The 127,187-nt window shown below is 31.4% G+C and overlaps 10 protein-coding genes across 19 annotated transcripts; 3 read left to right on the top strand and 7 right to left on the bottom strand.

Annotated features, from left to right (window-relative positions):
- The first annotated feature begins 2,948 nt into the window (after positions 1 to 2,948).
- Positions 2,949 to 6,177, top strand: LOC106760767 (putative pentatricopeptide repeat-containing protein At1g19290). Its single transcript, XM_014644193.2, is given in 2 exon segments — positions 2,949 to 4,053; positions 4,056 to 6,177. Coding segments are annotated over 2 exon segments (2,562 nt in total). The 5' UTR covers positions 2,949 to 3,207; the 3' UTR covers positions 5,772 to 6,177.
- Positions 6,178 to 11,029: 4,852 nt separating this feature from the next.
- Positions 11,030 to 15,006, top strand: LOC106762603. Of its 4 annotated transcripts, none has more exons than XM_014646602.2 (7): positions 11,030 to 11,194; positions 11,733 to 12,255; positions 12,556 to 13,085; positions 13,187 to 13,245; positions 13,717 to 13,812; positions 13,939 to 14,115; positions 14,227 to 15,006. In XM_014646602.2, the coding sequence occupies exons 1-7, from the start codon at positions 11,146 to 11,148 to the stop codon at positions 14,266 to 14,268; spliced, it is 1,476 nt and encodes a 491-aa protein (XP_014502088.1). In that variant the 5' UTR covers positions 11,030 to 11,145; the 3' UTR covers positions 14,269 to 15,006. The 4 variants fall into 4 exon arrangements, with proteins under 4 accessions (XP_014502088.1, XP_022636222.1, XP_022636224.1 ...); XM_022780501.1 differs by lacking the exon at positions 11,030 to 11,194 and having other exon boundaries at positions 11,664 to 12,255; positions 14,227 to 14,275; positions 14,373 to 15,006; XM_022780503.1 differs by lacking the exon at positions 11,030 to 11,194 and having other exon boundaries at positions 11,664 to 12,255; positions 13,723 to 13,812.
- A 784-nt stretch (positions 15,007 to 15,790) lies between these two features.
- On the bottom strand, positions 15,791 to 17,012 carry LOC106761116 (transcription termination factor MTEF1, chloroplastic). The gene has a single exon (XM_014644626.2). It carries the CDS (start codon positions 16,979 to 16,981, stop codon positions 15,956 to 15,958), a length of 1,026 nt encoding a protein of 341 aa, XP_014500112.2. The 5' UTR covers positions 16,982 to 17,012; the 3' UTR covers positions 15,791 to 15,955.
- A 3,711-nt stretch (positions 17,013 to 20,723) lies between these two features.
- LOC106762112 (CBL-interacting serine/threonine-protein kinase 23) lies at positions 20,724 to 29,148 on the bottom strand. Of its 2 annotated transcripts, none has more exons than XM_022780500.1 (15): positions 28,334 to 29,148; positions 24,529 to 24,591; positions 24,333 to 24,404; positions 24,110 to 24,217; positions 23,787 to 23,867; positions 23,653 to 23,706; positions 23,447 to 23,572; positions 22,943 to 23,032; positions 22,684 to 22,803; positions 22,462 to 22,590; positions 22,149 to 22,265; positions 21,959 to 22,015; positions 21,778 to 21,852; positions 21,474 to 21,582; positions 20,724 to 21,005 (listed from the first exon to the last, which is right to left on the bottom strand). In XM_022780500.1, the coding sequence occupies exons 1-15, from the start codon at positions 28,523 to 28,525 to the stop codon at positions 20,986 to 20,988; spliced, it is 1,413 nt and encodes a 470-aa protein (XP_022636221.1). In that variant the 5' UTR covers positions 28,526 to 29,148; the 3' UTR covers positions 20,724 to 20,985. The 2 variants fall into 2 exon arrangements, with proteins under 2 accessions (XP_022636221.1, XP_014501312.1); XM_014645826.2 differs by having other exon boundaries at positions 21,450 to 21,582; positions 28,334 to 29,147.
- A 25,446-nt stretch (positions 29,149 to 54,594) lies between these two features.
- Positions 54,595 to 62,640, bottom strand: LOC106762662 (putative ALA-interacting subunit 2). 4 transcript variants are annotated; one of them, XM_014646683.2, is made up of 9 exons: positions 62,396 to 62,640; positions 61,006 to 61,305; positions 59,571 to 59,632; positions 59,411 to 59,485; positions 59,188 to 59,304; positions 58,510 to 58,580; positions 56,600 to 56,897; positions 55,623 to 55,912; positions 54,595 to 55,048 (listed from the first exon to the last, which is right to left on the bottom strand). In XM_014646683.2, the coding sequence occupies exons 2-9, from the start codon at positions 61,082 to 61,084 to the stop codon at positions 54,949 to 54,951; spliced, it is 1,092 nt and encodes a 363-aa protein (XP_014502169.1). In that variant the 5' UTR covers positions 61,085 to 61,305; positions 62,396 to 62,640; the 3' UTR covers positions 54,595 to 54,948. The 4 variants fall into 4 exon arrangements, with proteins under 4 accessions (XP_014502169.1, XP_014502170.1, XP_014502168.1 ...); XM_014646684.2 differs by having other exon boundaries at positions 61,006 to 61,301; XM_014646682.2 differs by having other exon boundaries at positions 61,006 to 61,170.
- A 1,219-nt stretch (positions 62,641 to 63,859) lies between these two features.
- Positions 63,860 to 68,022, bottom strand: LOC106759630 (heparanase-like protein 3). The gene is made up of 9 exons (XM_014642905.2): positions 67,472 to 68,022; positions 66,887 to 66,923; positions 66,580 to 66,763; positions 66,326 to 66,471; positions 65,816 to 66,046; positions 65,527 to 65,716; positions 65,228 to 65,353; positions 64,817 to 64,916; positions 63,860 to 64,466 (listed from the first exon to the last, which is right to left on the bottom strand). The coding sequence occupies exons 1-9, from the start codon at positions 67,715 to 67,717 to the stop codon at positions 64,110 to 64,112; spliced, it is 1,617 nt and encodes a 538-aa protein (XP_014498391.1). The 5' UTR covers positions 67,718 to 68,022; the 3' UTR covers positions 63,860 to 64,109.
- Positions 68,023 to 76,931: 8,909 nt separating this feature from the next.
- Positions 76,932 to 85,022, bottom strand: LOC106759695. Of its 2 annotated transcripts, none has more exons than XM_014643001.2 (10): positions 84,658 to 85,022; positions 84,433 to 84,569; positions 84,226 to 84,318; positions 83,999 to 84,083; positions 83,516 to 83,606; positions 80,738 to 80,809; positions 78,435 to 80,484; positions 78,052 to 78,360; positions 77,876 to 77,960; positions 76,932 to 77,799 (listed from the first exon to the last, which is right to left on the bottom strand). In XM_014643001.2, the coding sequence occupies exons 7-10, from the start codon at positions 80,393 to 80,395 to the stop codon at positions 77,065 to 77,067; spliced, it is 3,090 nt and encodes a 1,029-aa protein (XP_014498487.1). In that variant the 5' UTR covers positions 80,396 to 80,484; positions 80,738 to 80,809; positions 83,516 to 83,606; positions 83,999 to 84,083; positions 84,226 to 84,318; positions 84,433 to 84,569; positions 84,658 to 85,022; the 3' UTR covers positions 76,932 to 77,064. The 2 variants fall into 2 exon arrangements, with proteins under 2 accessions (XP_014498487.1, XP_022636220.1); XM_022780499.1 differs by having other exon boundaries at positions 84,491 to 84,569.
- Positions 85,023 to 85,900: 878 nt separating this feature from the next.
- On the bottom strand, positions 85,901 to 94,041 carry LOC106762561 (protein PHOX1). Of its 2 annotated transcripts, XM_022780498.1 has the most exons (4): positions 93,509 to 94,041; positions 91,129 to 93,379; positions 90,813 to 91,051; positions 85,901 to 86,295 (listed from the first exon to the last, which is right to left on the bottom strand). In XM_022780498.1, the coding sequence occupies exons 2-3, from the start codon at positions 93,155 to 93,157 to the stop codon at positions 90,903 to 90,905; spliced, it is 2,178 nt and encodes a 725-aa protein (XP_022636219.1). In that variant the 5' UTR covers positions 93,158 to 93,379; positions 93,509 to 94,041; the 3' UTR covers positions 85,901 to 86,295; positions 90,813 to 90,902. The 2 variants fall into 2 exon arrangements, with proteins under 2 accessions (XP_022636219.1, XP_014502025.1); XM_014646539.2 differs by having other exon boundaries at positions 91,129 to 94,041.
- A 17,424-nt stretch (positions 94,042 to 111,465) lies between these two features.
- On the top strand, positions 111,466 to 115,392 carry LOC106759949 (protein OS-9 homolog). The gene is made up of 8 exons (XM_014643352.2): positions 111,466 to 111,666; positions 111,803 to 111,900; positions 112,853 to 113,056; positions 113,202 to 113,273; positions 114,478 to 114,593; positions 114,719 to 114,785; positions 114,855 to 114,961; positions 115,043 to 115,392. Exons 1-8 carry the CDS (start codon positions 111,591 to 111,593, stop codon positions 115,194 to 115,196), a joined length of 894 nt encoding a protein of 297 aa, XP_014498838.1. The 5' UTR covers positions 111,466 to 111,590; the 3' UTR covers positions 115,197 to 115,392.
- A 2,315-nt stretch (positions 115,393 to 117,707) lies between these two features.
- LOC106759652 (NEDD8 ultimate buster 1) lies at positions 117,708 to 122,356 on the bottom strand. The gene is made up of 11 exons (XM_014642936.2): positions 122,058 to 122,356; positions 121,853 to 121,975; positions 121,678 to 121,774; positions 121,069 to 121,104; positions 120,443 to 120,630; positions 120,228 to 120,330; positions 119,290 to 119,471; positions 119,147 to 119,224; positions 118,540 to 118,642; positions 118,377 to 118,470; positions 117,708 to 118,287 (listed from the first exon to the last, which is right to left on the bottom strand). Exons 1-11 carry the CDS (start codon positions 122,354 to 122,356, stop codon positions 117,914 to 117,916), a joined length of 1,677 nt encoding a protein of 558 aa, XP_014498422.1. The 3' UTR covers positions 117,708 to 117,913.
- Positions 122,357 to 127,187: the final 4,831 nt, after the last annotated feature.

The raw sequence follows: 127,187 nt of genomic DNA, 5'->3' as shown, positions 1-127,187 counted from the left end.
TGAGATGATTATTTTAGTGATAATTATGTATGATGAGTATATTTGATAAATTGATTGCATATTGTTATGAATTGTAATGAACTGAACTCTGAATGATCTTGTGTATGTTGTTGTTTTGAAGTATGTTGATGTGAAGTTGGTGTAATATTAAGAAGGATTTTGTTTGAGTTAGAAGTTAGTTTTTAGTCTAATTTAATAGGTAAAAAGTTAAGATAATGATCAAATGGGAAAATTTATGTTTTTGGGTCTAGGTTATAGTCATTTGGAACTTGTTTAGACTTGGAGTTAAGAGAAATCTAATCTAGGATGAGTTAGTAGTACTTTAATGGTGTTTTGGTTGGTTATAAGGGCATTTTTGGGTTTGGAGTGGTGAGATTTTGAATTATAGATTCTTTGTCAAACTAGTTAGTTTAAAGGGTGTTGTTAAGTCATTTCTGACTTGTTAGAGTTCCTAATCTACCTAAAAATGAGTTAGAACATGTGGAATGCAATTTTGGTCTCAAATGGAAGAGTTTAGTTATTTTTAAATTAAAACCTTGTTGTAGCACAATTAATAACTAGTTTAAGTTGGGTTATAAACATTGGTTTCAATCTATAATAGTTTAGAATCCAATCTAGGAGTGTTAGAAGTTCATAAAACTGGTTAGAAGAGGCCATGAGTTGTTTAAGAGTGCTAATTTTACCATTTTGGTTATATAGAATTTCAAAATCAGGCTGAGCGAGCAAAATGGGCTCGCTGAGAGAGTTTAGGAGAGTTCTGACAGTGAGTTCCAAGGCTGAGCGAGCTAGCTCGCTTAGCTTGGAATGATTGTTGTTTTACCTCTCGTTAGGTGAATAGAGGTTGTTCACTGGGCGAGCGAGTCTGTGTTCTTGGGTGTTTTTGAATTCTTTGCAATTATTTGTATGGTTTTAAAAGTTATAATGGCTTGTTGTATTATCTATGGTAAGGTTTGGAACATACATGCAAATGGAATGAGGTGTGTAAGAGTTATAGGGAGGATTCTTGATGGTTGTATCAAAATGTTGTTAGTATGAATGCAAGGAGCCCTGTCTTCGAGGTTATCCTAATACTTTAATGATCATTCATTTTCAAATATAAAGGATTGATACATGTGGTGAGAGTAGTAAGAAGTCTTAGTCTAGGTGCTTTCAGTATGGCCTAAGATGTACAAACTAACCTTGTGAGTGTGATAGGTTGAAACCTATTAATAATGACTTTGCAAAGCAGTAGAGGCCACCACAAGTGTACAACCTGCCATAGTTTGACATTCATACTAAATTCGAATAATCCAATCTAGGTCTTGGCATGTTTAAGATGTTTGGATAACTTTATATAAATTGTGACTCATGTATGAAATGTTATTGTATGTTATGATTTATTTTGTATCACTAACTTACCCTTTTGTTTGTGTCCTATTGGTATGCTCCTATGCATTGTTGTCTTGGTTATGATCATTTGGGTAGTGTGAGCAAAGGATGATGAGGTGATTGTAGAATAAACGTTAAGTGGAGATAGCCCAGATACATAATAACTTGAATAGTTATATCTTTAGTAGTTATGTTTTTCTTTCGCTATTTATATGACCATTCTTGTTCATAGTGTTGTGCATAAAATTATTTTTATAGTTATGTTAGATAAGTTAAATGAAACTTCTTTTTGTTAAACTATTCTATTTTATTAATAATGTGATTATTCTTTTATATAGTATTAATATTGTGTAATTGAGATATAATTGAGATGTTACACTAATCTAGAAAAAACATTATAGTTCCTTAACTTTGTTGAGATTTATGAATATGCTACTCATTCTCACTATGTTAACTTTTGTTAACACTTCATATGAGAGTCAAAATATTGATATTTGGCATACTAGGTCACTTGCCCACTGAAAGATTTAATATTATAAAGAAACAATTTCCTTAGCACAGAATCCGTCTGTAATATTTGTCCTACTATTAAACAAAATAAACTTTCTTTTCCTATCAGTGATTCTTATGTTGAACTACCTTTTTTTTATCTCATTCATGCTCATATTTGGAGTCTTTGTTCTAATCCTTCTTTGAATGGATTTATATATATTTTTTAATGATAATTGATGACCATACTTGTTTCACTCTGATGAGACTTAAATACAAGACTAGAGTCATATAAAAATGAATTTCAGAAAAATATTAAATGCATCATATCAAATAATGAAATAAAGTTTCTAAAAATGTGTTTTCTTTTAATTCAAACAATTATTCATCTATAGAACAAAATAACATTATTAAAAGGTAACAACATTAAGACATAGGCTGTGTTATTTTGGTAAGATTTGTGAAAGATGATTTGAGAGAGATGATTTGAATCGATTTGAGAGTAATATTTTTGTTATTTTTTTTAGTGGATTTATGGGTAATTGAGAGTGAATTTGAGGGTAAAGTTGTGAGAATTAGTGTAGGATTTGATTGATGTGATAGATTAAAAAAATTAATTTAATTGGTAGAAATGAAAGATTACCAAAATGTCCCTAACTATATATTAATAGGTTTAAACCCTTTAATTGTTCTTATTTTTGTTGGGTTTTTCTAATTTGATCCGCTTACCCAATTAGATTCTTATAACTGCTAATTTAAAGCAATTGAACTCTTCTTGTTAAATTTCATTAACAGAGTTAAAATTCTGCACACTTAAGGTGAGATGACGTGTTAAATGATTTTAAGGTGAAACGTGGCATTCCCTGCAATTTTCTCCTCTGATTCTACCAACAATGCTTGTTACCACGGTAATCTATTTACTATTAGAGGCTTATAATTTAAAAAATATTTAGCAATAAAACTACATATTTAATAAAATAATAAATTTAATATTTATAAAAATTTCAAAATGTCTTGGAAAAATATCACAAATATTTTTTTCTCAAATATGTATTATAAATTTTTGTTGGTTTAAATTTGAAAATCTTTCGCCTACCCTCTCGCCCCACTCTGCAACAAACAAGTCTATGCTATATTTTCCTGTTCAGTGGTGGTGGTCGTCGTGGCGGCGGCGGCGCTTCTTCTTCCCTCCAACCAATCATCACCGTTCACCTCTTTACTGAACCTTCACATCTAGCCTCTCTTCCTTCACCCTTCTCCCTCAACTACCAAACACCCAACAAGAACAGATCACCAATTTAACGTCCGACATTAGCAACTCATGCCTTCGTGGAAGTCGCCGCCACTCAAATGTTCCCTCTCCGCCGCAAACCCTTTTTCCTTTCCTTCCCCTCACATAGAACATTCCATATCTCTTCATTCCTTCTCCAGAACTTTCCTCAACATTCCAATTCCAATTCCAAACCTCCCTCCCCCGACCTCCTCGACCGAATTTCCCGCCTCCTCCTCCTCCGCCGCCCTGCCTCCCTCAACGGCCTCCGCTTCCCCTTCTCAGACCCCCTCACCGATGCCCTCCTACGCCGCCTCCGCCTTCACCCCGCCGCCGCCCTCGCATTCTTCCAACTCGCCTCCCAACAGTCCCACTACCGTCCCCACGCCACCTCCTTCTGCCTCCTCCTCCACATTCTCGCCCGCGCCAAACTTTTCTCCGAAGCCCGCTCCCTCCTCCACCAACTCCTCTCCCTTCACTGCACCAACAACTTCCGTGCCTTCGCCGTCTGTCGCGAGGTCGTTTCCGTTTACAAGGAATTTGGCTTTTCCCCCACCGTTTTTGACATGCTTCTCAAGGCGTTCGCTGAACGTGGCATGACGCGCCACGCACTCAACGTGTTCGACGAAATGAACAGGCTCGGCAGGATCCCCTGCCTCAGGTCCTGCAATTGCCTGCTCGCTAGGCTGGTACGTGCCGGTGAAGTAGGCCAGGCGCTGACTGTTTTTGAGCAGGTTTTGAAAATGGGGATTGTGCCTGACGTTTTCANGATTAGTATTGTTGTGAACGCGCATTGTCGGGAAGGGAATGTGGATTGCGCTGAGAGGTTTGTGGAGAAGATGGTGGGGATGGGGTTAATGTTATTGTGTACAATGCTTTGGTTGGAGGGTATGCTTGTAAGGGTGATGTGGGAGAAGCTGAGAGGGTGCTGGATTTAATGTCTAGGAAAGGGGTGGAGAGAAATGTGGTCACTTGGACTTTGTTGATGAAAGGTTACTGCAGGCAGGGAAGGGTGGATGAGGCCGAGAGGTTGCTTCGGAGAATGGAGGAGGATGAGGTGATTTTTTTGGATGATCGCGTGTATGGTGTGCTGGTGAATGGGTATTGTCAGGTGGGGAAGATGGATGATGCGGTTAGGATTCGAGATGAGATGGCAAGGGTGGGGTTGAAGGTGAATGTGTTTGTTTGTAATGCGTTGGTTAATGGCTACTGTAAGCAGGGTCGGATAAGAAAGGCCGAAGAGGTGTTTAGGGGAATGTTGGATTGGAATGTGAAACCGGATTGTTATAGTTATAATACTCTGTTGGATGGGTACTGCAGGGAAGGGAGAATGAGTGAGGCTTTGATGCTTTGTGAGGAGATGTTAAGGGAGGGAATTGATCCTTCGGTTGTGACCTATAATACGGTTCTCAAAGGGTTGGTTGATGTGGGGTCTTACGACGATGCTTTGAGCCTTTGGCGCTCGATGGTGGAACGAGATGTGGTGCCGAATGAAGTCAGCTGCTGTACTCTGCTCGATTGTTTTTTCAAAATGGGAGATTCTGATGGGGCTATGAAGCTTTGGAAAGAGATTTTGGGTCGGGGTTTTACTAATAGCACTGTTGCATTCAATACAATGATCGGTGGGCTTTGTAAGATGGGGAAAGTGGCGGATGCAAAGGTTGTTTTTGATAGGATGAAGGAACTTGGATGCTCGCCTGATGAAATAACATATAGGACATTGAGTGATGGATATTGTAAAACTGGTAGTGTTATCGAAGCTTTTAGAATCAAAGATATGATGGAAAGACAAACAATTTCTCCATCCATTGAAATGTACAATTCCCTTATTTATGGACTATTCAAGTCTAGGAAGTCAAGTGATGTTGCTGATCTTCTAGTTGAGTTACGGACGAGAGGACTATCACCAGATACTGTTACCTATGGTACCCTTATTTACGGTTGGTGCAATGAAGGGAAGCTGGATAAAGCTTTTAATTTATATTTTGAGATGATCGAAAGAGGGTTCTCTCCTAATTTTGTGATATGTAGCAAAATAGTCAGCAGTCTTTATAAGAATGACAGAATCAATGAAGCAACTGTGATCCTAAGCAAGATGGTGGATTTTGATCTTCTTACGGTTCATAAATGTTCTGATAAGTCTGTTAAGAATGATTCCACAGGTCTAGAAGCTCAAAGAATTGCTGATTCTCTTGATAAAATTGCTATATGTAATTCTCTTCGTAGCAATATTGTGTACAACATAGCTATCTATGGTCTTGGCAAATCTGGGAAGATTGATGAAGCAAGAAGTGTTCTGTCAATTTTGTTATCTAGAGGTTTTCTTCCAGATAATTTCACATATGGTGCCTTAATTCATGCCTGTTCAGCTGCTGGTGATGTAGATGGTGCTTTCAACTTAAGGAATGAGATGCTGGAGAGAGGTCTTATTCCAAATATCACTACATATAATGCTTTAATAAATGGGTTATGCAAATTGGGAAATATGGAACGAGCACAGAGACTTTTCCGTAAACTTCCTCAAAAGGGCTTAGTTCCAAATGTCGTTACCTATAATATACTAATCAGTGGTTACCTTAGGATTGGGGACCTTAATGAAGCCTCTAACTTGAGAGAGAAGATGATTGAAGAAGGGATTTCTTGAACCCATCTCTGCCATGATCACTGGTCTTTTTGGAACACTCTTTAAAGTGCTCTAATCAAATTATCAAGCCATATTTTGCTTGATACTTGCTCATACATTTTGCTAAATGCAAAGTTGAGCTGCTAGCTCAAGACTCAATTACTGGTCACCTGCAGCCTTGTCCCTTATGCATCAATTTCCAACCAAAATTTCAATACACAAAAGTATATCGTACAAGTTGGCAATGGTCATTTTCCCAACCTATTCATCCACCAGCATCATATTTCAAATTCTGGAGTTTCATCTCTTTGTTGTGGAGGCAAGATGTGCTTTGTGATTAAGTTTTTATTCCAGTGATCGAGGAATGTGAAGTGTTTTTCTTCATACAATAATAAAATCCAACGGCGTATCTAGAGGATTTGGAAGATTTGATTGACTTGGATGCTTGTATGGATTGGTTCTCGAAGTCTACATTGTTTGATGTTACTTAAAACCAAGGTGCTAGTTGCCTTTTATTAGGGTGATTTTATCAATACGCTGAGTTACACAATACACAGTTGTGTAACTCAGGTCAGATATTGAAGAACCTAGATGGCGTATGTCAAGCTGTGGCTGGAAGCCTAGATCTCATGACCTCTGCATCAGCTTCTCATCCAGTTGAAAGGGAAAACACCTCATTTATCGGAGTCTTTAGGTTGGGAGATTAAATGGCTCGGTCAATGACCGGAGCAAAGCGTGGTGTAAAATATCCAGGTTAGTTCAAGCACCCTCCAAGACTTCACAATATCTGGATGACACAGCTTTCTGCATTTAAGGTTCTAACAACATAAATTAGTTCAAAGAGTAATGCTACATATTCCAAAAGCTAGAAGCTAGATAATAGGTGGTCGTTGGATTAGATAAAATGATAGGGACAAATCATTCATTCATCAGATACCATAATCATCTAAAAATCTTAAAACAATAAATTTATACGTCGTCATATTTATAATATATTCAATTTTCTCATTTTTATTCAATATTTAGATTTTTAATCTTATATAATATTAGAATCACACAAATGGAAAGAAGATTAGTTGAAGTCGATAATTATTGAATGAAAACATATTTAGAATGATGAGAAATATATTTTGATGTAATACGTACGTTGATTCGTTGATTTGTTTTTCCTTTAGTGGATGTTTCTGAATCATGGAATGAGTATGTAATAATATTGTCTTCTTTTCCACCTTACGTTGGTGCTATGAAGGTAGACATCATCGTAATATTCTGCAGCACTCCATATCAAATAAAATACGGCTAGGATAGGGGATTGCAATATAATATATATTTACATTCGAGGTTATTTATAATTTGAAATCATAATGCTTATATTTTGGTTTTACGTCTTAAAGGTCTTATTTACAAGTTTTAATAACTTTTAATATATTATCATATTTTAAAACTATTTATTATAAACACGTGTTTTAAATTATTCCTTTATTGTTAAACCAGATATATATATTTTATAATTATTACTTTTATTTAGTTTTGTATATTGATGATTATCTACCAATAATATTCAGATTTTACGTGAAAAGTTAATACTCGTTCAAATTATTCAGAGAGCCATAGAATCACCTAACCTCGTTTCATTGTCACTCAGTCACACATTTTACAAATGATTTTCACATTTGTCGTCATCATTCTTAGACTATTTTTACTGAGAAATATAACAAACAAAGAAAACCATAATCTTCCAGAAAATCGTGTCATACACGACTGCTTCATTTTCACCTCTTTTCTTCCTACATCCCATAATAATAAAAAAAACAAACTTCTATTATTTTTTTTCTTGGGGTTATTGAAGAAAATAAAAATGATGTCACAGAATCATTATCTTATTTGATATGCCATTGATTGTTCCGTGCTTTTAAAATGCTATCAATTTAAATTAGATGATTAAAGGTACAATTATTTAAATTTTGACTATTAGTAGTGTTAAAAATCTAAACGAGTCTTCATATTATGAAATATTTGGAGATAAAAAAAAAACATGTTAATAGATTTTTAGTTGATAATTAATTCTATGATATTTAGACACTAGACGGAAAATTTGTTAGATTGTTTTGATTTATAAATAAAAATATAAGAGTAAAAATAAATGAGAAAAAAGAGTTGTTAAACGAATGAAGACATATAAATAAAAGAAACAATGATTTTACTCTCATTATTTAAACAAGGAAAAAATATAAAAGAAAATAAATAAATTTATAAAAACATTTTATAATACTTGAAAATTACATATAACCAAAAAAGCCAAACCATGCTGTACTATTGTTTTTAATATATTTTATTTATTTTAAAAATATATTTAATCCTAAAAAACAAAAGAAAGACGTTGACCCAACGAGGTCAAACATATTAATTAGTAAATTGTTTGTGTGAATTGGTAGTATCCATATATACTATTTCTCCTCCTTTAACAAACCCTAATCACATTATTTTTACTTCTTTCTAATGTCACAAATCATCTTAAAGATTCGTAGCACATCAAATACCTAATTATTTTAGATATAAACAAGAATGAATAATTTTATATTGATTAAGAAAATAAGGTTACATAATTTAATTTAACTAATTAATGCTAAATAAAGGTATTTCACATCATGAAAAAAAAATTCATTAAAATAAATAATTAGCTAAAGGATGTTTTAGAAATAATATTACTAACAATATATAAAATTAGTTAAATTTATTTATATTTAAGCTCTTCTGTAAGTGCCAAAGTTTTTGTTTGTATATATTTAAGTAGGAGGACTTGCATATTTTAAAATTTAACACACGTGTAATATAAATTTAATAAACCTTAAAAAATATTACACACGAATATTTGTACATAAAATCTTCTCATAAAAGAAAAAAAAAAGTATACACACAACTATTATATACTATAATTTTTCAATAATAATTTTATACAATTATTTTTATTACATATCTATTTCCATTTTTGTTTTCTTTCTAGTTCTCTCTTCCATTAATCATATATTTTTAAATAAAAAAAGTTATATCACATCTCTCTCACCGTCTTACTCTCTCCTTCTTATCCTCTCATCAAAATAAACACACGAACCTCTTAAGAGCAAACTACAGCATTATTTTTCTCATGATTTCGTATTAAAACTTACAAATAATTTTTTATTTTATAGTTTTCCTCTCTTATGTTTTCCTTGTATCAGTAACTTAGTTTCTCATACATGAAATTAAAGATATAGTCTTGAAATTGTTGGTGAAGTGGACCTAGTAAATGTAACCTTGCATCTTAGTACTTTTAATTTCTAATTAATTTATACACCCAAAACTATTTTACAATTATAATTTTGTAATTGGAGAAAGGTATTGTGATATTTTCTCTCTATCGTCATAATCTATTGCTATGCCCTTATATTAAAAACATGATATTTTACTTGTTATCAACACGTGTCCACTTTTGAAGATATAATTTTTCAAAGATATATGCACATTCATAACATCAGTTGGGCATAGAGCAATAGGTGGAGATCAAAGGCGTGTTTTGTGAAAAGACTATTTATACAAAACATGGATGTCTTTGTTTTTATTCCTTCTGCCAATTTCTCCTTGTCTTCATAGAATACAGACATTGGTGTTCTATCGCTATATTTCCATGCTCTTTTACAGTGTTTAGACTAAGCTAGGGATATTCTATGAGTAACATAGCTAGTACCACACAAACACAAGAAACAAATACAACATACAATAAATCTAATTATAATACTAAAACCCTTTTAAACTCTTTTGCTAGTCTTTTTCAAATTCCAAAGATAAAACATATATACATCATAAATTCTGTTGAACTATAATGGTCTTTTTGGTATAGACTCAATATTTCAATATGTTTTAAACTGTAATAAAAATTTAAAATTCCAAAAGGGATAAACAACAAAATCTTTCTACAGAATTATTCAATGCATTTGTATATTTAAGACTCAGAACTCAATGATTAGGTTGAAATAATTTAACATCAATTAACTCACATGTTCAGGTGATGACAGATGTTTTGCCTTTCTGAGGAATATTTAGAGAAGAGTTTAGTGCCCTGAGATTGGAATTGAGCATGCTGAATTTCCTGGAGAAAAGTGAAACAGATAGTGAATATAGAACAAGTGGGATGATTATAAAATGAAGAGAAACAACTTCTTCCAAATCTGAATACAATGAGGAAGGGAACAAACACGGTTTGCGGAAGAATTAGTGTTGCTCGAATTGACAGGTGCATCACATTGCTTACTTTGTGTTATATCACCTTTAACATTATTATACTTGCACGGGGTCACCTTAATTTGTAATGAATCTAATTGTAAGTATTGAAAAAGTGGTGTAATAAAGTGATCTAAAAAATTGACGTGCAAAATACCCATATATTATTATTATTATTATTATTGTTAACTTGTGAATGTGTTGCTGAATAGGCTGGAAAAACAGCACCTGATAGCTTCTTATGAATGGAATGCACTTCAGGACGATTGACAAAAGCAGTGAACAGCAATATCTGATGGACCCAAGACTAATTGTATTGATCCATGATTATCAAAAATCATGAGTTTTTAATTAGACTTGTTCCCCTTCACCTACCACACTAAACAGTAGACTTAACTCACTTCACCTCTGAATTATGCTTTTGGACCACCACATAATATGGGAGGCAAACCATGTTTTGTGGTCCAATGAATTGGCTAACTCTTTTCATAATAAAACAATTAACAAATTGGTCTTCTTCCTAAGTACAGCTTTATCAACACTTAACCTTGTTGTTTGTTCTTAGCACCACAATTCTTTGGGACTATATATGTTCCCCTGTGGTTATTTCAGCCAAATAAATTAAAATACAAAGACAAATTGCATATTATATAGAAATAAAAGACCTGAGAATGATTAGGCTCACCTGAAATGCATTGATTATGATCTCTAAATGGAAGTTTAAAGTAAAAGTGAGGCAGAAAAGGGTGTGATCAGAAATGAATTTAAGGCATGCAGTGTCCCCTTGTGAGGTACCAATCATCCTTTCCCTCACCTGCCCCGTTGGCAACTTTATCATGAGCCATACACGTAATTCCATGGTTCTGACACTTTGATCTAATTCCCTCATATGAAAGCAAAGTATTAGAGAGTGACAATATCCCCAGATACATACATACACACAGTACATTCCATAAATGAATTTTATCTTCTTATTCTTTTCCTGAATCTTGAAATATGGCTCTACAAACCCACATTGCATGAGGACAAGAAAAAGGGTGGACACTGGCATAGAACAAAACCACTTGCCCCCACCCAAAAAGAAAATTAAAAGCATAATGAAAAGGAGAAGGGGAAATCAAACATAGCCAGCAGCAGCATGATGATGTCTGTGGGGACTTCCAATTCCAGCCTATGCATCTTTCCAGGTAATCAAAGCAACTCTAGCTCTATTGCACATTATTCCACTATGCATTTCCCATCACTTATCACTAATCATTCACACAAACCAAAAATTGATCATTCAACAAACATCTCAATAATGGCAAGGCCAAAATATTAAGCAACCATCCTTTCTTAACCATCACTTAACCCACTATGGACAAATCTTTTTATCTTCATTAATCCCAACCCACTTAATTACTCCACAAATTATTTAACTATTCACTCTATCAAAGATCTAGGTTAAGGGTGAATGCTTTTGTCCCAACCACATCTTTAACAATGGAAGTTGAAACAATGTTGTAAGATTAAACTGTGTTTATAGCAACGCAATCAATGGCAGTAACTGTAGATGATGAGCTTCTTGATTACTAGAAAATAACTAAAGCTCAAAGAAAAAGGGTAAAAGTCAATCAATGGCTTTTTTCACAAAAAAACTGTTTTTCTTTTTATTTTTTTCATTACCTTTTGTTTTATGTTCCTCAACTCTATATATAAGCGCAACCCACACTTTGTTTCTTCTAGTCAATATTCCGGTCAAACAACCTCGCCGGAAAATGGACGAGTCGTGGAGAATGCGAATGGGTCTCACGCCGGGGCTCCCTCGCCGCCGATCCATGGAGGACCGCTCCGCCTCCCGCACGCGCCGCTCCATCTTCTTCGCCGCCACCGCCGAGGCGGAAACCCTCGACCCCGACGACTTTGCCGATGTCTTCGGAGGCCCGCCGAGGAGCCTCCTCGCGCACAAGTTCTCCAGGTCCAATTCCTTCTATGAGGAGATATTCCGACCGCCGGAGTTCGCGTCTCCGGCAAAGTCGAAGGGTGGCCGGAGCTTGCCGGTGTTCCGGATTCCAGCCAAGAACGAGGCGTTTTACAGCGACATATTCGGGTCGGACGATGACCGGCGGTCGCGGGAGCGGTCGGGGCCGCAGTCGAAGGCTAAATCGAAGTCGAATTCTTCGTCGGCGCTGAGTTCCGAGGAGCTGAGCCCTCTCCGGCCGGCTGTCGGTGATGACGTGGCATTATCTGCCTTTGCTTCTAAACTCAGGTACTGAAATGAAATCCCAACCAACTAACTGTTTCGAGAGTCCTTCTGTTACGTTCTGAATTGACCATTTTGCCCTCTGTGATTAGCTCTATTTGCGGTTCTGAATTGAAAGAGTAAGAAGGAGTGTAATATAGAAAATATATTGCTAGGATTTTTCTTTCAGTAAATTTAGTAGACGAAATATCTTTTCTGGAAAATAAACATCACTGTCTGTGGCATTCCTTAATATTGTGAAAAATTATGATTGACAGAGTTATGATTATGGGAAGTCTGAGGTTTCTTTGTGGGTGATTGTTTCAGGCCAATAAATGTCCCATGCAGATGGAACTCAACCACTATGATGCCTGAGGAACACCCAATTAAACAAGGGGGATCACTTTTTCCATTCAATAATCACTCATTTGAAGTTCATTGTCAGGATAATGAGTACAAGGAGACCTTCAAGAGTCCTCATTTCGGATTCTCACGAAGAGTCTCCTCCCCAGAGACAATTAGTCTCGAATCCAATTCATACCAAAGCATGAAGGTATCCGCTGATGACTGGGAACTCAGTTCCCCGTTTTCTGCTGTCTCTGGCCTTTGTCAAGAACCTGAGGCAAAATCCTCCGTTCATGATTATATTCTTCCAGAACTCCTCATAGAACAGGACGATGATGAAGTTATGAGCTCCTATGTTATAGAGGTCAACTCCAATCTCAGAGAGGAAAGTTGTGGAACAGCAGACATTGATGAAGCAATAGCATGGGCCAAGGAGAAGTTTCAATCACGAAATTCTGATGAAGAATCAAGCTTCAGAAATGAAACCAGTGAACAAACTACAGCCGTGGAAGGTGATTGTCTTAACCTGAAATAAAATTTTGTTCTTGCTTTTTTCAGCTTATCTTTAAAAGAATAATTTCAAACTAATTCAAATCTGCTTGATATAATGCAGGAAGGTCTGATGCAGGTGAATGTCACAGTGATGAATCGGGAAACATTAAATCTTCCAAGGTAGTATGATATATTGGAAAAAACATTGCTTATGAGTAACTAAATAAACGTATGCGTTATATTCCTGATACAAAGCTTGTAAAACACTGCCTCATTTTTAAATTAGAAAAACATAAAATACTGCGTGAAATATTGATGAAATCAATTCCATTCAGACAATATCGTTTCAGAAATTGATAAAAATACATGGTCATAGAAAGAAATGATAAATATTACAGGCTGTGATCAAAACAGTCCATAATAAAAGAAATGTAAGGAAAGGAATTTAACATTTGTGATTAGAAATGAGTAAGAGTTTAATCAGGCTGCAATTCCTCTCAAAATTAACTTGTCTTTTTATATTTTAAAGCAGCTGAAACTTCCTATTTTGTGAAATTCGTGACTATGACTATTACTAGGATTTTCCTTTACTTCCATTTCTTTTATCTTGGAACACAGATTTATATGGATTGTTCTGTTGTTTCTATGAAGGGACAGACAGAAACAGAGAAGCTGGACAGAGATATAAGATTGTGGTCATCTGGCAAGGAAACCGACATTCGGCTACTCCTTTCAACACTACATCATGTAACGTTTTCTTTGTTACTGATATTTTAGTATTGAGGAAATTATTGAATCTTCTCTAGTTTTATACCCCTTTCTAAGCATGAAGACAACTGGAGAATTGACATTATTTTATGTTTTCAATAAAAGATTTTATGGCCTGAGAGTGGCTGGTATGCTGTTCCTCTTCCGAACCTAATAGAAAGTCAACAAGTGAAGAAGGCCTACCAGAAAGCAAGATTGTGCCTCCACCCTGACAAACTGCAGCAAAGAGGAGCAACACTCCTACAAAAGTATATAGCAGAGAAGGCATTCTCCATTCTTCAGGTATGTGAAATATGTGCTATATATGCATAAAACCTACTATTTGTTTCAGAGACAATAAAATATCGGCTAAGGATCAACATAGAAATTAAGTTCATATCTACTTTGGAACAGGATGCATGGACTGCATTCATTTCTGAAGACGTTTCCTTCTAAACAGCAGGTGACTCCAACTCCTGATAACTCAGTTTTGGTTTAAAGCTCGTGGGAAAACATCGAGATAAACATTTTGAATGACTAAAGTGATCATATCCATGCAGCAAATACACAAGATGTACATGAAATTTGAAAGCAGCATGTCCATTTGTACAAACTGTTGACTGATGGATCATGGATCTACTGTTTTGTGTTTGTATCATAAGTTGTTTGACGCTTTTGGAATTAGTTAACAGGAAGTTATTTGGTTGGTTTCAGTACTTGATTTGTATATGATGACATGAAACCAAGAAATTAGCTTTTTATTATTCTTTTGGAACCTTATTCCATTCAGATCTCATCAACAGCAGCCTATCAACCTTTTCAACTCTTTCTGCTGGATAAGCTTATCAGTTATCATCACATGCTCTTAGATTCCTTTAGCCCCTTTTCCTACGGCAGAGATTTCTTGGTGTGTCTACACATGGTCAAATTGTAAAATTGAAATATTTCCGGCATCATGTATCAGGCTACTGCTGTGAAGAAGGCCTGGGTCCAACTGCTACCTATGTCTAAATTTCCATATTGACAGATATTGGATATTCAGGAAAATATGTAACCTTTTACACCTACGTCATGTACATGTAATTTCTCTGTCGTTGGTCTCTTGATTACATTTCATTCTTGCAGAGGTTTTTTTTTTTTTCTTTTGACTTTTGGCCTATATGATAAAATTTCCACCATATGTGGTTTTTGGTTTGGAGTGTTCCAATTCAAATTCAGTTTAAATAAAAAAATTTAGTTTCATAGCATGTTTGATCATCTTTAAAATTTATATAAACATCAATATTTGCCTGAACATAATTTTGTACAAATAAAAGTTCGAATTACTTTTGGATACTTACAAATTTAACTCCAATTTGCAAATTAATCCAAACTTGTCCTTTCAAGTTCCATTGATAAATATGAAATTACTTAACATTTTCACCTTCTGTTCCCAGTACCATTAAATCAAGAAAGAAGATTTTTTTTTTTTATTATTTTTGAATCTATTCCAGTAACATCTTATCAACTGCAACCCATTTTCAATTGAACTCTTTGGGCTTGGTAATTTTATCCTTAGTGCACAGATTTCCTTAGCCTTTTTCCCTACTTCATAGATTTCTAGCTTTGCCTAGGTACTGTCAAATTATAAAATTGCATATTTCAAGCATCTCTTATAGTTACTGCTTAGAACAGGGCCTCGTATTGCAAACCTGCATTTAAATTTCCACTCTTACACTTATTGGCTACTGGTAGGAAAATATGAAACCTACAACACCTACATCATGTCATATTTTCATTGTTGATGATCTTAAATCTTTTGACAGTTTATTTAAATTCTATTCTTGCATAAACCGCTTTTCTAACTGCTAACCTAGATGATATAGTTTCCAAGTTCCATTGATAAAATATGAAATTACTATACTTAGAACTTAATTCAGATTTTCTTCTCAGTATCATAAATATACTCAATACTATAAAAACGCAACCAGAGATTTGAGACGGCAACTTAACTAGTATATATATCAGTAACTTCACATGAGAAGTCTGTACTAAGAAAGTAAACAATACAAGACATATAAACAATTTATCAAACAGTTCAACTTCATTGGAAAACTTTGCATTCACAGAAGTAAATACACATAATGGAATGCATCCACTATAGTCATCCACCTCCCTGCTTTAACAACTCCCTAAATTCTTCATCAGTGCTTTTAAGCATCACTGACAAAGGTAAAGTGATCCCACTCTGCACAACCTCGGTGTGTCTAGGTTTTATCCTGTTTTCCAAACTAAAAGCAAAGTACTGAGGAAACTCTTTCAGCTCCACCACTTTTCTTCCCATTTCCCCAGAAAAATAGTCATACTTTGGCTGAAAATTATTCTCTATACTGAAAGTGAGCAGTGCTGGGCATCTCAACACCATACTCCTAATCTCATCCTTGGAAAGTCCCAAAGTCTCCAAAAATCTAAGTTTAGGGATGAGGGTGTGTTCTACATTAGACACCAAGAGAACAGAATCTTGATAAGCCAAGGCCCCGGAATCCTTGAATCCAAGTCTCCTTAGGTAAAGCAAAGCTGGCCTGAGCTGGTCTTTCACACTGGATGTAAGCAATCTTGGGCACTTATTGATCACCCTCCTGAAGCTATTTTCGGGGACTTTGAGTTCATTCAAGATGAAATCAAAAACTGGGGTGAGATCAGTTTTGATGTCAGCAGTGAGAATCTTGGGGCACATGCCAAAGATTCTGGGCAGGTCCTTCTCAAGGATGCCATTGGAGAAAAGGAAGGTGATGATGGACTGTATGGATTCCATGGTGGCTGTGCGAAGATCAGGGTTTTGGGAGAGTGCTTTGCCTGCATCAATACCCATCACCTCAAGGCAGAGAATTTTCTCTTTGAATTCAAGGGAGAGTTTGGCATGCGTTGGAGGGTAAAGTGGGTGGTTTTGGAGGAGGCTTTTGGGTTTGGGTGCCACATGCAGAAGGGTTGATCTTAGAGGAGAATACGGTTTCTCAGAAGCGGTGGAGCAAAGGGAAGAGTGCAACGCGACGGCTCCGGCGGCTGGGGCCATGGCGGAGAGTGAAGAGAGAGAAAGAGAGAGTGAGAAATATGGAGAGAGAAGAACGGATAGGGTAAAGGGTGTGGTATTATGGAGATGCCATACCATTGAGGCATGACACGTATGCATATGTTGGAAATTTGATTGGCTGAAAAGGGATATCACTGCAACATAGATTGCATCTTTCTTCTTATTTATTTATTTATTTCTGTATCTCAAAATTATTTTTCTATTGTTTCTTCCTTAATAACTAAATTACAATAGTTATTAATGAGCCTATTGTTCCACTGTGGATGCATTTGTTTTCAGCTATTTCTTTCTGCACCCCATTATTTTTTTTTGCATCCCTCCAAATTTTAAACTTTCCTCATTACCCTTATCAAATTATATTAAAAATAAAAAGCTTTTTTCTTCTTCTTTCTTCACCCTTGCTTCTTTTTTCTTCCAAAAGCTCTAACCCTTTTGGCAACTCCAAAAAACTAATAGCAGACAAACATATTCACTTACTTCCACCATTTGAAACATACTAATACTAATAATGATATTTAAGAAACCACAACTAATGAAATATTGTCAAACAAAAATGGAATAAAGATAAAAAAGTTCAAAACTAATGGAATAATACTTAGTAAAATTGTTAAAATCAAATATCAATGTTTCCTCTGTGTTTAGGCTCAGTTTTCGAAGTAACAATTTTTTTAGAACTATAAAGAAAGGCAAGTTAGTCCAAACAAAACTAATGGAAATGAAAATTTGTTTTACAATGCCGAGAATCTGAATAACGATAAATTTCTGAAAGAGGAAAATTTCGTCCTTTTGATAAAAGATTTTCTCATGGCTCTCTATGACTATGATTTTATGAACGATTATCTTGGTGCTCATGAGACTATATTTAAATATGATTGTTTTCCATAAAACAAAATGAGTTGAGCTTTGTAGGAAGGGAAATCCTCCATTATTTCTCTTTTATAACATCTTTGAATATTATATGTCATTATTATATTATTATGAGTAACTTTAGATTTGATTGAAAAAATATTTATTATTGAAAGACATGTCAATAATAAATATGATTAAATATTTAAAAAAATTAAGTTAAACCATGGCTTAATTGATCATGACTAATAATATCAAAAATATATTTTTTAATTTACTTTTATAATTTAGTGAAACTGAATATGTATTAAAATTTATAATATTTTTTTTTTACTTTGTTAACAATTACTTGACGTGTTTATTGTTAGATAAGTTTTTATTTCAGTCAGATTTTTTTACATCAGTGTTTTGTACTTTTATTTATATTAGTTTTTGTAGGTTTATTTAAAGTATTTATTGTTTAATCATTAATATTGTAATAGAATTTCTTCTAATTATTTGCTGCTTTTAAAAACGTTTATTATTGTGCTATATTTTATTAAAAATTATTGAAGTTGGTCTTTTTGATTTAGACATTAAAAACATAATGGTGCAATGATGTGATAACTATGACCTGTCCAATTTTTTATGACGTGGCAACTATGACCTATTGATGTGGCAATGGTAATGTAAAAAGATAGGAGTACACCATAAAACCCTAGCCGTCGTTGCTCCCACAGAACGAAAAGCGCCACCACCAACCCTCAAGCCACCATGTTGTCGTCACCACTATCAACACAAACCAACCATTCGAAGCAGAGAAAAGCAACAAAAAACCCAGAAATCAAACCCTAGCCACCATGAAACCCTAATCCGCGTCGCCAGTAATCAGGGCAAAATCTCCACCATGTTTTGTGCCTCACCACCATTAAGTAAGAACTGAATTGAAATCCCTAACCTGCAACCAGAAATTCCAACCCAAAATATGAATAAGAAAATCGCAATCGCAACACCTAGAAACTCAATTCACACTTGCAGCAAACCATAAACACACATAATCGCTACCCAAATCGCAGAAACCCTAGTTCACAAGCAACATCCATGGGCACCAACTTGCCAATTGCACAACCTAGAAACGCAGAAACAATGTGAAGGTGAAGCTCAATGTTTACATTCAGGTGTAGGTGTTCACGTAATGCGAAAGTGAAGCTCAATGTTTATGTTCAAGTGTTTATATGTAATGTTAAATTTAGTTTTCCCTTTGATAAAAAAAATGTGCAAATGTGGTCCCCTTTTCAATATAAAACTCTATACTTTGGTCCCAAATGGATATTAACGAAAAACACATGAAAAATATTTGGTTTAGTTTTCACCATTAGTTTTCACCTCCAGTCCATCATCTTTGTCCACTTCCACTCCATCATCCACCTCCTCTCCACCATTAGTTTCCACCTCCAGTCCACCATCTTTGTCCACCTCTATTCCACCATCCACTTTCTCTCCACCATTACTTTCCACCTCCACTCCACCCTCTATTTCCACATCAAACCCTAACCCCCAAATCCAACAACAAAAACATCAAGTAGGTTAGGGTTAGCAACACTTACCTCACATACGTATGCTCTTCAAATTTGACCTTCAAGAAATTACCACAATACATTGATTACAAGACCAGTTTCACCAGATTGTTAAACCCAAAAACCGTGATAGGATTCTTAGTAAAAGATAATTTGATTTAACCTATTTTGTTAAACCTAGCTGACATCATTATATTTTTTTTAATATACACATTCAAATATATCATATGTGTATTGTATTACAAAAACTTTACACGTCATTCAGTTTTGACTTGAGAGACAACTATACCGTTATGTTTTAAGGACCATTTTGAATATTTTTTAATAAAATATAGAGTCTAACTAAACTTTTTTAAAATGTAGGATGACTTTGAATAAAAACCCCAACAACTACAGACCTATATTAAACCTTTTTATTACTTTTACCGTCATCCTCATGTTAATTTATCTTGTTATCGACTTGGAATCACTTATTATCGAAATGTCACCCTAACACAATGGTATATGCAATTAACAGAATAATGCATTATGAAGAAAATGACAGTGAAGTTCATGATGAAGAAGACATCATTTGAGTCTTGTTATCACAACCACTATATTTTCATACATGTTTCTTTCTGCACTAAATCAAATTTCTTTCTGCATCTATTCACAGACTTCATAAGTTTTGATGTGGAATACAGGTAGGATGGGGTCCAATTTTCAGAAATGGTTAATGTATTCCAGTTGACGTGGTCTAGGAAAAAATTCTTTTATATTTAATGTATTTTATTAGATTTTAATTGTAATTTTTTGTTCAGGCTTTAGTTATATTTTTTGTAGTGGTCCTATTGTTCCACTGCCAGTGCATATATTTTTGGGCCATTTCCAATCTTTTTTTCTTCTTTTTTAAAGTGGTTTTTCAAACAAGCGATTCTTAATTATTGAAAAGATGTGAAGTTGTTTGAAGAGTTAAATTCACTGCCTCTCTTATATTATCCATTCATTTTTACCACTGGACCACCTTATAATTTCAAGTAAACTAGATAAAAAGAAGAGTGATCTTTTTCCTTATTTTTTACCATTCCTTTTAATCTCTAAATGATTTTTATCATAATCGTACTTTAAAGTGTTTTTTTACTTCTTTCAAATTAGTAATTAATCGAAAAGAAAAGGGTTTCATTAACCTTTTAAAAATCACAAGATATTGGGGGCGTAAAGTTTGGGAAATTTGAGTTACCACCAATTTAATCCTAATATATTCTTCCAATTCTAGAAAACTAATTCAATAATTAATTACTGAAATAATTTAATTGAAGCAATGCTTATATATCGATCATTTGGCTTAAAAATGATAATATAAGAAACTTCTCTCTTAAGCCCTGAAAAACAAATGCCAGAAATGTTTAGTTGGCCTAGATTTCGCTTTTGCATTTGTGAAGTTTGTGACAGCACAAAAATGAAAAAAATCATCAATATACAGTTTAAATAAAAGCTAATTTCCATAAGCAAACAGCCATATAAACAAACATTAGTTTTCCCTTTTGCCTTTGTAAAGTTTGTGACAGCACAAAAATTAAAGTTACTCCTATATACCATTCATGTAAAGGGAATTTTTACTGATGAGGAAAAGAGTCCATGACAGAATCCTCAATGAGCACACTTAGCTAATAACATAACCAGTGATTGCACTTCGTACGGAGATCAAATTTTTGATGACAGTTATTTTGATGTTTTGGCACCTGCTCATAGAAATTGAAAATCATATTACTTTACAAGTTCAAATTAATGAGGGAATAACCATGGCTGAAAACAAGTACTATAAAACATATTTGTATAACTCCAAATCAGGAATCGACTTCACCATAAAGCCGAATCTACAAGTCAATTATTCAACCATCGGTTATTTTGAAACTCTTTCATCTATGTCACCATATTTATAGTAGTTTCCAAATGCTCCAATCCTTTTGGCAACTCTAACAAACTAATAGCAGACAAACATATTCACCATTGACCTCCTCCCGAAACATACCAATAATAATATTTACGAAACCATAAATAATGAAATATTGCCAAAAAATTCGAACAAAGATAAAAAAGGTCGACATTTCACCCCATTAATAATAGTAAAATTGCTAAAATCATTGTTTCTTCAAATCAAATATCAAGATTGATAGAATACGAACCATCCTTTCCTCCATCTTTTCCTCCATCCTTTCCTCCATCCTTTCCTTCATCTTTTCCTCCATCCTTTCCTCCATCGATAGGCTCAGCTTTCCAAACAATGTCTTTCAGCCCAGTAGCAAGATTTTTGTAGAACTACAAAGAAAGACAAGTTAGTCCAAGCAAAGCTAATCAAAATGAAAATTTGTTTTACAAAAGAGTCGCTTTACTCGGTGATCTGTACCACAATAATAATGTAGAGATGGAGAAAAGTACTGCTTTTTTCATATATAGAGATCTTAATTGCACTTCTATAAACAAATACATACATATTTTTTGCATCAAACTTACCTTGTGAAATTCCAGAGTATCTCCTTGAGACTTACGCAGCTCAACCATGTATAGCGAAGGGGCTACCTCTAAGATCTGAAAAGCGGCTCTTAAAGCATTAGAAACAGTCACGATTCCTGAATACAAATAAACTAATATGAACGCCACCCATATCATGAAAGAATATTTTGAAAACATATACCTCAGTGGCTACAGATAGATGACCTTTCCGTCCAGTCTTTTCCCCTTGAATCTTTAACTGAGGTGCAGAATAAGATAAACAATCAGATATGTATATCAAGTTATTAGTGCTAAAATGTAAAAATTAGCTTCTATATGTATATCAAGTTATTAACTAAATATATAAGTTATACAGTATGCATTTTTTTTACCTTACAGTTGTTCTTCTTAACATCAAAACCCAGGGGTCCTGCAGCTTTCTCAATTTTTGAAATTATTTCATCTGCTGAACATTTGGATGTGAATCGTGTTTCCCTTTTAACAAGTCCCTGGTTATCAAAAAAATACAGCTAGCCTTAACCATTATAATAAACACATAGGATAAAATGATGGTGTGTGAAACGGAAAGTAAAAATAAAAGAAAATAGTCTTTTTATTTATTTTCTTCTTTTTACATGTTTCTGTGATGCATAGTTGTAATAAGAGAAAAGTATACAAGTCATTTAGTTATGAAGATACACATACCATTTGCTTCTCAAACAGACTACTGAGGTTGAGACCTTGAGATTTAGATATAAGTTCAAAGGCATTCATTGTCACTGGTGCCACATGCCCCTCCTCTTCACGCCTCTCAACTACAAGATCTTTCGAATCCTGTGTACCGCAGTCAATATTGAGATTGAGGTAAGAATCCAAGCTTTGGTGAAAAAAAATTAATCAGGCTAAACAGCAAAACCAAAGACTTACCAAAGATTCGCTGAAAATAGAATTTACATCATCAAGACTAACAGTAGGCTGTTCAAATACGGGAGGCTTATATCCCTTCTTGAACCAATCATTCTCAACGACCTCAGCAAATGTAATCCTCTGTTGTATCATTAAAATAAAAACAGATAAAGGTTTTTTCACATATTTGGTAAGATGGCGGAAAAAATAAGAATATTTGTCAAACACCAGCTCAGTAACAGATCATAAGTAAAAAAGAAAAGAAAACAAAAGGGCATACAGTGGCAGGATTTGGATCAAGTATTCTGTTGATTAGTTTCTTTGCACTTGAAGAGAACCATGGAGGACATGTGAACTCAGCCTTGTAAATCTGTCGCGGGAAATAGGAAAAACAAAATAAACGAAAAAGAAGCACATAAGGACTGTTATGAAACAGAAAATATGTAAGGTCTTTTTGATTCACCAAAGTCAATATGATGAGTTTTCTAGACAGCTTCACGACATTAAATATATCACACTAATTATCTAATTCATAAAAGGTACCTCATTTAACGAAGAAAACAAAATACAGTAATCAGCATACATGCATTCGTAAGAATTCCTCCAGTAATTAGTTCGTAAACTGCTTCAACTCTTACAGATTCTAATCACAAAGATTTTAAAGATAATAAATGTTTGAAAAAAATTAGGTTGTACTGTTATGCCCTCGAGAAAGATCAGAATAATGTGAATTGAGTTCAGTCAGGTGAACAGAAGGAAATGGACATGGAGTCATCAAAATCACCTTTTTATATAAGGCCGTTAGGTTGGTTTCTTCAAAGGGCAAATAGCCTGCCATTAAAACAAAGAGAATAACACCACATGACCACAGATCTGCCTTTGCACCATCATAACCTTTGTTGTGAATCACCTAGACGATAAGGAAGTAGTGATAAAAGAAGAAAAAAATAAAAGTTCATGAGATTAAATGTAATGGTAAAGCCAATCTACCTCTGGGGCAACATAATTTGGCGTACCGCATGTTGTGTGAAGTAGCCCATCTTCCTATTATCAATAAGATAATCAGTTTCCAATTACACGTAATTATATTATCACTTTTTTCAAAAATTACTCAATGTACTCACCCGAACTTGTTGAGGCAATGCACTCAATCCAAAATCTGATACTTTAAGCACTCCATTAGCATCCAGCAACAAATTCTCAGGCTTTAGCAGATAAAACAAAGGAACGCGTTAATTTTATATTCTTTTTCTCTCCTTCCCTCTCCCCCTCTCTTCACGCACACTCACACTCCCGTGGTTGGGTAAATACATCCTTCTTGTAAATATAAATTCTTTCACTTAATGTTCTCTGAATTCAGAAATCCATATTTTTGAGCCATGCACCGGCACTCCCTCTTCAAAAAGGGGATCAAAAGGAAAATGTGAAGGGTGCAAGAGTTACACACCTTTAAGTCTCTATGGAAAACACCTCTACTATGGCAGTAATCCACAGCACATATAAGCTGTTGAAAATATTTTCTTGCTTCATCTTCTTTCAACCTCCCGCTGCGTGCCTGACTCAAGTTAATAGCAACAAAAACACAATAGAAGAGTTATATAAAGACCGACGAGATAATACGTAGGATTCAGGCCTTCAGAAGCTCACGGTAAAGATAGAAACTGCCTTACAATTTTATCAAACAGCTCTCCACCAGTGACAAATTCCAATACAATGTATATCTTTGTTTTGCTAGCCATTACCTACGCAAGGATTAGTCTTTTATAATGAAGTTTGGAAAGACTGAAAGACAGGGAAAAAATGAAAACAAAAACAAATGATACAAAATGTAAAGTAACCGGAAGGAATCATTTACTGTATTCTAACCTCATACATACGTATGACATTTGGATGTCTAATAAGTTTCATTGTTGATATTTCCCGTTTTATCTGCATATCAGTGAACAGTCAGGAAAGGCTAGAGTAACTATACTAAAAGAAAGCACTAAAAACTTGAGGAGAAATAAGTTCTTCTTATAAGGAATTTAAGTATGAGTTAAAAGTTTCACATGAAAAACGTTAAGTAACATAAGAAAAAAAAATCCATCAACATTGAGCCCCCCACAAACGTTATGCATTAACATTTTATGATGAAGGTGGTGTCAGATCTCTAAAACAACAGCTCATATATTAGAAGTGGTAAATCTCCGGAAAAGTTCCAACAGTTCACACCAGGACTTATTATGGTCAAGCTACCTATTTTGGCTTAAGGATACCTCTACAAAGCCGTCTTTTGGATTGAGGTTAGGACTCTGTAATGTCGGAGTTTGCTAGGCTACTGACCAAACTATCTACGTCAGAAACTGAACTCTAAGAGTGTAAGCTAAACTCGAAAGATATTCTTTGTCCACTGAAGAACTAGTTCAAGAGAATTAAAGCAAAACTGTTAATTTTGCTGACGAATTTGTGGTCTAACAAGAACAGACCTAAAATAATTAAAATTCAAGTGTTATGGTAACAATTATACAGGTCATGATTTAACCCTGTTTTCTGTAATATTATACAAGTTTTTGAGTAAAATTTCAACTCTTGACATTACTAGTGAGAGTTTCTAATTTATAAGCTTTACTAATTCAACTAGGTTGTAAGTTATTTAATCTTTTTACATTATTATCTTCTATATTTTATTATTTTTTTATTGTTCATGATTTTTTTATCTCTTTTTATCTATTTTCCAAAAGTAATCAATATTTTGTTACATAATATTATACAAATATTACACAATAAAAGTAAAAAAAAAATAGTAGTTTAAATTAAGAAATAAAAATATAAATTTATGAAATTAAATAAAAATTAAATTTGATTACTACTTATTGGAAGAACTAATTTAAATAAGATCTCTGGTCTAAATAAGAAACAAATATAACTTCAAAAAGAGAAGCATTACAAAGGTTAATACAAATTTAATTATTTTAAAATAAATCTAAAATTATAATTATATCATATTTTTTTTCTAAAAAAATGTAAATTTTATTTATAAAATAAAATTTAAATAGTAATGTCATTTTTATATTTATCAATTAAATTATGAATTAATTCTACAAAAAAAAATTTAATCTAATAAATTAGCTTATCATTACAAAATCTATACATTAGTAATTTATTAACTAGCAATTAACTAATAAGTTAGAAACTAAGCTATTTTTACCAGCTACATTATAAAGTCAAACACATGCAAAATCGCTAATTTATGTATATCTTCTCTCATTGTATTTCTCTAGGTATCTGTCCCCTTTGTCTCCAAAGATTTTTCTTTAGGTTAAGTTTGAAAATAAAAGATAGAAAGAAATAAAGATAAGATTAACTGTACCAAAATGAAAATATAAAAAAAAAATATTTTAAAAAACTATAAGACCCACACACAAAAAATAAAATCCAGCACACAGATCTACAATAAATAGGACTATGCCTTATAGTCCACTAAGTTCTTTTCAAAGTCAATTTCCTTATTCACTTCCTTCTAGTTAATACAGGATAGTTTTTCCCCTTTAAAATTTCCATGGTTTAGACAAAAGTAAACAAATTCGATCAAATATACTATCCTGTTTAGCTTATTTTTTCAATAAAACCATTTCAAAGTAAATAATACGTGTCTAATTAATTTTAAATAATGCTAATTTTATTTAATTATTCAAATTAATTGTACAGAAATCAATTCTACTTTTTTTAAAATAAATAAATAGGTTTCATGTTCATCTGTTTTATTGCATGTTTTGTTCTGCTTTTTCCATACACCTCAACATACTCAATCCAAAACGTAAAAACTCTAACCATCTTCGAAGACGACAAAAATCACTTTAATAAATGCTCTTTTGACTTCCAACTTGTAAACCAAATTCTTACAGTGTGACAAACCAACGTCGGAGAACAAGCCACGCGCCACTCCTATCGCAATTTTTAAGAGACTGACAATCACCAATACTCCAAATAAAAACAAATAACCTAACTGAAACCCATAAGCGACCTCATTATCCATAACAATATAATTATAAGGATTAAGAAAATGTTTAATGCTGTTGAAAACTTTGATATATGAATATTACAAAATTTTCTTATTAGAGTAGTTTAATAGAACATAAAATTTAAAATTCCATTTTAAATAAGAATTTGTACTATAAGAACTTCAAAATCAGATATTATAATTAAATAAAATATGAATGTTATAAAAGTTTGTATTAAAAAATTAAATCATTATAAAATAATGTAAAAAGAATGATATAAATATGGGTTATATCAAAATCAAATCTAATATGACTAATTTAATATAACTCAAATTTAGTATTTTAAAATTTTTATTTGATTATTTAATTTATTGAATTTCGAAAATACAAATTCTAAGTAGTTTAGGTTATGAGTTAATTTGAATAGATTATTCGATGAATTCATATTAAACTAATGTTTTTTAAGAAAAAATAATTTTTAATTTAAATAAATATAATGAATATTTAATAAAAAAAATAATATGAGTAATAATAATTATTATAATAAACTATAATTTTATATAATTTACTATTAAATTTTATTTGGTCTCTTTGATGGTTTAGATTTTTAGTTATTTTTTTCCTATATTTTGTTCACTTAAATCTCTGGATTGTTTTTATTGACTGATGATTAATTCTAGAAAATATAATAGGAAGGGCAATAAATTTTAAAAAATCAAAATTCAAGAGTATTCACCAGTGCTAGGAAACATCTCGGCTGGGGTTGGTAAGGATGTCAATGTCATAACTGGGTTATTGACATTCAAAAATGATATTCAAAAACTAAATAAAAAATAATAGTCAAGTATAATTTTAAATAAATTATATAATAAGATAAATAAAATATTACTACAAATAAAAGTAATTTTTCTAAAAAAAATAAATTACTGGTATATAAAATGTAAGTTTAAATAAAATTAATTTCTTTAAAAATACTTTTTGTTTTATACATCCAAATAACAAAAAATCTATAGAGTTAAATTTAAAAAAAAAAATTATTTATTCTTTTAACACTTTATGTAAATAACTTTAAGTCAGTGAGTAGATAATTAAAATATTCATTTTTGTGAGAATGCATTAAAAATAGTCATGGTCCATTTTATAAATATTTTTTTTGTGAGTCCTTCCCATGGACAACCATGTGGAATCCATCAGCGTACTACACAAGTTAGATAAGTCCAATAAATTAATATTTTTTTCTGCCTTCCCAAAGTTGGTGGATTGCAGGGTTTATCTGAGTCCCTGAGGTCTTATCTGACTTGCATAACTCAGCAGAAAAAAACAGCAGGTTTTTAAAATAAATTTATTTATTTCCTTTCATTTCTTAAAACAAATCTATCACATTAAGCTGTAGCTACACAGAAAATTAAACAATCAAATCCATCTTCATTCATTTCTTAAACTCTCATCATATTTTTTTTCATACAATTTTAAAACATTCTATATTGTTTCTTATTATTTTTTATCTTCTGTGTCAAATATTTAATTTATGTTTTTTGTTCAATTTGTTTGGTATTTATTTCACATAATGAAATGCAGCATCACAATTCAGTATAAATAGAGGGATCACAAACCAAAAATAAATCCTATTAACAGTAATAATGATATATCAGAAGGCGTAATTAAGAAAATAAAATGTAAATTAGTGGTACCTGATCAATCATTTTGTGCTTGAGAACTTTCTCCTTGTCGAGAATCTTGATGGCGACGTTCTCTCTGCTTTCCACGTGCCTGGCGAACTTTACCTTGGCGAAATTGCCCTCACCCAGGGTCCGACCCAACTCGTACTTTCCCACACGGGTCCTGCTGCTTCCGCTGCTGCCCTGACCCGAACGTGACGTCATTTCTCTCTTCCTCCTCCTCTCGCTTTCCCTCTCTCTCTGTCTCGGCAACAATCCTTCTTCTCTTTCCTCTCCTTCGCTCTCTCTATAATATCAACTTCTCTTCTTCTTCAGTGGCTGCCACACGCGAGACTTCGCCACCTTCATCTTCCTTCTCTCTTTTTTCTTCTCAATCGACCGGCGGAACCGTTGACCGTTGGATCTAAGCAATTCAATTGCGACGGTTAGAGAGGAAAAAGATCGGTGAGTCGTTGACCGTTGGATCGAAGGAGGACTCCATCATTTACGGAGAATCTGAGGAGCTGAAAATTTCTGAAAGAGGAAAATCAAATGAAGCTTCGTGGGAAGCCCGAAGCCTTTTGATAAAAGATTTTCCCCTCTTGCTGATAATGAAACGAATCGAAAACGTGGATTTCGATTTTTCGTCGTTGGTGTTTCCTTGGGCGGGTTTGAATCTGAAGAAGAAAGGAATGAATGTTAGCGGTGAATGAGAATGCGCGAACGAGGAATGGTTTTCTCTCTGACTATGATTTTATGAACGATTACGTTGGTGCTCATGTGAGTCTGCTTAAATATAATTGTTTTCTATAAAACAAAATGACGAAAACTTGAGCGTTGTACAAAGAAAAATCCTCCATTATTTGTCTTTTATAACATATGAACTCGTGAATCGGCATTAGATTCAATATTATATGTCATTATTATATTATTATAAGTAACCTTAGATTTGATTGAAAAAATATTTATTATTGATAGACATTCAATAATAACGATGATTAAATATTTCAAAAAATAGCACTTACATAGTGGCTTGATTGATAAGGATCGATAATGTTTTGTAAATTTTAGGGATTAACAGACTGACCTGGCGGGCACAACTTCATGAGTGGATTTCGATCTTGATCGGAGGAGGAAGGTACCTGTTATGACACTCTGATACTTAAGTTAGGCGTGATCGTGAATTGGAAGTGTGATTAGAACGTAACTGATTTGTGGTCCAGATTCTCTATTTATAAATTATAAGTCCAATATAAACAGAATTAGTATAAAAACAACCAAATGAATAAAACCGACCTTACCTGCCTATCTTTACCTGTATATCCGGTCTTATATGATATTCCCTAATCATTTTATCGTTACTTGGGCTTTTGGCCTTTTTTAGACAATCACGGGCCCAATCGCGACCTTTCCCGCTCTATTTTATTCCGTGTTGACTTTGACTGGACCGCTCGGTTTTACTAAGTAACTGTTCGATCATAATATCATACCGTACACATAATAATATGTGAAAATATTTTTCTTTATTTTTTTATAATTTAGCAAAATTGAATATGCATTTAAATGCATAATATTTCTTGTACTTTTTCAAAATTAGTTTGTAGTACAGTCAAAATGGGTTAGAACTCGTAGGTCAATTCGATCCATCACAAGTTCGAGTTGGATTGGATTTGAAAAAAATGAAAATTTTTTAGGTTTAATACCTTCCTTGGTCCTCGTATTTGTGTGAAAATCTCAGTTCGGTCCTCAAGTTTTGAACTGTCTCAATTGTGTCATAATTTTTGTAAAAATGCACACATTTTATCCTAACCGTTAACTGATCTCAAACGGCGTTAAGTTTAACTGACGTGGTATGCTGACGTGTTGGCTTAATCCCTTCTTGGTCCTCGTATTTGTGTGAAAATCTCAATTCGGTCCTCAAGTTTTGAACTGTCTCAATTGGGTCATAATTTTTGTAAAAATGCACACATTTTACCCCACTCGCTAACTGATCTCACACTGTGGAACAATTATCTTCTACTATCAGTGGAATAAATAGCTTAAGGCTGGTGATGAACCTATAGGTTACCAAGTTGGTTCATTTGTAGAAAAGGTTGTGAGACTGATTGCACTGGTTACGCGAGTTTTCTGGTGACTTTATTTTTTGAGCCGACGAGATAATACACGTCAGCATGTCCTCTGGCTACCACGTCAGCTAAACTTAACGCCGTTTGGGATCAGTTAACGATTGGGGTAAAATGTGTGCATTTTTACAAAAATTATGACACAATTGAGACAGTTAAAAACTTGAGGACCGAACTTAGATTTTCACACAAATACGAGGACCAAGAAGGGATTAAGCCAACATGTCATCATACCACGTCAGCTAAACTTAACGCTGTTTGAGATCAGTTAACGGTTGGGGTAAAATGTGTGCATTTTTACAAAGATTATGACCCAATTGAGACAGTTCAAAACTTGAGGACCGAACTGAGATTTTCACACAAATACGAGGACCAAGGGAGGTATTAAGCCAATTTTTTATATGGATCAATTTTCAACCCGACTCACCACGGCTCACCCGAGTTCAACCTGTGGTGAGCCGAGTTAGCTCACTAACCCACCTAGTTTAATTTAATTATTTATTATTTTATGTTTTAATTTATTAGTTAACATTTTTTTTATTGTGTTATAAATGGGAATAAAGAAAAAAGATAGCAAAATATTATAAATTTATCCATTCAAGACTATAATATAATAAACGAATAAATGACACAAAAATGATCAATATTATAAACTTACTTATTCTCTTTTGGGTTTGTTTTTGGATTACATTTGAGTTGTATGTTAATTTTTTTTATTTATTTTGAATTGTTTTTCAAGTTTAATATCATTTTAGAGTGAAATTATTTAAATTTGAATTACAAAAAAATTATAATTTTTTTTGGATTTAGAAAATCATAATAAATGAGTCAGGTTGAGTTGACTCACTAAGTGGCCAACTCGTGGTAAGTTGGGCCAGGTTGGACCGAGTGGCCCGTTTTGATAACACTATTATTTTGATGTGGCTTTTAAAAAATTTCAATACCCAAAAAATTAATACATTTATATTTAAATAAATCATTTCAACTTCTATCAAAATAGAAAATAACATATCGTTGAAACAAAAATTTTAACTGAATAATATACAATATTATATGTTTCTAAATTCTATACATTCAATAGTCTCAATTATTTAAGAGTTGAGATTAGTAACACTTTAAATATTCTTTTTTCCTACCACTTTTAAAGGCGCATTTTGAGAACAAGATTGTGACATAATGATGTTTCCTCATCAAACTTGAGATTGGAACATTGGTGTCATCTACGGGGAACACCCTCCATTAGAGGATGAACCTTCATTCCTCTTAGACCTTGACTAGGAGCTAATGTTTTAGTATACTGAATAGTCTCATATCGCTTAGGAGTCTAGACCAGTGGCAGTTTAAATTAGAGCCGTCAAAATGGGTCACAACCAGCGAGCCAATCCGGCTCATCACGGGTTCGGGCCGGGTTGGGTTTGAAAAAATTGAATTTTTTTTATGCGGGTCAAATTTCAACCCGGCTCATTTAAACCCGGCTCATGCGGGTTGAACCCGTGGTGGGCCGGTTGGTCCGCCAACCCACTTACCTAATTTATTTTTTTAATTTATTATTTTATTTATGAAACTTATGGCATATAAGAAATTTATTTGTATTTTTTTGTGTTTTTTTTATGACATTTGGATTATATTGTACTTTTTATTATTATTTTGAATTGTCTTCAATTTAACATCATTTTTTGGGAGTGAAATTTGTTTAAATTTGAATATAGAAAGTTTGTAATTTTTTTTATTTAAAAAAATTGTAATCAAATAGGCTAGTGAGTCAACCCGTTTACCCACCAACCCATGGTGGGTCGAGCCGGGCTAAGATTTTTCTGGCTCGTTAATAAATGAGCCGGGTTGGATTGACTCACTAAGTGACCAACCCGTGGTGGGTCGAGCCGGGTTACCCGTTTTGACAGCTCTAGTTTAAATACCCTCTCCTCCTTCCATCCTTGAATGCGTTTTTTAAGGACAAAATTATGATGCAACTCTAGAATACTTCATATGTGATGATACACCCAATAATCTCACATCACTTAGGAATTGAGGTCAATGGCAATTTAAATAAATCTTCCTCTTTACACCATTTGAGTAGACTTTTAGGATAAAACCATGAAAAATTCTAAACTCCAAACGAATAATACCTCGAATGCAATGATTGACCCTAGCTAGTGATGCTATCTCATTAGACTTGAGATCAGGACACCATATAAAAATATAATTTATCTAATATATAAGAAAAAATAATATGAAAAACTGAATTTGGTTTTATAGAAATATTTTATTTTGTCTAATTTTAAAAATTTTACTTATCATTTTTAACTTTATTTTATTTTATTTTATTGATTTATATATATTATGCCCATAAATATTAGGAAAATAAATTATTGGATTAAGTTTTGTTAAGACAAGATCATCTAACAATTCTTCTTTGAAATTAAACAATAGTGTCTAATGAAAAGAAATTGTGTAGATAACATACTAAACGCTATACATGTGTAAACTTCCTAAACACATAATGTTACTCTAAAGTAGACTTCACTAAAAGTTATAATACATGTATTAAGCTAAAAGCTCATGAAAGTCTAACGTCTAAATACATGTGTAAATAGTACTTTCTTGTCTGTTGTGTTATTTCTCTTTGTTTGTGCATATCATAAAGGACAAAGTTTTATTCAAAAGTTCTGCATCGGTTCTGTCTAACACCTAAATACATATGAAAATAGTATTTTTCTTGTTTATTGTGTTATTTTTTCTTTGTTTGTGTAGATCATAAAGAACAAAACTTTATTCAAAAGTTCTTCATCAGTTCAGAAGAAAGTTAAGAGGTAAGAAGTCATTCTAAGAATTTTTCCTTAATACCTTATGTCCAACGTTTTCGAAGAAGCTTAAATAAAAAGGATCGCATGAAAAGAAGAGAACAAGAATTGAGAATCATTATTGTTCTTACAATGTCAACATTTTCTCTTCCTTACATCATCTAACACTTTCTTTGGAATGAAAATCTTTGTTATAAGTTTTCAGATATTCTTTGTATTGAAAATATACCCTTTCTATGAGAGTTATCATTTGTACTTATTTTTCATAAAAACACATTGTTGTTTTTGTAGAATCAGAAATGATTTAAAATACTTTTTTGTTTAACGTAGTGAAGTTAAATGATATAGTCAGTTGGACTATTTGTATACTAGGAGTGGTGAAACTCGTATAGTCAGTTGGACTAGTGTAAAACAAGGAGTGGTTAAACATATTGTAATCTTTTAAAGATTAGTGGAACCCCTCAAGAGTATTTAAAGAAGAACTAGACATAACTCAATTTGGAGTGAACCAACATAAAAGTAAGTCTTCTTTTTTGTTATCTTTTTTAAAAGCTTTTTAAATGCTTCTTAAAATCCTTAAGTTTTCAGCACTATCTACAGACCGTCTAACACTTTATTGCGAAAAAGTTTTAATCTTTATTCATGCACCCTCCCTTCCCCCTCCCCCATATTCTAGAGTTCACCTATGTTTCAAGCATTTATTATTATGGGATAATGATTCAAACGTTAGAATTAGATTGTAACTCGACTCATTTGACATTCATAGAAAATTGATTTAACCTAAAACATTATCTTTTAATGATAATTGTCTCATTAAACACTAGACTTGTGAGTTAATGATAAGACACAAGTCTTAATCTGAATGTAATGTTGAAAACAATCATATTTTGATAATAACATATGAAAAAAAAATTGTGTGTCAATGTGAAAGGGGCATTAAGTGAAGTCTAACTTAGCACAAGAAACTAACAAAAGTATTAAATGATAGACATAGTTTTCAAGAAAGAAAAATACAAAAAGCTTAGCAACACCATAAAATCAAACTATAAGTGTTCAACACAATACATAACTCAATGATGCAATGTTTAAAGAAAACTAGTTGACAAAAAAAGTATCCTAAATATGATTTTTATGAGAACCCTAGAAAGGAGGAAAGGTACAAAATGCGTACAAACTCACTCTATGTGTTTTCTTCCTTAGAAAATCCTCATCCAAAGCATTTCATATTTCTCAACATCTTTTTCCTAAATTCTTCTCTTATTCCTCAATTTCTTTTTACATAAAGGCATTCTTGGAGTCACTCTGAAGAGCTCTATAAGACCCACCATTTGAAATCCTAAATACAATAAGTTCCCTTCTCCCTAGTTTTTAGAAATCTAATCTGCATTTTTTAGTTTCCAATGGACTCTGCTTGCACGTTTGTGTGTCCAACTTTGTGCTCAAATCATGCTTTGATGTTTTGTGCTTGTGTCTTTAGGGGTTTCACGAGTAGAAGTTGTGGAATTGCTTCAAGAACTTCAATCACGGTGAGGGAAGCTAACTTTTTGCTCTTACTTGTTTGATTATTGTGAACTATTGAAATAAGAGTATAGGATCTTCAATTTTATGAAATTAATATGCTATAGGGTTTTTGTATGTTATAAAATTTGAGGCTTTCTACGTTATATGCGGTTAATGTGATGATTTTGTGGGGACTGATTTGTTTACCACAAATTTGATCTGTTTGGAACTTATATCATACTCAAAATTGGGTTTTTAGTCATGGCCCAGTCAAATTGCAAAATTTGTGTTTCTGCGTTATGTATACTTGTTGAGTGGGTCCACTAGTTGTTGAGCCAGTGCCAATATTAATTTTGGCTGAGAGTTCCTCTTGTTAGGAAAGCAATTCTCTCATCGGAAGAGTTGGGTTATTCAAATCTTAGTCATCTTGAAAAAATTGTGATTCCCGCTTCGTTAACCGTTAGATCGAGCTGACATTCTTACAACTAGTCCTAGACATATATTTCTTTGTTTTGACCATTCAGATCTTTGATTGGAAGTCTGTAGTTAAAGCAATTTTTTAGTTACAATTCCAATAGTTTAGGTTGCTGACAACTTTGAACTTTGTTTCTTGTTTGACACATAACTTTTTTTTTTTGCAGTTATGCAATTTGGTTGATTTTTTTTGCATTGCGTTCTTGATTCAATTATATTTAATTTGAATCTGAGAACATAATTTTCTAAGTTTTGTGGAAGTTAAAGTTCATGTTTTTAAAATCCCAAATAGTTTGTATATGTGTTGTTAAGTCTGTGCAATATACTTGAGAATGTGTGATATAAAGTGTAAGGTATATATGATGAGGAGATATGAACTTATGAGAATGTAGGGGATTTCATGGAGGAAATGCTTTTGATGTATGTTTCACTAGTGTATAAATTTATGTTTGAATTCAAGCAAGGATATATGTTGATACTCTAATAAGCATTCACGCTCATATAAAGTAAAATAAGTTATGCAGTGAGAGTAGTAAAATGTTCTAATCTAAAGGCAAGACAATGGCCTAAGATGCGAAGGGGACTAACCTTTTGAGTGGAAGGATGAAACCCATTAGTAATGGCTCGATAAAGTAGTAGAGGTCACCACAAGTGCATGTCTCCAATGAATCGATATTAATGCATATATCCGAATAATTGAGTCTAGTACCTTGTTTATGAAATGTATGTTTTTATGAATGTTTGATAGTTATTTTAGGTTGAAGTGCAATAATAATATGATTGATTTGAGTACATTGTATTATGATACAACTTGATTAATTAATGTATGATAATTCTTTTGCAATTTAAATTATCATCACTTTGTTTGTTGTTTGCGATATTTCTTCTTTTGTGATTATCACCATTCATTAGTGTGAACAGGGGATGACGTAGGAGCAAATATACTTGATGTACTAAAATCATCAATATGAGTCACATGATAACATATTTTCTTTTGTTCATATATAATTATTTCTTTTGAGATGTTTACACTTGTACTATATATTAATTGTTGTGTTAACTATTTTTGGATTATTAAACCTATAATGTCTTATTTTAGTAATTGTGTTCAAATAAAATTTGATGTTACAATTATAATACAATGCATATGCTATTAAAGTTTTGTGTATTCAAAATACAAGAGAAAATTGTTGTCATTTATAAGATATTTGAGTGTAACAACTAATAATGTTAGTATAAAGTTAAACACCACTTTGTAAAGGTAATTCACAAACACAAGTTTCAACCATTTGATTAGAAAATTTATAAGATAAACAATTTCTTTATCCAACTAAAGGTCATGAAATGAATAAGGATGGTAAAATTGTGTGGACTTATCTATGGTAATCTTTTTTGGTTGGACATTTTGACATGTTAAATCCATCAATTCATTTTGTCCTACCGCACTTAGTTGACAACCTAAGAGGTCAAAGACAGGGTAGGAGGGATTAACCTATCAATCCGGTTTTTTAATTAAAAGTTAAAATAGAAAAAATAGTTTAAAAAAAAATCATTTCTTTATATTGTATTATTTAAAAGATACATGTAATATTTAAAAGTTAAGTTATAATTATTAATTATAATAGAACAATTTTAGATATAAAGGAAATAATTATCTTAATTTATCTAATTAAAAATATTGATTAATAATTGAACATATTTACCAGATTAAGCGTGATTTTTAATATAGGCTAATCTCACGTTTTTTTTCAACCTTACTAATACATATACATTTATGTCAATTACACGAAAAATATTCTCCACACGTTTAAGTCTTTTAGCTTTTAATTCATTTAATAATATATAAGATCCATTTATAATTATATTATTACTAAAATTTATACACAGATATAAATATGCCTACATACAAATATACCTAACATAATCTCAACACTAATTATTACAAGAAGCGTGCTAATAAACTAATAAATTTAGATATTGACTTTAAAAACGATTTTGCATGCTTTCAACTCATACTAACTATAATAAGTATACTAATAAATTAATAAATTTAGAAGTTGACTTTAAAAAGGTTATGCATAATGTTAATACTTATTTATTTATATTAAACATGTTTCTTTTGTGTTTTATAAAATGGTTTGGATTATGTAAATATTGATATTTATAGTTATATTTTTTATTTAAATTAGTCTCCTCCTATTTCTTTTTATTTCTATTTCTTTTAATAATACTACTTTTTTAAATATGGATAAATTTGAAGGTCTAAATTAAGATACGAGAATTACTATGATAATCATGAAAAAAAATTTGAAACATGTATGTTTTTAAAAACAAAAGGTGATATAAATTTATATTTATTTGACACACATTAAAAATATAATAATTATAAAAGAATAATTTTTTGTATTTTTTAAAATAATATGTAAATTTATTTTAATATATTAAAATATGCTTTTAATTTTTTAAAATAGGAAAACTAATATTAAAAGATAATCATTCCGAAGAATCAGTTATTTATAACTTTTATGGTTTCACAATTCAATGTTTTGGGATTTCTTCAAACGAGTATGTATATTATAAAAATTTTGATAATTTTTGACCTAATATTAGCTTTGTAGTTATCATTTTCAAGGTAAGATATTTTGTATATCAACTAATAAAAAATGTGTTATAAACATTTTTTAAATAATAAACTTATCATACACAGTTTATAAATAGAAGATAGTGTAAAACTGTTTTATAGTATTAATAAATAAGCTTATTATACTAATAAGTGGTTTATAATGTTAAGTTATTTTTAATATATCATCACTATATATTCACTTTTTCTTATATTTTTAAAATATATAAAATATGTATTTTTAAACTGTGATGTGGTTTGAATGGATGTGGGAGTTCTTCTTGAAAAGCGTCACTGAATTGAAAATTTAAACTTTGACTTTTTTTTCTATGTTTGGGTTGATAATAGATTTGAATGGTATCATGTTATTTTCTAACTTTTAGGGAAAGCGTGTCAAATTAAACAACAATATCCTATTTATCATCATCGTGGGTGGTAATAATTAAATATGCCAGATGTTGACATGCCATTGGTATAAAATTATTAGATTTTTAAGAAGAAAAAATATTGAATTTTATATTTTCGAAATATCAAATACTCACAAAATATTTATTCAATTTTATATTCGATTTTGCAAGTATGAAATATAACTTATTAAGTATAATTTATTTTTCAAGTTCTAAATAAACAATTAATAAATTTCAAGCCTAAACCACAATTTGCTTCTTTATCTCATCGAAAATCTATAAGAAATAAATTTTACCATGAATATGAGAGAGAAGAGAATAACATAAGATTTGGTGAAGAGAAAAGAAAAAGAAAATCTACAATAATGAAATTGAGAGAGAGAAATGCATCTGGGCTTGCGCTTGTTAAGCCCAAGATAGTTTTTAGATGAAAAGTGAGGGTCAACAGTTGTCACCATTATCTTCTTCCTGCACCTCATATACTTTTTCCTGCACACCCTAAATTATTTTTTATTTATTTTTATTATGCAATTTAGAATATAAATTTATATTTTAAATTATACAATTTAAAATATATTTTATATTTTATATTTTAAATTTTTTAATTTAAAATAAAAATTTCTTATATTTTAAAATATACCATCTAAAATAAACTTGTACTTTGATATTTATATTTTGGAATAATTTTTATTTTCTAATTTTAGAGATATTATTTTTCAAATAATATAATCCGAAATATATAAATTTATAAAGATATTGATCAAATTATGAAGATATAGGAAGAAATGACCGGAGTTTTTAACCTTAAGTATTGTGTTGGGCCAAAGAAAAAAATCAAACAAGAAACTATTATTGAATTGAGGCTCCATCTACCCCTCTCTGGATATAAATTATACTTGTGAACACATAGCTTGTAAGAACCTAAAATTTTTATTTTCTGAATATAAATAAAAATGTTAATAAACTCCTACTTCATTATTACAAACCACTTTCTCTCTCTAGAAGTTAAACTCCTCTAAGCTTTGCCTTTTCCCTAAATTCATTCTTCACTGAACCAGTAAATCCCAACTTTGGTAGTGCCCTAGCGATCACGGAGTAGAAGGCCTTACTTCCATCTAATCAGTTTTTCAATTTCCTCAATGGTACGTTACTTTCTCTTCTTCGTGCAACTGTTGGGCTGTAAACATGCAACTAATCTTGTTGCATGTAGCCCACGGTGTTTTCCTTCCCAATTCTAGCCTAAATTTAGTTCTAAAGTTTGTTATCCATCATCAATTGATGGTCAGTAGGTGCCCTAGCATTTCTGAAAGTAAAAAGGGCGTATTTGGGGTCTCCTTGAGCTCGGTTGTGTGCATTAGAGGTAAGGGAAGCTGGGTTCTTATCTGTTCTTTTGAGTTAGGGTTGTATGAGATGAATTGTTGTTCTGTGAAATGCTTGGGTTGCATGAGTTAGATTTAATAGACATTGGAATAAAATGCATGTTAATATTTTGTGTTGGATTTTGATTTTAGTTAATCTGAAACTTTGTGATTTTTGCCTATTTGAACATGTGCTGCTGGTTGAGTATGTAATTGTGTGAATTGGATGCTTATGAACTGGTATTGATGCAATGCTCTGATGATATGGAGTGGTTAGATGGAAAGAATTTTGTCAAACAGTTTAATAAAAGATAGTCATGTGAGGTATTAGGTGTTTTAGGTCCTATGAAGAGAACCAAGGTAGTCAAAATTTGAATTGGGTATTTGAGGTTGTTCTGACCAATTTAGACAGCTTAAATAAGTCAATTGTGACTTGTTAGAAGTGCTAAAAGTGTTAAAAACAGTTTTTAAATGGTAGATTTAGAATTTGGTATCTAGGTTGATGAAATAAAAGTTTTAGAGTATAAATTTATGCTTAATCACTAGATAATGAAGTTACGGAGTGTTAGAATTAATTTGGCAAGTTTAATTTATCATAAATATCAAGTCAGGAGTGCTAGAAGTTCATCAAAATGGTTAGAATTGGTATGGGAGGATAAATATGTTTAATTATGCAGGTTTTAGAGTGCTGCAAATTATGTAGAGTGCGCTATGTGAATTTTTGCTGTCATGTTGTCAGAAAATTCGCTCAACGCACCACAGGGGTGCACTGTGCGAATTTTTGCTGTCAGGCCATCAGGAAAATTCGCTCAGCGCACCAAGGGTGGTGCACTGTGCGAATATTTGTTGTCTTGCCTTTTTACCTTGTGTGTTATGTGACTTGGCTCGCTCTGTTTTGATTCTTTCTTCTTCTGCTTTACATGGATGATGATGATGATGTATAATACATTTATAGTTTGATATGATATTGTATATGACTATATGATTAGAAAATGTTGAGTTGTGAATTCAAAGAGGAGTATAACTTGATGTTGAGAATCAAAGTAAGATCTCTAGGTGAGGTCATCATAGTGTTTAGAATGAATATATGAGGCTTCTTTATGGGGGGTTATCCTAACACTCTAACAGTCTTTCATTCTCACTTAGAGAGGATTGACGCGTGTGGTGAGAGTAGTAGGAGGTCCTAGTGTAGGCGCTTCTTGGAGGCCTATTATGTGGTAACGAACTAACACTTGTGTGTGGTAGGGTGAAACCCGTTGGCAATGGCTTTGCAAAGCAGTAGAGGCCACCACAAGTGCACAACCCGCCCCAGATCAATATTCATTCTAAGTCCGGACGAGTCTAATTTGTGTCTTAACATGATAGGATACTTTACTTGGCTACTTGTATGAATATGATTTTCTGTTTAAAATTTTATATGATAAGTTGCATACTTTTCAACCTAGCTTACCCTTGTTGTTTGTTATTGTCTTGTATGTTTGTGTTCTTCCTTTTGCAATGATCATCCACTTGGATATGAGCAGCGATAAATGAGGTGCCTCTAGAGCAAGCTTTGGAGGGAGATGATGCAGCCCCTAGTTCTTAGGTTTTTTCTTAATTTTCATCTTTATATTTTGAAAGATTCTTATGTAAATAAAGTTTAAAATTTATGATCAAATTTTGGATGACCGTAAATCTTATAACTCTACTTATATTCATAAACTATTCTATCATATTATGATGTTAATCATTCTAAATTATATTGTCATATGATTTTTGGGATATTACATAACTAATACTTATTATATATTATTGGGTAATTATTGTGTTTATTATAGGAAAATTATCTTAATATGGAATTAACTTAGAAGGAAACATATTATCCTTTCCTTTTTGTTATACCAATTTTTCCTTTAGTGAACAGGTGACTATTACTGAAAATCAATCACATGCTTAATTATATAAACTAACACCGAACTTTAAAAAAAGAAAAACAACTGACATAACTAATATTGTTGTTCAAATAATTTTTTAAGGTATTGGTCATTTTAATAATAATTTAAGAATTAATATGGTTTGTGTGTGATATAAGAAACATAATATAAATGTTTGTATTTCATTTTGTTTCATTATTTAGTTTTAATTTTGATTGTTATTTCTCTCAAATAATTGAATTCTAAATCTATACTGGTTTCAATTAAAATTATTTGAAATTGATTTCTTAGAATAGGACTCGATTGTTCTCCTTTGAAAATGATTTGTTAGAATCAAATATACTTGTCATAATCTCATTAATATAGACAACTTAAAAAGTGCAACATAGTTGTCAAATTTCAGCTAAGACATGTTGCACTTGCTAACCTGTTGAATGGCATCTTTCCATGCTGCATAAAGCCATCGAAACCCTTTTCCTCTAAGACGATGATGTCCACAAATCCTTTACACCAGCTAAAGGATTTACTATTTTTATAATTTTCCATTCATCAAGAATCATGTACAAAAAAAGATTCTTAAAAGCAAATCACCATTCATCAACATTGAATCACGACGTATAAAATATTGCGTAACTTCTATATCTTATGGATGGAAAATAATACTTTTACTAGTTGAAGCATTTATTTAATTATGGAAATCATGAAAACAAAAATTCAATGCATTAGATTATATAAATTTTACTTTTTAAGATAATATCAAAATCATCATAAATTTATTTTAATAAAATTCTTTATTTGTTTGATCTATTATGTTATTTTTTATCGGATCAGAATGAAATTAACAATAATGTTTAGTCTACACTCTTCTCACACTCAAAATGTATATCTTTAAATATAAAAAAAATTAATTAGAAATATACATCGATTAAAAATAAAATAAATATACAATAATGAAAATTTTACTATTTAAATCAATCAATTTTATAAAATTGAATTTATCTAATATTAACTTATAGATATTGATTAGACATTCAATTGTACCAATGTTTAAAACATAATAATACTCTTTAACTCACTGGCTTGTTCAATGTTATCTATGTCAGTGAAATAGAAAGGAAAAAAAATGAAATTGATTTCTGATCAAAATTAAAATTTGAAAAAAATTATGTGTTTTGGTAGGTTAAGATTCTTAAACCATAGTATTCAAAGTTGTTTGCTCCACCTTTTAAGTTGTGTTATTCTCTCTTTTTTCCTTGTCCTAGTTACGTGGAGGATGTTTGCAAAAGACACTCCAACACACAAGTCAATGACTTTGTATAATAATCTTATAATGAAGATTAGTTATTAGAATTTCCCCATTTACCTGCCTTTTCTGACCGATATCATAAAGAATTTATTATTAAATCTAACTCATTTATTACCAATTAATGATATTATTCATATTAATTATCAATCAATGTCAATTATTTTCATTAACTATCTATTAGCATCCGCTCAATCCTTGGCTACAGTACATTATGTAAGACAATTTCTGCAACTAATTTGAAATAACTATTTTTTTGTTTTTTAAAAAAAACATGATATACATTAAACAAAAAAGTATTAATAAGGTGCAGCAAGTTGCATGGATAAAATATTGGCATTTTTAAGGGTTATCGGAATCTGAGAGCAGCGATATTTTATCCGCCGTCTCGACAACGCCAAAAGTGCATATGCATCCTTTAGCGAAGCATCGCCATCACCAACGTACTAAGCCACATGCATGTTTTTCCATGACCCATTTATTCAAACAAGAACACTGTTCTTCAATTCCACCATACTGTAACCGCACCGAGTCATAAGTTAACTATATATATATTTCCCTATCGGCTTTTCCAACATTATGATATGCTAGACTTTTTTAAATTTTCTTTACTTTCATTCCTAAGACTATTTCAACATATTGAATAAACCCATTTAATCGAGTTTAGAGAAATGAGAAAGAAAAAAAGGTTTAAGTTCCATTCATCTGAACTCCTAACCTATGTATCGGAATAAAATTCAGTCAAATTTTAACTGAAACTCTTTCAAATTATTTTTACATTTAAATATGATTAACTTTTAAAATTTTAGAATGAGTCTATTAAATAAAAATAATAAAGTTGAATATCTTATATAAAAAAATTCATAAACCTATTGTTTTAAAGTTTTTATTGAAAATTATGTTAGTATCTTACAAAAGTTGTCATTCGTGTCTCATTGACATTGAATTTTTTCATAAATCTTCTTAAAAGATTTTATTGGAAAAAATAATGTAACCTTTATCTCCAAGAATTCTCTTGTTAACAGAAAAATAAGATAAATACAAAATTATAATGTGAAAATCTCTTATACAAATTAATATTACTGTCGGAAAAACTTGTTCGTAAAAATTAGAATTCTGGTTCTGTCGGTAATTATCAACGAAAAAATTTATTAGTAATTTCAATATTTTTTGTAGTATTTTCATCAGCCCAACTATCTCTATCTTAATTAAAATAAACACATAAAAAGTATACTCATTTGGAATTAAACCTTCCTAAAAAATTTCATCCATCATGCATCAAAGTTAACCAATGCGCGTGTATAAATTACAACTAGAAAAAAACTTATACCAACATTCATAATTTTTCCAACCAAAAGTTGTCATGTGTCACAGTCCTTCAACTTCAAATTTGAAAAACTAGAAAATGTCACATGCTAGAATCCTCAACTATCAGATTTGACCAACCAAGAGCTATCATGTCACTTCCTTCCTTAAGAAAATATGCAAACACAACTTTGTTTCATTTTCATTGCACAACCACCGCTAGACCTTCACACGGTCACTAGAGCAAAAAAACCACACTCCCACCACCCACAATCGTCAATGACGTAACACCACCGCACTAACCACAAAACATCACCGCTAGAGATTGGACCTTCATCGTCATTGAAGAGCGTTAGCCACAACACATATCCTTCGCACATAGACCGTTGAAAACGCGAGCTTCGCGAATGCAGCAACCCAGATCCATGAGGTACACCGTATGACCAATTGGAGAAAATATATAAATTGCAAAGCACTTCCTCCACACATATGTCGTTATTTGTGACTCACACAAATTAGATCTCTATCGTGCATACTTACTGAGCCACATGCAAATCCAGGAGCGCACTCGCTAAAAAATGTAAGCTCCACTGTAAATCCAGCATGACTCACCATCTTTGCACCTCTAAGAATTTGACTGCAGATTCACCGCACCAACACAATGCTAACGGTGATCCTTTCATCAAATTTCTCATTACAACTTCAATAAACAAGGATGATTCTCTAACAACAAGGAATTAATCTTTTTTGATGTGGTTGGACTCAGGTCTCATTGGTATTGTGTTTCACCGGTGATTGTTCCCTTGATAAAGACTCATTAGTTACATTCGAGATTATGGTAAGTCTTGGTGATCGACTTAAATAAGTATAATATGGTCAGTGTATTGAAAGTCTTCTTAGCAAGGGTTTCAAGTAGACGTGTTCCATTAAGAAGGATGACAATACAAAAAGTGATACTCGTGATTGAGAATACTTTTGCTCGAAAAGAAGTGTAACTAATGTAGAAGGGACTCACTCTTGAAGGAAAAATTCTTAAGATTGTAAATAAGAATCTAAGTCTCATGTTGAATAAAAATAATAAAATTAATCATCATATAAAAATAAAAATTCATAAATTTATTATTTTAAAATTTTAGATTAAAAGTTGTGTTAATATTTTATTAATTGAACTCAGATATAACTATTGTTGTCTATTCGATAAACTTTTTCATTAAAAAAATTCAATAATATACTAATATTAATGAGAAGTACCTTTATAAAAACAAGTCAATGTCTAACATTAAATAAAAATAATAAAATTGAATGACTTATAAAAGAAAAAGACATACCTCATTAGTAATGAGATATGATGTTAATATGTTTTATTAGATTATTAAATGAGATGCAAAATCACTTTCCAATAGCATTATGAGATACCTGCCGTGTTAGAGAGGTTATGCATGAGTGGATGATGGAAGGAAGGTTGAAAGAAAAGATGCATGCGGGGCCTGAGCAGGGTAGGCAGTTCCAAAACAGGGCCAGCGAAAAAGCTGAGGGTTGCAATCAATCAGAAATGGAGAAATGGAAGGGACTGAGAAAGAAAAAGGTGAAAAGGAGGCTATTGGGATAATGCTGAACTTGCATTTAATATATCAGCAACCAATTTGAACAATCCAGACAATTTCTCTCTTTATATATGCCAACTCTTCTATTATCTTTATATATAATTACACTACTCAAATACAATGCATCACTTTTTCCCTCTCTCACTAATTTATTCATTTTGTATTTACATGTCATTGCCGCAAATATGCTGATGTCGAAACATCTATTATACAATATATAAAAAAAAAAAAAATTTACATCACTTTTTCATTAAATATGCACTCAGTTAATGTAAAATATATTTTTTTTATTCTACCAGTGTTAATAAAATGTTTGTAGAATATTCTTGTTATATGCCCCTCACCTACAACTAGAGAGACATGCAGTGAAAAACGATGAACATGAGAGGAAGAGTACCACGACAATGTGAATGAAGGATTATTATAGTGACTCAAACAATTATTAAAAGGACGAGAATAACTCAAAGATGATGCGAGATAAACCTTATATACAAAGGTAAAACAATTCTTAAAAATGGGATTATATATGCAACTCATATAGTTTATATTTTCTATCTTAATTGCTCAACAAATCAATGAAATATATATATATATATATATATATATATATATATATATATATATATATATATATATATATATATATATTACATTGGTCGGTTGTGTACACAATAAATATAATATACATGTAATTTTGTTGCATTAATTACTTAAGCTATAAAGTATAAACTACATTCTTGATTTAAAGTTTGTTTTGATGTTGGTGAATTCGAATATCGCGATAGTATATAAATTTAGTTGTTGAATATTTTTAAAAGATTTTAAATTATTAGTATAAGAAATATTAATCCAATTTAATTTTATACTTAAATCTATAGAATTGACTATATCTTTAAAAAAGTTAATTTCTTACAACTTATATTTTATTGTGTAAATGATTTAAATTTATTTTTTAAAAAATTAAATTTATTTTGCTCATACCTTTGTATAATTTTATTTTAAAATTAGTTTTTATTTGAGTTTATATTTCAAATAATTTTATTTAAAAGTAAAAATGAAAAATAAAAATATCGATAATATTTGTAAATATAAGAAAAGAATTGTAAATATGGAAATGTGCACCAATAGAACAAATTTTAATGATTTTTATTCGTAGGTGTCATGGTAGGTATTTAGTACGGTAGTTACAAAAAGAATGAACAGTCTTTTCAAGTATTCATGTCAACTTAAGAATAATAATCACTTCTTTATACGTACTTGTTTGGTAATCATTGGAACAAAGGATAAATAGTATTTTTTAAAACTTTATTATTTTAATTCTAATCAAACATTTTAACATTTGGTTCACAAACTATATTTTAATTCGTTCTTCTAGTTATAAAGCTAACGTTTTTAATTTTGTAAGAAAAATATATTTAAATTATTATTCATATCATCTTTTATCTTCATCCATCTAACATTTAAAATGTTATCTTTTATATATACTAAAGCTTGTAAAAATAATGTTTCAGTCTAAATAACTCATAACAAAACATATTACGTAGGTTAGAAGACCAAAACTACACAATTACGTACCAAGATCAATAGTTAAAACAGAGTATGTCTCTCACCAACAAAAGCCATAATAGATTATCATGGTACATAAATAATGTTGTTAGGTCCATTCATTAAAGAACCCAAAAGAAAAATCTAAATACATCGATATTTAATAAACAGATATCTGAATCCACCACCGTTGCATTAATGAAAAAATAAAATAAGACTTCTTATTAAGATGGGTCAAAATAGGTCACAACCCGCAAATTAACCCGGCTCACCATGGGTTCGGGTGGTTTGAAAAAATTGAATTTTTTTTATGTGGGTCAGATTTCAATCTAGTTCATTTAAACTCGATTCATGCGGGTTGAACCGGTGGTGGATCGGGTTGGTCCGCCAACCTACCTACCTAATTTTATTTTTTAATTTATTATTTTATTTATAAAACCCTAAAAAATAAAATATTCTCTTCACGTATACCAAAAAGTAACATCTCCTCTCACAAATCACTCTCTCTTATTTACGATACTGCCACTCTCACTTCTTCATTGAAATTCTTCAAGGAGCAATTGACCATCTAGACTGAAATATGAAATAAGAAGTGAATTTTAAGTTTAACTCAACTCTATAAAAGCAGTTTATAAATAAGGTTTGCATCCAATTATATACACTGAATTAGTCTTATCTCTAATCGACGACGTGGGACTTCCAATAAATAGATAATATTAATTTGGTATACATGTTAATAATGGCATTATTGCAGTTATAGGGAGAATAAGGGCTAATATTGTGTATGTGATGGTATAAAAAGGACAGGAAGAAGAGAAAATTGTATAAGCAGAAAAGTTGTTTGAGCAAAGTGATCAGTATAGTAGGAGTGAGGATGTGCAACATAACTTCATCAATGACTAAAAGTTCATTGTTAAGCCCATTATGTGCAGTGTCTCCTCTTTCGTTGGTCACTGTCACGAAATTACAGATCGAAAGAACCCTAGAAACGATCTATGAAGAAGAAGATGATGAGAAGGAGACAAGGTTTGAAAGTCCTGCATCCACCATTCTTCCCAATCCATGCAACAACTTGTTCTTCATCCCAAATTCTGAACCCTCTGCACTTTTTGCTTGGTCCAAACTTCTTCTCAGAATGATGTATGTAGTTGCCCCACGATGGATTTCTGCAGTTAACCAACCAAATTATTAGGTTTTATGTAGATTCTATGCATCAACCATATTTTTCCACTTCAAATCTCATCTTTTAACTTAATTGTTCATGGCTACATACATATACCTATGTTATCTTCTTTTTCTTATGTACTATGCTGTCACTTTGCTAATTAATTTGCTAATTAATGCTTCTATATTCATGTCTGCTTGTATGCTATTGTTTAAATATATTTTTAATTTCTGGAAAATTAAAATTATTTTTTGTCTGAAATTTTAAAATATTTTAATCTTCAAATTTTAAAAATAAATAAATATAATTCTTTTAATTTAATTATGTTAAATTTTTTTAACATCTCAAACATATTTTGTAATTAACATTAAAGTGAAATACATTTAACTCGTTAATGACTACTGTCTTAATATAATATTAATTATATAGCAAATTAAATTTACATTTAGTTGTAACATTCATTTGTTAAAACCAACCTCCACATGAACTTTTCTTTGAAAACATTTTTTTTTCTAAGATGATAATTAGTTTGATTAAAAGTATTTATTATTGGATTATATATAATTGTTATAGAAATAGTTATTATGTGATAAAAGAAGGAAGAAGAAAATTATTAAAAAAAAAAACGTTGTTCACACTAGTAAAGAAATGGGTGGGCAGTGCTGGTGAAAGAAAACGACAGAGACAACTAAAGAAAGTAGGGTCTTATCCATATTCTGTTTGGTTCCAGGAACTTCGCAGAAATTCATATACTTACAAAAGTTTCATTTAGGAAAACAAAAATAATAAAAAATATTTTTTTATGGATTAAATTTAATTTATGTATAAAGTAGATTATAATTTTATTTTTAATTATTCTAGATTTATAGTTTAAGTTTATGCGAAAATTAATTTTAATGGATAAAAATATTAAATTAATATCCTTCTCTTTTTAAAAAATATTTCTGAAGTTCAATAGTGGTGATGCATAGACAATAAATAAGTAATAATACCATGACACATTTTTACATTCATTTGATAAACATCACAAGAGTAAAACGGTGCGTAAAAGGTAAATAAAGATAATTATAAAAAATTTAAATGTGTCAAAAAATCATTTTTAAGAAAAGTCGATTCTAAGTATAAGCAAAAAGGTTTTTTTTTTTTAATTTTAAAACGTTTTTTTAATTTATTTAATTTATAATTTTAGGATTTGAACTATTTTCTGGAGCAAATTTTTTATTTGTAACATTAGACAATTAATTTTAGTTCTGTTGTTAGTTTTTTTCTTATGTTTGTACAGACAAGTCACATGAACACACTGTCCTCAATTCATGTCAATTACGGGATAACTATTCCTAAATTAATGTAATTTAGATTTTTTAAGAAAATTGATTTTTTAAAAAACAAAAATATATTAAAGAAATGGATAAGATTAGACAATTAATTTTATACCATTTATATCAACCTAATTATATATGTAGTATCAATCTCTTTACAAAGATTAATTACCAAATTCATATTAGAATTACAGTGTTTATGTGACAGATGTAATTACATAAGATATGAAACTAAATTTCTTGAGCAACCTTCAAGAGACACGATCTACGATGCAAAAATAATACTCACTCACTATATAATATAATAAACTATTCACAAAGGTTTAGAATGATATCACTGGTAGTTGCATATCTAAAGATTAAAATAAAAGGATAAAATGAAAAACTTCGTAGAAATGCCCTCAATTGATAATATTATAGGGTTAAATATGTTTTTAGTCCTTGTATTTTGGGACGATTTTGGTTTTAGTCCCTCTTTCAAACTAAGGTACAATTTAGTCCTTCAACTTTAGAAAACTCTGGTTTTAGTCCTTTTTACCAAAGTTTTTTAACTTTATTTGTTGTTTCAAGCAAGTTAACATTGAAGCAAAAATGTGTCAAACAGTGTAAACAATCCAAATGCTATAATGAAATGCGTTTGAAACAGCAAATAAAGTTAAAAAAATTTGGTAAAAAGGACTAAAACCAGAGTTTTTAAAAGTTGAAGGACTAAATTATACCTTAGTTTAAAAGAGGGACTAAAACCAAAATCGTCCCAAAGTATAGGGACTAAAAACATATTTAACCCAATATTATAAAAAAATATGTAATTAGAACTTCTTTTGAATATTTATCGAGACACTAGTGGAAACGAGAGTTTTAACATTGATTTGTAAATCCTTCACATTTATGAAATTATCTTATACAACAAGGAGTAATTATTTGGACACCCTCTTTATTTCCTTATATCCTTTAAAACAATTGTTATAGATAAGTGTGACTTTTAAGTACTAAATTTAAATATTTTTATAATTCATAAATTTAGATATTTTTATTTGAGTTATTAGTATTATTTTTTTTATCAGATATTAAAAAATTATACTTTCAATTAAATTTGTAATATTTCATTTTAATAGTATAAAACTATTAAAACAAAAATATTACATATATGATAATATAACCACTAGCTGAAAGCAAACCTACAAAAAATCATCTAACGAAAGTGATACTTCTAAACTCTAACATCTTTTCTCATCCATTACAAACTCAAAAACTCTTATCTTCTAACTCCCAAGCTCCAACACACTACATCCTCTATCTTCAAGGCAAAATTTGTCTAAAAGACTTTAACCAAATCTAATAAAGGTATATGTCAAGTTATATTTGAATTTGCATTCCACTATCACTATAGAGTATAAAACGCTATCACAAAGACAAGAACAAGACAAAAAACACTATAGACAACAACACTGGAATCCGAACCCTTTCTTTTCCCAAACTTTAAGAATTAAGAAAGGAAAATCATCTCTGATATAGTCATGAGTGTGCACTCTCATTACTCTTATCAAGACATTTTTTGTTCTCACTTTAAGAATGGTTCTGGTTTCTTTTTCAATAAATTATTATATCAAAGGCATGGTAAGACGATATAATCAAGAGTGGTTTGTGTATTTGTGTGTAACTATGAGTGGTTTGCGTACTTTTAGGAGTGACTAATTGCACACTGATGTAATAATTGATTTAACTAGTGAAATATTTTGATCAAATTGTTTAAGGAAGAATTGGACGTAGTTTGTGAGTTTGGGTGAACTATCCTAAAATCCGATTAAGTTGTTTGTGGTTCTTATCACCTGATGGTCTAATCTAATTATATGCAAAAAGAGTTTAAGACTGTATTCAATATCTTTTCTAAAGTTAATTGTTCTAATATGATCTACATTAGTAAAATAGAACTTATTACTATTATTTATCAATTTAAAAGTTTAACTAAAAAGATGTATGGAAACAAAACTATTTAGTTAAACTATAACACACATTTGAGAGAAAACTTGTGATTAGAGAAAATGAATTCTTCTTAATTTTAACAATTGGCAAACCAGGTTGATATCTCAAGTCAAACAAATTAAGAGTTTTGTTTATTAATTTTTTCCTGGTAACATGGACAAAATTCGTTCATATTACCAATCCTCTGTATAAGAAAATGTATAGAAAGCCACAAAATAGTAACAAATGCATAGAAACAAAAACTCTCTTGTTCAACATTCCTAAGCCATGTGGTTGTTCTTCTTCCATGATTGGTTCCAACATGAAACAACGTGGTGCTCTCTTATAAGATGATTGTAGGAGGAGGGTTGGTGCAACTTCACCCCAATTGTCAATGCCCTTCATGTTCTCCATATTCTGATTGAAACTTCAAACCTAAAGAAATATTATGGTGGAGAGAGAGGGAAATTGTTGAATGTTATGAATGCAAAATGTTTGATTGAGGAATAGTGCACTTGACATGAGTTTTTATATGGTGAAAAGAACCTATTTTTGGTTTTAACACCAAAGAGAAGGACGTAACAATGGTTGTCCTACATTTTAAGGAGGTAGTCCTAAATTTTCAATGGTTAGGCTTTAATTTAACTTGCAATATGTAATTTCTACTAATATTTTGTTTTGGTTTTTACTTTCTAGATTATTGCTTTACCGACAAAATGTATGTACACAAAATGGAAATGTAAAGGAATAAAGCTATTCCTTTACATGTCTTTTTTTAGGAAAAAAAAACATTTAAACTCTCCTAATTCTCTTATGACTTTAAACAAGTGATTATATAACTAAAATACATATGTGATGTAAATTTAGGTATGAAATAAACTATGCTAGAAGAAAAATACTCATTTTTGAAAGGTAAAAAGAATCATAAATTACTCACAAAAGGTATCGTATTTCTAAAAAAAAAAACAGAATTCAACACCATTTAACCAAAATACAATTAGAAATTGAAATAGTAAAATCACTTTCAAGTAGACAAAAAGAATGTCATAATATCAACTTGAAAATCAAATTCCCTCTCTCCCATGTATAATATCAAAGAATTCTTAAGTTAAAATAATAGTCTTTACCCAATATAAAAACATATATACAATGAGATCCTACAATTTCTAAAGACTACTTAACTTAGTCTCATGGAAAATAACATTATTTTGACATATCTAGATTGACCATATTGTAGCAATCCAAGCAATTTTAGGATTCTTTCCAACCACTTCTCCTAGATGTTGCCAAAGAAAATTAGTGCAATCTATGAGAAGTACTTGCAATTACCAAGCCACATGTATTGCAATTGTCAAATGAGATACAAGAAAGGACATCCAGAAAAGCATATTATTTGATTATTCACACACCCACAATTCAAAAAGCATAAAACATCATTATTAGAACCAAAAACTTCAGAAAGCATATAAGGGTAAACAATATACTAAGCAATGTATACTAATTTGAAAAGTGTTTACAAAGGTTTCTACAAACCTTGTGAAATGATAAATCAAGAAGGTACTATAAATGTGTAATATATGGTGTAATACTTGTTCACTTAACAAAAGCAACGTCTAGTTATTTTTAAAAATTCTCTTGAAAGGTTTCAATATAGTTTGAAAGTAACACAAGTATGGTTATTGTCACTCTGGCTTATACAAGTAGACAAAGTCACTTCTGCTACTCTTTTTATCTCAGCCTAAGATAAAGAACACAAGGGTTAAGGCAGAAATGGCCTAATATGTGGATAAATAGTCTATCATGTCTAAAAAATCCATTATTTTAATGATAACACATAATGACAAGTTTTGGTTTATCTAATTAAAGTTACTTACTGTGTAAAAGCAAGAAAAGAACATGAAAAAGATCAAAGTCTATACAAAAAGCTTGACGCAACATGAAATTACTCAAAACTTAACCATGCTAATTGGAGCTTAAATGCATAATAACTAGACACATTTCAAGCTTAAACAAAGCACTATATCTAATATTTTAGCATGTGTGTTAGAAAGAATATGTTTGGTTTTGTTTAATTGAAATTTATAAGAATAAATATTTTAAAATATAAAAAATATAATTCACATTTTAATTAAAATGAAAATTCTTATAAAATAAATATATCTAAATAAAATTGAAAAGAAATCTTTAAATGTATAAATTTTTTATTTATAATAAAACATTAAATTGTTATAAGATTTACTTTTAACTATTGACAATTTGTTTTAGAAGAACCATTGAAATTCAACACCGAAATTGAGATAAAAGAAAATCGAAATATTTACTTAAAAAAAATTCAGTATTAACGTGTATAGAGATAAAAGAGATCCGACATGATTGAAAGAGAACTTTTATCAAGGTGAGAGTACGTTTAACATGTTCAATTAGAGATACCAAAAATCATAAATGAGACTTATGAATAAGTAGGATTCACATTTAATAATTTTATTAAATTTCATTCAATAACAAATGTTACAGTCTATTATTAACATTTTTTCTTTTAATTTATGATATAGTTCTGATGTTGATGGTGTGATAAAATGGGAAAAAAAGAAGTAATGTTACTACAAAACAGCCTTTTCCACGAATTTCTTTTCAGATAAATTATAAGGAACCAACTATAAAACTGTCGTACCATATTTATGAATGCATTTCATAGCTATTAATTACCAGGAAACACGATCGGGTTTGTACTTAATTAATGCACTCATAGTTGAATTAGAATGACTGTACAAGAATTTCTAGGGAATGTTCTGTTTCAACAAGCAATTAATCAGGCAAGTGAGTGTATCAAATAAAGAAAAACATCTAAAGAAAGCAGACTAGCTTTCCGTTTCTGCCATTGGTAAAATGCTCTGAGAAGCTAAAAGATCCTTTTATAAGATCCTATCTAGTTTATAATAGTGCCACATAATAGTGGTAAGTAAAAGCACCCCTTGCATCTGTGTTTTAACTCTGTTCTGTAAAAATATGCTGCAAAATACAAGACCATATACGGTTTCTATTTCAATATAGTGTTTTTTTTTTTGTGTACAATGGCAATGCTGAGGTTTGATTCATAACCTCATGCAAACACCCAAGCTCTCAACTATCCCATTCCTGACGGCTCATTTCCATAATAGTTAAACCAAAAGGATATGCTTGCTTTGCCTCATCATTTACAGTTAAATACACAAGTTTTTAATAGCAAGAATACGTATCTTGTGTATCGCATTAAGAAAAGTACAACCAGTGTACCATACCATGTCCTTTATCAACTGGCAATGTTTTTCCTATTCCAAGATAAGTAGGCCATGTCCCCATAAGGTCTGTCCTAAAAAAGAAGCATAAATTGTGTGAGTAAAAGCAAGTTCAAAAAATGTTGGGACAATCTACTTCAAAATATAGAATAGCAGAATGATCAGAACTCGCTTTCTTAGATAATTACCATTTTTGGGAATTCCGTCCGAGGTATACCTACTAAATTTTATACTTTTTCTTCTAGGTAAGAAGTTTCCAAATCTTCAGTTTCAAATAATTTCATGACTACACAATAAATAGTAAAAATATTTACTCAAAACTTCATTTAAAAGGACTCTCGGTCCTGCCTCAAAAGAATATTAGTCTTATCCGCTAATAATGTATACAAGTAGTAAATCATATGACACCACCGGTTTAAAACATATTATTAACCTTTACACAAGTCAAACAACTATTCCTAGCATGATTATGTGAGAATAAAAGCTCAAAAGATCGTAAATAAAAAAGCAACAGAAAAAGAAAACTAGGGCTCTAATGCAGTACATAAGCATTAGACAAACCAAAAACTAGCGGAGTCCAACATCATCCAAGCAACTGCATAAGTGGTATCACGTGAACAAAATAACCAAAAAGCATCTAGAAATTACCTAGGATTTTTCATATGAAGCAACAGGAAGATGATGGAGATGAATATACAAAAGGCGCCAACAAATAAATTTGCAACTCCGAGGAAGTCATTTTTTCCACCCAACCAGCTTGATGTTGACAGAACAAGCTTCTTCTTTCCACCAAAACTGTAAGTGTTATAGTTATTTTTCAGGTGGACTACTATAACATCATCTACATCCAAATCCTCTTCAATTCTACCATATAACTTTCTGAAGCTGGGGAGAGCAGCAGTCCTCATCCAAACAATGAGATCTTCTTGATCACCAAGCTGATATATGGGACTCAGAATGCATTAGAATCAAAACACGAGAAAATATATCAACAAAGTCAGTGCATATAGATAATTAAGAGGAAATTAATAGTTACAAGAGATGCTTATTGTCTACCTTCCCAAACACCAAATTATCACCGCCACACCCACCCTCCCTCACCCCCCACACAAGAAAAAGTGAAAATCAGAAGCACAGTGCATAATAATGATAACCCTGTTATCTTTAAACTATTGCTAATAAGTATCTCTTAGGTTTGCACTTTTTGGCCTCTCTTATACTTTTTCTCAAATTTAGTCCCTCCATTATTTTAGTTATGCAACATCTATTTACTTGACATTCAGTATTTAATAGAAGTGCTAACATGACACTCTTGCTCTGCCACATCAATATTGATGTCAAGTTGATGGATGGACCAACATCACATAATTAAAAAGGATCAAATTTGTGGAGAAAAAAATGTAGGAACCAAATTTGCAAAATGATGATAGTAAAGTGACCAAAATGCGTAATTAAGCCTATCATTTAACTCCTAGAGAACACTGTTAAATATACGAATAAAAGGAAAATGCATTGAAATGCAGGTCACAAAAAGATATTTCAAATCCAAATAAGGAACTTGGTCACAGCAAGACAGGATGTGAATAGGAAAAGCTCAATATGTAGTTCAAAAGCTTCAAACTCACAGGAATACTTGGATCTAGCTTTCCACCCCCAATCAAAGTCCCATTTTGAAAATTAAATGGGTAAACATGTTTTCCAAATTTATGATCACGATCACTCTTCCAAGCAATATTCTTCCGATTGACCTTCAACTCTGATGGCCCACGACTGAATTTATATGTATCATTGAACAAACTCCACGCTATCAACCCACAAGGTACAACTGGAAGATTATGGGAAGACTCTAAAGGTTTACAAGAACTGGTGTCATTGTATCCAAGTCCATGTAAGAGCTGCAGGTCACTTCTACTTTTGACATACCTGAACAAATTTTGAAAAGTTGAGTGAACAGTGGAGAAACAAAATTACATGGTTGAAAATTTATAAGCATTTTACGGTATAGACTCTAACTTAAATGATCTATACTGAACCTGAAATTCTTCCTGCTAGAGTACATTAGATTAAATTTTAAGACAAATAAAAAAATGAGAAAAACAGAAATAATTTACAAATTTAACGATGGTTGGGATGACCTGTTGCTCAAATAATTAAAATACAACTAAGAAAATAGTGCACAAAACACGTTAAATTCTGTACCCTTTGCATGTAAGCATCTTTGACTTTTACTCAAGCCAAATTAATCCTTAAACTCCAGTTAATGTTACAAAGGTCCTTCCATTAAGTGAGTAACCAATATTGAAAAGGTTTGATAGTTAATTGTTACTAAATCCAAACCATCAAACTAAAAATATTATTTTTTATCATTTCTTAATTTAAAAGGTAAATGTAACAAATAGGCAGAACAGAGCGTATGTCGAATCCTGAAAACCCAAAAGCCATGAACCCAAGTTCTGTTAAGAAACATGAACAAAAGCCATAAAAAGAGACACCATCCAGTTACTGGTGTTATGTCCAATCAGGTGCTGAACTTCAACAGGCCTCACAACTATATGGCTGATCTTACAGTACAAGACATGCAAGTTACTCAACCATTTTGAAACTGATTAACATCAATTAATTTTGAAAGAAAAAGTATTGTGCAAAGATAGACACTTTGTATTAGGAGGGGTGACTGGACATTTTTTTATGATCTGGATGGAAAAGATTAAAGAGATTGTCAATTGTTAATACAAGATTAGTAAATTCCCACTTACCAGCATCCTAGATTAGATTAATTTACAGAAATTTTAAGATTTTCTAAATTTGTCAATCTATTATGCTAGAGGCTATGATTTTCCTGAATCTATTCAAGGAAATTGAGCAGCCAAAGAATCAATGGATTCTTCATACTTTCAAAGTCTATGAATCATGAAATCAAGCTTGGTTTATAATGTTGCTTGGATCATGAAGTTATTGTCTACAGAAAACATAGAACATGTTATGTTCTGCGGGCTATTTTATTAATTTTTCATTTAAGAATTGGGAAAAACAAAAGAAAATATGATTCTTAAATGGTTTAAGATTTAGTACGTTCACTCAAGGGAAGGACTTACTGCCAGGACTAATTGAAACTAAGAGTTGAAGATGACTATACGTTCAAATGTCAATACGTTCAAGTATAAATGAAACCTAAAAAATAAATCCAGAATTGCTTTGGAGAAATGTCAATACGTTCAAATATAAATTAATAGTGCAAATAGATTTGACGAAAGCAAGAAAATATAACAGGGCATACATTCAGGTTTGCTCAATTTAATATATGCAGTTGCACAATAAACTATTTCCAACAATGAGAAACCAGCAAATGATAAAAAAAAATGGCTGGTGTGTTGACCAAAACACAGGCAAATAAATAAAAGGAGATCAATGTGAAAGAGAAAGTATAAATAGACAAGATCTGAAGTTGAATGATGATTTGGAGGCCTTGACAAATAGTACTTATTCTAAAGACTTAATCATTGTATTTGAAAAGAAGAAAACAAAGAATCCTCACCGTCGGTGGTTTTGGTAATAGTTATCAAGCTGGTAATAGATATAAATTGGTGCTTTCATTGGCTTAAGTACCTACACAGAGTATAAACGTAATCAAGAGGTGGTAAAAAATCAACTTTATTGATAATTCTTTTGGCAATATATAAGCATTTTAGCTTCCAGCCCCAAATTATTCTTCACAATTAAATGAGGGTGCAAAAAGCACGCCAAAAATGTTATGAAAGTGAAGTAACAATACATGTAAGAAAATATAATATAATATAATATTATACCATGTCCTTTTGAACAATGTCAAAACCCATCACCATGTTTTACCTGATATGATTTCCACTATTCATAATATCTACATCAGCACATATAATCTTTTCTCTTGAAGGGTGGAAGATCCTTCATAGATTGTAATAACAAGATAAATGCAGAAAACATATATCTAGCATTTTAAGTACACAAGTTTTAACCACTCTACATGGTCATGCTATGCAACTTCTGAAAGAACAAGGGTAAGGGAATGTCACTAAAGAGTTTTGTGAATCCTATGTCAAAGATGTTAAGAGGAAGCCATCCAATCATTCAAAAGGAAAATTAAGCAACTAAGTGTCACTGATCTATTTAACTAAATTACTGAACACTGAAGCAACAATCAGTATATAATGTAATTAATAGTAAATTGAACTATCACCTTTAAGAATCGTGAACAGTTTTTGGAGATTAAGTCATCTTTAATATATGCGACCTTGTTATTTCTATATTCTTCAGGTATACAATCCATGTCATACCTATCAACAATTTCAACAACCTACAAATAAATAGGTCAAATAAATATTTTAGAAAACAGGAAGATTTAGAAGGGAGACAGGAAAAAGATTTGGTTCTAATATCAAGAAAGTAAAAATTATTCATACACTATTTGAGGCACGAAGTGTAACAAGTCCAATCGGAATGAAAATTAAACCCATCAATAGAAATGTAGCAATGATCTGCATAGAAATTGATTAAGATTTAGTACATGTATTTCATAGAATAAGGTGTCATGAAATACTCAAGTTTTGTCAAAGAACTAACTGCTGCAGGTGTTAGCACAGGTTTACATGCTGGAAGATTCTGCTGTGTAAACTGATAGAATGCTGCAAAACCATCAAATTAGCAATCAGTACAAGTTCCAACAATAAAAGGGGGAAGAAAGAGGGGGGTTTGAGGGGGTGCCAGCCAGGAACAAAAGAAATAAAACAGTTCAATAGCAAAAGACCTGTCTAAAGAAAAATGTGATATAATTCCAATGTATTGGAGAATTCTGACTGAGCATCATAACAATCTTTTTTCATTAAAGTCAATTTTCAAGGAGAGAACATGTTTGAAATGAATTGAAACAGGATATATCAACAAAATTTGATTGCCCTATTCTTATGTATTAGGTCACGGTAATGTGACAATGAAAATGATAAGTTACCATGCACAAAAATAGAAAAAAAAAAATGTACTGAAATAAATTGGTAAAAGACTATTTTTGTCAAAATAAATGAAAACAAATTTTCAGTCACCATTACAGCTATATGACTGAAACAGGGTCAATCAAAATGTTGGAATAATGATACTTAATGTACTTAGTAAATAGAAGATTCATATAATCACATGATTATATGAATTAAGTGTTTATGGGTATTAGAATCTAATTATCACTGTTAGGCTAGAAGAGAGGAGTACAATACAATAACAATCACAATTTTAACATATAGGTTTCACCATAAGTACTTCTGGAAGAGAAAAATAAGATGAAAAAAATGAAAGGGGTTTCTCATGAGCTAAAATTAGTTTGTGCATAAGCTTATTTGTAGAAGTTCTTTCATATAACTTCTACAAATTTTTATTTTTAACTTGTGCATAAGTTAATTTTAGCTAATGGAGAAGCTCGTTTCACTTGTTTATTTTTCTCTCCTAGAAATGCTTATGGAGAAGCTTTTTCAAAGAAGCTCTAAGTCTATCATGAAGATTTGTTTGTATAATATATATGTACTGATTGAATAAGCCTTTTTATTCTCAAAACACTCTAGATTAGCTCACCCCCTCTCTTCCTCTCCCTCTACAACAAAAACCTATGCTTTAAGGTAAAAAGTAAATAAAATATCTTATATTCTTCTTTGTAACTGCTGATAGTGATAATCAATATCTGTATTTTGATTATTGTTACTAGAGATGAAATAATTTACAGTTTCATTCTTATATCATGCTTCAAGAAGAGGCAAAATTATAAAAATTAAAAATGAAAATAAAAAAATAAATGAATAAATCATTCAATAGCATTCAATACATGTAAAGAATCCAGTAACTGAACTCTCCTGACAAAACCCTGTTTAGTTTCCAGTTTATTAAACAAAATTCATTAATCATATAATTGCCAGATATAAATCATCTATTAGAAAAACCATTAATGCATTGCAAAAGCTTGCAGTGTCTAAGCTGCCAGAAATAGTTGAAAATCTGCCAAGAAAGTAACACTCACCACCACGTTGTGTTGAACGTCCTGGAATTTCCTGCACTCCTGTGCTAACTGTTGGTGAACTCGCCCCATCAAGATCCATTACTACCACAGCTTTACAAGTTCCGGGGGTGTGTCACTCCACAAATTACCTACCCAATTTTCACTAGCAGTTGCATTTTCCCAATACTGCATCCATTCCAATTCTCATCTCAGTTATAGCGAATACCACAGCTTGTCCTCAGTAATTTAAAAGCATAAAAGTGCAACGAGTTAATCTCTAATACTGTCTCCATTCCAATTTGTCATGTTGCACGGAACTAACTAATGGACAACAAAAGGGCATCAAGAGAGTAATGTCAGCATAGGACATATGAGAATGTTGCACTGGATATGCCCATGTATAAGAGAAGATAGGATTAGAAAAGAATTTAAAAAAGTTGGGGTAGCAACTGTCACGGAAAAATAAATAAAAGAAAATGGTAGAACGGACCTTTTGTTACATGAATAAGTAGATTGAGAAAAACCATTTTCATAAAAATTCGAGGATGATGGTTTCTCTAAGGACAGACTGATTCATAATAGAACATTATGACCTCTTTTAATCCATGTAACCAATCCATGCAACAAACAACAAAATAAGGATAGTACTTCTCAATCCCAATTAAAATAAAATAGCACGATTAGAAACCCAAATCTGCATCATTCTATTCTCTTCTAACAAAAGCTTGCCAACAATAGGAAGTAAATTGCAATACATTTCATTTGCAAAAATAACATCATCATCACCAAGCAAAAGAGAAGTTAGGTACATTGAGTGAATAATTCTCGAAACTCTCCTATTTAATGGATAACCTTTAGGGTTGGGTTCTCTACTTAAGTTCTAACAATTGATATTTTCAATAAAAAACAGGCTAAAAAAAGGGGTTAACTATTGTCTAGATTAAGGTGCAAAGTAAATGTTGGTAGGTGAGTGAAGTCTTCAAGAGAAAATGAACATCGGCTCTTAAAGGAAAGGGGTGATAATGCTAGCAGACTCATTGAGTGAAATCCCTGGAAGAAAAAAGCAACCAGAACAACAAAACAAAACAGAGAAACTCAAACTGCTAATACTGCACATAATAAGAACAAAAGCCAAAATGACCCCAGCTCAAATCAAACGACACCGTTTTAACACTGTTTCCATGCATAAACTTAATCCCGAAATATAGCATTCAAATTTCTAGCTGAACTAAATTATTGACCTAGTTATGATTCCCGTAATTATTGTTACAATTATTATGATGATGAAGAGAAGCAGTAAAATTAATCAAAAGAGGGAGAAAAACACAAAGGCATAGAACATGGCAGAATTAGACGTGCTAACAACGTAGCGAAATTGAAATCTTAACGACGAAGAAATAGTAGGTATTACCTAGAACGTTGTGTAGATCTCCGAGCGGAGCGAAAGAGAAAAAAAGGGAAGAAAGAGAGAAATGAACGTAAGAGCATATATTCTTGGCTTGCGGAGAGGGAAGTGATGAATGCGCAACACAAGAGAATGGAAGCAAACCAACGCTGCGTGAGGAATCTGTTCTTCCGCGGTTTCGCTTTGTTCACTTTTGTCAAAATCCCTCTGTTTGTGTTAGTGTCAAGGTTCCGGGAACTAATGGTTTGCTTTACCCAAATCAACTTAACACCTACCACGTGAATTATGTTTCATCACTTTTCAAATCAATTAATTAATTACACATTTTTAAATTACTTCTTATAAATAATTCATAATTAAATCAACAGTAACTTATTTTATACTGTTAAATATTAAGTATTACTAATGTAATTTTAAAAAATTAATGTAAAAATCAACGAATTTACTTTCCAGTTTGTAATTAGGCAGATGTGGAAAATTAATTTTATGTAGAGCTCATGTTAGATATTAACATGTATTTTGACACCTTGATATTTCAAAATACGTCTACTTTATAAAGAGTTTACTTATTTTAAATAATTATGTAATACATTATTGATAAATTTAAATTAAATTTATAGAGTATAGTCGTATTTTTAGAAATTCCTTTATTGTGCGATAAAATGTCTGGGATATAGTTTTTTAATATTTTGATATTTTTTATTTTTTGAAACTGTTTGTTGGTATTATACAATAAAGGGATAATATTTAATTTAAAATTTAAAAGTTTTGAGATGTTCTCATAATTTTGTCTTTTCTTTTAATATAAAAATTAAAATTTAATGTTACTTAAATTATATATTAATTAGTTTTTAAATCCTAATGAGTGATGTAAAAGTCTCTCTTTTGTCCTCTCTTCTTTCTTATGCATGTAATTATTATTGGCAAGTCCTTTACGAGGTTGTGTTTTTTACAATTTTTATAATAAGCTCAGTTAATGTAACCATATTTTCAATGTTAGACCTAATGTTCTTTCTCAATAGTTATGAGACATGACACTTTTTAAACTTACAACTCTTTCATATTGCTTTAATGATATAATGCCCTTTTATTTATATGCTATAATAGTTAGAAAACTAGACTAATGGCACATGTTTCATGATAACAATGTATTATAAAAAAAATATATATTTTTACACACAAAAATTTTTTCTTTGACACTATTGTTTATTATATTTTACTCTTTTTTTAGAAAAATACAAAAGTTCATTTTTTTATGATTATTTTATCTCATTTTACCTCTTTATACACTCTATCAAATAAATATAAAATAAGTCACTCTATCATTAATCATTACAAAAACCATAAAAAACAAATTGATTACAGCATCACTCTTAGTCTTTTTCTAAAAAAAATTAATAGAAACTTAGGTAGTTAAAACTTTAATTAAGCAAAGCAAAAAATTATTCAATATCAGAAGAGAATTATAGCTGTAGAAAGAAAACAATCATTCATGTGAAAGAGGGTTTGCCTCATTCAGTTATGCAAGACATTGAATTTGTCACTTACAATTGCAAATTGTAATCACATTGAACTTAATGAGTAATTGCAGAAATCCATCAAAATCCTAGTTCTTAACCTAAACAATTGGTAAACTAAGACATGAAGAAAACTTATTTTTCCATGTAATTTGCTAAACCACCAAGTGAAACCAATTTTGGCTTCCCCTAGTGCCACCTAACTAGCCGCAAGCAGTAACAACAGCATCAGGAAAATGGGCAAATACAATAGAGAAAGGAGCAACACTTATTGGTTCTGATGAGTTCACATATATAGGATCCAAAGGAGGAATTTCACCAGCTGAGTTTACCCTAAGAGGTTTCCCATTTAGTACCATGATTTGGCTATGTATATTCCCATCCTGTGGAGTTAGATGGTACTCTTCTCTTGCAGCTTCACTTGCAAGAGGCAGTTCCATCATGTTTGAATGACTAGACATCTTTCTCAGCCTCAAACTCTTTGCATTGTTATCGAAGGTTACATCAGCTTCAACACTTGTGTTGCCATCTAGGTTGATCAACAGGACTGTGATTCCCTTCTGTAAGATAGATACTATGAATAACATTTCATAGATAGTGTGTTTGTGTCTCTATGGTTTTGTTGGCATAAATTCTCAAAACATATGTAAATAAGAAAGCAATAAGATCAAACGTATAAAACTTGTACAGAAATTAAAACCAGCTTCTGTACTTCGACTTATATACAAGTTATCCAAATTAACTTGTTCATAAGTTGATCTTAGCTACTGCATAATTTAATCTTGACATATTAAAGAAAATTTATTTCATCTTATTTTCTTCTCCTGCAAAGTATTTACTCACAAGTTTATCCAGTGTATATAATATATATTTATGTATGTCATTGTGTGTGTATAAAAAATTCACTCACGGATTGCTTTGCACAGTGTGCATAAGCTCTTATCTTTTTTGTCCCAGAGAAGGTAGTTGACAGTACACGTCTTCCCATGAGTCTATGCCAAAGAAGAGCACTGTAAAGAAAAAAGAACATTACCATAGAAACATAGTGTGGATCTAATTGAAAAAGGATCACCTATTGCATTATTGGAATGGGGGGCCTTCCCATATCAGCCAAAAACTGTGTCAACTATGCATATGTGGGTTCATTAATGAAGCATGGAACATTTGGTGGATTCATTTCAGCTCATGAAGAATTATACATTAATGAAGCAAACTATGCATATGTGGGTCCACAATTATGTTCCCCATTCTTGAACATGGAAATTATTACATGAAAAATGCATATCTCCCTTGCAAGACTATGGAAGTCAATTATTAGTACCTATAGTAGTCTGGATTTGGGAGGAAATTGGTAGTATTGAGTAAACCATAGTTTCCTCCTATCAAACTCTGTCTGCAATATGTTTTAGTGTCATAAGCAGCTGACATGCCAAGCTGATCCAAATACCTGTTTGTGATATCATAACATTAGCCAAAATATTTCTAAGGCTAAAATATATTTTTCATCTCTTAACATATCTCAAAATTCAGTTTTTAGTTACCATAAAAATTTAGTAAGTTTTTATTCCATGAGATTTTAGTTCCTCATTAAGAACTTAATAAAGGGTGTTTGTCACTAACCAGAAACTATAAACAAAAGCATCTGATACAAGATGATGACCGCTATTGTAGGCCCCTCCTGACTCACCAACCCATGCTGTAGCTGAGGTACCTGTACTTGCAAGTATATTTTTGAGGCCACTGAATGTGCTAGCCTCCTTATCAAGAAAGGAAGGGTCCAGAATTCTTTCCACAAGGTGTTCATCAACTCCTGTACATCAAGATAAAGCAGCCTTCAAATATAATCAAAGTCATGGAAATTGGAAAGATATAAATTATAATGAGTATTTGGCAGTTTGGTGAGGGGTACCTGCTCCAAGGTTATAAATGTGGTGGGTGACAACATCCAAAGCTTTTGCAGATTTGCTTATAAATTCCCTGAACCAGGTTGCATCAAAGAACCCTCCAGGTGCAATGACTAGTGGCTTAGAATCAATATCTGCATATGCATTGTAGACTATGTCTCGTAAAGCAGCAAAATCAGAAGCATATTGGTCTGCTGTAATGCTTGTTCCAACTCCACTCCCACTCAATTCATTGCCTGCCAATGACAAGTGTTCAATATGCTTTGATATAGAACAACAGAATGATTCATTCTTTAGAGAAACTGTCAAATTTATTTCCTTCAACATAAAAATATTGAAGAACATACTATCTCTGTGAGAAGTTTGATAAAGATAGTGATTTCCATAAGACTTTCCTTAAAGAAAACTTGGTATTTAGATTGTGGTACAGTGAATTCGGTACACAGCAGACATAGTTATAGCGAGGATTATGTAACTATGGTTTGAAAATTACAATAAGAACAGCATATGCTTACCAAGTTCCCATCCATGAATGGTGTAGCCATTTCTAACATTGTATCTGATAAAGGACTCGGCATTGGTGGAATTCCAAGGTCCCGTTGCAGAATTACCGTGAATTGTTTTTCCAGCAAGAGCATTTAATCCAAAAATGATCTTAGCCCTGAAATAAACAGTTCAAAAATGTTTTAGAAATATGTTTTCAAGTCCACAAGGTGAATCTTGTTGGTTCAAAACACACATGCATATTCCACGGAGAATTCAATTTTACCCAGCTTTTTTAAAAAAGTAGTTGAGTTCATCCCATCTTTTCAATGGAAGGCACCCTTTCGTGAAACCAAACATCTCAGAAGCGTCTTTAACAAAAGGAGTACAAGGTTGGTGGTAATCTTCAGTGCCATATATTAACTTATCTTGCAAACTTCCACCTAATCTGAGTTTCAAAGGTGAAAAGGCTGCACAACAGTACCTTGATAAGCTTTCAAAACTCAAAGCATTCATCTAATAAATTAAAAAGCAATGAAAGAATTGGATCCCTGCCAAATTCAAATATAATAGAGATGTAAATTATATCTTACCTTTCACTGCATTAAGAAAAATCTTGTTGTTGAGGTCCTGAAAGAAATGATAATTAAAAGATGTATAAGATTTGCAAGGTACTGTAAGGGGAAGCTTGTGAACTCATTAGAACAGTTAATCAATAAATGAACACGTTTTTGAAAAACGAAGTCCAAAATCTCAACCCAGATGTGAATTTCCATTAACCTTGAGGAAGCCAGAGTCAATAAAAATCGATTATTAAGAACAATTAAGAAAGGTATATACTACAATCTTATCATGATGTGATGAGAATCTTACCACCTTGTTCACCACCACAAACAAGAATCAGAAATTGACATAATATGTATTTAGAAAATAGACATAATTATTTATCTCTTTCTAGTGGAATTACTTTGCAGATCGCAGACATGCATGATAGATTCAAACATCATTTCAAAAGTAACAAAAAGAAAAAATCATTAAGCAGAGAATGAGAACAGAACATAAAAGGAAAGTAGCAAAGAAAAAGCATTTTTAGTTTGTGTTGGAAAACTCATAATTCTAAAACCACCTTCCAGAAATTCATCAGCCATCTGAAAAAGAAGAACAGAAAGCAAAAATACCAGATTGAGAAGAGAAGCAAGACCCCAACTGCATCTCCCATAGTCACATTTATCAGGAGGCCACCAATCCAAAGTTGCACAAACAAAATCATCATCAATAGTTCCAATCACAGCTTTGTCATCAATGGCAACAGTCCCTTTCACAGTTGCATCTCCTCCTACTGCCACTCTGGAACCAAAAATGAAGCTTGAGCATGCAAAGTGAAACCATATGCAGAGACCCAGAAGCTGAATCCGAGAACCCATTTGCAGAATCAGCCAAAGTAAAGATCTTTATCTGAGCTCATGCATTAAAGGGCAATGAGGAAGCCATGGGAATGAAAAGTGAAGGTTTCACTGCAGAGTCACGTGCTACACTGACACTGAAAATGTAAAGAAAATTGGTAATTTAGGCGGCACCACTTTTCTATGCTGCAGAGGCTTCTGTCTAGAAAGGCATACCTCAAAGACAGTGAATGTATTAGTACATTGCTAATCCAGAGATTTGGCTCTTATAGATTCAGTGGCCGGCTCAAAGTATCAGTTTAGAAAGACAGGAAGAGAATTTCACAAAATCCTTCCATAAAAAAACAAATACAACATTTGGAAAATTTTTTGTTATTTAAAGTAATGATAATGCAGCACAGATATGGATTAATGGTGTAGTAAGAAGTGCTAATAATAGGAGAACAGATCAGATTAAGTGTATATCTGAATGTAAGATGTAAAAATGGGAAAAGAAAGTAAAAATGGAATTATGAAAAAAACTTCTCAAATTTGACAACAACCATAACTATTTCGTTAATGCAATTTTTTATATATAATAAAAGTTAAAATATATAAATAAATAAATAAATCTATCTATCTATATATACATATATCTATATATACATATGTCTATATATACATACACCTCTTCACTTATGATAATAAAAAATAATAAATTATCATTACTATAAAATTAAATATAAATAATTTTTATAAGTTTATTTTATAGATAAATTTTATTTATTTGGTAAGTAACTTTATAATTAAAAATAATTAAATTTAAAACACTATCAAATTAAATTTACAGAAAGAGTTATAAAATTGATAAAATAGTTATTTTAATTTTATGAAACTTTTATTTTAAAAAAAAAATGGAAAATAAATGTGATAAAAAAATATCTTTATAAATGTAGTTAAGATTGGTTATCATATAATTTTAAGGGTTAAATATGTTTTTAGTCCCTATATTTTGGGACAATTTTGATTTTAGTCTCTTTTTCAAACTAAGGTACAAGTTAGTCCTTCAATTTTAGACAACTTTGGTTTTAGTCATTTTTAACAAATTTGTTTAACTTTATTTGTTGTTTCAAACGCGTTTCATTATAGCATTTGGATTGTTTACACTGTTTGACACACTTTTGCTTCAATGTTAATCAAGATTAAAATCAGTTTTCTAAAGTTGAAAGACTAAATTGTACCTAGTTTGAAAAAGGAACTAAAACCAAAATCACCCCAAGTATATGGACTAAAAACATATTTAACCCTAATTTTAAAGTATTATAATATAAAATACTATCATTATATTAATTATAGTAATAAAGCACGTCAATTTATCAAACTTATAGTTCTTTTAGTGATATAAACCGTAATCATAACAAAACTCAGTTTTTTTTTTCAGGTAGATGATATTTCAAAAAATAGACTAAGAACGTTATATATATATATATATATATATATATATATATATATATATATATATATATATATATATATATATATATATATATATATGTGTGTGTGTGTAAGTTTAGTTTTATTTAAAATATAAATTATTACTTAGGTTTTTTATGTTGAAGAAATGTATGATTAAAATGGTTAAGTGTTGAAGAGTGATAGAGTAGGTTTAAATTTCATTGATTTAGAATTGACAATTTAGCATCTTTAAGAGTAAGATGCTAATGTCTTTAAGAGTAAGATGCCAATGGCATTAGGAGTGGGGACCAAAATCACATGACACTTTATAGACACTTTCAATAACAAAACGTGGACAGCAAATCAATCTCACAAACTATAGAAACATATATGTTATTATGTATATGAATAAATCTTAATCATACAATTAACTTTTTCTTTATCCACTTTCGTTTTTATTAAATATAGTATATATCACTTTATATATATAATTAAAGACTCGGGCAGCTTTGCATGCACGACGGATTGATTTACACAATAATGCGTTTAAAAAATCTATTGTATAGTTTTATTTCATATAAAAGTATTTATTAGTTTTAAATATATTATATATTTTAATAATATTTTTTTAGTTTTTTTTATTGAGTTTTATACTCGATATTAATTAACATAATTTCGATAAATAAGAATATATAGGTTAAGATAATTAGAAATAAAAGTATAAAAAATATTAATTTTTTATACCAGTTTCAAAATCGATTAAAAATGTCACTTTTTATATAATGAGGATAGAAAAATATCTCTTTTTTTCATTTGCCAAAATCAATGTAATTAATGGGTTGAGAAACCAAACAAACTTGGGTCTTCATTAATCCCATGAAGAATAAAAAGCTAATGACACCTTCGATTGTAGACAGAGGTGCGACTTTGGATGTTGATGGTGATAAGTGATTTGCGAGGGCAATTGTTGTGAGAATTTAGAAAATAGAATATTAGAACTGATAGGTATTTTAAAATAATGACAATGAGTATGTAATGTGTGTGTGAAGTATATGATTGTGAGATGGTTATGATGATGAGGAATATGTGAATGATTACGTGAGTGGTATTGATGGACTTAATTCCATGATCCTCATGGAGAGGTGCCTTGTGTTATTGTTTGTATGAATTACCGGAGTTACGTTGGAGGTTTATCCTACACTCTCAATAACCCTAACTCAAGTAGAGATGGATAGTTATGTCGTGGAGAGTAATAGGGGGTTTTAGCCTCAGGAGCCTTTCTCTATTTGGTAAAAGGACGTTTGAGGACTAACCTTGTGTGTGGTAGGAGAAATCCATTGGAGATGGATTTGTAGAGCAATAGAGGTCACTACAAGTGTAGGAACCACCATAGCTCGGCATTCATACTATATCTGGATGAGTCAAGTCTAATGTTATGATGTATGTTTATTATGTGTGTAATATAATGCATGATGGAATTTTATTGTATTATGAGGAAATGTTTTACCGCTAGCTTACCCTTGTTTTTGCTCTTGTTTGTTTGTTGTTTTCTCTTTTGTGATAATCACCTTAATAGTTGTGAGTTTAAGGAGGACATCAATCTAGTTGTCTTAGCATAGAGGTTAAGGGTGAAGCAACGGTATAGATAGTTTCTTTTGTTCTCCAAGTGTAGACTCTTCTTCTCTTGAAATCTTAAGTTTATTGTAAGTTATCATCTTTGTAGCTTTTATTTTAGTGGTTTTATACTACTAAAATGGGATGTTACAATTGTACATTGGTTGCACGTTGGTTATTTAAAGAATAGGGGGAGATAAGAGTCAACACCCTCAATGACATCATGGTGCGGTGGTGAAACACCTACAATGAGCGGTAGTGGTGCAACGACGGTGATGCTACGAGAAACAAAGCCCTAAGTGATCTTGTGCTAAGGTATCTCTAATCTTCGTTAGTGTGTAATGGCAAAACTCCACCCATGGGCATTACCAATTTTATATAGTGCCTAAACACAACAAAAGAGTGGATCTAACACTTCTAGGAGGGCTCGCAGTCCATGAGCACGACAAGGGTTTTGACGAGAGGTGGCTTGGTGATCTAGAAGTGGTCGCAGCCAATAAGCATGGCGAGGGTTTTTACGATCAATGACTTGGCGATCTAGAAGAGGTCGCAACCCATGGACACAACGAGGGTTTGACGAGTGGTGGCTTGATGATCTAGAAAAGGGTCGCAAAGTTGCAGATGTTGAGGGTTTTGAACTATGCCTCGATGTAGAGGAGCTCGTCAAGGAGGTAACATAGCCAAGAGATGGAGAAACGAGAAGCAAAGGAGAAGAAGAGGCAGAGAGAATGAGAAGAAAGAAGAAGTGCGCAAAAAGAAGGTGAAGTGTAAAAGGATGGTTGTGGCAGAATATGAAATATTTATACTAGTTATAGTAACTAATCAGTATAGAAAAAGTTCTCTAATATTATGTTTTTACCGTCATGCTACTTCTTTATTGATTCTACTTTTAACCAATATAGAAAAACGACTTTCTATACGTGTCGTGAATGAAATCGGTATAAAAATATTTTTAATCTATTACAATTTTTCTATCACGCCACTTTTTATACTTGTTCTCGATTAAACCGGTATAAAAAAGTTTGTTATATTTACAATACTATCATCGAATCATTTTCTATACTAGATAGATCTCAATCAATATAAAAACTCATTATAAAAAGTATATTTTGCTTTTGTTCGATTGATTAATGTTTTGAGTGGTTAATGTTTTAAATCATGATTTCCTTGTATGCATTTTTATATATTTACCCTAATTCTTAATAACGTAACAATTTTGATTATAATTTCTTCTATAATCATACTTAAAAGCATAGGATACTACAGCTCCAATAGAAAGTTCTGAACGAGCTTAGATAGTTTTACCATGAATATTCATAAAACTACATGTTCTATGTAATTTACTTTGTGAAATACTTTGAAAGATGAATGGGTTTTATTATCATTAATTATAGTTGTTATGAAAATATTTAAAATGTTTTATGATGACATTATATGATATATATATGAGATGAAAGAGCATCAAACAAAAATCCATGATAAAGTTTAGGAAGTGGTCCATCTCTAATGGCATAAAAGGGTATCGATATATGAAAAATATGAATGGTGTTTGGAATAAGTATAAGATGATGTTGGTTGGTGGAAAGGGTAATAAGAGTTTGGTTTGTTGAAGGAACGTAAAAAAGGAAAACATCATAATAAAGATATTCAACCACTATCTAAACCTAACTCTTAATTTTCCAAATTGAAAGGCTCATTTCAAGGTGTAGTTAGTTGAGTTGTTATCTAATTTCAAAATAACTCTTCTTATATAAGTTATATGGTAGTTCATACAACACTATCATTGGATTCTATACTTATAAATCTTTTTATTCAAATGACTTATGACAACTACGGATAACTCATTAGCAACGCTAGTTTTTCCTATGAAAAGTTAAACTATGGTAACACATTTAGTTACAGTTAAAATTCTTGAAAACACTATATATAACTTTAACTAAAATCAATTTTTGTTGTAGTAACTATCGAGATTGTTGTAAAGGTAAAGAAAAAAATAATGATAAATGTAAGTATAATTTGAGAAAATATCGATTCTCTTAATTTTATTATTTTAAAATAAATATTACAAAACCAACCAACTTATTATATGTTAATATAGTGATTTTTAGTAGGTTAATGATGTATATAAATATATTTATAAGTGTGTGGTTCTTTCTTCGGGAATAAAAATATGAAATAGTTTATATAAACTGATTTTGCATCTATTTTGAAAGGGGTAAGATTCATTAAATAATTTAGAATTAAATATACTTTTAGTCTTTAAGTTTTTACTGAAATTCATTCTTTTAAAAATTTGATATATTTTAGTTTTCAGATTTTAAAAATAAATAAATATGATTTTTTTAATTTTTGTATCAAATATATTTTATGCTAGATTTTAAATTGTTTACATATTTTTATTTTAATATAAAAAACATATTTAACACGTCAAAAATAATTAACGTAAAAAGGAATTAAAAGGATTATATCAATTTATTTTTTAAATTTTTAAATCAAAACATATCAAAAGTTGTGGATGAAAAGAAAATTCAATTTTATCTCAATTAAATAAATACATAATTAAGCCAATAATAAATTTGTTACCTTTTATATATCTCTTCACACAGACAATGTGAATCAAATTACAAGTTCACCCCTCCCGCAACCTGTATTCTTTTTTCCCTTTAATTTTTTAGTGCAGTATTGTTTGTGTATTGAATATGTATTTTCATCTATTATCTCATTAATATTATATATTTTCAAGTATAAATCTAGCTTTCATTTCATGATTTATTTTAATATATATTTTATTATACTTCCTTATTTAATTGTAATAAATAGGAAATGATTAATCATTAAGTTTTTTCTTTCAGTTGTTATAATTGCATTAAATCTTTAGTTTTATAAGATATTCAAATATAAAACTAAAAAAAAAATGGTTAAGTTTCAAGTACTTCATAAACTTTTACATTTTCAATTGAATCTTATTAATTTCTTTTATTTATTGAGTTCTCCAAATTTTTAATATTTTTCAACGAGGATTAAATTTTTTCATTAATTATATGACATGGTGATTATCTTATCTTATCTACTTGTTTATTTGTTTCCATATATTAAAGATGTAAGGTTTTATAGTTAACATAGAAACACATCATCACTTATCGAAGTAAAGGAATTATTATTGTGACCATAATTAACAATTTCTTCTAAATTTGCAATATCATTTTGCATTAACTAAAAAATTCACATTTTTTAACATATTAATACAAATTAAAAAGATGACGAGATTAAATAATAATTATGTGATTAATGAAAAAGTAAAATAACAAAATATTAATTAAAAATATGAAAATGTTAAATATTTATTAATTTTTTAATAAAAACTGAATTAAAAATATCTAAATTATAAATAAATATACAATTTTTTTTAATTTATACAACTAAAGTAAATTAATAAGAAAACATATCTGCAATTATACATTAACCTATAAGTCTTAGACAAATTGTCCAAAGGATGTAGAACGGCCGAAATAATACGGCAGATGGACCAACTTGCCATCCCACTTTATAGGATTCATAAACATGCCTTTTATTTTTACTCTCCAATTATTCCAATTTCCATGCTGTTTTATTATATATTTTCAATTTAAATTGTAAAATGTTCAATTTTATATAAATTTTATATGCATGTTTTTTTTTATGGAGACTAAGATTAAAATTTAAAAATATATTTCAACTAATTCACAACATAATAGTAATAAAAAAGTATTTCATATTAAAAAATATTCTGACACACCTAAATTTTTTACATTCACTTGACATTATTTTTTTATTTTTTTTTTGAAAAATACAAAAAGTTATTTTTTTATGACTATTTTATGCTTATACTCTATGTCAAATAAATGTAAAAGTGTGTCATGATATGATTACTTTTTCGTATTAATAAATTGTATTAATAAAGTGAATGTGTTTTTGATAATTGTATGTTGGCTTCTTTTAAGTGTATGATGATATTTGATGGCTTACGGCATGATGCACCATTGATAGGTTGTAATGTTTGGAATTTGGGATGAAGGAAGCCATGAAAGCTCAGTATGTATGATGGGATTGTGATTGAAAGTGAAGCAGTTTTGTTTTCCAGCCACGAAACCTAATATTATTTTATATTCAGTGGATAACATTTTTTATACGTGTTTTCCAAGTATCACTAAAATAGTTTTTTTATTTTTGTATTTTTTTAATTTTTAGTTCTTATATTTATTTAATTGTTTTCATAGAATTATAGTGGAGATGGATGAAGGTGGGTAGTGTATAAAATGTTATCCATAGTTATTTGATTTTCTATAAATAATAGCCTAATCATCCAAACACATTTAAGCAACTTTCTGATTTTTCTAATTGCAGCTTCTGCATATGATAGTGAAAGCACTTAACTAAATTTAAAACTATATACAATATTCCATTTCCACTAACTTTATTAATTAGTTTTTTTTTTATTGAAAATGTTAATTATTACTACTTATTACGGAGTAGTTGAAGCCACAATTTTTTTTAATTTTTAATTTATTAAATTAACTTTATATTTTCAAAAGTATCATTGAGAATTCATTTATTAATCGATACATATATGAAAATATAGAGTTTAAAAGATAGAATTGAAAAACAAAATCACTTCCCATAATGGAATTCCTAATAATTATGTTAATGATTTGAAATTATGGATGACATCAGGTGAAGTGGTTGCAACATTATAGTCCTAAAATAGTATACAACTCACCAAACAAATGTTAGATGGTAACAACTCAAATTATTCTTAACATTTAGAAAAGTCCATTCAAATTAATCCAATGTTCCGCTTTGAATTTAATTTTGCAAATTTTATTTGAATCTATCATAATTTTATTTTAAATTCAATTATACAATTCTAATTGATTTTTTAATTTAATTGTTCAATTTTTAATCGATCTTATATTTATTTTATTTAGAATTTAATTTTCAATCTTCAATGAACTTGTTTATTTTTTTTTTTAATTTAACTCTATAATTCTAATATATAATATTCTGATTTAATTCTCTAATACTTTTAATTTAACTGTATAATCATATTTGAATTTGTTTCATTTTTTTAATTTAATGTTATAATGTTAATTGATTTTTTTTAATTCAATTATGTAATTTTAGTTTATCCTATTCAGATTTTATTCAGTATTTATTTTTATAATTTTAGTAAAAGTTGTTTCAATTTCATTTTATTGTAACCTTAATTAAATTTGATTTATAATTAATTTAATCGGTAACTATTTAATTGGTGTTATCAAAAATAATTTTTAATTGAACAAAATCAACGGAAATTAAAACTTAATTGAACTAAAAAACAAAATTAAGACAATAATTTAATATAAAAGTAGTAAATATAATTTTGCATTGACAATTTGTTGTAACATAAAATTATTATAAGACAATTTTTTTATATGATGGTGAAAATAATTTGTATTATTAATTTTTAAATAATATTATTTTAATAAATAAGTAAATATATTTTTTTAAGTTTAATTTTATTAAATGACCAAGTCATTAGAAGTAAATAAAATTAAAAATAAAAATAAAATATTTTAAAAAATTCATAATTTAAATATAAGTTATTTTTTAATAATTTATTAAATTATTAAGTAATTAGAAATCATAAAATGATAAAATATAGACATGTTTGTCAATTATTGCCATGCAGAAAACAAGGCAGTTACTGCCCTGCACCACCAAAACTCACCACAAAGAAAGTTGTTCATACCAGCACCTAAAGCATGCAATTTCTGTTCAAACACACAGGCATAAAGAACCAAAACGAAGTTTAAGACCATCCTCTAATCATTACTCTTAAAAAAAGTTGCACAATAGCCAAGATCGTTTATTCACCGCATGCTTAGACCATTCAAGCAATTAGAAACCACATAAGTAGCAAATCAAAATCCTATTTAAACCAAATAGTATATCGTTCCTATATTGGCAGCAAACAATAATGTTTGATACCAACCACAACACTCTACATTAGCATTATTCAACCCATTTAACTTTGCATCCAACACATACAATCACATTATTTACCTATAACATTCAAACAAGACCAGAGCAGACATAAGTATATTTTTACATGGCTTGATCAGCAGTGATAAGTTACCATGTGCAGCAGAATAATGTACTATCTCATAGCTGGATGAATATCTCAAAAAATCCCTAATGAAAATCTAACTCAGAGATCACAAGTAAGTTAGACTATTGTACTATCAACTAAATACACAATTCTTTCCAACTTCGACACACAAATACATCAACCCTGTCTAAATCTATTCAGTGCTAGCACTATCAAATTCATCTTCATCATCATCTTCACTCTCTTCGTCTTCATTGCATTCTTCCGATTCAGTTGTTTCTTCATCCATATGCCCTTGAAACGATGAAATATTCATGGTGTCCACTTCTTCAACCTCACCTTCTATATCTTGCAAACGGGTAACTTGTTCAACTTCAATGACGTTATTAACTTGTGACATTTCATCCACTTGGTATGGCATTTCGGATTGTACATCATTAGAATCTATACAATCTCTTGGCTTGGTCTTTATTACAACACACCAACCCTCTTTATCCGTGCATGTTGCAGGATATGGTACATAATAAACTTGTTCTACAGTATGTGCCATTACAAAAGGACCAACCCGCTCATATCTTGTATCCATTCGAATATCCACAATGCCATATTTTGAATCAACCCTAGTACCTAATCTTGATGGATCAAACCAATCACAATAAAATAATACAATTTTCTTTTCAGTAGTTGAAGAATTGTACTCAAGCTCATACATGTGTTTAATCACACCATAGAAATCATCCTGACCTCCTTCTGTAAGCCCTTTCATTTGAACCCCACTATTGATTGTTCTCTTGTCTTGACTCCATGCATGAGTATGGTATTTGTACCCATTCACAAAGAAGGTGTGCCATTCCTTTACACACCTTAAAGGACCAAGTGATAAATCTCTAAGATGTTGGTTCTTTACACTTAAAGAATCTTTATGAACCTATAAGAATAAAACATATGAAGCTATTCATTAATTATTGAATTTAATGATTAAGGAAGATTTTAATGAGGCGTACTTGTTCCCTGAACCACATTGGGAAATTTGTATGTATATATGTTGAAGAATTTGACTCAGAAAGTTGGTAGAATTGTAAGAAGGAGCTGTCCACAAGTATGACAATATTGGGTCAACTACAATTTCAAAAATAAAATGAAGTATTATGGAAAAAGAAAATTTATTGAGGAAGCTTACTCGAAGTAAGGTTGAACTTCATCACAATTGATCAAAATATGAACATGAGCTGAGGTCAATTCTTCATTAGTTAACCAATGAATTGACTCCCTCCCAGAATGACGGCCAGGTTCGTCAAACACTGATAATGTTGTTGGAAGACTTTCAACTTCAGTTTCAACTTCATTTCTACTGCTTTGTGGTGTCAACATAAAATTCTTGAAATAGTGGGAACAAAAATGAGTAGTCTCCCTGTGCAAGTATGATGCACAAATAGATTCTTCAACCCTAGCTTTATTCTTAAATGAACGCTTAGCATATCCCATGAACCTACGTTAATGAAAGTGGTTTGTTAGGATTTAAAATATGCTAAAAAAAATTGAGACAAAGACGTCATTTCTCACCTTTCAAATGGGTACATCCACCTATATTGGACTGGTCCACCAAGTCTTGCCTCGTAGGGAAGGTGGACAGGAAGATGTTCCATAGAATCAGAGAATGAAGGGGGGAATATTCTTTCCATCTTGCAGAGAATGAATGGAATGTTTTCTTCCATCTTCTTAAGGTCGTCGTCGTTCAATGTCGTACAACACAAATCTCTGAAAAAATGACTTATCTCTGTAATGGGATTGAGAACATGAGTTGGTAAAGCACTAAATGCTATAGGAAGTAAGCATTCCATGAACACGTGACAATCATGGTTTTTCATCCCAATCAACTTCCCTTTATTCACATCAACACACCTCGATAAGTTAGAAAAATATTCGTCAGGCATCCTGAGATCTTTCAACCAATGATAGACCTGTTTTGATTGGTCTATTGAAAGTGTATAATTAGCTTTTGGCTTGTATATATTTCCATTACTATGACTTTTGAGCTCCAAGTCTTTTCGTCTACAATACAAACTTATATCCATTCGAGCCTTTTCATCGTCTTTTGTTTTCCCACTGACATTCATCACAGTATTAAAAATGTTATCAAAGAAATTCTTTTCAATATGCATGAAGTCGAGATTATGTCGTAACAAATTATCCTTCCAATACGGTAGATCCCAAAAGATGCTTCTTTTCGTCCAATTATGCCACTCACTGTATCCATTTATTGTTTCTACACCACTTTCAGTTACTTTAGGATAAGCCCTCACTTTATTCCAAACCTCTAATGGCGAAGGTTTGGGTGGTGCCTCTTCCATGTCCACTTCCCCCTTCTTGAAAGCTTTCCTATTCCTCCTAAATGGATGTTCATTTGGTAAAAACCTCCGATGGGAGTCAAACCATGAATTTTTTTGCCCATGATATAATCTAAAGGCCTTTGTATGCTCCATACAGTGTGGACAGGCCAATTTACCATGAGTACTCCAACCAGACAACATACCATAAGCAGGAAAGTCATTAATTGTCCACATGAGCATGGCCCTCATCATAAAGTTTTGTCTCCTTGAAATATCATATGTCATGACACCAATCCACAACTTCTTCAATTCGTCTATCAAGGGCTCCAAGTACACATCTATGGCAACCTTTGGATTGAATGGCCCTGGAATGAGACAAGTCAAAAACATGTAAGGTTCAGACATGCAGATTTCCGGAGGAAGATTGTACGGGGTCACAATTACTGGCCAACATGAATAAGGTATATTTGATGCTTGTACATATGGGTTAAAACCGTCAGAGCATAAACCGAGTCGTACATTGCGTGGCTCGTTGGCAAAGTCAGGATATACTCTATCAAAGTGCTTCCATGCCTCTCCATCGCATGGATGACACAAATCACCATTTGTCGACCTGTTCTGATAGTGCCATGTCATTTGTCCTGCAACTTGTGTTGAGGCATACATTCTATGTAGTCTCGGAATTAATGGCAAATAGAACATTGATTTTACAGGAACTTGTTTTTTAGTACTTGCCCCCGTCTTACGTGGTTGATATCTTGCCTTTCCACAAAATTTGCATTCAAGCAACGCACCATCGTTCTTACCATAATCATTATCATAAAAGAGCATGCAACCATCCACGCAACAATCAATCCTCTGCGATTGTAATCCCAACCTTGACAAACACTTTTTTGCATCGGAGTAAGTTTTGGGCAAACCTGAGTTGATGGGTGTTACATCCATAAGCATTTTTGCAAAAAAATCTATGCATTGGTTAGGAATATTCCATTTGGACTTGCTAGCTAATAGCTTGACACATATTGATAATTTTGACTCTGATGCTCCTTCATACAACGGCTTATTTGCATCCAACAAAAGATTATAAAATCTTTGAGTTTCTTCATTTGGAGCCTCTTCTATCTTATCTGAATTAGATGTTTGGCACAACTCGTGTTGCATAAGAGCATCATGCACTATGTTTTCCATCGTCATAAATTGGTTATTTGCTTCACCTTATGTCTCTACACCCATCCAAGTTACATCATTATGTACATCATCTTCTAGCATTCTTTCACCATGATCTGTCCAAATGGAATAATTAGGCTTGAAACCATTTTTGTAGAGGTGAACCTTCACAACTCTTTCTTCCAAAATCTTTGTACAATCACACTTCAAACAAATAGTTAAACAACTAAAAAAACCCAATTAGGAGAGTACATAACATGCAAATGATATAATAGTTTGGAAGAATTCTATTACAGCACAACAATTTATGTACAGTTGTATAAGCATAGGTTAGCAAGAGTGCAATTATTTATTGACTTGAGGTCTTACTGCAAGCTTTGGTTGATTGTCAAAAGAAGCTTCTTGTATACTAGATTGTAGGTACCAACCTTCAAAGTGCAACTACAAAGAGATAAGACCAACTTGAATTAGTAAGTTGACTACCACAAAACTGTCCAAACATCATACTTTAATTTGCATGTTTATGAAAGGATCTTACAATTATCTGAATTAAATATATTGATAGGATATATCTCCCTAAACTGACAGCAACAATAAAACATATGATATTTTAAGTTTCTAATTTTATATGTTTGGAAGAAATTTAATGAGAGAAATTCCTTCATACTTGAAAATTATAATTATTGAAATAATAAATCTAGAAACTATGATTTCGGAAAATAACTAAATATGTTTGCTGGGTCAAAAACATTTATCAAAATTTTATATAATTTCTTACAATTAAATCGTGTTATGGCATTTTTCTTAGAATTCATTTCATTTAATAAGAATAATATGACATTTTTATTGTAGTAGACCTTATACATTAATATAGAAAAGTTAAATTGTATTTTTCTATATGAAATGATTTTGTGGGAAATATAGAGGAAAAAAAATAGAAAAATGATGCTTAATAAATTTACAAAAATAAGAAAACATAAGAAACATAGTTTCCTAATTTTACCAAATACTTCTTTTGACATTTTTTACTGTCAAAAAGAAGTGGAAAAGAGACTAATATTAAATATTTTAAAAAGGTCATCAATTTTGTCAAAATTCATAAACGAAAATCAAGAATCTATGTGCAAGAAATGATACACAATTAATATTGAAAGGAAAGGAGAAAGAGAGAGGATGGAAAGGAGTAAAGATAATGATATACAAAAGGGAATATGTTGATTCTATAATAAAACATTATACACTACAATGATGTAATATAGACCTCTCTGGGAATATACTAATTATAGTTTATGTGCAATGACTCACATGCTAATTCCTGATCTAAAAGTAGTACCAAAGTTTGTGGCATGAAGGCTAAGGCTATTTAGAAAGGAAGAAAGTGCTACTTTCAATAGGATGTGCAATTTTGACCCCTTTGGAACACTTCAAGTGCCTTTCTTTTCAGGGTAACCATGAGAGTTCTGGGCACCCAGTTTCTACTACACATAATTTCAAGCACTTCTCTCTACTGGGAGGTGTACCATTATTCCCTAAATACGTTTACCTATGATTTCAAGCAATGTACATTTCCATCGTCATTCAAATGATAGATTCAAAATAAAATACAACAGAAGATCATTCTTTGTTTTTTTTTTTTTATACAGAGATTGTATAGGATATTTGATAGGTTCTCTTTAGCTGTGTAATTCTTATCACAATGTGAAGACTTGTTGATATTTGTGTGTGTGTGTGTATTATCATTAGTTTTTGGATTCTTGTCTGATCATAAAGATCACCTTGTGCAACCCTTGCTAACATTTAATTCACCACTGCGAAAATAAGACAAGTTAAGAACTAGAAGAAACAGAACATGTGATGTGATTGGTATTCCAATACCAGAAAAGAAGAAAATCTATGCACCTACATAGAACTTCTTCAATTCAAGAAGCTGTCAGGTTGGCAAGGAAGTGCTTCAAGAACTGACCTAAAAGATTCATGGAACGTCTACCATTAATTATGATGACCAATTTAGATCTATCAGACCTTGGTCAACATCGGCTCAATACAATAAAACTCCACCTATAACTACTCTACAGCAAACTCTACACCGAATTCTCACAACTATAATAATGGGACTGATTATAAGACTACTGGTTCTGGATGAGTTTCTAGGAAAGAGGTGAGTCAAAGAATTTCCAAAAGGGTTGTAAAGATAATTGGGAAAAGAATCAAGGTTAAAATGTAAGGTTTGGGGCAAATTAAATGCCATTTTTTCTTCCCAAGATCAGATGCAAGATATGGTCAATTCTGATTCTGATAAGGAACTGCCTTGGTAGAACAAAGTCTTGGTGTAAAAGATGATTTGCAAGTGCATGTTTCTCTACATGCGTTACAAGGAGTTACAGGCGGGAACACCTTGCAGTTAACTGGGATAATCAAGAAACAAGAGCTGCCATTTTTTTATAGACACTGGAAGAACACATAATTTTATTAGTGAAAAATGGATGAAATCCCTGGGCTTGAAAACAACTTTTATCAGAGTTTTCTGTCATAGTGACATTGGATAAGCAGCTCAGAATAACAAGAAAATGTCCGCAAGTACAATGGAGATTCAACAACAATTCATTCCAGGCTGATTTCTTGTCCTACCAAGTACTAATTTTGGAGTTATTTTGGTGATGCAATGATTTAAAACTTTAGGCGAGATTTATGGAATTGTGCTCAAATAACCATGACTTTCAGGCATCAGGGTGCTAAGGTTACTTTAAGAGGAGAACAACAACACCAAAATACTATTCAAATAAACTTTTAAGTTAAAATTACGCCAAATTTTATGCATTCTACTTTTATTTGCATACAATATAATTTTTCTTACATATATATAGCTGATATTATACCATAAATTTCAACTTCTAACCAACTTCTACTAATTGCCTGCAACACTATTCTCAAAATGGTATGGCAGGTTAATGGCTTTCTGCCATTTCCCATAATCCACTATTGTTAACACTGGTATGGTGGTATAAAATTCCATCAAGAGTGAGATCTTAAAAGAATATATCTAAAATTCTAAAAACATGCAATACAATCCTTTTCTGTATTGAGAAAGATGATTATGAGAGAAAAGTTACTAAAAGACAAGCATAATTGTCTATGATTGAGTAATACCTGTTGGAGTATCAAATGCAGGTAACAATCTCCTGGCAAGATCTTCAGCTAAGTTTAGTAACTGATTATCATATGATGGAACTTTCATGCCCTGCAGACAACATATGTGAACATTAATAGTTGAAGATATAGTGATATGTACAAATATATTATAATATGAATTAGTAGGAAAAATGAGTCATGACATGAGATGCGAAATCAGAATGCAGGACAATCAAGCCTATTCCCATCAAATGGGGAAGCTACATAGAAATCTATAAATATATTCTCAATCGTGAGTCAAATCTATAAACAAACCAATGAGAAAGCAAAGGCATAACCTCGTCTGATCCTTCTATAGAAGGTTCCTATCAACGACATCCAACTGAGAACAACATCAACCTAAGGTGTCCATACCATTAACTTTTAAAATTTTACAAAATGTAAGATAAGCATGAATTGTAAATGCAGTCATGTGTATTGTACAAAAATTGACGCACTAACCGTAGCACAATCAGAGGCAATAAGATGAGCCGAAAGTAATCCTCCGAGAACCCTGATAGTGGTCTCAAACACAAACAGTTTTATTCTGCAGCCCAACCAAAATTGGAATAAATCATGAGCAAAAAAAATACATTATATGAAAACTTTCTCGTTAAGGGCAATGGCATCTGTTAGCATTTGCCTAAAAAAATAAAGATGGCGTTTGATTGGATGGGGTAAATACTCACTATATCAAAGCGAAGATTTTTACCAAGCCATTCAACAGAGGTGGCAAAGCGTTGACGGTCACCAAGTAATGCCAAAGTGTCTAAGGAATCAATCTGATATGATAAATGCATTAGAATTAGAATAGGAATAAGGAATAAGGAAAAGGATACAAGACCAATACCATATAAAACCCTAGCAAACCAAGCAAAAGAGGAAATTAAAAAAACCTTTTTCTCTGTCTCCTTCACTTAGGCTCTTCGCACCACCAAGTGTAATTTGTCTCACCTTAACCACAACACAGTAGCCTCAATCGATGCTTGGTCACAATCCACCACGTCTTGCCAGCCGAACCAAAAATGGGCCACTTAAAAAAAAAAATAACACACATTAGGGTTCGCGTGTTTGACCCACACAGATTACAACGAAAATGAAGGAAAAGAAGTATCACTTACCAGATGAAGGTCTCAACGTCAACCTAACCAACAGCGCAACGAAGACTCACACAGAACCACGGAGGCCGAACGAAACTGTTTGGTGACTGAGATTGTTTCGTCAACGAGATTCTTTGGTGTTGGAGACAAGGTGAGAAAAAACCTTCGAACAGATGACAGTTCGAGAGAACAGCGCTGGAGGTAGGGCTCGAGAGAGGTCCAGTGACGGTTCCAAAAAAAAGAAGTGCAGTTAGGGCTCGACAGAGAGATGGAGTAAAGGTTCGGGAGGAAAGATGAACTGAAGGATGGAGTTAGGTTCGACAAGGTTCGAGAGCACGAGAGCACGTAGGTAACTTTCCCGCCAATATACGGATAATTCGTATATAAAATCTGTACGTAACTCCTTTTACGGAATTTGAATTAAAAAACGTATATAATAATTACATTACATACGGTGAGATTTAAAAATTAGTATAGAAAAAAAAGAAATAATACTTCAAATATTAAGTTATTTTTTTAATTACAAATACATTAAAAATACATTAGAGAAAAAATTATAGTGACGATTAAAATGTGTCTAAGTGCATATCTATGTTGATTTTTTTTTTATAATTTCTTGTAACACATTTCCATTTTTCTATTTTTAGGAAAAATCAATTTAAAATAAAAATAAATGAATAAAGGAGTAAAATATTTTTTTTACATGTGATAATAAAATAAATATGAACAAAAAAAAGTAAATTATGAATGTCAAATGACTAACCAACCTACTTATTTTTAAGACACTTGTCACAAAAAAAGATGGATAATGAAATAAATTTTATAGGTAATAAATATATATTTTTTAAACTTTTGAAATAAACTATTAAATACACTCATTATACAAGATTTTAATAATTAAGACACTTGTAAAAAAAAATATCAATAAGAGAATAACTTTACTAGTATTTTCTTTATATTTATAGAAGATGACATGAGTTATTTTTCATATTACAAATTTTAAGAAATTTGCGAAACTTTTTATTATGTTTAATAATTAAAGAAAAACAAATAACACTAGGAACTTTCTATACGTAAGTAATATTATACTTTGCAATTCTTCATTTTCTGAAAATACTACAAATCTAATATTTTGAAATGATGTTGTGATGCTTACATCTCTTGTTCCATTAATATAAAGTCATTATGTAATGTCTTCATCTTCTACTGATTTTTTTGTGACTGAATTATGAAGTTATAAGAAGTAAAATCTGCTACTCTTTCCTTTCAAACAAATTTAAAATGCCTTTTCCCTTTAACTTTATAAGCAGAATGTGCAGCAAGTTGAATAATTTAGTACAAGGAAACCTCATGTAGTCAGAAATACTAATTCAACAAGTAGTTACATTACATATGATAAACTATTGAACAAGAGAAACAAGAAAACAAACAACAAATCTCTCCAACTTTCTTTCAGTATAACTTTAATTTCCTACCGGCCACTATAAATCTAAAGCATAAAGGGAAGGCAATCTGAGCAAAGGCAGAAAGTAACTAAAAGGTAATTTCTGCTACTCCATCTTCCCCACCTGTCAAGAATCTCCCAAACTTTTAAATTCTTGTGAAAGATAGTTTCTTTCTATAACTACAGTGTTGACTACAGATAGTAGGCAAAGAAACCTGAAAAATAAGCCAACAAAGATGATAAAATATAATCCATACTTTATGAACAAAGAGGGCAAAGAAAAGAAGTTAACAGCAGCAAACAGTATCAATCATGCACATAGCTAAAGGTTGCATGGAAAACCATGTCAATTGAGTAGTAACATAGCACACAAAAAGGGCTATTTGTTTCTGCATCTCAACCATCTCAAAACCTAAATCCCTTTTAAACTTGGATCAGGTAATCTGAAACATAAATCTATCATTCTGGATTAACCTTTCTGTAACAAATGCAGACATCCATATGTGAACTCCGGGTTACGTAATTCAAATCCGGAAAGAAGGTTTAACATTCTGGATTAATTAATGGATGAAAGCTTGTAAGGAAGAACTTTTGTGTTTGAGCACAATGATTGAATGAATGACTAAAAGTCCCTTAGATCATACACATTGTCCATAAAAGGTAACAGTACATTCAATACATTGGTCTTATGTCTTAAGGTGTTTGGATTCTTGATTCAAGAGCAACTGATCACATGACTAGAAAACAACTCATTTTAGTCACAGATGGTGATAGTGTACTAATGCAGATCTGGAAATATAACTTCAAAATAACTAATGTATTAAAGGATGTTTAATATGTCCAACAACTGACCAATAGTAGTCTTATATTTGTGCATAAACTTACAAAAAATTTGAACTATTTAGTAACCTTTTTTCTCTTGTATTTCAGAACCTTGCCACAAGAAAGATGAATTCGATTGCTAAAAGGACTAGACTGGGTTGTATCTGTTGGAATCAAGGACCAAAACAAAATAAAGGTCACAATGCAGCAAGCAACATCAAAAACACGGACGAGTTTCCAAATATGGCTTTATTATAGAAGACTTGGGCATTTCTCATTCAACCTTATCAAATCATTCTTCCTTCATCTATTTACTGAAGAGTCTATTAAGTCTTTTAAATGTGATATTTGTCAATTGTTAAAGCATCACCATGCATCCTATCCCACATGTGATAAAAAGAGTTATATTTGTCTTAGTTCATCTTGATGTTTGGAGAACTATTTTAGAACATATCTTTTTATCAAAATGATTGATTACTTTTATTGATGATTGTATTCATTACATGATTATAGATTATGAGAGTAAATTTGAGGTCTTTCATATCTTTGTTATCTAGTTCCGTATTGTCCAAAATCAACATGGAAAAAATGTCAAAAGAATTAGATATGATAATGGTACTAATTATGTGAATCGTAAATTCTACAAACCTTTGTCTTATAATAGTATTGTTTGTGAACTAACATATGTAAACACTCCACAACAAAGCAAGGGTGCAAAAAGGAAGAATTGTTATCCACTCCCGTACTAAATGACATTAATGGTATTGAGTCTTTATTATCTTTTGTTCCCTCTCCTCCCTCATGCCAAGTCTACCTTGTCGAGTTTTTGTGGTTATAAACTACTTTGATTATCAAAGAAGCAACCACTTTAAGAGTTGTCTAACTTACAGGTGAGGATCCCTAGAGATAAAAGTAAGGAGGTAAGTATCAGAGAATTTACCAATTGCATTGAGAAAAAGGAAAAAAAATCATATTTTAAACATCTTATTTCTCGATATGTTTAATCTAACAATCTTTTTGATAAACATTGAATTTTTATTAGTGTCATTGAGGTAACGAAAATTCCTAGCCCTAAAAAAACCATGAAAAGTGAACATTGGACTCAAGCCATGAGAGGGAAGAAGAATGCATTGAAAAGACACTTAACACGGGAGATTGTTGACAAACCAAGAAATTGTAAGGTGCAGAAGGATATTTACATTCAAATAGAAGGCAGATAGGATAATAGACAGATATATAGTCATATTGGTTGCAAAGAGATACGCTCAAATTTATGACATTGACCACAAGGAGACATTTTATCCTTTAGCTAAGATAAATGTAGTTCGAGTTGTTCTTACACTACCAGTTGATTTTGGCTGGAAATTATCCCAACTGGATGTGAAGAATGTCTTTCTTCAAAGAGCTTTAGAAGAAAATCCTCTAGAGATAGTGGGTCTATCAGGGAAACACAATTTTGAAAAAAAAAAAAAACTTTAGATACCATGTTAAAATCTAGGAAAGAAAGAAACATATAGCTAAAACTGTGTTTCTGAAACAACACAGACAACTCAGGAACTTTATTTATATTGGGAAAAAGGAAGCAATTCAATAGGTAGAGAGGAGATTTGATATTCTTTAATAATAAAGATATGATATGAGAATAAAAAGTTCCTAATATATAAATATTCTTTATTTCTATACAAGTTTGTTTATACAGTTAGTGTGATAAATCAATTTATACAAGATCCACGAGAAACATGCATGCAAGTAGCTAACAAAAATTCTTCAATAGTTGAAGTCAAACCCAAGAAAAGGGTTATTGCTTGGGAAAAAAAACACTTTGACCTTTGACCCTAAAGATATATATCGATGCAACCTATGCAAGTTTGAAAATGTACTTCTAGGTATTATGTGTTTCTTGGAGAAAGTTTGGTGACCTAGAAAAGCAAAAAAAACGGATATAATGTTCTACTGTAGAAGTTGAATTTCAAGTCCTTACTCAAGGTGTATGCAAAAGGCTATAAAAATTATATTAGACAAGATAAAAATAAAGGTTTGACATTAATTGTATTGTGATAACAAGTTAGCAAAAGCATTGTCATTAATCCAGTACATGATTGAACCAAATATATTGAAATTGGCAGTCATTTTATCAAAGATAATCTTGACAAAGGTTTTGTGGTCACAACCCATGTCCATACAAGACCTCAAATAACAAACATGTTCACAAAAGGTCTTCCCCAGGACAAATTCCCTAATCTTGTAGCAAAGTTCAAAATGATTGATATCATTTATCAACTTGAAGAGAAGTGTTGTAAATAGCAGATTATTAAAATAAAAATATCCTCAGTGTATCCATAGTGATTATAAAGAAACATATGTAGAATCTTTCCATTTATCTCAGCATACTTTTATCTCTTTATTTTTAAGAATTTGATTATTATAAATAGAGATGACAAGAACGTAATTGGTACAATTATTATCAATAAAATAATTTTTTATTTCCATACAAAGTTCAAGTAAAATAAAACATGCATGGTTGCCGCCTAGCAACAAAACAGCAAACAAAACAAATATTCAAGGTATAAATACAATCGTTTAAATTGTAGAAGTAATTTATAAGATAATGTAAACTTGATTAAGTATAACTTGATGGAAGAAAATTTACAGAAAAGCAAATTATAAAAATAAAAATCTTGAGTCCAAGCCTTGAAATGCCCGATTGTATTGTAGTCATAATACCTTTATCATCTATTTCCAGACTAAGTGTGGGAAAGAATAATCACCAAATTACCTACGATGCCTCACAAATAAAAAATGAAAATTGTTGGTGCATGTACACGTTAATATATTAGTATGTAATCACAATATTATTAAACTGCTAATGTCAGATTATTAGGTCCATAAATTCATAATGTATTTCACCATAGTCAAAATTTCTGATCTAGGATTCCTTTACTTTCTCTCCAATTGCCTGCATATATTGCTATGTACAAAATATTCAGATGATTCCAAAAGTTTGCTATTTCTCTTAACGTAAAATTTACAACACAAACTATATATGTTCAAAACAATTGTCTTTGCATCCAATCTTCAAGGTAATACACTGTCCTCTGATGAAGCAAAGGCTTGGTGTCATCACATAAACAAATCCATTTTCATTAAATCAGTCTGCTCTACAATTGACTCAACTGAATATCAAGTTCTTTGACATTATTTCTGAAAGATTCATACAGAAGAAGTGACCTTGGGCTATAAATTTATAACCTAGTTCTGACAGAAGTTAATTTCTATTAAACGCTGCTTTATTCTTGTGAAAGTACTTATTCCAAATAACATTCAATCTTCCTCTGGTGAAGATATAGCAATCTAAAATCCTTTGAGTAATGGGGTTTGTGTATTAGTTCAAAAATAATAAAGACGTAAGTTGTTACTGAACTATTGAAGTCCTTCCCAGTAACTTCGTATGAAAACCCCTTGGATATGGTCAACAGATGTTTATGCTATAAAGAAAGGGTATATACGGAGCAGCTTGTTCATTTTAAAATAGCTTGCAGAAGTGATTCTAAAAGATAAGCAAGAAATTTACAAAACTTCAACACATTGCATATTGATCATCAATGACAAGACTTCCTTCAGAATTAGAAGGCAGATATTAAATGTCCAAACAGTGTCAAAAAGAAAATGTTCAAGCATAATTCTCAATTTACTGCGATGATCACAAAGACAATAATTTTCGCCAGCTAAATTTAACACCAATATTCTACAGTTACTTATCAATGCACAAATCTACAAGATCCTTTTGCAAGATGCACCTAGAGTCTCATTCCACAGACATGTACACAAAAGAGAACAAAACGAGTAGATTAATAAGCAGTGACAATTAATACTACTAAAAGAAAAGAAATAACATAGGACTCTCAGTTACCTTCATGATGACTAGCATCTCGGTCACAGAAGCAAGCCATGTGGATGTTGGCTCTGTTATTCCTCAACAACTTGCAGAAAAAGATGCAACTCATACAAGCTCAAAGGCATGGAATATTTTAGATATTCTTCTTCTAAACAAGGGCTCCAAACGGAATGATGGAACACCTTTCTGCAACTTTTTAGCGTTGTACATCTCATTCCATGGTCGGACTATTTCCTCAATGTTGAATCCAATACCTGTTGGGAAAGTTGTAAGTATATATGAATACATATCTGTTCAGCTATAAATTTTCTAACTAGAAAAGAAAATGTACCGTCTACAACCGAGTTATTTGAACAGTGATTCTTCAACATTACAGATATATCTGTTGTAGAAGTTCCAGCAAGTTGAAACTTCTCAGCTGCAACTTCAAGAGTTTCATTCCATCCCGGTAGCCCTAACATGAATTCCACTATTGAGCGCTCATACAGTATGGTACCCCACAGAAGATTCATTTGAGACCTCGTATCTGCCACCTGTGTAGCGATTTCATGTGCTGACATATTTTTGAATAGTCGGTCCAATCCCATGTCCTTCAAATGTAATAAAATATCCTTCGGATTGGAAGTTTCCAGCAACTGCTGCTCTCCTAATTCTTCCCATATAAGCATTCCTTTCTCCACACTATCCTCAGCACTGTTGTAAAGCTGAAGAACCTCAGTGGAGGAGGACCATGTTGATATATCTACCTTAGAACAGAGTGCATAATTCCAAGAAAGCTTGGCTTGCTCAAACAGCTGTTGGCCTAGGGCCAAGAAGCCTTCATACAAATCTGGTTTAATTTCAATGGCTGTTTCATACTTCTCCCCAGCTTTTTCATATTCTTCGTGTGCCCATCCATACAAACTTCTGATTTGTTCATGCAAATGCTCCTTAGAAGAATCTCCTGTAAAATAAATTTTGTTCCTTGCGCTGGACATATGCACATTTCCCCAATTGAACAATGCTAGAGCTGCCATCTCTTGGAACTTACCTTCAGCAACATCAAGCAGGCCTTGAGCTTCCTCACTTATAATTGTCTCCTCCACAACCTCTGAATAGAGCTTCATACCAAATTCATGAAAATATAAATATCTGTCAGCTTCCAACCCAACATGGTTCTTGAACAGTTGTGCAAACTGAATTATCCAATCCTCGATGCAAGATGAGCAAATAATGTCCTTTTCCTTCACCACAGATCCATTCACAGGAGAATTAGCAATACTGGCCTTTTCTCCACTCTTTGCATTAAGCTTCAGAAAGAATGGATCATGTTCTGGATTAACTTCCACTATGTACAGCCGAACAGAACCCTGTGATCCTGTTTCAGCCCACCTTAATTCTTCATCAGAAGTGATAGTGACCAGATCACCCTCTTGGTCCTTATATTTGACAAGAACTGCTCCTAGTCTAGGGAAACGATCACAAATAATTTCCCTTAGCTGAAAGAGGCTGCAATTAACTGGTAATTCAGCCCATCTTATATCCTCGCCAAAAACAAGTTTTGCTGCTTTCTTAGGTATATTGTCACTTCTACCGTTACTTTTTTCTTCAATAACTTCCTTAACATCATCCTTTTTCTCAACATCTTTTCCCTTGGCCTTCTTCTTTTTATATTTCTTAGCCTTTTTATCTTTCCGACTGTCCTCAGCTTTATTCTCATCTAATTTCTCCTCACTTTTCTTTTCTTCAATTTTATCAGTAGACTTCACCTTCTCTTTGTTTTTCTTCTTCTTGTGAATCTTTTCTTTGTCGACATTTTCCAGACGTAAATCAGGAGGTCCAGCATAGTCTGGAGGCAACTCAATTTCCGTATCGTTTACTACTAATCCCTTAACTTCAAGAGCATGCTTCACCTTATCCGAGACCTCCAATGCCATTACATTATTTGGCTCTATCTTCAAAACAGTGCTAACATCTCTCAGCGCAAAATCCAACCTATTTAAAGCTTCATAGCACCTTGCCCTCTTCATCAGAGCTTTACTATATTTTGGTGATGCTTCAAGAGCCAAATTGCATTCATTGATTGCTTTAGGATACTCACGAAGACCCATCTGCATGTAGCAGGCAGCCATGTTACTCCTCAAATAAGAAATATCAAGATGATTTCTTGGAAGCAATTTCAGGGCCTTCTCATACTTTGCCAAAGCCCCCTCAACATCCCGCTTCTGAAACAGCTTGTTCCCTTCATCCTTCAAATCTTGAGCCATTAATATAAACCCCAAAGTATCGTTGTCATATGATCTGGAGCTTTCATCTTCTGTCTTCTTATGATCTCCTCTATCTTCACTTGTTTCTCCTACCTGCTTCTTTTTCTTCCCCATTTTGAGCCCAACAATCCAACAGTAAATAAACTAATCAAAGATACCACTCCTCCTAGTCCACAACAGTTCAATCCACTCAACAACATAAGAAAAAGAGGCTTTTTTTTTTTATTTTTTACTTTTCCAATGAATCAATGCACACACAAGATAACAGATCTAAAACCAAACGCAAAGCCCTTCTCAAAGAAAAGACAATTTAATAGGAAAGAGCTTCACAAAAACCTGTGAACATAGCAGAAGGAAACAATGGAAAAGATACAACTGTCAGGTTGATACAAGAATCACATAACCAAGATAACCAGCTTTATATATACAACAGTGGCAGCAACTATGAGGAAACAAGCTCAAAACCTCAAAGTTGAAATTACTGAAGAATCAACTGGGCCGGGTTCAGGGAATACAAATGCACCACCCTTCTCTCCAAATCAGGATTTGTTTCTGCTGATACAAATCCCAACTCAGAGAGGGGACAAGGACAACCCAACTCAGATTTGAAGGTGAAGGAAATTACCCTTTGGTTTTATCACAGAAAGGGATTGAAGAGAGAGAGAGAGAGAGAGAGAGAGAGAGAAAAAGACCCAGAATTCGGTAACAACGAAAATCCTATCAGGGTGACAAATTCAGGGGAAAGGTTCAAGCTTTGTGAAGGAAATTCAAACACCAAGAGAGAGCGAGAAAGTCTGAAATGCGAGCAATGGAAGAAAGCCAAACCATCTTAACGTTACGTTGTTCCTTCGTCTCCCTGGAAAAGTATTGGATTTTCTTCCACACCCTTCTAACGCCACAAATGAAAAAAAAGGAGAAAAGAAAAAGAGAAAAAGATCAGATAATGCCGAATTTGTTGTCTGAAACAAAAATTTGCAATGCAATGCAATTCAATATCCCTGGGGAATTAGTTTCTGTCACTCTCTAATTAATTTCTAAATTCTTGAAGAAAAAAAAACAAAATCTGTTGGTGGGTCCCATCATGCAAAATTTTGTAATGAATTAATTAATTAATTAATCCTTTGCTTTAGGACAACCTTAGTGTGAAGTGGCACAAACATGTTGACCTTTATGTCATATCCATCAGTTTGTTGGTTTTTTATTTTTTATATTTTGGCATATATGAAAAGGTCATTTATGTTAGTTTGGTGTCTCACAAAGTGTATCATTGTATTTTCCTCCTTCAATTTTTTATTTATAGTTATGTATTCATTCCCTGCCCAATGTCATTATTTTAAGAATATAATAACAACTATGATATATATAAATTAAGAAAGTTATAAATTGCTAACAATTATATACCTATTTAAAAATTGTATATATTTAATTTTGTCATCTAAATTTTGTAAATATAACATTATCTATACTTATTATGACTTACTCATTACATTTTATATATGGGCACTCATTACATCATCTAGTGAGATTCATTCTCCATTTGTCACGTATCTAAAGTCAACAAAGAAAAAGAAAAAAGTGAGATATAATTCGATATTATTGAAGCATAGATTGTTATAAGATTGATTGATAGGAGAGTTTAGTCTATCTTTGATTAACATGAGTTAAGCAATCATGTAAAGTATATGAGCTTTGGATAAACCTAAAAAGCAAATGGCTATGCGTGAAATATTGGGAATTAGTTCCACACTCCACGGAAAAAAAAAAGTGTTAAAGAGTTAAAATAAAAGTGCAGAAAGAATGAAAAATAAAAAATAAAGAACTGGCATGAGTTAAAGTAAAAGTTTTATTTTGATTACAAATAATTTCTCCAAATTATGAAAACTCAAATCATGTGTTTTATAAGAACAGAAACATTTTTTTCGAAACAAAAATTGGATAATGTTTTTAATATGATGGTTCTATGAGACATAGATTAATATAAAAGACAAATGAAAATTGAACTTTTATTCTCGTCGTCGTTCTGTTAAGAGCGGAATGGAATGAAAAAGAAAGATGAAAGCAAGGAAGAGAAGTTTCTTTGTATACAAATTTATATTATACTGAAAATCTTTGACTTTCTCGGAAACTTTTACTCTTAATTAAGCGATACGAGAAAAGAAGCTGGGACAGAAAGAAATGTTGGAACATCACTTCGTATAACTATAACAACACCTCATTAGGGGATATCACATACCAGAACATGGATGTCGGCCAGCTAGGAAGTTGGAACTCGATAAAGATGCTAGTTATTAAGAAACTCTATTTTGAGCCTTGAATCTGATTTGCTTGAAATTAACGAGATCAACTTTCCTTTTCATCATTAGCTATCCCTAACAAGATGAAATAAAACCATGTTTATCTTTTTTTTTCTTGTTTCTTTTTTAGTAGTTCTTTTATAATTTTAAAATAAAATAAAGAATTGAGTAAATAGTTTACTTATGATAAATATTCATATATTTCACTTGTAGTAAAAAAAAATTACACTTTTATTATGATAATTTAATTTGGTTAGTTTTATTTAAATTTCACTAATGTTTAATATAATTGAGCACATAATTGATCTTTAATCATTATTACATGTATTTATTAGAGAGAAGTTTAACGTTAATATATAATAAATTTTGAATAAATAATAAAAAATTAATTTTTTAAAAGTAAAAGGTAAAAGTTGAAAATCTTCCTTTAAGGTTAACTATAAATTTATATTCATTTTCCACTTTAAAAACACATGAAAATTAATAAAGATGTGTGTTTAATTGATCATTCTTAAAAGAGCTCAAATAAAATTAATAAGTGTGTGTATTAGGAATACTTTTTTTTTATTATACCAAATATAAATGTAACTTGCAACCTGTAATATGTAACCTGCAACCTGTAACCTGTAACTTGTAACATGCAACCTATAACCTGTAACCTGTAACTTCTAACATGTAATCTGTTCTGAAACCTATAATCTGTAACCTGTAACATGTAACCTGTAACCTATAACCTGTAACCTGTAACCTGTAACCTGTAACCTGTAACCTGCAACCTGCAACCTGCAACCTACAACCTGTAACCTATATACTGTTTGTAAAATGTAACTTGTAACGTGAAACCTTTAACCTCTCAAAATTAATCTCTAACTTCTAACCTGTAACCTGTAACCTGCAACCTGCAACCTGTAACCTGTAACCAGCAACCTGTAACCTGCAATTTGTAACCATTAACCTGTACCTGCAACCTACAACTTGCAACCTGTAACCTGCAACCTCCAACCTGCAACCTCTAACCTGTAACATGCAACCTGTAACCTCTAACCTGCAACCTATAACCTGTAACCTGTAACCTATAACCTGCAACCTGCAACCTGCAACCTGGAACCTGTAACCTGTCACCTACAACTTGTAACCTGTAACCTGTAACCGGTAACCTGTAACCTGTAACGTGTAACCTGTAACATCTAACCTGTAACCTATAGCCTATAACGTATAACCTGTAACCTATAACATGTAACCTGTAACCTACAACCTCCAACCTGTAACTTGTAACATGTAACATGTAACATGTAACCTGCAACGTGTAACCTGTAACCTGTAACGTGTAACCTGTAGCCTGTAACATCTAACCTGTAACCTATAGCCTATAACGTGTAACCTGTAACCTATAACATGTAACCTGTAACCTACAACCTCCAACCTGTAACTTGTAACATGTAACATGTAACATGTAACATGTAACCTGCAACGTGAAATGTGCAACCTGTTTGTAACATGTAACTTGTTACGTGAAACCTTTAACCTCTCAGAATTAATCTCTAACTTCTAACCTGCAACCTAAAACCTGCAACCTGTGACCTCCAAACTTGTAACCTAGAACTTGTATCCTGCAACCTGTAACCTATATACTGTTTGTAACATGTAACTTGTAACGTGAAACCTTTAACCTCTCAAAATTAATCTCTAACTCCTAACTTGTAACCTGCAACCTGTAACCTGCAACCTCTAACCTGGAACCTGTAACCTGCAACCTCTAACCTGCAACCTGCAACTTGTAACCTATAACCTGCAATCTGCAACCTGTAACGTGCAACCTGTAACCTGTTTGTAACATGTAACATGTAACGTGAAACCTTTAACCTCTCAGAATTAATTTATAACTTCTAACCTGTAACCTGTAACCTATAACCTGTAACCTGCAACCTGCAACCTGCAACTTGCAACCTACAACCTGTAACCTCTATACTGTTTGTAACATGTAACTTGTAACGTGAAACCTTTAACCTCTCAAAATTAATCTCTAACTTCTAACCTGTAACCTACAACCTGCAACCTGTAACCTGCAATCTGCAACCATTAACCTGTACCTGCAACCTACAACTTGCAACCTGTAACCTGCAACCTCAAACTTGCAACCTCTAACCCGTAACATGCAACCTGCAACCAATAACCTGTAACCTCTAACCTGCAACCTATAACCTGTAACTTGTAACCTGTAACATATAACCTGCAACCTGCAACCTGGAAAATGTAACTTGCAACCTATAACCTGTAACCTGCAACCTGTAACCTGTAACCTGTAACCGGTAACCTGTAACCCGTAACCTGTAACCTGTAACCCGTAACCTGTAACATGTAACTTGTAACCTGTAACCTGTAACTTGCAACCTACAACCTGTAACTTGCAACCTGCAACCTGTAACCTGTAACCTGCAACCTACAACCTGTAATCAGCAACCTGCAACCTGTAACTTGCAACCTGCAACCTGCAACCTGTAACCTGTAACTTGTAACATGTAAGTTGTAACCTATAACCTGCAACGTGAAACCTGCAACCTGTTTGTCACATGTAATTGTTACGTAACATCACAAAATTAATCTTTAACTTCTAACCTGCAACCTGTAACCTGTAACCTTCAACCTGTAACCTGTTTGTAACATGTAACTTGTAACGTGAAACCTTTAACCTCTCAGAATTAATCTCTAACTTCTATCCTGTAACCTGTAACATGCAACCTGCAATCTTCAACTTGTAACCTGCAACCTGCAATCTTCAACTTGTAACCTGCAACATGTAACATGTAACTTGTAACGTGAAACCTTTAACCTCTCAGAATTAATCTCTAACTTCTAACCTGTAACTTACAACCTGCAACCTTCACCTGCAACCTGTAACTTGCAACCTGCAACCTGCAACCTGCAACCTGTAACCTGTAACATGTAACATGTAACCTGTAACCTCTAACCTGTAACTTATAACCTTCAACCTGTAACATCTAACATGTAACCTGTAACTTGTAGCCTGTAACTTGTAACTCGTTACCTGTAACCTATAACCTGCAACCTTTAACATTTAACCTCTAACATGTAACATGTAACCTGAAACTTGCAACATGCAATCTGCAACATGTACATTGCATACTCCAACCTGTAACCTGCAACCTGTAACATATAACCTGCAACCTGTAACTTCGAACATGCAACCTACAACCTACAACCTGCAACCTGTAACCTGCAACCTGTAACCTGTAACTTCTAACCTGTAACCTGTAACCTGTAACCTGTAACCTGTAATCTGTAACTTGTAACCTGAAATCTGTAACCTGCAACTTGCAACCTGTAACCTACAACCTGTAATATGCAACCTGTAAGCTGCAACCTATAACCTATAAGAAGTTACTTATAACCTGCAACCTCTAACCCGTAACCTGCAACCTAAAACCTATAACCTACAACCTGTAACCTGTAACATGTAACCTGTAACCTGTAACTTGTAACCTGTAATATGTAACATGTAACATGTAACCTGTAACCTGTAACCTGTAACATATAACATATAACCTACAACCTGTAACTTGCTACCTGTAACCTATAACCTGCAATCTTTGACGTGTAACCTCTAACATGTAACATGTAACCTGAAACTTGCAGAATGCAATCTGTAAAATGTAACTTGCAACCTCCAACTTGTAACCTGCAACCTTTAACCTTTAACCTGCAACCTGTAACCTACAACCTGTAACCTACAACCTGTAACACGCAACATGTAACCTGTAACCTCTAACTTTTAACCTGTAACCTGTAACCTGTAACCCGAAACTTGTAACCAGTAACCTGTAACCTGTAACTTGTAACCTGTAACCTGTAACCTGTAACATCTAACATGTAACTGTAACCTGTAACCTATAACTTGTATCCTGTTAACTGTAACCTATAACCTGCAATCTTGAACGTGTAACCTCTAACATGTAACATGTAACCTGAAACTTGCAACATGTAACTTGCAACCTCCAACATGTAACCTGCAATCTGTAACATGTAACCTGAAACTTGCAACATGTAACTTGCAACCTCCAACATGTAACCTGCAATCTGTAACATGTAACCTGCAACCTGTAACCTATAACCTTTAACCTGTAACATGTAACCTTTAACCTCTAACCTATAACCTATAACATGCAACCTTTAGCTTGTAACCACTAACATGTAACATGTAACTTGAAACTTGCAACGTCCAAACTGCAACATGTAACTAGAAACCTACAACCTGTAACCTGAAATCTGGAACATGTAACCTACAACCTACAACCTATAACATGCAACCTGCAACTTGTAACCTGCAACCTGTAACCTGTAACCTATAACTTCTAACTTTTAACCTGTAACTTATACCCTGTAACTTGTAACCAACAACCTGTAACCTGCAACATGTAAGCTACAACCTATAACCTATAACAAGTTACCTGCAACCTGTAACCTTCAACCTGCAACCTGTAACCTATAACTTGAAACCTATAACCTGCAACCTGTAACCTGTAACTTGTAACATGTAAACTGTAACATGTAACATGTAACCTGTAACCTGTAATATATAACATATAACCTACAACCTGTAACTTGCTACCTGTAACCTGTAACATGTAACCTGTAACATGTAACCTGTAACCTGTAACCTATAACCTGTAACCTTTAACCAGCAACCTCTAACCTGTAACCTCTAACCTGTAACATCTAACATGTAACATGTGACCTGTAACTTGTATCCTGTTACCTGTAACCTATAACCTGCAATCTTTAACGTGTAACCTCTAACATCTAACATGTTACCTGAAACTTGCAACATGTAACTTGCAACCTCCAATAATATGTCAATACTTAATTCATTGAAACATTTATCTTAAAAAATTTAAGTATATGTGATTAGATTTTCGAAAATTCGATAAAATATATTTATAGAATTATTTTAATTAGATAAAATTGAATTAGATTTTCTCAATCTAATTTAAATTAGATTAAATTCAATTTGAATAACATTTTTAAATTGGATTTAAAGTAAGATTTGAATTAGTTGATTAATCTAGTCCAATATAAACTTTACTTGTGAAGCCCAGTCTAAAGTGAGTTTGACTCGACTCAATTTCAGTAAACTAACTTGAGTTCGTTTCAATTTGATTTATCCTTACCTAGATAAGACCTGACTGAGACTAACACAAGCTCAACCTGACTTGAACTGGTCTGATCTAGGTTAGACCCAACTTAATTATTGTCTGCCTTGGGCTTCCCAACACAATATGACATAGGCTTGATTTAATATAATGAGTCTAAATCTAACTTGACCTAATATAACTTGGATTCTTCCCGTTGTATCCCAACCTTGCATTTATTTGGTCACACCCAATCTTTTCTCGAACTTGACTCATTCTGATGCATCCAACTAACTCGACTTAATGTGGGCCCATCCTAACTTGGTCTAACATGGACCAAATTCAACTTGACCTAATTTAGGCCCCTTTTGACTTGGCTTAAGCCAGACTTGGGCTAATTTGGTGCAACCTAGGCTTTTGCCAACTCAACCCAACTTAGGCCTGACTTATTTTGACTCGACTTGGGCCTGGTGTAACATGGCTTGACTTGTTCTTAACTTGAATCAACCTAACATGGGTTGCCCTGATCAAACTTGATGTGGACTCGAGTTGACTTAGCTTAAATTAAACATAGATCGATCCAACTTGAAAAGGTCCTATGATTTTCCAACCTTAAGTGGATATGGGATGACTTGACCTAACTTAGGCCTAGAATTACTTGGCCCAACCTATCTTAACCTAACATTGTCCAACTTCAATTCAGCTTAACTTGGACCGAATCTTACTTAGCTTAATCCAAGTATGGCATGATTACGCCTAGTTTTAGTTAGACTTGACTAGGCCTAACTGAAGCTCTTAATCTAACCCAATTTGACACAAGCCAAATCCAACAAATTTGTCATGGTTCTCTTTTAATCTAACTTGACTTAAACTCAACTTGACTTTAAATTAGAGGTCTTCAATTATTATTTTATTCTCCTAAATTTTTAAAATAAATTATTAATTATTAGATAAAGGTAAGGTAATCAATCTACTCAACTATAAAATTATTTTACCTCCAATCTAAACAATTTTAATTTGAAAAAAATCTTTCAAAAAGTGATAATAATGAAAATACTATCAATAATATTCATAAACATTACATTCATGTAAAAAAGTAAATTTAAAACAATTTAATACTTCTAATAGGAGATTAATTTTTTAATATTTTTTTATAATATATTCAATTTAGAAAAAAAAAAAGTCAAAGTGTATGGATTCTTTTAATTTATAATTTGTTCATACAGTGAACAATAAGAAAGTTAAAACTCGAATTTACTTTGAGAAAATCAAATCTTGTTAAGGAGAAAAGATTTATTTGTGCGCTATATATTCACAAGTAAAAGTAGATTAGTATATGAGTTATAGTAAATTAATTTCACTTCTTAGAATAATAATTGTTTGATGTAGGCGTCATTGATAGCTATGTGTCATATCTATTGATGATCGTACTATTGCATTGTTTTGGTTCTTGCACTAAAAGCCCTTGAATACTTTTAACAAATTCTAGATTAGTAAGAAAAACTAACATTTTTTACATGCAAACAATTGAAAGTTACAAAGTTCTTCCGTAATCAATATCTTCATGATATTGTTAGGATATAAACAAAGTCTCCCACATTTGATAAAACAAAAGATGAACATGTGTATACATATACATGAGATACCTCCATTGGTATGAGGCCTTTTCGAGTGATACTAAAAGCAAATCCGTGAGAATTTAACCAAAAGCGGATAATATATCTCCATTGTGGAGATCTATGTATATGTTAAACCTATATCATAACTAATAGATGAATCATAGGAGGTGGAATGTTAAGACACAAACAAAGTCCCACATTAGATAAAACAAGAAATTAACATGGGTTTATATAACTAACTTTGTTATGTAAAATGTTGTAAATTTTCATGGATGCATAATTGTTTGGCTCATAAACATTCAATTGTGGAAAATGCACTTACTTTGTTAATTCAATTACCAGTATAAAGTTCACTTTTAGAAAGGACGAGTTTGAATATAACTTAATGATGCTTAAAAAGTTTTCATAAATTTAATTAAAAATATAAAAAAAGTTTTTTTTAGTATAATTAAAGGTTCCTAAAAGGTTTTCTAAAACTATAACATAGAGAGAGATATAACATAGATTTTATATTGATTCAACTATAACCTAAGTTACGTCTAATTTACAAAAGTACATAATTTTTTTTTGGTTATCCGCTAAACTCTTTTTGAGTTTAGTTACCGAGTACACAATGCTTCTATACTAAGTACATAAAGTCTCTTAAAGATATATAAAAATATTGTCGTTTTTACAAGATTTTAAAGTTATCTAAACAAAAATCACTTTATGTATAAAGTTTAGCTTCACGAAGAATATAAAAGTTAAACACTCTTTTCCAAACTATGTTTCTCAAACACTAGAAATTTTGTTAATATAAAAAACTTGCACGGGTGAATGAATTTTTCATGAATGTTTTGTCAAGAATAAAACATACAAAATGTATGTTTGAGTTTGAATTTTGGTTGAAAATTCACTCATTTTGTTAAGTAAAAGGATAAACTTTATTTGAGTGGTTATGCTAATCATATTATTAATGAAATGCACATACTACGCTCTAGGAGTAAGTGTGTTAAGATTTTCTTTAATGTTTGAGTTTGCTTTTAAAACTTGTAGAAGATCTTCTTGAAGATCCAATATGTTATTGAAGTTTTCTTTTGTTGCTTCTAAATAAGTTGTTTAATGTTTCTTTTTTATATGTCCAAACTTCAATTATATGAAAATAACTCATGACACTTTGTATACCACTTGTTTGTATGTCATATAATCTTTGATTGTCTTACCATTTTACACAAATAAATAACAAACTATGCTTATTTTATACTTAAAGTAACTTAGGCCAATTCCCACCTGACAAGGATGGACAAAAAATCTAAATTATGAAATTTAATACATATTGATATTACTTAAGTATATTTAAATGGATTTATTTCAAATTCAGATCATTTTTTTATTTTAAATCCAATCCAATTAATTGGATTTAGATAGGACAATATTTTTATTTTAGAAATCCAAAATGAATGTGTGTCTAACTCAAGTTAAGGCGACTAAGGACCAGGTTAAGCTAAATTAGTTTGGATCCAAGGTCAATCATATTCGAGTCAGGGTAAAGGTTGAGCCGAGTTTACCCAAAAGGAAGGTTGATCCAAATCAACCTAGGTAAAGTCAAGTCTGACAAGTCGAGTCTGCTTGGACTGAAGGTCAAGTCAAGTTAGCTTAGGACACAAGTTGAGTTGAGTTGGTTTGAGCCACAAGTTGAGCTGATTCGATCTAAATCACAAATCGAGCTAAGTTGTTCCGAACTTAAAGGTCAAGCCAAGTTGGCTTGGGCCGTAGGTCAAACCAAGTCAACATGAATCAAAGGATTGAGTCGGGATGACCCATGTCAAAGATTGAATCGACTTAGCTTGATAAAAGAATCTAACCAAGTTGGCCTAATATGAAGGTAGAGATGAGTGGACTTGGGTCGAAGAGTTGAGTTAAGTTAGCCTAGGTTAAATATCGAGTTGAGCTGTGTTAGTCTAGGTCAAAATTTGAGTTGAGTCGTCCTTGGTCAAAGGTCAAGCCAAGTCATTTCGGGTTAAAGATTGAATCAAGTCTACTCAAATTGAAATTTAAATCGATTTGTCCCTAACCAAGGTTAAACCGAGACTGTCTCAACCAAAGGTTAAGACTAGTCAATTCAGGCTTAGATAGAGCCAAGTTGGCACAGACCTAGATCGATTCAAGTTAATTCAAAATCCAAATTGACTCAAGTCAGCATTGGCATATGAATAAGCATTGCTTATCTTAATGATAAACTATATCTAATATTTTGGAAAATTTTATGTATTTTTGTTTTCCGTAAAAAGAATTGTTTATTGTTTGATCCAATTAATTTTATAGGTTTGTTAAATTAAAAGTAGTAATAACGAATAAAAAGATATAATATACTAGTTTTCATCATCAAATAACATTAATATTTTATTGAGATAACAAATAATGTTGTTACATGTGTCACGTCCTGATACGAACACGCATATGTCAACAAGTGAACGTACACCTGACAAAACCATTAACACGTCATCAAATCTAATGTTATTTAGTAATAAAAACTATATTTGTTTATTTTTAAAGTTTTCTAAACACGTCAACTTTTATTTTTTTATTTGTTTTTTATTTTTTCAAGTTAAGGAAAGAAGGTTATTCAAGTTATGGCGTTCTACTACATGGCAAGAATTATTTATAAATGAAATATTAATATAATACGAATTTTACCATATAACTTTTTAAAAATACAAATATTACTAAATATCTCGTTTTATCTTAAATAATTTATATTTGTAAAACATTCACGCTATTTTACATTTTTATTTATATATAGCTTCTATAATAAAAAAAAAACTGTTATCAAAAATAATGTTATGAAATATTTTTATTCCTAATTTTACTATAGTAGCGATTCATATGGCGTCAGGAAGATGGAGACCACACACGTGAACACAATAGGCTTTTAGTTGGAAAAGCATATAAAAGGCAAAGGTATCATCATATCATATCACATCATCAGCGTGTAAGATTTTAGGATAATGATATTTAAACCATTTTTTTCACAACATTTTAAATATTGATTACGTGTTAATATATGATTAGTTAAAAATTACTTCACAGCAATGTTTATTATTATTATTATTGATTGTGGAGTAATTTTTGACCAATCACAGATTGACACGTAATTAATATTCAAATATTGTCAAAAAAATGTTGTCTAAATATCATTATCCAAGATTTTATGGCACGTTACTTGTTACTTGTTAATCAAAGAAATGATAATAATAATAATAATAAGTAAATAAATTAATAATAAAATATCAAAGAATAATCTCTAATACAAAAAAGCTAGACATATATTAATAATAAAATAGAATAATCTCTCATGCAAAAAAGTTAGACGCATTCTACCTTTAGATGGATAAAATTAATTGAACTGTACTTAATTATAAAAAAATATATTAAATTAAATAAAATTAATTAAACTATACTTAATTATTAAAAATAGTTTGTTTGAACTGAATTAAATACTAATTTAAATCAATTAAATTAAAATATTTTTTTCTCTAACAAATTGATCTATATTATTTAAAAACTTAAAAAAATTAATTAAATAGATAGAAAAAAATTGTTTTTACTCAAGAACATGTTCTTTCATAAACAACAAAATTAAAAAGTCAAAATGAGTCAGATAAGGCCAAAGGTTAAAACGAACCAAGTCGAGCAAAATATCAAAACGAGATCGAGATCAAATTCGATTAGGATGGATACAGTTGAAATTCATACAAGTCAATTCTTATCTAAATTCAGTAAAATTAAGTTAGGAAGACTATAAACGGAACTTAGTAAAGTCAGTCTCAACAAAAATTTGGCTAAGTCAACCTCGATCATAAATAGGCTGAATTTGATTGGAATGTCCACTACTGAAACTAGGTCGAGTGAGTCTTGACCAGAAATCAGTCGAATTGGCCTCGGTCGTGACGACCACAACCAAAACTTAGTCGTGTTGCTCCTGATTGAAATTCAGCCAGGGCAACAATAAATGATCGAGGTGGTACTGACCAAAAATCAACTGAATTAAGTTGAGTCAGTCCAAGCCAAAAATTGATCTAATTTGATCGAGACATGCACGATTGAAACTTAATCGAGTCAATCTCAATTAAAATTTTAGAACCTTACCAAAATCAACCAAATTTAATGAATCGACTCTAGCTTAAAATAATTGAATTTGACTAAATCCACCTAGCCAAGTTTGATAAAATCAACAATAATTAATGAACTACAATTTTAAAATACTTTTAAATAAGTATAAAACAAATTAGTTTTAAATTAACACTAACTAACTCAACTATAACTTTAGAAATTCAATTTTTTAAAACAAATTTTTATAATAAACCGTCCAATTTTTTCATTCAATACAGTAAGTAATTAATAGTTCAATTAATTTTATATACTCTAACCTTCGATATATGTAATTTGCAATCTTATTTTAATTTTCTAAATCCCGTTATCAGTTACATAGATGTATATTAAATATGATGTTTAGATTTTTTCCATTTTCATTTTGCCTCTCTTTCCCATTTTTGTGCCTACCCCTTCTGTCTTGTCTTCCCACTAACTTTACATTTCAATTTCATCTTCTCTGACACCTTCTTGGTGGGAGCAAGTTCCAGAATAAAGTCAACCTCAATGCCATATGCATGAATCAAGACACAACAACATGATAAAAAAAAAAATAAACAAAATTCATAATCATCAAAAATTCACAGAAAAGAAACAACACCAAAATCTCAAAACTTGATGAATTTCTATACACTGAAAAAAATGTTATTTTCTAATGCAGTTAATCCTTATTTAATGTTAACGAAAGAGAAAAAAAATATAAAAAAAAAATTAATTATAAATTTAAATATAAATTAAATTAGCAATTAAATCTATAAATAATCAATCATCCTTTATATTTTGTTAATATTTATTTTTATTTAGGTATATTAAAAACATATAATTTTTTTTTATAAAAGTAACATCAAGTTATTATTCAAGAAAGGTTTGTTTTATATGAATCTTTATTAGATATTTGGGTAAATTTTTTTCAAAATTCATCTTCTTAGATATTAGCTTAATAAAAATGGTTATTTTTCTCATCACTCATTTAAAGGGATTTAGTTTTTTAGGTTTTGATAAAATATTTCTCAATCATATAAATAAAAGAGTATCAACTTTCTTTTAAATTGTTCATCAAGATAAAATTCAATGTGAATGTAGAAAGAATTATGTTGTCGAATTTTCTTTTGTACAATTTTTAATATGTATGTGTTATTAAACCATGTAGATGAAATTTTGCACATGAACCATCTTGGATAGCCATGTAGACATAGCCATAATCTTATGGTCAAAATTCTAGGACAATTTTATGTACGATTGTGTTTTCGTGCCTATGTAAAAGCAGCAATAGACTTGTAGTTATTTATTTATTTTATTTTTTATAAATGTGTCTGTCATATTGTTTAGAGGTAGTCACATTCTTGTGGTAAAACATTTAGCTTGTGTTCATTTCCGTGAATGTTACTATTTATGTGAATATTTAAAGATCACGAGAATTTCACAGTTTGTTTGTGTTGATTGTAAAGCGAGTGAGAACGTAAATTTGATGGATGGTTGAGATTTTACAATCCTTTGAAATTGTTTCCAGCAACTGGAATCGATTCCAGCAAAGCTTTATTCGATTTCAAGCCATGTTGAAAAGACACAATGCAGCGTATTCGATTCCAGCGAGTTGTATTCGATTTGATTATTAGGGTATCGGTTCCGATATGAGAGTATATTGGGTTTCATCCCTTGTATTCACAGAATATTATATTTTAAAAATAAGTATTTCACTTTACTTAAATACAATTTTTTTTTTCATTTTAAAAATTAATTTTTATTTTTTTTTCTTATAATTTTTTTTACAAATATATATATATATATATATATATATATATATATATATATTATTGACAATTGTCATTTTATATTACTTTTAATATTAAGGGTATTTTGGTAATTTTTAATTTCTATTAATTAAATTATTTTTTTATCTATCACATCAGTTAAATTCTGTACTAATTTTCACAAACTTTACTTCCAAATCCACTCTCACTTACCTCCAAATCCCTTAAAAAGAACAATCAACTTATTTTTAAATCCATCTTCCAAAGTGAACATAGTCTTAGTGTAAGACGCATATTCATATTAGCATATAATCCTTTCCAATATTGATAATAAAAGGTGGTAATAAAGCAAAATATTTAGTTCTAAGTTCTAAAATGATCATTAATACAATATATTTTTTAAAGTGAATTCTATTGACTAGATATAAGAAACGAAAATACCTATAATATAAAATAAGCATATCATTATTCGCGAAATACGATGTTAACTTATGATGTCTAAACATACTAAGTAATAATAAGATTATGCAATATTGTGTCATTTAACAAATAAAATACTTGTATCTTTCATTATTTGTTCTTTTAACAAAACATGTGTCTTATAGATAAAATGCAAAACCGTTTTTGTTTATAGAAAATAATTTTATTCAAAATAGATAAAACTAGCCACTATAAAACAATGAAACATTATTCCTAAGAATGCCTTCCCTCATCTCCGCATTCGTTCTTTAGTTGCTCTATCACATTCCATCTACTTTGTGATTAGAGGTCGGGGTTGTGATCGTTGTGGAGCATCTTCGAGTCTGACCAACAAAGTCCACATTCTGATAAGTAGAATTTTCCGCCTTTTTTAATACACACTATGTTTTGGTCGTCCATGAGATTTTTCTAAGGTTGTATGTGCTTCTGAAGTCTTTGTTTTCACTCCTTGCTAATAATTGGTTTGTTTGGTTTGGTCTGATCGTTACTTTTTGTTGTCTAGGTTGAGGTAGAGTTTTAATTGATTTTGGCTGTGTGATTAAGAATAAAATTCTATAACCATAAGGTACATTTGTTGTTTTGTAATTAAATGAATTGAGATACAGGAACTTAGATGCAAGTTGTTTTGTTTATGCTGTGAAATTAAAGGGCTTGGATGTTATGCATTATTGTATATGGATTGAGTAATGAAACTATGAAATTGATTCTGCTAACTAAAATAAATTGTTTTAATGTGATTCTTGGTGTGTTTGAGATTTGTTACAAGCATTTAGATGGATTTTGGTATTTTGGGAACTATCAAATTGTAAAACATGAGTTTTTGCTCTATGCAAACCCGTTGGACGAGCTCACTGTTCGTTGAGCGAGTGCCAAAATTAATTTTGATAAAGCATTTTCCTCGCTTGGCGAGCAATTCTCTCGTTAGACGAGTTAAGTTTTCTTATTTTGAGTTATCTAAAAAAAATTGAATTCCTACTTCGTTAACCGTTTAATCGAACTAAAAGTTTAATAGAGGGTACCAGACACATAACTCTTTACTTTGATAGTCAGATCTTTAATTAGAGGATTATAGAGAGAACAATTTTTCATGTAAGGTTCTCGTAAATTAGGTTCATAGCTTTAACCTTTGTCACTTGTTTAGTGCATAAAATTTTCTACAAGTACCCAATTGGGTTGATTCTTTTTGCATTTGTTTTTTCTAAAAGTTGAAGTTTTATTTTTAAAACTCCTAACCAATTTGTATATATGTTGTTAAGTTATTGTGTAATATACTTAGTGATTATGTAAATGTTTGCGAATGATATAAACTTTTGGAATATAATGATGTATGAAACTGTGACGATGATATGATTCCACAAAGGAAATTCTTGTGTTGTGTATTCTTTAGGTGTGCATTTGAAGTAGGCGCTCATAAATGAAAGTTTTACTTGCACTTTACTAATTATTCATACTTATGTAGAGGATAATGGAGTAGGAGTTGAGAGTAACATGAGGTCTTGGTCGAAAGAACACTTTGGAATTTTAGGGACCTGTATAGGATTACCCTTATGAGCGGAGGTTATTAATAAGAGGTGTTAAAATTTCTAAGTAGTTCTGCATTAATGTTATTTATCCGGATAACTGAATCTAATGGGTCTTTTTTTAATGTAACTTGTGGGATACAATAATATGAATTGCTTAGCTTATCAACATTGCTTGATTAAGGATTATATGATACCTTTTTTGTATATTGCATTCCTCTCTTGTTAGTTTGTTTTGTGTTTGTGTTTTGTAATGTTCACTTCTATTGATATAAGTAGATAAAGAAATAAGTGTTGAACTATATCTGGAAAGTGGTCATAATACAACTAAGTAATTATAAGGTTGTAGTTCAATAAATTTAAACATTTTTTAAAAATCTTCAATTTTGTAACTTTTTATTCTTAGATTTCTTTAAATAAGTCTTTTAATTATTATAATTATGCTCTTTTGAATAATTGTAATAACATTATTTTAGTTTTTAAATTATTTGTATTATAATTATTTTTAAATCTAATTTATATTATTAGATGTAGAGCTGTCAAAATGAGTCACAATCCGCGGGTCTATTCGGTCTACCACGAGTTTGGGTCGGGTTGAGTTTGAAAAAATTGTACTTTTTTTATGCGGGTTAGATTTCAACCCGACTCATTTAAACACGGCTCATGCAGATTGAACCCGTGGTGGGCCGAATTGTCCCACCAACCCACCTACTTAATTTTATTTTATTAAAATTTAATTTTAATTTTATAAAAAATATTTATTATTTTTTGTGTTTGAAAAAATTATTTAAGTTTTCTATTTTCAAAATTAATTAAACATTCATGTTGGAGTGAAATTTGTTTAAATTTGAATTATAGAAATTTTGTAACTTTTCTTTATTTAAAAAAAATTGTAAAGTGAGCCAGTAAACCAACCCGTTTACCTACCAACCCGTGGTGGATCGGGTGAGTTTCAAATTTTTTTGACTCGCTAATAAATGATCCGGATTAAATTAACTCACTAAATGACCAAACCATGATAAATGGAGCCGAGTAATCCGTTTTGACGGCTGTAATTATACTATGTTAAATTAATAAAACGTAATAATACTTTTTGTGCTGAATTATTTTAATCACTTAATCAAAAACATAGGAGATTAAAATTTTTAATTTTATCATCATTTTGATATGTAGATCAATATTGCAGAGATGAAAAAAGAAAACAGTATAAAGTTTTCTTCATTGTACCAAAAGTAAATTAAAAAGTATAAACTTTTCATGTTAATGAAAAATTGTAACCTTTATAGGAAAAACAAAACTAAAACGGATTAATATTATTTTCTTTTAAAATACAAACATAGTAAATGATACATCTTAAGAATTAAAAATCAAACTTAAAAAAAATTTCCATTCAATTAATAGTATCAAATATTTAACATGTGAGAATATATGATCTAACATGAGAAGGCCATTCCATTGTGACACGTGGCAATCTTGGATTGGTGAGTAGACGTGGACGGTTTGGCATCCTGGTGATCCTGGTTCGAACTTGTATTCGTTCATAGCTGAGGAAACGACGTCGGAGCTGGGTTTGATTCATTGTGCTCTGTGAGGGTAAAGAAGACGATGAGGCCATTCTTTCTGTTCTTCATTCTCTTCTCTTTCACCTGTGCTTCCGAACAAAGCTTCCCTGCTCATATCGGTCATTATCGTTTCCTTCTCCCTTCTTTCTTAGGGTTTCAAATTCAATTATTGCCACTAATTCTTCTGATTTCAAAATCATAATTCTGTCAGCTTTTCCATTTTTTTTTTAATTTTCTTTGTTGTTGTCATAACAGGTAGTATATTTGGTGGTGCTGGTGGCGCTGCCGGTGGCCGCTCTCGGGAACCTAAATACAATATCGAATTCCATCCCCAAGATTCCCCTTTTATCCCTGTGAGTTTCTCCATGTTTACTATTGTTAGGGTTTCTATACTGCACTTTAAATGAGTGTTGAGCTTGAATGTTGAATACGATGATTACCCCCTGCCCCTTGGTTTTGGAAAGGAAGTAGAGTTTTTCACCGAGTTTGCACTCTGATGCATGTATAAGTATTGTGTGTCTCTTGGACGTTCAAACACGTTTACGTGATTGGAATAATATTTACAGTTTATTTTGGGAATGCTGGTTCTGAACCCGAAGTACTATGGCTGTACAAATTTAACGGCGTTGTTGTTTTGATGATATCGAAGAGATTGGAAATAAGAGTGCCTGGTTCTTTTTGATGGATTAGGAATTAACTATCCTGTTTGTTTTACAACAGATATTCATTTGTGATAAACAAAATGCCTTTACTATTGTGCATCGTGTTTGGTTAAGTTTTGAGATGGATGAAATGAATTTTGTTGAGAAAATATTAGGATCTAATTGCTAGGTATGGGTTCTTTGAAAGGGAATATTTTAGCTTTAAAAGTAAATATAATTGATTCAGGGTTGAACTTACAAAATTTTTAAAGGCGTCTTAATTTACGATACACAATCCAAGCGATTAAATTCTTCTAGAGTCTAAACTCACTTTCAAAATACCATTCCCAAATACAATTTAATTATTTTTAATCATCAATTGTTTCAACACTGGTTATTTCTATCTCAGTTCTTTCAAAATCAATTCTATAACAATCTAATACAAACAGACCAGACACAAAATAGTTTAACTAGTTTGACTGACAACTCAGTAACTTGCAACTTATGGTAGTTGCCTTTTGATGAACATACTAGGCTTTTTAAGTTCCTTTCTAGGCCTCTGGGCATAACTGGATCTTTTTCTTTTCAGGATAAAGTCAATTTCAACTTTATGCATGTTTATCTCATGACCTGCTGATAAGAACTTGTGATACTTCATTTACAGGATGATGACCAGGAATCTATAATCATACCAGATAAAAATGGACAAAAATTTATCTGTTACTTACCTAAAGTGGAAAAGGAAAAAAGTGGAAAGCCTGTTATCCAACACAATGTTAGCAGTATGATTGTTGAAACAGAGAAACGGATTAAGCAGAAGACACCAGATGAACTGCTAGAAGCATTAAAGGGTCCGTGCTTTCTCAGGGTTAGTATTTGAATTATTTCCAGTGGTGATTTATTAATTACTATTCATGAAGTTTGTGGTCTGGGTATCTGGGTTTTGGTGAGTCTTATTTAAACATATGGCATCCATTGTAAATCATTTCCTTACTGGGTGTTTGAATGTGCAGCAAGAAGGTTGGTGGTCATATGAATTTTGCTATCAAAAGAAGTTGCGGCAACTACATTTGGAAGATGATAAGGTACCCTCTTGATTACACTCAGCTCTTCATGGGTATTTGTATAAACTTCTCTTTGCTCCGTGCTGTCTTCAGCAGCTCAAAGTGATGTATTTGTTAGGGGAATTACATTCTTGAATAAGTTTAAGTACTGACTCAGACACATATCGGATACGACACTGACATGGATACCAGGACACGACTAATGTTCAAAAGTGATACTGCTGATTACAAAAACACACACACACACACATATATATGTATGTATGTATATAATCAAATGTGACAAAAATATGAAGATTTATATAATTCTCACTATAAAAACAAAATTGTTATAGTTTCCATGTAATAACATCCTTTACTATAGCATTATAAATAAGAAACATGTATCTTAATAGTTAAAATAACAAGCCCAAAAGAACGGGTCCTCATTTATAGTATAAGTTGTTTTCTTTCAATTGCGTTTTTACTATTTTATTTTAGTACTGTGTAGGAAGTGTTTAGCGGAGAATAAGTATTGGCTCACTTTCTTTACTTATGCTCAAGTTGTGGCAAATAGGGGTCTAAAATGTGTTGAAGTGGTCCAGGAGCCAATTAAAAAAATATTTTTAATAGTGACATGGTTAAGGAGTGCCAGACACATGTTTTAGGCATCTGGAAAGCGTTGTGTCCAAAAAGTAGCGGACGGTGACCTTCTATTCTACTGGGGTGTAGGGTTTCATCTAATTCACCCGAAATGTCATTTTAACTTAGGCGTCTGCTTTATTTTGGGTTTGGGTTAGTATTCACTTTGATTAACAATAGTATCTGCATATTTCCTTAAGTTTTGAGCTCCAAATTTTCTAATCTGACTAAATTTTGTTTCCGCTCTCTGAATTTTGATTCTATAACTAACGGGAAATGATTGTATTATGATTTTATGACGTGTGATAGAGACATACAGTGCATCTTAATGGGACAATTTTGTTACTGCGTAAAAGGAGAGGATCCAAATTTCTTGATACCATCCTTCTTCAAATTTCCTTGCCGTGATTATTGATTCTAGAATTTAGTCATTGATATAAATCATACATTCAGAAGATCTATCTTTTGGCTTGTCAATTATATCGACGTGCATTTTAGCAGGTTCAACTGTATAATAGTGGATGTTTTATTATTATTATTATTAGAAACTTGTAAAATCATATATTCATGTATCATAATCAGTGTAAATTTTTCCTTTTCACAGATCGTCCAGGAGTTTATCCTGGGAGAGTATGATCCGGAGGCTACAGCTGCATTTAACCAAAATCTTTCCGACATTTCTACATTGAAGGATCCCCGTTCAAAAGATGCATCTCAAAGGTACCTTTTCGATGTCTGTTTCTAAGTGCGAGAATTGGGTTAACTTGGAGAAATGGTTTCACATGATAAATGCTATGAATGACTGAATGATCAAAAGAAATACGCAATTATATAAATTCTTTCAGGTATCATGCTCATCAATATACTAACGGAACCATGTGTGATCTTACAAATAGGCCAAGAGAGACCGAGGTATGAAATTGCAGAATTGGGTCTTTTTCTTCCTTCCCTCATCATATTGATTTCGTATTTTTTTTTTAGGTGAGGTTTGTATGCTCCGAACCCAGAACAATGATTAGTTCAATTACTGAGATTTCCACTTGCAAGTATGCACTTACAGTGCAATGTCCGACGCTATGCAAGCACCCGTAAGTCCTCCCAGCATCTTTCTTTAAAGTTTTTCTGTCTCAACACTATATCTAAGTTTTATGCTATTAATGTTTCTGCAGATTGTTTCAAGAAGAGATACCAGTATGGCACACCATCGATTGTAATGTGCTCCCAAAGAAACACGTGGATTCCGAAGCGAGGCAAGAAAACCAAAATATGGAGATTGTTATGGTCACAGATTCTGAAAATAATGACTCAGAATTAGAACAATGATATAATGTACAGAAAAAACCATAGGGAAAGTAAGTGACATGTATTTTCTACAGTAAAGGAACATCTATTTTCTATTAGCCTCTGGCTACGTGGGAGACTAGGTCATGTCTCCCACCATGGAAAACAAGTTTTACGAAGTTAGGTTTTTGTTCAAATTCAGATTGATGGTCGAAATTTTCTGCTCTTTTTTTCCGTTTCCCTGTCTTTTTGGTATTTATCTTTTTAATTCTCACTCCGTTTTTTTCTCCTTATCATCCTTAGTCTTCTCCATCCTACATTAACCACTGTCTGTGTTTGGATTTTTGTTGGAAAATTAATTTGAGTTCAACTCAATGGGAGTGAAAAAAAAAACAATTTATCGTAATTCTTAAACTAATTTGATTTTGAGGTGAATATTCTTTTAACTGGATTTAAAAAAAGTGTCAATAACACTTGAAAGTTGATTTTGGTATTCCATCTAAAATTCAGTCACACTCTACGTTTATGGCCTTTCGTTTCCTTTTCCAGTGGCATTTTGCAAATTTTGCTCGTGAAACCTTACTAATGAAACTAAGTCACCCTAGCCATGGGATACATAAACTACCTTTTCACCCTAGGCAGAGCCTTTCAGTTTATCGCTTTTCCTAATAATGATTACACATGGTGCTATTAAGATTATACCAAGGATTAGTCTTATGTCCTAAATGATATTGTTTTGTTTGGGGAATCAAAGAAAGTGACATGAGATTTGGAGTTTGACTTTAGAAACAAATGCTTGTTTTCACAAGAGGAAGACAGTATATACATAAACCTTTTGTGGGTTTGTGTTAAATTGAGTTGGGATCATTTAAGTAATATATCTTGTTTTAAGTATTGTAAAAGGAAAACGTTATTGATATTTCATGACAGAAGTACGGTAAATTGATAAATATTTCACCCCCAAAATGACAATTGGAAACGTAGATGTCACATAATTTTAGCTGAAGTGGGATATTTGGGATCAAGATAATGAAATGTGCTATAAAAAGACAAGTGAAAGTAACGAACTAAAATATTTAGATTGTTTTTATCACTACACGAGAAAGAAAAATATACGATAACTTGAAGTTAGAGTTAAATAAATATTAACTAGAAATGCATGAGCCTACATTACCCTATTTGGATAGAATGTATGACTTTTAGTATTATGAAAAAAAAAAATTAAACCAAGAAAGACATTGAAGAAAGATTTTAAACTTTTTCTTTTTTCCATATTATATGAATTGGATTTTATAATATGATCCAATCTATATATAATAAAAAAGATTAAATACATATATCTAAACTTCAATGAAATTAAAATTTATTTCTCTCAAACTTTATTACAATTTGATTCTCAAACTTTAAAAATGAAATTAAAATTTATTTTTGTTTCAAATTTTATTATAATTTAGTTTTCAAACTTTAAAAATAATATATATAATATTCATAACCTAATTGCATTAAATTATTTTGGCATCAAACATCATATCAAACTTATGTTCATATCAAACTTATGTTTAGATTGTTTACTCTATTTAACATATTGTATCTCAAAATATTAGTCTAAAACATAATTTAGATATGGAATGGGATTAAATTCAATGAAATCGATATATTATATTTAACTATTAGGTTCATTAGATATAAAATAGGTTGATTCGATTCAATTCTTCAATTTAAATTGATTGGATTTGATCTTTTATCATAAATTAAGTCGATTCAATTTTAAATTTTAACCAACTAAATTAAACTTATAATTAAAATTAATATGAATTGACTTTTAATCAAAAATGACTTAAATAACCTTCGATCTCTATTGTTTGTTTTCCAACCAAAAAATAGAAAAGGAGTGAAAGTACAGGTTATAAGAACTAATCAAAGATCACCAAAATAAACCAAATTACAAATCAAAGCATGAACTAGGTGAGAGAATAACTTTTTTCAACTTACAAAATGTAGCAAAAATGTGAAAAATTCATATAAAGAATCTAATTATAAAAATTTAAAATATTTTAAGAGTATAAAAGAACCTACCCTAAATTAATTTTGATAAAACATTTAATGTTTTGTTACCTTTTTAGAACATAGGATCTGTGTATAGAAAAAGAAAAAAATAGCTTCGAAATCTCAAAAAGATATTACGGAGAGAAAGCTAAAGAAAAAAGGTTACGACGGAAAAACGAAAATGTTCTACCGGGCTTAACGATGAAGTTGTTAACAAGAACATAAATGAAATGTAATGAAGGTAATTTCTTTTAATATTCCTTATATATGCTCGAAGAAAGAAATAACCTGCAATAAATAGTGTTTAAAATGCAATGAACAATATTGTCATGTAAAATTGTGATTAAAACAGCGAATAAAATAATATATATTAGAACGACATAATGCCAAATAATGACATAAAAATATTAGGCTAGTTTAGGTTCACAATGATTGTGTTTCGTAATTTTAATATTTTACTTTTTAAATATTCATAAATTTTGTTTTTCACATATGTCAGCCAAATCATAAAAAAATGACATAAGATAAAGACGTCAAATTCGTTATCTATTAGGGGAAAGATAATGTGCTCGTTCCCTGGAGTTTTTATGATACTATTTACATGAAGCTCCCACGAGCATTAAAAAGGTAGTAGTTATCTATGTCAACCTGCTATTTACATAAACTGCTCAATGTTATTCTAAATGTTTTTTTATTAAAAATAATTTGTTTTCCTACTGGGAAGGAGCAGTTTGGCCACAAGTCCCTGCTGACTCAACCAGGGCCAGGTACTGAGTTATGGCTTCTCCTTCTACATTAACTTCAATGTCATAATCAGCAAAGGCATCTGCTTTTGCAATATCTGCAGATAGCTCGTCTTCCATTTCTATATCTCGTTGTGTTTTACTGTCTTCAACCTCATTCATCGTGCTTAGATGATCATCAGAATTATCATTGTTAGGTAATGGAGCAGATGAACTAGCATCACCATTGGGGCCGGCCGTTGAATGTGTATTTATGGAAGCTGATGTGGGTTCGATCCCAGATTGTTCTGTCAGTCTTAGCAAAACTTGTTCTACACCACCTCCCGCCTCAAAAGCAGCAACAACTACACAGAAGCAGGACTATCAGAATAAACCCTATATATGCATACAACTAGGTATTATGTGACTTGCATATCTGGATAAACTTTTATACCTCTTGCTCTTTCAAAACCCATTCGCACAACTTTCTCAATTTCATAATCTTTTGCTTGTTTCTGTCTCTTACTTTTCCTTGACTCGATCGAAACCTTCATATTCATTAGAGTAAGTAGGAAAATTGTTTGAAGTGACATAATTTTGTTAAGACATATACTAACCTGTAAAGCTGAATTAGTTACAGGATTCGTCAAATCATCCAATGCCTTCTGAGTATCATTTTCATTTTGTCTAAGAGCTTCAGCAGCAAGCTCCTTCTCAAACCTGCCAGAATAGCCGTATCAATTCTGATGACTAGTTCGATTATGCAAAAGCAGCATTATAATACTAGAAAAATAAACCTGAAATTCATCCTTGAAGTAGTATTCTGTCTCATATTATGTATCAAGTATTAGAAGTTATGCTAAGTAGTCCCCAAATATTGAGAAGCCCTTCAACTAGATCTTTGAACGATAGTAAAATATACCATATTAAGGACAAACCTGAAAATACTCGAGGAATTACAACATAAACTTTAGGAATTACTTAGGAGAGAGGATAATGCCCGAGGGACCAAATTGGTAGTTTAATCAATACTATTCACATAAAGAATAATAATTATTAGTTCATGTTAATGCAAGGAAGGATAGATGCCACGCACGAATAAATAAATTCTAAGTGCCACAAGCCTAGGTACGTTCAAAAAAGCAGCCCCCCTTATAGACCAATCTTTACAATACGCATGAACAAATATCAATACTCAGAATACAGCACATAAATAAACCTTACCCAATAGAGACCAATTCCTTCAATCTCTCTAGATCCACAGCTTTCTTTAAGGGTGTCATTCCATACCGCTTTTGTTCCCTGGGAGAAAGCTATTTAGAAAGAGAAACACAAAAAGAAAATAAAGCAGATAAACATTAACTCACTTAATTTCATTTCTTCTCCTCATATCCTCCTCCCGCTTTTGCAATTTCTTTGCTTTCTCCTCAGCAAGGAAATCAATGGCACCCCCAACATCTTGATTGTTCATCCGCAATGCTCGCTTTGCATCACGTTCAACATAGCCCATGCTCATAACAAATGACAAGGCTTCATCTGACACTTGCAGCTGCACAGAAAAGAGCATTGCTTACTGGAGAAAACGAGGCAGGGGACATACAAAAATAAAACTGCATATATCAATCAATTTCAAAAACATTTGAAGCCAGAGGGATCCTAACTATCTACTGTTAACTTCAAAATTTAAAATATTAAACTCCTTATAGAAGGTCAAGCTTCAGGCTCTTCATCTAATTTAATGTGCTTTTTGTAAGATTATTCAGCTACCAGAAACTGATGTAACATACAAATTATTCAGAACTAAAAAAATATAAGATTTTTGAAAATTAAGATAGTAATTTACAAGCTTAGGGGTGGTTAATGCTAAACTAGAGTGAGTAAGTCAACTGATGCACAAATTTAATTTTCTTTATGATACGGCAGAGAAACTGTATTGTATCAACATATAGTCCCAACCCATCACATGAAACCTGGTCATGACAGCTCCTATTAAAGTCTCTTCCCGTAATGCTGAAAGTGTCTTTCGATTTCCACATGGTTAATATAATATCATACTAGCAAAGAAATATAATAGTGTATATAAAACTTGGATAAAATATTTATATCTTATTTATGTTGAGAATAATTTATATGAGTTCTGATTATGTTATACACACACATATTAAAAGTAACATTGTTTATACAAAATTATAAAAGACAATATGATAAGAATACTTAAGGAAATTTGAAACTCTTGTCTAACTCCAACAAATGTGTAAAATGTTGACTATATTTCTTCTATCCAATTTATCGCACTTTTACAAACCTGTTCAAACTTAACTCTTGCAGAGGCTAATGCTTTTCTGGATTTCTCTAACTGCCCGGTATGATATGCCACTACCCCTTCAAGCAGCTCTAGTCTCAAATGCCTATAAACAAAACAAATTCATTATTCACAGGATGAAGAAAAAAATTAGGTGTTTAAGTTTCACCACAAACATAGATTGTTTTAAGGGGAAAAAAACAAAGGAAACAACTCACAGTGCAAGTTCTGGAAATCGACCACCTTGTAAGAGCCTCAGGCGAAGAGAATCCTTTCCATGAGCCCGTTCAATTCCTATCCTAGCTATTTCAAGACGCTTTCCTGCGTCTGCGAGCCATCTGATGTCTTGTATCATAAAATAGCACCATACCATGTCTATTTGTAGTATAGGAACATTGTCAATAAGCTGAAGAGACAAAATATGTATTAGACTCAAAACAAAAACATATGTATTAAAAAATTTGGCTCTTCTAATTTATTTTGGGGGGGAGGGGAACTGCAGAGGAAAAAATACAGTTGTAACAACTAATGGAAGAACCAACACTTAAAATCTGGTACTTTTACACTTCAACAAATATTGCCAACGACAAGTAATTTTCAGACGCAATCTGTTTCCTACGCAATCTGAGAGCTTCATTACAAAATGCACACACGCAACAAAATATTGCCAACGACAAGTAATTTTCAGAAAAAGAAAAGGAATACGTAGCTAAAACACAATTTTCAGTGAAATAAGTACACAATTAGACTAAATCATGCCCCATTTCTTTACTTTAGTAAATAATTTGCAAAAAAAATTCTCTCATGGGTCCAAATGAGGATAAAGTTTGAATAAATTACTCACCTCAATGACTTTTGAATCACAAAGAGAGAATGACTCCTGCAAAAATAAATGAAATTTTGAATTAAGAGTGAAATTAATAAAAAAAAAATCACCATCCAAGCAACACCGAAGAGAAGCCATGCGTGCAACTTCATGATTTATAAGACATTTTCTGCCAAAATAATAATAATAATATAGAAAAAATACTACTCAAAATGTCAAGGTTAAAGAAAGACGGTAAAAATGTCACAGAAACTATAACCACAAACTCTTGCCCTGACAAAGGATTCTTCCTTCACCACACAATGCTCATAAGTCAGTGCCTCTTCGTCACCTATCATTGAGCATAATGATGGTGAGTTACACCGAGCAGTACTATTGCAGTTCATGACTCGATTCTCCGGAATTCACCCTGCCTTTTCCCCGTACAGTAATCCCTCTTAACTGTTTGTATTAGTGGCTTACACTACCCCAACACTCTTTTTTATCCAAAAAGTAGATTGCAACAAGTTTAAAAGGCAAGAGTAGAGAGTGAATTTCAGAGAAACCAAAAGTAGTGTATAAGTTTCAGGGTAATTTGCTCATCAGAATAACACATTCGCAACAAAACATAAACCTATAAAAACTAACCTCTCCCATGCTGAGCACTTCCAGCGCATCTTTGTAATTCCCCTGTTTGATAAGTTTCTTCCCCTTCGCGTGAAGCATCAGTCCCATCATCACCGCCCTGCCACAGAAGCCAAACCCTCACTTTCTAATTCAAAACGAAAATTTCCAAACACAAAAGCTCACACGTGCAACACACCTTTGATCAGTCTCAGAGCCTAACCGCACTTTCTGTCCACTCTGATCCTCAACTTCTATATTGAAGTCCTCAATCGGCAACGCACCATCCGAGTGGCGTTCCGCCATCGCAGTCGCAGCAGCCCTGTCCACATCGAACGCAACCAACTAAGTAAACCAAAACGACGACGTTTTCGCGAAATTAAAACCGTGGCAAGGCGCGTGACCTGATACGCGCTAGTCTGGAACAACGCTCTTCCTCCGCGACGAGGGATATTCCCTGCTGCGGAGAGGAGGCGCGCGTGGCGAGAATCTTAGCGTTGTTTTTTATGCCGAGTTGGGAGAGGGTTTGAGGTGGAACGGCGTCGTCTCGGAGAATCTTGCCGGCGCAGATGAGGTTGATGGACTGCGACGGAGAGTTGGATCGCTCGGCGACGCAATCGCGGAGCATGGCGAGGGTCCAGCCGTGGAGGTCCACCTCTTCCACCACCCCTGCCCACGTTCCTCCTATCTTCAGTTTCGCCATCACACAAACACACACACACACTCAAAACTCTGGTTTTTGAAGCTTTTCGATTTCCAACTCTTTCGTATCAACAAAGAAACAAATGAGAAATAATAACGGAGTAAAGTAAACTTGTTTGTTAAGAAATATTAATTATTTTTATTTTATTTTCTCAATTACTTTGATTGTTACGTTCTCATAGTAACACAAGATAAGTTCTAGACAAATTTTATTCTTAATTTCGTTCCTTATATTTAATAATATCCAAAAAAAAATCTTAATTCTTTTTTCATTTTCAGTTTTTCTAATTATTAATTATCGTAATTGTTAGTTTATCAAATTTTTGCATTTTATTTTTTCAAGACCAAATATATCTTATAAAAATGTCTTTCCTTCACACTCTTTTCACATTACCTCGTATCCGTTTTTTTACATAAAGGAGATGCAAGAAAAAAAAAACTCTCAGGTTCAAGTAAGCATTTGATCATAGTTTAAATCTCAATTAATCCAAAAAAGTGAATAGTAAATCATCATTAATGCACTATTTATAATGTTTAATTCGTTGATCATGAGCTCATTCAAATATGTCACAATTTATGGACTCATTGGCCTATTGACCAATTTACTTGTGAAATGAGACTAACTTTTGGTTAAGTCTTGTCACAATAATAAATATATCGATACACACTGCTTGGTAAGTGACATTCGACCGAGTTCTTTCTTGAATAATCTCAGAATTTTCATGTTAAAAGCAGGTTATCCAATACTAGATCATTGTACCTGACCTCAACTATACCTAAACTATAGACCTCGATTGACAAAATAGATAGGTCTTCGGCCATATACAATACACATTCAATTTTTATCTATTTAATTATGTTTAATTCAATTATTTATAATTTATTTACTTTTGACACAATAAAAAGGAGTAAGAGTTTTTCTTTTTTACCTTTTTACGAACAGAGCAAGTAACTCAAATACTTATATTATAGAATTTTATAGAAATGCCTTAATTTTTAATTTTTAATTATTTTATTTAGTTTTAAAAATAAATTGAGTTGAAGTTGTCTTATGTTAAAGATTGACAGAATAAAATTTTCTAAAATATCACAGATGTAATTAGATTTAAATAATAACTTAAAACTGTTAAAATTAGAAATGTATGACAAATTTTAAAAATTGTGATAATTTACTCTATAATTTACAAAAATGGAAGCGTTTGTTAGCAAAAGAGAAGATGACGAAGATCAAGATATTTTGATTATGATAAAAGCAAGTCTAGGAATTCAAACATACAAAAAAGACATTGGAAGACTTGTAATTTAGGTTTAAACTTTTGAATAAGTCTTTTATATTTGTATGTAGGACTTATTTTAAAGAGTTACAAGCTGGTACAATATCACTCAAGAAAGTATTTAAAGGTTAAAATATTTGCTCTATAATAATCCATTATATGCCATGGTAATTGATTATCTAAATGATTTAAGAAGCTTTAGAGAATTCTATGTGATAATTGATTATCACTTGTGGTAATCGATTATTACATATATAAAGTAATTTTTTAAAAAAGTCTCTATGATAATTAATTATCACATTGAGAAAGGTTTATGAAAAGTTTCTATGATAATCAGTTATCACTTTAGATAATCAATTATCAACGTTAGTTGTGGCTATACTCTTTCAGTTCCTTGACTTAATTTTCAAAATTAAGAGTCTACATATTTCACCTAAACCTAGTTTCTGAACTTTTCATTTTAGAGGTTTAAAGTTGTTCTGCCAAAAGAAACTCTCTATGTTTTGAAAAAAGACTTTGTAAGACCTAGTGTGGGTAGAACAATATCTTTCACTAAGTATGTCTTATGTGATTGAGTGTTGCTGCTATTGTTAGGAAAAGTTGTTCATCCTTTGTGTGTTTCAAAAGAGGTGTTATTCATCTCTTGTGTCTTTAAGAGAGTTGTTTTCTAACTTAAATTTTATTCTCTATGATTGTAAGTTGTGGTTGTTTGTTAGTGATTGGTTAATCTCTCTTTAAAAAGATTAACAAATGAATACAGGGTCTTTTGATATGAACTACTATCAAACTCCTTATGGATTTTTTTTCCTTATACTCTTTATTTTTTTTAAAGGACTCAAATTTATTTGTAAATTAAAATTTAAAAAAGGAAAATTTTTTAAAAGGCGCTCTTTTAGTAAAGCAATCAATTTACCCCTTATTGGTTTTTATCCATATGTGAATATTCCGTTGTGCGATTATAACAATCTGTATGAGAACTTACTTTGATAGTCATTCAAATATTTAAAAAATGGTTGGACAAAATCAAACATTGTTGAGAGTGCTTGTTAGGAAAAATTATGCTCTTTGGAAAGTAAGATTGTAAATATTTTTATAGTCGGTTGATAGAAGTATTTAGGATTCTATAATAAATGGTCATTTTGTTACTATTATTAACGTTAGTAATGCTTCATAGTGGATTGCAAATGAAAATAGAAGGGCTTAATATGATGTTAGGGCTAGAAATATAATTTCATCTGCTTTAACCCATTTCAAAAATTTTAAGAGTCACCAATGAAGGCACAAATGATGTTAAGCATGCTCGAAATAACTCCTTAATACAAGAATACAAGATGTTCCAAATTCAGCAAGGGGAACCATTTATGATGTGTAGAAATGCTTAACACACATTTCGTTAATCATCTCATAGGTTTGAGTAAAACTTTCGATATTGATGAACTTAATATTAAAGTCTTGAAATCTTTGAACATGACATGACAACCAAAGGTCTTGACCATCACAAAGTCACAAAACCTTGCAACCATTTCTATGGCGACTCTTTTTGCTAAATTAAGAGAGCACGAGCTTGAACTTGGAATGATGAATGAATAAAAGGATCAAGAAAGAAAAAGGAATATTTCTTTTAAATCTTAAATCATCAAAAGTAAAAGCCCTACAGAAGATTATGACTTTAGTTGTGAAAATATGAATATATTGATGAAAATGTTCACAAAGTTTATGAAGAGCAAAGGACAACATAAAAATCATAAAAAAGAATAATCAAGGTTCTTCTTCAAAATTCAAGTGCTACTACGGGTGTGGAGAATCGGGACATGTCAAAATGAATTGTCCAAATGTTAAGAAGAGTGAAGATGAAAAATGAAGAAAGTTCTTCAGGAAAAAGAAAATGGAGGAGAATGATTCAAGCTCTTCATCAAGCTTTAGTGACTCGGATGAGGAAGCCTATATTTTTTTATTATCAGAAAATGAATCAAGTTGTAGCAAAGTTAGTAATTCTAGTATTTTAGTGAGTCAAATAATTATGATGAATTACTTTGTGTTTTTAAGAGTTGTATGTTAAATCTGGAAAATTAAATTATGTCCAGAGAAAATTGAAATCAGAATATAAAACCTTGCAAAAGAATTTTGAAAAATGTTTGGAAGAAGTGAAAACTTTAAATAACATAATTTCAATTTTAGAAGAAAGTACAAATGTAGCTGTTAAGTGTGCATCTTGTAAAAATCATATGTTTGACATCAACATTCTTGAAAAACTACTTGAAGATGCAACTAAAAATAAAAATTTTGAAAAGCCAAATTATAAGAAAAAGGATTTTAGTAACAACAAGTAACCTTCTAATATTAAGAATAAGAGAACACCTAAAGTATAGGTAAGCCTTAAAATATGAATATAACTTGTGTAACTTGTTCCTATTTAATGAAAAAAAGGGACATACTTCTAAAAAATGTAAAATCAAACATTTTAATGTTTTTAATGGAAGATATGCATGGATTCCTAATATAAAGTAATATGCTCTAACCTTAAAGGATCTAAATAAGTTTTTGGAACCAAAATGTTATTTTTCTCACTTGTAGGTTATTTTAAAATGAAGGAAGTCTCTTTGGGTGTTTAAGAGTTGATATCTTAAAAAAAATTGGTATTGTATGGATTATCAAATTAAAGGGGAGTAGAATTTTATCTTATTGAGGGAGAGTTAACACAAGACTCTTTTTTTTTTAGATTTAATATATCATTTGGTCCCTACTTTTAGGAGTTTGGTTCAAAGTGATCATACCTTTTAAAAAAGTTATTTCGTTAAAAGGTGTTCAATAAGGCCCCATAGTGTAGACGTTGGAATCCAGAGAGCTGGGAGGGGTTCTTGATATTGGCATTTAATGGTTTTCGTGGTAACTAACTTGGGAGGGAAATCATAATATGGTTAATACCAAGAGCATGAAATTGTTGTTGTACACGTGTTGCTACGTCCCTTGTTGATAGGTAAAGTACGCAAATGATATTCTGGGTTGCATGGGTGGATTATAAGAATGGTGAAGGGTTACAGGCTAAGGTTTTCGTTGTGTAGATTTTAAATTTTGGGTCTATAAAATAGGTTTAGGGAAGCTAAAGGAGTTTTGTTTAAAGATATAAAAATTGATGAGAGAGGTGCAGAGGTTATTTAATGGTCACAGTTTTGTTGTTAATAAGCAATGATTATTTGTTTTAGTTATATATGTCATCCTAATAGTGAAATATCTAGTTTTATCGGTTTTGAAAATTATATCATTTTTGAGTTATTATTGGGTAGAATAGTATATAGGGTGAAATATGGGGATGGGTGTATAAAAGTGGTGCATGGGTAGTGTCCAGAGAAATATTCTCTCTCTAGTCAATACACCAATATCTCTCTCTTCAACCATTAAAAGTCATTTATGTTTTTCTCTCTGCATTTAATTCTTCAAACAACCATTTACGTTTCTCTCTCTGCATTTAATTCTTTCAGCCACTTATTCATCAAACTACACAACTCAAGTTTGGCTACGGTGACATTTACACCATTATGCATTTGCACCATTATGTTT

Source organism: Vigna radiata, chromosome 5 (genome assembly GCF_000741045.1).
Source record: "Vigna radiata var. radiata cultivar VC1973A chromosome 5, Vradiata_ver6, whole genome shotgun sequence".
Classification (NCBI taxonomy): Eukaryota; Viridiplantae; Streptophyta; class Magnoliopsida; order Fabales; family Fabaceae; genus Vigna; species Vigna radiata.
This window is presented reverse-complemented; position numbering and strand designations above follow the sequence as displayed.

Coding starts and splice junctions, on each gene's coding strand:
- LOC106762603 (XM_014646602.2), top strand. CDS start 11,146: ATGATGATGTCTGTGGGGACTTCCAATTCCAGCCTATGCATCTTTCCA. Junction 13,246..13,716: donor GAAACATTAAATCTTCCAAG/GTAGTATGATAT, acceptor GTTTCTATGAAG/GGACAGACAGAAACAGAGAA. Junction 13,813..13,938: donor TCCTTTCAACACTACATCAT/GTAACGTTTTCT, acceptor TTTCAATAAAAG/ATTTTATGGCCTGAGAGTGG.
- LOC106759652 (XM_014642936.2), bottom strand. CDS start 122,356: ATGGCGAAACTGAAGATAGGAGGAACGTGGGCAGGGGTGGTGGAAGAG. Junction 121,976..122,057: donor TCCAGACTAGCGCGTATCAG/GTCACGCGCCTT, acceptor CGATGTGGACAG/GGCTGCTGCGACTGCGATGG. Junction 119,472..120,227: donor CAAGAGTTAAGTTTGAACAG/GTTTGTAAAAGT, acceptor TTTTCTGTGCAG/CTGCAAGTGTCAGATGAAGC.
- LOC106759695 (XM_014643001.2), bottom strand. CDS start 80,395: ATGACGATGGAAAACATAGTGCATGATGCTCTTATGCAACACGAGTTG. Junction 78,361..78,434: donor TGGATGTACCCATTTGAAAG/GTGAGAAATGAC, acceptor TCATTAACGTAG/GTTCATGGGATATGCTAAGC. Junction 77,961..78,051: donor GAAGTTCAACCTTACTTCGA/GTAAGCTTCCTC, acceptor ACTTGTGGACAG/CTCCTTCTTACAATTCTACC.
- LOC106759949 (XM_014643352.2), top strand. CDS start 111,591: ATGAGGCCATTCTTTCTGTTCTTCATTCTCTTCTCTTTCACCTGTGCT. Junction 114,594..114,718: donor TCAAAAGATGCATCTCAAAG/GTACCTTTTCGA, acceptor AAATTCTTTCAG/GTATCATGCTCATCAATATA. Junction 114,786..114,854: donor ATAGGCCAAGAGAGACCGAG/GTATGAAATTGC, acceptor TTTTTTTTTTAG/GTGAGGTTTGTATGCTCCGA.
- LOC106762561 (XM_014646539.2), bottom strand. CDS start 93,157: ATGGGGAAGAAAAAGAAGCAGGTAGGAGAAACAAGTGAAGATAGAGGA. Junction 91,052..91,128: donor AAATAACTCGGTTGTAGACG/GTACATTTTCTT, acceptor CTTTCCCAACAG/GTATTGGATTCAACATTGAG.
- LOC106762662 (XM_014646683.2), bottom strand. CDS start 61,084: ATGGATCTTGATGGGGCGAGTTCACCAACAGTTAGCACAGGAGTGCAG. Junction 59,305..59,410: donor CACTTCGTGCCTCAAATAGT/GTATGAATAATT, acceptor ATTTATTTGTAG/GTTGTTGAAATTGTTGATAG. Junction 55,913..56,599: donor AGCTAGATCCAAGTATTCCT/GTGAGTTTGAAG, acceptor CCCATATATCAG/CTTGGTGATCAAGAAGATCT.
- LOC106762112 (XM_014645826.2), bottom strand. CDS start 28,525: ATGACGTCACGTTCGGGTCAGGGCAGCAGCGGAAGCAGCAGGACCCGT. Junction 24,218..24,332: donor GAGAGCTGTTTGATAAAATT/GTAAGGCAGTTT, acceptor AACTTGAGTCAG/GCACGCAGCGGGAGGTTGAA. Junction 23,707..23,786: donor CATTGCCTCAACAAGTTCGG/GTGAGTACATTG, acceptor TATTGATAATAG/GAAGATGGGCTACTTCACAC.
- LOC106761116 (XM_014644626.2), bottom strand. CDS start 16,981: ATGCATACGTGTCATGCCTCAATGGTATGGCATCTCCATAATACCACA.
- LOC106759630 (XM_014642905.2), bottom strand. CDS start 67,717: ATGGGTTCTCGGATTCAGCTTCTGGGTCTCTGCATATGGTTTCACTTT. Junction 65,354..65,526: donor GCTTTTGTTTATAGTTTCTG/GTTAGTGACAAA, acceptor TATCACAAACAG/GTATTTGGATCAGCTTGGCA. Junction 64,467..64,816: donor CACACTGTGCAAAGCAATCC/GTGAGTGAATTT, acceptor TCTATCTTACAG/AAGGGAATCACAGTCCTGTT.